Source organism: Monodelphis domestica, chromosome 1 (assembly GCF_027887165.1).
Source record: "Monodelphis domestica isolate mMonDom1 chromosome 1, mMonDom1.pri, whole genome shotgun sequence".
In the NCBI taxonomy this organism is placed as follows: domain Eukaryota; kingdom Metazoa; phylum Chordata; class Mammalia; order Didelphimorphia; family Didelphidae; genus Monodelphis; species Monodelphis domestica.
This window is the reverse complement of record NC_077227.1, coordinates 43,977,362-44,099,257: the sequence shown is the minus strand read 5'-3', so window position 1 is coordinate 44,099,257 and position 121,896 is coordinate 43,977,362. Positions and strand designations below refer to the sequence as shown.

Sequence of the window (121,896 nt, the reverse complement as noted above, 5' to 3'; positions counted from 1 at the left end):
TCTATATCCCCAATCATATCCCCATTGACCCAAATGATCAAGCAGTTGTTTTTCTTCTGTATTTCTACTCCCACAGTCTTTCCTCTGAATGTGGATAATGTTCTTTTTCATAGATCCCTCCAAGTTGTTCAGGATCACTGCATTGCCACTAATGGAGAAGTCCATTACATTCGATTGTGCCACAGTGTATCAGTCTCTGTGTACAATGTTCTCCTGGTTCTGCTCCTTTCACTCTGCATCAATTCCTGGAGGTCATTCCAGTTCATTATTACTTTTAGCACAATAGTATTCCATCACCAACAGATATCACAATTTGTTCAGCCATTCCCCAATCGAGAGACACCACCTCATTTTCCAATTTTTTGCCACCACAAGGAGTACAGCTATGAATATTCTTGTACACGTCTTTTTCCTTATTATCTCTTTGGGGTACAAACCCAGCAGTGCTATGGCTGGATCAAAGGGCAGACAGTCTTTTAGCACCCTTTGGGCATAGTTCTAAATTGCTCTCCAGAATGGTTGGATCAATTCACAACTCCACCAGCAATGCATTAGTGTCCTAATTTTGCCATATTCTCTCCAACATTCATTACTTTCCTTTGCTGTCATGTTAGCCAATCTGCTAGGTGTGAGGTGATACCTCAGAGTTCTTTTAATTTTCATTTCTCTAATCAGGAGGGATTTAGCATACTTTTTAATGTGATTATTTAGTTTTGATTTTTTTCATCTGAAAATTACCTATTCATATCCCTTGATCATTTGTCAGTTGGGGAGCGGTTTGATTTCTTGTAAATTTAACTTAGTTCCTAATATACTTGGGAAATCAGATCATTGTCAGAGAATTTTGTTATATAAATTTTTCTCCAGTTCTTCCCTTCAAATTTTGGTTGCATCGGTTTCACTAGTACAAAACCTTTTAAATTTAATATAATCAAAATTATTAATTTTATATCTTATAATGTTCTTTATCTCTTGTTTGGCCTTCAATTCTTTCCTTTCCCATAGATCTGACAGGTCTATGTTCTAGTCTATGTTCACTAATTTATTTATGATTTCACTCCATACAACCTTTACCCATTTTGAATTTATCTTGATATAGGGTTGAGATGTTGATCTAAACCTAATTTTTCCCATACTGTTTTCCAATTTTCCCAGCAATTTTTGTCAAATAGTGAGTTCTTGTTCCAAAAGCTGGGATCTTTGGGTTTACTGAACACTAGCTTGCTGAGGTCATTTACCCCTAGTCTATTCCATTGATCCACCCTTCTGTCTTAGCCAATACCATATAGTTTTGATGACCCCTGCTTTATGGTAGGTTAAAAACTGGTACTGCTGGACCTCCATCCTTTAAATTTTTTTCATTAGTTCCTTAGACATTCTTGATCTTTTGTTCTTCCAGATGAATTTTGTTATAATTTTTTCTAATTGCATAAAAAAGTTTTTTGGTAGTTTGATAGGTATAGCCCTGAATAAGTAAATTAGTTTAGGTAGGATCATCATTTTTCTTATATTGGCTCATCCTACCCAGGAGCAATTAATGTTTTTCAAATTGTTTAGGTCTAGTTTTATTTGTGTGAAAAGTATTTTGTAGTTATGTTCATATAATTCCCAAATTTGTCTTGCCAGATAGATTCCCAAATATTTTATATTATCTAGCATGGCTTTAAATGGAGTTTATCTTTCTAATTCTTGCTGCTGAATTTTGTTGGAAATATATAGAAATGCTGATGATTTATATGAGTTTATTTTGTATCCTGAAACTTTGCTAAAGTTACTGATTATTTTCACTGGCTTTTTAGTTGATTTTCTAGGATTGTCTAGGTATACCATCATATCATCTGCAAAGAGTGATAGTTTAGTTTTCTTATTGCCTACTTTAATCCCTTCAATTTCTTTTTCTTCTCTAATTGCTACCTCTAATATTTCTAGTACATTACATATTGCTTTTTAAAGAAGAAACTGGCTTTTAATAGGGATTAAGGGATAGGGAGTGACTTGTTCAAGGCTACATAGCTAAAAGGCAAGTGGCAAATCCAGAATCTGAACCTAGTCAATAAACATTTAGTAAGCACCCACTGTGTACGGGGGTACTATGCTAAGCTGGGGGTTAAAAGAAAGACAAAAGGCAGTCCCTGCTTTCAAGAATTTCCAGTCTATGGAGAGAGACAACATGCAAGCTATTATATACAAACAAGCAGGATAAATTGTCTTCCCCTTATAGAGGGCTCAGACATTTTCAGGACTATGGAACAACATACCCAAAGGTACTCTCTGGTGGCTTCCCTTCTTCCCTCACTTTTTAGCTTCCTTTTTGTGTACTTTTTCCCATCAGATTGTAAGCTTCTTGAAACTGCCCTTTTCTTATTTGTATCCCCAGCACTTATCACAGCTGATACTTATTGACTGACAAAGTAGAAACAATCATCAAAAGGAAGACATTTGAAATTGGAAGGATCAGCAAAGACTTCCTGTAGAAGGTGGCATTTTAGATGGAAAGGAAAACTAGAAAACTAACTGGTGGGATGGATAGAGCACTGGACCTGGAATCAGGAAAACCTGAGCTCAAATACAGTCTCAGATACTTCCTAGCTCTGTGTCCCTAGGCAAGTCACTTTAGCAGTGCATGCCTCAGTTTCCTTATCTATAAAATGGGCATAATCATAGCACCTACCTCCCAGGTGGTTGTGAGGATCAAAAAAGGAAACTAATTGTAAAGTGCTTAGCACAGTGCCTTGTACATAGTAGGTACTATCTAAATGTTTTCACTGCTGCTGCTAAAATGCGATGGAGGAACATTCCAGGATGGAGAGGAGTTAGTGAAAATTCAAAAAAGGGAAGTGGAGTGTCTTAAGTCTATTTGATTATTAGATAGTGAATTCCTAAGAGGGCACGGACTATCTTGAACTAGATCAAATATGGCATAACAGCCAAAATGAAATAAAAATAGAAAGTAGGAAAATTTAAGTTGTATTTAAGGACATAATGTAACTTAATAACTGCTAAGTATCCTAGTTCTTCCACTTACTACCTAGATGACCTTGGGCAAATAACTTCACCTTTCTGTATCCCAGTTTCCTTGTCTGTAAAATGAGAGTTAGTTAACCAGTAAAATGCCTTCCAGTTCCAACCCGATGATTCTAAGTTTTATAGATATCTAACACTCTTATTTTGCAGATGGGGAAACTGAGGCCCAAAGAGTTGAAAGGAATCCTCTAAAGTCACACAGCTAGTCACAAAGCATTATCTTGACTCTCGGGCTAGAGCTCTTTTTACTTCAGCGATGGCTCACTGGGGCTGCTGAACTTTGATCAATGTCATTATTATCCACAGTAATGAATATTTAGACAACCCCCCAAATTCTAACCAAGGAAGCAGTGTCTTTTAACAAAAGGAAATCCTTTTACTCAAAATAGGGAATTATAGGTGGATAATAGGATCAAGAGCAGGAGGCCATCGAGTTCAACCCTTTCATTTTACAGATGAGGCAACTGAGGTTTAGAGAGAATGATTGATTTGCACCCTGTCACACAAGTAGTAAGAGTTAAGACTGCATTCGCACCCGGATCCTGAAACTCAATTCTCGCATGCATCCTTTTTACAATAGCATCTTGCCTCTTCCTGGCTGCCTTCTCCCAGATATCTTGTGCTTCATAGGCTCCACAGATTTTGACCAGTGTCTAGGACTACTGCACACTGTTCTTATGGGCGCAGTAGATGCCCAGGAAAATGAGACTGGAGACCCCTGAATACCCAAGTTCCGCGAGTCCAGTATCCTCCTTTCCTCAGCTTCTCTCTCACTCCCTTTGAACATGCCCATCCCACCACGGGGAGCGGGGGCGGGGTTAGGTGCTGCCGGGGCCACGGTGATTGGCAGATGACCGGGCAGGGGCGGGAATATGAGGAGAGCCAAGAGGCGGGGGTACACTGGCCGGGGCTGCTGCTGGGAGCTGAGCCGGCCACGCGCAGGGCGAGGAGGGCGTTCTGGGTGGACGCGCCTGTTTTGGCCTCGGGAATCGCTAGTGGGTGAGTGATGCAGATTCCTTTCCACCCTTACCCTTTCACTCTGGCCTGAGTAGGGAACAGCCCTCCAACTGTCCCCAGCTCCGGGGAAGCCAGGAAGGGAGAAGGCGCCTTTGCTTGGGCTCTGTGCCTTGCCCGGGGATTGAGGACACTTATTGATCCCCTGGCGTAACCACGCCTTTGGTCTTCCCGAGGCAGATGCTGCCCAGCCTGCTTCTCTACTCCACACCCCGCAGTACCCCGCACTCATCTCTGTGTCTCACTGCCCCAGAAGGACTCTCGTCTTGTTCCTAGTCACCTCTCCTTGAAATTCACCCCACCCCCTACTTTCTCCACTGCCCCTTTAGACCAGATGACTATTGCTAGAACGTAGACGGTGCCCTCCCTTGGGGGCATGTAGAGGAAACATGTGTCCCCCGGATGCTCTAGGTTCTGCTGACCACTGGGTTTCTTTCCCCTCGTAAGATGGTATTAGGTAGAGGAACCCAGGTGGCCGCAGGCAGGGCAAAAGAAGAACCTGACAGACCCTCCCCCTCCCTTACCCGCGCCCCCCGGGAATTTCACGTGGGTTAATCACGTGGGAATTGTACACTTGGCTCCCTGGTACCTACCTGGGCGTCTTGCCTTGCCCCACCTTTTCGATAGGGAAGGGCCAAGCTGTTGAGAAAGGGCTTCTTAGTATCGTGAATCTGGAAACGGGAGCTATGCTGGGCTTCTGGTCGAATCTCCCACACCCTCTCATCCCACTTGGAGCCCACAACTTCTCAAGATGCTTGTTTCTAAAGATGGGCAAACCTAGGGGGTGGAGAGATGGGGGTGGACGGGAAACATCTCCAACTTCTCCGAGCCTCGGAGATAGCGAAGTCGCCTTATTCCATTGTATCCATTTCTTAGTAAACTATTAACTACGTGCTGCTCATTGGGGAAAATACACACACACACACACACACACACACACACACACACACACACACACACACACACACACACACACACACACACACTTGTTTATTGTAGCTGTTGCTAATGAATGCAGAACTTCCCGTGAGAAGCAAATCTCCCGACTCTCCGGGCCCCTCCCCTGCTGTCACGTTCAGAATACTGTTCTATGGGGTATGAAACTCCGGCTGAAATCAATTGTTTTTATCGCGTACAGTAGATTCCTGGTGGCCTTGGCCTTTAGTATCTTTTATAAAAACGCCTCCATTAATGTATACTAAATCCACGTTAGTTCCTGTGTGTTCTTAATGGCAGCTTTGGCAGCAATATAATTTACTGGTGTCAGAGGACCAATAAATAAGCTTTTTGAGGACAGGGATTGCTTTCCTTTTGCCTTTGTGTAATTAGTGCCTAGCACAGTGCTTTGTGCCTATTAGATGAGTAATGAGGGCCTCCTGACTTCAGTTTAATGCATTGATTGATACATAGATTAGGATAATTTTAAATCAACAGTGGAGAAATGATGCTTGAATTTTTAGGGGGACAATGAATGCTGTGATTGGATGACACGATTTTGCTATTGTGTGTACTCAGGAAGGCAGAAGATAGTGTTATATGATATTTGTTGTTATTTTGGAGTCTAATGTGTGTGTAGGTGCCATGGGGGAAATGAAGACATATAGTAGCATGGGCCTTATTCTCAACATATTTACAATCTTTTATTATACTTCTAAAATAAGGATTTTTCCCTCATGGACCAGTTGGATGATAATAAAGAATGGTGCTTTTTCTGGTCTTCTTGGTGATGGGGAGAGTTTGGAGCTGAAAATAAAATTCTTTAAAAAGCAGAAGAATGCCCAGCCCTGTAGCATCACCACAAGAATGTTGTTAAAAAAAAATAGATGGATCTTTGTAATAGGAAATGATTTGGGATCATTGAGAGACTTTAACAATTCCCCAATTGTTGACTAAGCTCCATTTCCTCCTCATTTTTGATTCTTGACTGAGCTCATTGTCTCTTAGTAGCCCTTGGCCTAGATAAGAGTATTGAGCCAGTGGCTAGGATCTCCCCTATTCACTGACCCTGTATTTACTTTGTATATGTTTTGTATTTACTCATATGTACATTTTTTCTCATAGAATTCGAGGCAGGGACTGATTTTTTTTTTAATCTGTATCCTCAGTATGTTGGGCATACAGTAAAAATTTATTAATGCTTTTGAGAAAGAGGATACAGATAGTGACAGGTGCACATACACAGATAGGAGAGGAGGAAGAGAGAACATGAGAGAGAGAGAGAGAGAACATGAGAGAGAGAGAGAGAGAACATGAGAGAGAGAGAGAGAGAGAACATGAGAGAGAGAGAGAACATGAGAGAGAGAGAGAACACGAGAGAGAGAGAGAGAGAACATGAGAGAGAGAGAGAACATGAGAGAGAGAGAGAACACGAGGGAGAGAGAGAACACGAGGGAGAGAGAGAACACGAGGGAGAGAGAGAACACGAGGGAGAGAGAGAACACGAGGGAGAGAGAGAACACGAGGGAGAGAGAGAACACGAGGGAGGGAGAGAACACGAGGGAGGGAGAGAACACGAGGGAGGGAGAGAACACGAGGGAGGGAGAGAGAGAACACGAGGGAGGGAGAGAGAGAACACGAGGGAGGGAGAGAGAGAACACGAGGGAGGGAGAGAGAGAACACGAGGGAGGGAGAGAGAGAACACGAGGGAGGGAGAGAGAGAACACGAGGGAGGGAGAGAGAGAACACGAGGGAGGGAGAGAGAGAACACGAGGGAGGGAGAGAGAGAACACGAGGGAGGGAGAGAGAGAACACGAGGGAGGGAGAGAGAGAACACGAGGGAGGGAGAGAGAGAACACGAGGGAGGGAGAGAGAGAACACGAGGGAGGGAGAGAGAGAACACGAGGGAGGGAGAGAGAGAACACGAGGGAGGGAGAGAGAGAACACGAGGGAGGGAGAGAGAGAGAGAGAGCACATGAGAGAGGGAGAGAGAGAGAGAGAGCACATGAGAGGGAGAGAGAGAGAGAGAGCACATGAGAGGGAGAGAGAACATGAGGGAGAGAGGAGGAGAGGGAGAGAGGAGGAGGAGAGGGAGAGGGAGAGAGAACACGAGAATGGAAAAATATTTAAGTATGTTCTATGTACCTAGCACTGGGGATACAAAAGAAAAGATGAGACAGTACCTGCTCCCTAGGAACTAATACCCTAATTTTAGGAGATAATGCTTAAAAGAAAGTTCAGCTTCAGGGCATATGACATGGATCAGAAATTATATGAGTATATACATACCTGTACACATACATACACACACTGATAAATTAATTCAACAGACTTGGCCATCCAGCTTCATGTTATAATCTGAGTAGTAATCCCAGGAAAAATACCTTCATAGATTAAGTAGGTGGCTCAGTGGATAAAGAGCCTACAGATAGGAGGATCTCCATTCAAATAGCTGTGTGATCCTGAGTAAGTCACTTAACCCCATTGCCTAGCCCGTACCACTCTTCTGCCTTGGAACCAATACTTAGTACTGAATCTAAGACTGAAGGTCAGAGTTAGGGGAAAAAAAAATAACTTTCAGTTTCATTTTGCTAATCTATAAAGTGAGAAGGGTAATAGCACCTACCTCCTAAGGTATTTGTTAGGATAAAATGAGATAGTATCTGTATATGTTTTCCATACCTTAAAATGTTATAGCAATGCTAGCTAATTATTATTATTAATCCATTTTTCAAAATGTTTCTATGGTTTCACCTCTGCCTCTCTTCCACTTGTGCCCTAAAATTCTTCTCTTTCCTTCATCCCTTGGGATCATGCTACATTCATTTTCCCCTCTTTTTCTTGCCTAGTGTATCATTGTACTTTAATTTCTTCTCTGTGTAAAAATAGGTACGAAATCTGCCTAACTTTTCAAAAAAGACTCCTTCCCTTGAGCTGTCTGTAATTCATCTCATTTCATGACCAAACTTCAGGAAAGTTGGGTTCCATCTTTAATGTCACTTTTCACCACCAACACTTGTACTCTGACTCCTGTCTCCACTGTTGTATTGCTCTCACCTCCTAGATCACCAAATCCAGTGATCTTTTCTCAGGTGTTTTCCTTGACAACTCCAAATTGAATGTCTCCACATCCTTGCCAGAAACTCAGACTCAATATATCCCCAACTGAAATCATCTTTCCCCTAAAACTTGTTCCTCTTTTTTACTTCCCATAATCTATTAATAGTTCTGACTTTATGCCAGGCATTAACACTTGAAATCTCAGTCATCTTTTACTATTTCCTCTCATGTTTCCCACTTCTAGCTGATCAATCCAATGGTAGCAATTTTCCTTTATGGCATTCTTGAAATTCATTCCCATTGCTACTACTCTAACTAGGGCAGATCCTCATTATCTCTCTCCTAGACTTTTGTAATAACCTCCTATTCAGTCTTCCATACTCAAATATCATTTTTCCATCCCATCCATCATACACATTGCTACCTGATTAGTTTTCCTAATGAACAAGGGATCAGGTCATGCCTATCACCAAAACTTACATTTATATGCAGCGCATTACAGTTTTAAAAGTGCCTTCACACATGCACCATCATTTGGTCCAGGTTACTGATAAAGATCTATAATTGCTTCAAGGTCAGACTGGTGGATTTAGGATTCTAACTCGAGCTTAGATGATTTAAATCCAGGTTCTGTTATCATTTGACAAAATTCAGCAAACTTTTATTAACTCTTGCTTTGTATATGTCACCTGTGCTAGGCACCGAGGATAAAAAGAAATGGCCTCTCTCTAAACCATCACTGTAGCGCAAACATCGACATGGCAATGGTTTGATCAAGGACACATGTAAAACCCAGTGGAATTGTGCTTTGGCTATGGGAAGGGGTGGGCGGTGGGGAGGGAGGGAAAGAATATGATTCTTGTAACCAAGGAATAATTTTCTAAATTGACTAAATAAAATATGTTTTTTCATTTCAAGGAGCCTTCATACTCCTATTGGGATAGGGGAGGAGATTCACCATTTATGCAGATAAATGTGAGATGAGGAGGGAGAGAATACCAACAAAACTTGGGAGGGAGGAGAAAATCTGAACATAATTTGGTAAGAAGAAACAGCTGTGGCTTAAAGGAAGGTCCAGATTCCAAAAGGCAGAGAGACAAGGAAGGCAGAGGAGATGGAAACTTGGAAAAGAGCTGTTAGCAAACCTATTTGGCTGCAATTTCGTGTGAATGATGAGGAATGATAGGAAATAAGGCTGAAAAGGTAAGATAGAGCTTGCTACTAGATTGGGAAGGGTCTTTTTGTAAAAGAACTCATTTTGTCCAAGAATTAATACTATATATTGACTCCAATGCAGAATGATTAGGACTAGGCAATGGGGATTAAGTGATTTGCCCAGGGTTACACAGCTAGGAAGTGTTTGAGGCCAAATTCGAATGCGGGACCTTCTTTCTTTAGGCCTGGCTCTCAATCCATTGAGCTACTTAGCTGCCCCTGGGGTAGGGTCTTAAACGTCAGATTGAGAAATTTATTTTGGATCCTGGAAGTAATATTAGAGAGTCAGTGAAGACTTTTTGATCAGCTGAGTGACATGGACAGCATTGTACCTTGGGAAGATTAATTTGGCATCTGGGTGGAGTATAAATTAAAGTTGGGCACCAGAGGAAGAAGGAAAGTCCTCAAAATCTAGAATCCAAAAGGTTTAGCAAATTTTCCCATCTGGATTTAGCTCAAGGGTTCCTTACCTTTTCAGTGTCATGGTCCCCTTTGGCAATCTACTGAAGTTGGACTCCTTCAAATATGTTTGTTGCCTACATTCATAATTGAAGAGAATGCTAATTTTCATTCAAAAGTTAGTGTAAATGAACATGTAAAATTTCCCTATTTATGTTGTAGACCCTCTGACATCTGCTTGTGTTCTGCAGATCACAGGTTAAGACTCTGCTACTCTAATTTTCTAATCAAATCTTTTACTAGTCTTTCATGTATTTTCTGTTGTAGTCAAATTTATGTGCTTTGATAGCTCTGAAATCAGAGAATGTGTGTTCATTTCCTAGCTGTAATACTTGTAAATCTGGACAAGTTATTTAAAATTTGTGAGCTTGTCTCCTAATCTGTAAAATGGGAAGAGGGAGGGTATTGGACTGCATGGTATCTAAGTTCCTTCCAGTTTGAGACTATGAACCTATGAACTTTTTCTCTGTGGTTTTCTGCCTCTGGATAGTTTGTACTTCTACTTAGAAATTCTCTCTGACTCTCTCTCTGTCTCTGTCTTCCCCCCACCCCAAATTTGACTGCAGATACTTTCTAGCTGTGTGACCCTGCACAAGTCTCTCAATTCTGTTTGCCTAACTCTTGCCTTTCTGTCTTAAAGTCGTTACTTAGGCAGAAAGGAAGAGTTAAAAAAAAAAGCCTACAATACAACATAGGGAATGTTACTTTGTGTTTTTCGAAGTCATGGTATAGCCAGCAGAGATCCCTTTCTATTTGAGTTTGATGTCATTACCCTTGACCAATAAAATCACAGTTCCAGTTCCTAACCTTATATAAATGGCAGCTATTGTATTACCCATGTTAAATATTCTGGTCAGATGGAGTCTATGATTTGAATTCTATTATGGTGTCAGGAAACTACAGTGGAAATAAAAAAACAAACCCCCCAAAACATTAGATTTGGTTTCAAAGGATCTGGATTCAAATTCTGATTCTAAAATTCACTCTGATTGTAGACAAGAGTCAATTTCTTTGGTCTGCGGTTTCCTCATGCAGATACTGATGGCTCCCCAATCTAATTGATGACAGATAACCTTCAGTAAGAGCTAGCTGGATCACTTCATAATTCACTTCATAAAGACAGGCTGGAATGACGGGTGGTGAGCTGAATCTAACAATATACAAATTTAATAAGCAATAATGTAAAGTCTTACATTTAGTTGTTTTTTTAAAATCTAATTCCCAAGTAGAGAATGAAGGAGGGGAAGGAGAGGGAGAGAGATAGGGAGCAGGGAATCCAGCCCTTACTTAGCTCAGCATTTCCCCTGTAGCAGTCAGTTATCCCAGAGGCAGTGAGCAGAGACTGAATTTTCTAGAATAGATAAGTGACATGGTCAGATCTGTACATTAGGAAAGCCATGTGTGAGAAAAGGACCCTAGGGCTTTAAGAGGGAAACTCAATGAATGGGAATTCTGATGTGGTTGCAAAAAAGGCTTATTCGATCATAGGCTCCATTAAGAGAAAAATAATATCCAGCACAGGGGAGGGAATGGTTCCATTGTATCCTTTCTGAGTGTTTTCTGGGTACCATATTGTTAGGAGTTATATTGATAAACTGGAATGCATCCAAAGGAGAGTATCTGGCATGATGAGGGGACCTTAAGGCAGCTTTATTATTCATTCAGTGTTAAGAGAATTTAGGATATGTAGCCTATAGAAGAGAAAAGGCATGGGTTTTTAGAAATGAAATGCAGGCTGCTCTGGCTTAATGGATAGAGTTCTTGACTTGGATTCAGGAACACCCAAACTCCAAACCAACCACAGATCCTTACTAGGCGTAGGCATTTAATCTCTGCTTAAGTTCCTTAACTTTCTTCATTTGTAAAACAGGGATAATAGTAGCTCCTCTTACCTTCTAGCATAGAGGATTAAATGAGCTAATATTTTTCAAGCCTTTTATGCTACATAAATACTAAGCTCTTATTAAATGCAAAATATCTATGGAGTAATTTCTGGGTAGAATAGGGCAATAATATTTAGAAAATCAGAAGAGGGCTCCAGAAAGAGGTGACACTTCATCTGAGCCTTGAATGAGTCCAGGCTTTTTTCCCATCCTAGATCCATTCAATTCAACTCCATTCCTTGAAAAGACCTAGAATAGCCTGTTCAAACATACAGAGACTAGAAACAGCTCATCAGTGGGGAATAGCAAATAGGCCAGTCTGTCTGGAACATAAAGTACATGAGGTAGAGTGATAAGTAATGTTTAATTAGCCTGGAAAAGTATACTGGAGCCAGATTGTAAAGGGCTTTAATTGCTAAACAGTAGAGTTTGTGTTTCATTTCAGAAGCAACAGGGATCCACTCACATTTTAAAATTAATTAATTAATTTGTTTGTTACCTTGAAATATTCATTAAATTTCCTCCCTCCCTCCCCTCCTTCTTAGAGAAGGCATCACTAAATGTGGAGGGACATGGTACATGTACTTTCAAATATCAGTGAAGTAGCTATGTGAAGTATGGGTGAAAGGAGGAGGAGGAGGAGGATCTGAATTCAGAAAGAGCAATTAGGATGCTATTAGAGTAAGTCTGGCTAGAGATAATAAGTGCCTGTATATTGGTGGTGGTTATTTGGGGAAAATAAAGGAATGGATGTGAGATCTGTTGTGGTTGAAGAAATTATGGATGCTTAGCATAAGAGAAGAAGAAATTGGCTAAAGACATGAGGGTTGTCTTCAAGCATTTAGAAGGATTATGTGGTAGAATAAAAATTAAATATATTCAAAGTAGATCCTGACAGAAGAATTAGGATCAATAAGTGGGGGTTATAGAAAGGCAGATTTTTGTATGTTGAGGAAAATACTATACTGAACATCAGAACTGTTTAAAAAATAACAATGATGGAAAAGGTTGTCTTGCAAGAGAGTGAGTGACTCATGCTACCAGGTCCTTGGACTATTTGCCTGGATCCTGGAAAGATGATTTAGTTAAGCTTTGGGCTGAGGAATGTCAAATATTCCTTCTGACTCTGAAATCCTTTTTCTGTTTTCTATTTGTATTCATGGATTTTCTCCAACTAGACTATAAGCTCCTTGAGAGCAGAAACTGTTTTCTTTGTATTCCCCACAGTTGGCATAAAGTAAGTACTCAGAAAAAGTTTTTTGATTTGGATTGGGCTACTACAATTAGTTTCTCCCTAAAAGGTAGTTAATGATCCCAGCATCATCTCATTCAGTCTTTCCTAGGCCTAGAATCTAGCACCCACTATGAAGATTTGAGTTCTCAGTTGATTTTAGGGCAAGGGGAAACTCTAGTTTCTCAGCATTTGTCTCCTGACACCTCAGCCAGAGATCCCACAAATGTCCTCATCATTTTAGAGGTGTCTGAGGCAGGAGGGGGGACTTTTCCTGTCTGTGGTTACTAAACTGATAAGTTTCAGGGTAAGGAAGACTTGGTTTTGATAACAACAAGGAACAAGTGAAGAGGACCTGGTGGAAAAAAGTGAACTTTAGGAGAGCAGATATTAACACTTCAGTTGGAGGAAGTTGTCATTCAGTTCTCCTTTCAAGTTTTCATGTCTTCTCACAATCATGAGATGGCTATTGATTTTATCAGTAAATAATAGGCGTGTCTCTTCTTCACTGCTACAATGATTATAGTACTGGAGAAAAACCTTTGGCATTTCCCCTAGTTGTTCGTTTGTTTCCTGAAAGAATGCTTCATAGAATCGAAGTGCTACAGTATTTTAAAGCAAGAAGGATGTTAAAGATCATGCATGGGGTCCAACCATTCATTTTGCCGATGAGAAAACTGGAACCCAGAAAGGGGACTTGCAGTGAGAAGGAGTGAGACTAAAATTCAGGTCTCCCAACTTCCACTTCACTATTACATGCAGGGTGCCACAATGGTCAGATGTTTCCTAGAATAGCATTAGAGAACCACACCTGTTACTTTGCTCCTTTGACTGAATTAGCTTATGTCTGTGGTATAGACCCAGAAATCTACCCTAGTGAGGATGCTATAGTTTGCCATCTCCTGATTCTGTCTGAGGGTCTATATATCGTCCTGTAGCATCTTGTTGGTTCTCCCTCTTCCTGTCCAGCTTACTCTCAAGCACCATCTAATTTGATCCAGGGGATGGGGATGGTTATTCCCTGTGCCCCAGCTCCACTCAATTCAGTTCAACAATTCAGTAAACATTTATTAACGGCAAGGCATTCTGCTAGGTATTATAGAGTAAAAATACAACAAATAATGATAGTTTCCCTGCTCTCAAGGAGCTTTCATTCTAGACATTCTAGAAGATCCACTGGAATACAGAAATGCATTTAGAAATAGATTCAGAACTGGAAAGGACCTTAGACATCATGTAATCCACCTTCATCATTTTGTGGAAGAAAAAAAAAAGTGAGATTCAGAACATTGACTTGACCAATATCATCCAGAGAAGAAGCAATAGAAGCAGAACATAAGCCCAGGTCCTTTTTCTTCAAATCCAGCCCTGTTTCCAAGCCACAACATAAATATGTACACATTCAGCAATAATATGTTAGAAGATGAAGTACCTAAAAAGGTCAAAAAGAGGGGGCAGAGAGATTGAGGAGGGAGGAACAACTCATCCCCTCAGCTGGTTTTGAAGGAAGAGGAGGATTTTAGCAACCACAGATGTGTATGGAGTCCAGGGAAGGGATGGAGTGTATAAATGCACTGAGGCAAGATCAGGAAGAGCAATATGGAGAACAGCAGCTCCTCTGGTTTGTTAGAAATCTAGGATGTGAAGGGGGAAGTAAGGGGACATGGATTGGAGGTGGGGAGGCACTCTGTTTTCCCTTTATCAACACAAATAGGATAATTTTAGAATGACTTCATTTCATTGTAAAGGAACAGTCACTTCTAACCCCTATTTCTGACCACCTTTTACCTTAATTTGATCACAGGCAGTCAAAGACAAAGACACTAATAGTCTACCTTGTCTCAGACCCGCAAGACTAAGACTAGAAGATTAGGACACATTTCCTAAAACGTGTACACACACACACACACACACACACACACACACACACACACACACACACACACTCTCTCTCTCTCTGACACCAACCCTTCCAAGACCTGGGATTGTATCTACTTGTCAATCCAATAGAACTCTGTTTTCTGAATACTAAATAAACAGAAAATCTAGAATCAAAGAATCATCTAAAACTGGAAAGAAACTCAGGAAACATTATTTCAACCCCTTCATTTTATATATGATGTAACTGGGACCCATGGTGGTGAAGAGACTGGTCAAAAGATCATATAAGTCCTATTGTTCCTCTTGAGCCATTTCAGTTGTATCTGACTCTTTGTGACACCTTTTGGGGTATTCTTGGCTGGATACTGGAGTGGTTTGCCATTTTCCTCTCCAGCTCATTTTACAGATGAGGAAACTGAGGCAAACTGGGTTAAATGACTTGCCCCAGGTTACACAACTAGTAAATGTCTGAGACCAGATTGAAACTCAGATCTTGCTGACTCCAGGCCCAGCAATCTATCTCTCCCCATAGAGTTAGTAAATGGGAAATGAAGAATTTGAACCTGGATCTTCTCTCTTGAAATTCATTGCTTCTTTCTTTGTGCTTTGCCTTTAAACTCTTCTAGCCCCATAGAGACTTCCATTTTCAGTGGTCCAAATTTTGCCTTGGTTTGCAATTATGGATGAATAAAGCCTTTTACTGATGTATACTCTAAACAGTATATAATGTTTTTTTTACTCCAAAATGGAAATAAGGATTTAAAAGTAGATTTGGACTAGATTTTTTTTTTTGGTCAGATGGGCATTGAAAACTTTGTTAAAGAGTTTGAATGAGTGCTTGAATTAGGGTGAAAGAAGAGGGAATAAGTAGAGGAAGCAAGAGATATGGGGGAAAAGATCCCACAGGACTTTGCAGTTGAATGTAGGAAAAGAGTCAGAGACTAGTTGAGGCCTAAAGAAATTGGGAGATTCAGAGATTTTCTTGGGGAAAACAGAAATTCAGTTTTGAACATTTTAAATTTCAGAGCTTGTGACCTTGGGCAAGTCATGTTATGCCTCTGGACCTTTGATTTCTCATCCATAAAATGAATGTGTAGACTGGATGACTCCTAAGGCATCTCCTAACTATATTTATGATCACATGAATGAACAAAAATATTTATTAAGTTCTTACCTTGGACCAGAAACTGTGCACAGGAGATACAAATACAAGAAAGGAAAATAGTCCTCTGCACTCAAGAAGCACACATTCTAATAGGGAAAAACAATGCATGTGCAAAGTGGTACTTTGGAGAGGGAAGTCAGAAAGATGGTTCAAATAACAGGACAGCTTATTGAGAGAATCTTAACGAGAAGAGTTGTGTTGATATCATTATGTTTTTCTGAGCCAGAGTAGGGAGGAGAAGGCAGTGAGTACCCACTTGACAAAATAGCATAGAGAACATAGTGGTCTTCCTAATGTGAAATACTAGCCTGAGACTGGTCAAGAAAAAGTGAAATACTCAACCATCAGTGCCTGAATTCTTATCATTATGGGGATGAACTGGCCAGCCTTCTTACCTTAAAAGAGTTTAGAGTTTACTGGGAGAGATTGCACTTGTGAACGATGATGATGCATGCTCCCATGCATCATGGGAGTATGTGATTTCCAAAGAATGGCTCTCAAATACCTTGTTTATGGTGGGTGGATATCTATAATAGCTTTATTCTTCATCTCACTTGGATGGAAGGAAGACCTGCTCCATAGAGAAACAGGAAAATTTACCAAACTATTGTGCTACCCAATGAGAACAATTGAAAAAGGAAGTAGAGATGGGTGTAGGGGACACAAGCATTTGTTCTAGGTTGATCCTCACCAAAAATCTCTGAGGAAGATGCTGTTATGATCCCTATTTTACATTGGAGGAAACTGGCAGGCAGTTTCAATGACTTGCTTGGTGTCACACAGCTAATAAGTGAGGCAGGATTTGAACTCTATTCATTGCACTGTCTATCTACTTAATAAGTTCCTTGAGGACAAAGACTATGTATCTCCCATTGGTTCATATTTAATAGATGCTTGTCCTTTGGTTTCTCTCCTTTAAGTTTCTCTTCATTCAAGTTCATCCTTATACTTATCCATCCATCCATTTTCTAGTCTACCCATCTGTCCATTCATAGGGTAGTCCTTCCCATTCTTCCCATTCTACTTCTCTCCAAGTTCATCCTTATACTTATCCATCCATCTGTCCATCCATAGGGTAGTTCCTTCCATACTTCTTCCCAAGTTCATCCTTATATTTCTTACAATTTTGACATGTCACCACCTATTCAGTCAAGTTCAGTAGCTCCCCATCATTTCTAGAATCAAATATAAAATCCTCTATTTGGCACTCAAAGCCCTTTATAACTTGTCACTTTCCTGTCTTTCCAGTGCTCCTACTCTCCCCAGACCTCTATTCCCAGTGACATTGGCCTCTTTACTGTAACAAAACTCTCCATCTACCGCACTGGACATTTCCTCTGGTTGTCTCCCATGCCTAGAAGGTGCTCCCTCCTTATTTCTGCTTCTTGGCTTCCTTCAAATCTCAGATGATCCCCTTTAGAACAGATACCTCCCTTATATTGATTATACAGGGAAATTATATAAATTAAGTATAGAGATTATGTAGGGAAGTTATATAAATCTCTAATTTATCCCATGAATATCTTGGTTATAAATAGTTGCTTTCTCATGGTCTCCCCCAATAACTGAGATCCTCAAAAGCAAAGGCTGTCTTGTGCTCTTCTTTATATTCCTAGTGCTTAGTACAGTGCCTAGCATATAGTAGGTTCTTAATAAACTCATAATTGACTGACTAACTGTTGAGAATGAGTTTAAGTTAAGTGGATAAACGTGGTACTTTCCACACCACTTTGCAGATAGCTATCTAACCCATCCCCTTAGGGGGAGAAGAGGGTGGCACCAGGATTCTGGCTGTTAAATTCAGGGCAAGAGTAGGGAGAAAAAGAGAGATTAAAATTCAGGAGGAAATGCTAATGTGACCATCTGAAACTCTACCTATTTTTTCTTTGTTCAGTTTTATTCTCAGGTCCTATTTTGCCTGAGCCTTTCTTTAGACTAGACTTTTGGATTTATTGTTTCCGAAGTAATCTGAGCAACCTGACCTATATATCCTCCCTTTCAAAGCCTGGCTCCCAGAAATAGCTAGCTGTTCTGCTTCTGCTTTCTCCCCACCCATTCATTTCTCTATCTCTTATAATCAAGATTTTGACTCCAACACTGGAAGGATCTCTCAGCTGCTAAATCTGATAGACCTTTCTGTTCTCATCCTCCTTGGGCTTAGATTTGCTACTGTTGGCCATCTTATTTTCTCTGGGGTACTCTCATTTGTTCCACAGAACAACTCTGAAGTAGGTACGAAAGGATGAATGAATTTATGGACAGATGGGGGGATGGATGGACGCATGGATAGGCCAATGAATAGGTGGATGAATGGATGAAATACTGATCAGGCACTTTATATTGAAAGAGGCAGCTAGGTGACTTAATGGATTCAGTGCTGCACCAGTAATTAGGAAGCCCTTGACTTCAAATTCAGCATCATACTCTTCCTAGCTGTGTGACTCTTGGTAAGTCACTTAACTCCTCTGTTTGCCTTACTCCACTGAAGAAGGAAATGGCAAACCACTCCAGTATCTCTGCCAAGAAAATTCCAAGGACAATATGGTTCATGAGATCATGAAGAGTTGGATATAACTGAAGACTAAACAACAATAACACTATGTATTGAATACTGTGCTAAACACTCATGATATAAATATAAGCAAGACAGACAGACAATCCCTTCGTGAACTCACACTCCAATGAGGGTAGACCACAATTCAGTTTAGTACCTGTTATATTCCAGGCACTATTCTAAACACAGGGGATACAAATAAGAAAGAGAGAGATGGTCTCTGCCCTCTGGGTGCTTACAGTCTAATGGGAGCAGACAACATAGGAAAGGATGCTGGAAGAAGGGGCGATGAATTGGAATTGGGGCATCATATTCCCTGGAGTTCAAACCAAGCAGAGCCGCAGATACAAGTTGGATCCCTTCTCTTTCTACAGGAAGGCTTTGGGAGCAGTTTAGTGCTCCATCTTCCAGTTCTCTGATGAGAGTGGAGAGGAGGCAGCTGAGGGAGTTGGGAAAGTGTTGAGTATCCAAAGCTCAGTTAAGGGCATGATAATGATATTCTGGTTATATCAGTTTATCATGGGAGGAGCATCATGTTCCCTGGAGTTCAAACCAAGCAGAACTGCAGATACAAAGTGGAACATTACAGCACATTGTAAAAATAAAAAAAAAATACTAGGAAGCAATTATGAGTCATACTGACATTTATTGTAGAAAGTTGTGAATTACAAAATGTCAGAGTCCAGGCTCATCCCAGCTCCACCAAAGACACAGTGTTTCTGTGTCAATCTGTATAGAGTCAAGTTTCACAGACCCTCCCCCTTAAAAAGGGAGTGGTCTTCATCTCTTCTCAAAAGGGCTGAGCAGAGAAGGTTTATTCTATGATGTGATGATCAGTTCCATATATGGTAAAAGCCAAAGTCATCCTTGTAGCTTCATAGCCCCCTGAGATACCATACTAGCTACATACCTTCCAGGATGCTGGATACATCATGCACGGCTTTCCTTGGCAAGGATATCTTGCCATGGCATTTCAGAGGATTTTCTTTGTGATTTTTAGTCACAATATGATTATTGATTACTGATTCACATACATAGTTATTCAATTAATTAATAATTGAGCTTGTTTTTTGTTATTCTATTATGAGTATTGCTCATTATTATAATATTGGTCATTAGGAGAATTACATGTAGAAGTTATACCTACAAAATGTCAATAAAACAATATTTCCTAATTAAAACCATTTAAGTTATCTTTTACAATATAGGAGGACTAAAATCACCGTCTTACAGATGAGAACACTAAGAAATGACTTGTCTAGAATCACATAACTAGTTATATAGTAAGAATTTGAAGGCCTATGTGATTCCCAATCCATCTTTCCATCCATTATGGCAGGTTGGCATTCTATAAATTTATTATTTTTATGTATGACTCCTAAAATGGCACAAAATAGTTCTAACATTTCTTCTGAATTCTCCCATATTCCGGGCTAACTACTGAACATATCCACTTGGATGTCCCCCAGGTCTTAAACTCAATATGGCTTTGATATGAAGCATTTTTATACTTCCTCACTACCCATAAGCCTACACACATACCTTTCCTTCGAACTTATCTTTGCTGAAAATACCAGCATCTTTCTGGTTATTCAGGATCACAGTTGCAGTAATCCTTGTACCTCCATTCTTCTTCTTTTTTTTTTTTAATTAAGCCCTTACCTTCCATCTTGGAATCAATACTGTGTATTGGTTCCAAGGCAGAAGAGTGGTAAGGGCTAGGCAATGGGGGTCAAGTGACTCACCCAGGGTCACACAGCTGAGGCCAGATTTGAACCTAGAACCTAGGACCTCCTGTCTCTAGACCTGGCTCTCAATCCACTGCTGCCCCCCCCCCTTGTACCTCCATTCTTAAAATCAGCAAATCCTAGGCTTGAAACCTTTGACTTTTGGTTCCCATGTCCAAGTCAGAGTTCAACAAGCAATTATTTGTAGCATGAGATGGAAATTCCATGAGGAAGCAATTGAATAAACAGAGAAATGGAAGTGGGAAGACTTTTGGTAAGCACAGGAAGCATGGAATTATTATTTCACATTTTAATTTTCATAATGTGCCTGCATTTCCTTGTTAAATGTTAATTATTACTTTGTAGTGCTGCCATAAAAAAACATTTAAAAAATGACTCCTGTGTATATCGAAAATCTAGATTAGACAGTCCATAGAATAGTGTGTTAACTTTATAGATTTAAAATGGGAAAGTAGCTTAAGGGCTGACTCTTTCATTGAACAATTAAGGAAAACTAAGGCCCAGAAAGATAAAGTCATGAGGGACAAAGGATTTGAACCTAGGATATCTTGACTCTAAAGACAGTTATTAAGGTCTTTCCATACCTGAGCCCCCAGAAGTTAAGAGCTCAGGGGTTCCTCAGTGCTTAGCACAGTGTTTGGCACATAAGTGCTTAATAAATACTGATTGATAGTATGTATTAGAGGTGGGACTTGAGCCCGGGTCTTCCAGTCTTGGGGCTGTCTATCCACTATCCCAAGCTGACTCTTACTCTGAGCCGTGATGCCCCATTTATCAAGAGAAACAATTCAAAGACCGTGGACCCTGGGCAATTTCACATCATGAAATGAGCTTGGCTCATTCGTGTTCAGCTGCTGTCAGGGTTTAGAGCTAATCGCATGATGGACAGCTCAGCAGCTTGGGAGAGGACCACAATGGAGGCTCTTCAAGGGCAACCAGCATTTGTGGTGATATAAGGGCTCATTCTACCATGGGGCTGCCCTTCCTATCTCTATAAAGCGGCATTATTAACCACAGGTCAATGACCAGTGTTGGCATGGCCCCATGTGGGCGTTCCAAAGCAAATTTTAAAATGGTCAGTTTTTCCCTTCCATCATCCGTGTCTGCACCTGCTAGAGGTTGTCATGACAAGTGTTGGGGGAAAAAAAAGAATTCTTGTATTCTGCTTTAATCACTTGTCTACCATAAACGATTCAGTAATTGAGTCTCGTTCCGGATTCAAGCATTGTTCTCCTTGGAGAGAATCCATGGCAGAATCCATGCATGCTCTTAACCCAAGTTACTTTTATGAGAATACTGAACCAGGGAAATGTGATCAAGGATACAACCTAGCACTCCTTATAACGGAACCATAGTCACGTAATCTTTTCTGAACACCCCTGGAGAAAAACTCCTCATCCCTCTTAGACCACTCCCAGAGTAATCAGAGACTTCCTTCCTCCCTCTAATTAGGGCCTTAATGACTTCAGAACAGGAATTGAGGGTACCGCCTTAGGTGGGTCCTGTCATCCTTTCAGGGGATGGGGAGGGCCATGATATTAACTATTCCGGAGATATTCCTCCTTATGTTTGTTTACCCTTTTCCATTGTCTGGGCCTGGTTTTTGTTCTTGACCTTTTAATACTTTCCTAAAAATCAACTAAATTCAATAAACATATACTAAAAGAAAGAGGTTTTGGCCTGAGAGGAAGGATTTTGTTGGAGGGCATTATTTCCCAAGAATTTCAATTAAGTCCTGATAAAGTTTCCTCCATTCGGGTAAGTCTAGAAAGAACTTTTGAGAGGAGAAATTGCTGTACTCAATATTAGTGTATTCATTATTGTTTTTAAAACCCTTCCCTTTCTTCTTAGAATCAATACTGTATATTGCTTCCAAGGCAGAAGAGTGGTAAGGGTTAGGTTATGGGGATTAAGTGACTTGCCCAGGGTCACACAGCTAGGAAGTGTCTGAGGATCGATTAGAATACAGAACCTGGCTTCTCTAGGCCTGGCTTTCTCCACTGAGCTACCCAGCTGCTCCCTGTATTCATTTTTAAAAAACATATTAATTGAAACACAAAAGAGGTTTTTACTGTGTTTCCAAGGAATGATGGGTTAATTCATCAAGCACTTACTGGACATTCACTAAAGACAAAAACGTGACTTAAAAAGTAGTCCTTTTCCTGAAGGACAACCTTGAAGGGAGCTAAAATTTTTTTTTGTGACTCTATTTGAGGTTTTCTTGGCAAAGATGCTGGAGTGTTTTGACATTTCCTTCTCCTCAATTTACAGTTGAGGACACTGAGGCAAACAGGGTTAAGTGACTTAAGTGTCTGAGGCCACATGAACTCAGGAGGAAAAGTTTTCCTGACTCCAGGTCCTGTAAGACACCCACACAAAAACCACCCTCCAAGGACAACTTAGTGGGTAGGAGAGTTTAAAAAAAAGTGATGCTATGAGGGCTTTAAGGAAGAAGAGATCCGTTCATATCAATGGAACAATGGATGAGATTGCTAGACTTGGGAGTCAAAAAGACCTGAGTTCAGATCTTTTCTTCTTTGTTACACTAGCTAGTATTATATTCTGCAAAGTGAAGCAGGCTCAAATTCTGTCCATTTGGCTTATCTTCTGCTTATAGCTTACTAAAACTCTTCAGTTCTTTCCTGGCCATCAGAATCCTTTGTTTCTCTAGAACACCTTCAAAACATCTAATCAATAGACAAAGCTCAATAAGAAGGAGAGGTAAGCACACCTCCTGCAGCTCAGCTTTCTGATAAATGTCAGGAGAGATTTGAACCCAGGTTTTTCCAATTCCAAGCTTAGTGTCCTCTCCATTGTCTAACTGTATGCCTTTATGGCTGCTGCTTCGCTGCCAAATGAGGCTTTTTGCTTTTTAGATGCCCTGTGGAGAAAGACTGAAGCAAATGGCCCTTTGGCAGAGGGACAGAGATTAACTGAATGGCCGTTTGAATTAAAGCCAGACTCCTGTTTCAGTGGCGCTGACCCGTTTCGCCTCTTAAGAGGCTCCTTTTCTCCCTCATTTTGCTCCCTGCCCTTCCTTTGAGCTGGCAAGTTACTAATTGTATGAAAGCTCCTGCCTCCAGCCAAATGCTAGTTTCAGCTTCCCCATCACTCCTGGTCAGTCATTTAGAAGGTATAGAAATGGATGAAATCCCATTGGACTGAGTTCTCCAGTAATTATCACATTGTAGCCATGTTGGAACAGTTTATCCTAACATCTGTTGGGCTGAACAAACGTGTTGGGCAGAAAGTTGGCAAGTTTGCAGAAGTTGAAGGCCATTTCTTCTAAAAACAGGGACAAGGATGAGCTATTCCTACAGTAGATGTCATGGAAACTCTGTTTGGAATGCATTTATTGAACTCAGGGATATTTAGTGTTTTTTTTTTTTAACTTAATAAAAGAAAAAAAAATAAAACCCTAGAACCTGAGCTGGAAGGGGACCTTTGTGATCATCATTTTTTAGGGCACAGAGATGTGACTTGCCCACAGTCATAGTTTGGTGGAGTGGAAAAAGGATTGATTGTAGAAAACTGAGGTTCATATTCCTGCTCTATTTCTTGTGATGTACTCAGTGGCCTTAGGTAAGTTCCTCAACTTTTGGTCTCAGTTTCATTATTTATAAAGTGAAGATAATAAAACCATAGCATCTAACCCAGGACTGTTGGGAGACACCAATGAGATCGCTGGTAAAGCATGTATGAGTTTGCGAAGCCCTTTTCAAGATTTCTTTCCTCTTTTTGCCACTCACATCTCACCTGTGGTTCTAAGAAGTTGCAGCATGGCACAGCAGCCATACTCTGCTAAACCATCTTGGCAGGTGAGCTGAACCAGGTGGAGGATAACCAACAGGCCACAAAACCATTGGTGAGTTAGGAGGTTTCTAACCCAAGTGTGTGAATCTTTCACCTGACAGAATGGGCCAATGAGAGCAATTTGTTGAGTGGCCATGAAGGTGGCAGAAGAGGGTGCTGTGAAGTGATAACAGGTATCCATGGCAACACACACCCAGGCCATCACCAGTCATCTTGATTTTTGTCTTGCCCCTGGATTTTGATAAAGCTGATGACTGGGCAACCCTGCCTCATTTCAATCCAATTCATGTATGAGTCAGAAGACATTACCAGTGATGCCATTTTGGTCTTCTTCAATTAGGAAGGATAATAACTAACCAACTAACCAAGCTTTAAAGTGTTCCATTAATGTCAGTTTCTATTGCCATCATTTTCCTCCTATGTCACATAGGGAAGTTGGATTTAGATCAATTCCAAGGTTCTTTGCAATTCTAAGATTCCATGTTGCTTCCTGACTTTCTAAGATCTCACTCTGATAACCCAATTGGAGGTCTTCTTAAACCCCCCCCCAATTCCCTTAAAATATTTATTTCTTGTATTCCATTTCCTTTGGTCCAATTATATGCTCTCTAATGTGACAACATTTATCTAACAGAATTATCTATTGTAATAATTGATATAAAGTGATGTATATTTCCTACTCTGTAATATTTGCAATTTAAAGGAAACTATTTGGAGACGCCTTTACTTAAATCCATCCCTAATGGTGAGCAAGTGGGGAAAGATTTTTTTCTTTGGTGTTTAAAGCCTTTCACACATGGATCCCACCCTCCTTTCCAGGCTTATTATACATTATTTTCCTTTCCTTTCCTTATTGTCTACCCAAATTGATTTTCTTACTTCTCTTCAACAGTACGCCATTTCCAGTCACCCTGCCTTTGCATAAGCTCTTCTCATGTCTAGAATGTTCTCCTTTCTCACCTCTTTCTTCTTAGGCTCCCTAGCTTCCTTTAGAGTTTATCTCAAATACCATCTGGAACATACAGCTTTTCCTGATTCTTCTCTCCATCCCGTGATCTTTGGGCATCCTCCCTAAAGTTGCCTTGTATTTATTTATTTTTATGCTTTTTGTATATTTGTGTTTATGCCCCTTTCCTTAGAAATCTTAAGGATATTTCCTTTTTGTCTTTGTATCCCTAGTTCCTAGCATAGTTCCTGACACACTTAATAAATGCTTATCGATAAATTGGTTGTGAAAGAGACCTTTTGGATATTTGTCTTGTCTTGTAATTAGCCATGTAAGTGGTTAGATCTAGGCATACATAGTAAGAGATAAGGCACCTAGAAAACCTCTTCTTTGATATGAAGGATAAGCTATAGATGGATTAAGTCTTGCTGTAACCTAACCTTCTTAGCACTAATATGCATTTACATGCATGATCATTTTCCATTTGACTGCATTCCTTAGGATTTCCTCATCATGTCGATGGGAATCCCATAATCCTGCAAGATCACATTAACTTTGGTACTCACAGCTCATCTTCCCCAATAAGGCTTATCTGATCAGAGAACTCCCCAGGCCAGTATCACTTTAATTATTTATTTTTTCATTGCTTTGGATTTTCCAGTCACTCTCTTTTTTCTGTCACTTTTTTCCTCCCCTTTTCAGCTTCCTTTTGAATTAGATTAGATTGTAAGCTCCTTGAGGCCAGGGAATTTCTTATTCTATATTTGTATCCCCAATGCTTAGTATAGTGCAGTATCTTCTCTTAACAGATGGGGAAACTGAGAAGAGGAGAGATTTGATTTTTTTCATGGCCATAGAGCTAGTAAGCATCAGAGGAACGATTCAGATTAGGGTTTCTCCTAACTCTTTCTTGCCCTGCATTTACCATGAACAAAGGACACAGGTGGAAGAGGGATCAGGGATAGTCAGCAAAGCAATGGTTAATATTCAGAGCAAATTCTCACTGCCTTGTTGACTGTTAGATTGAGAGGAAAGACTGATCAACAGACCCAAAATAGAAAGCAGAACCTATTGAGGAATTGGGAAATCTGAGCAAATGTGATGGGCATGAATCATAGAGGTGGCCAGATTCTGGGGCTTGCAGGAACCCTAGTGATCATGGTGTCCAATACTCTTCTTTTTCAAGTGAAAGAACCAAGATCCAGAAGAGAAGTTAATATGCCTGAAGTCATCTGTCCAGTCAGTCAGTGGCAGAACAGAATTTGAACTTGGATCTCTTGGCTCCAAATCCAACTCTACTATTTAGCCCTGTGTAACTTTGGGTAAGTCACTTAACTTTTCTGGGCTTGTTTCCTTATCTATATAATATCCTTTTATAGTAATTAGCTTCCTTTAATCCTGGGGGGCTATTTAACCTTTATACCTATAAAATACAGAAATGAAACTAGATGCTAGACAATCTCTAATTCTAAATCCTATAAACCTATGCTATGAAGTTTTATTCTAGCTACTACTGGAACGACCCTTCATTCCCCCTAATTTTGGAGATCACAAACCCCCATTTCACTCTAGCTTTTTCCTTAAAAAAAGCAATTTCCTCCTATTTAATGATGTTGGAGTCAATTTAAGCTAACAGACATATATTGAGTATTTCCTGTGTGCCAGACAATGTGCTATAAGTACAGAACAATGTGCTTAAAGGCTTTGGGAATATGAGGAGAAGCAGAAATAGTTGGGAGTCAGGACTTGGGTTTAATCCTCTCTCTGCCCCTTACCTGTTCCAGCTGGATTACTTGCAATTCCCAGACAGTAGGCATGTGTTGACCACCTACTAAATTCAAGGTGTCCTAGTAGGTGCTAAGCATACAGGCACAAAGAATGAAATGATTTCTCCTCATCAATAGCTCACATTTTAATGGGAGAAGACAAGTACACACACACACATGTATATGTAGATATATATTACATAGAATATAATATCTAATGCACATGATGCTTTATAAGTTAGAGGCACCTCAGTGAATCGAGAGTCAGGCTTGGAGATGGGAGGTCCTGGATTCCAATCTGGCCTCAGATTCTTCCTAGCTGTGGCACCCTGGGCAAGTCACTTAACCTTCAGGGGGTTCATATCCCTTGGATTTCTGCCATTGAAGTAAAGCATATAGTAATGATTTAATGCCCTATTCTCATTGGGAGTTTCAATCAATTAGTTGCTAATTTGGTCCAGATTCCTCTCTTCTCTCACCCCTTACTTACTTACTAACTTAACTGCTTAACTCTTATGACTTTGAACTTCATTCAAACAAGGGTCCCAGTGGACCTGACTTGCTTCTGTCCTCCTGACCACCCTTTCTTATTCTATTTCCCCCTGGATAAAGCTAACTTGCTTCACTTTCTCTTCACTGACACATACATGGTTCTCTCATCTACTCCACACCAGTTTTTGCATTAGAACAGGGCTGGGATGAATGGTCCTGGTGGCCACTTCTACACCCTAATTCCTCTAGCCACGGTTTAGGAAATGTAGACTCCAAGGGCTGGACTAGTAGCCATGTCTCTAAATTAGGGTTTATTCCCTTCTCCTAGATCCTAAGTCCAAACATGAGCCCCCTGGAATTTTTCTTCCAGGCATCCCAAGTGGCATATAAGGGAGATTGCAACCTTTCTTCCCACTACACCATGGAACCCTGAATCTCAAATAAATTACGGTAAGACAGCTTGTTTGACACATGAGCGGCATGAGAGAGAGAGCAGTGTTTTATCAGAATGCCAAAAGAGATTGGAATGAGATGATAAAATTTAAACTTGGATCTTCCTGACTCCAGGATCCCCTGTACCACCTAACTGCCTTAACACATGGTCATCTATATGTATATATGGCAGCTGTGTGAAGTTTGGAGTGGAAAATGGACAGACTAGATTTAGGGGGACCAATTTGATATAAGAGGAGTTTATAGATTCAGTAGTATTTTGCAATTAGATATTTGAGTTGGGAAAGGGAGAGGCTAAACTGGAAGGATAGTGATGCCATCCTCAAAAAACGAGAGTTTAGGGCCCACGGTAAGGGGAAGACCAGATATATTTTAGACATACTAAATTTGAAAGGCCAGATTAGTTGTGGGCATTTATTCATGTGTATTGAAGCTTTCTTAAAGCATAGTAGCTAGCTGTGAGCCCTCAGGAAATATTGACTAGGAACTTGCTCATTTTGAGCCAGCTGCCTTTCACTGTACTATCTGGCTTTCTCTCTTTCTGGGTTAAATCAGCCTTAAAAGATCCAAAATTAATGAAACATCTAGAAAGAGAGGGAGAATGATTTATCAAGCTTCCCTCTTCTTCCCCTCCCTTAATCAAAAACTGAATCTGAAAGGGACTTAAGTAACCGAGGAACTGAAACTATTTCAAAATTTTGGTGGCTGGAAAGAAAAAGACTACTTGGATTTCTGAATGTCTTGGAGTTACCTTCCTCTACAGGCTTGCCTTGGGGAAGTAAGGCTCTGAAGCTGAATTGCCTATCCCAGGGTATTCCTGGTAGATACAGTCAAGCCCTCTCAAATCCAGTTTTTGTCTTCCCCCTCAATCTACTGTAATAAGATTTAATCTCCATCACTACTCTCCATGGTCATTGTTGAATTCCTTCTTAATGATCTAATCTCATAGACCTTTTCCTCTGTCCTCTTTATCCTTAATTAGGCTGTCACTTTTAGTAACTAACATAATCCCTGTCACTTAAAATTCTCTCTTCCCTTAGTTTTCATGACACTGCTCTGTTGGTTTTCCTCCTCCTTCTCTGAGTGCTCCTCTTTCTCCTTTGCTAGCTCTTACTAAGTGTCACTTTCCTCTTTAATGTAGGTGTTCCCCAAAGCTCTGCCCTGGACCCCTTTCTCTTCTTTCTTTATTACTCTGCCCTTTGACAGTCTCCAACTGTCACCTCTATGCAGATCACTCCCAAACCTTTATTTCTATTCCAGCCTCTTTCCTGAATTCCAAACCCACCTTTCCATTAACTGACTGGACCTCCTTGTTTGCATCTTAAAGAAAACATTGAATGAATATATTAAGTTCCCTCTAAAACATATTCCTCCTTTGGCTTCCCACATTTTATAAAGTACTTGATCCAGCATCTCATCCTGTTTTTTGTAGACATCATGTAGAGAGGTTGGCTAGATGATGGCGCAAAGAGGTGGGTTTGGATCTCTATGGAGGCTAGAATCCCTAAAGTAATCATTAATGATTCCATGTCCAGTTGGAAGGTCTCCACTGTAGTATTTCATGGATCTGTGCTTGACCCCATGCCATTTAATATCATTATCAATGATGTACATAAGCCCATAGATGTCATGCATCTCAAGTTTACAGGTGGAGACTGGGTGAGAGACATAGCTAATACAGGTTGATGAAATTAGGGTTCAGAAAACTCTTGACGTAGCGACATGACAAAGCCCCGAACTTAAATCTTGGCTCTCACATTTGGCTATGTGATTCTGGGCAAGTCACAGAGCAGCAAGGTGGCAGAGTGCCACATATAGACATAGGAAGACTCATCTTCTCGAGTTCAAATCTGACTTCAGACCCTTAGTGACTCCGGGGAAGATATTTAATCCTGTTTGCCTCGGTTTTCTCATCTGAAAAATGAGCTAGAGAAGGAAATGGCAACCACTCCAGGATCTGCCTAGAAAATCCCAAATGAAGTAAAAAAGAGTCAAGGCATGACTAAAAAAAAAACTGAACAACAACTGGGGGGGGATCACATATGTTTCCCCCTGTATAAAATGGTGATAATAATAGTATCTGTCTCACAGGGTTATTGGTAAAATCAAATTTGGTCATCTAAATAAAACACTTTGCAAACCTCAAATCTCTATAAATTTGAACCATCATTAGTGTTATTGTTAGTAAGATCAAATTGAATAGGAATAAATGGGAAGTCATATACCTGGGTTTAAAATTGTTTTTGAGTGCACATGTACAAGGCTGGGAGAAGCATCCTTAGGTAGCAGTTTATCTGGAAAAACAAAAACCTGTTCATGTTGGTGCTCTAAAGTTCAATGAGTCAGCGATGAGGTATAGCTGTTTCTGAGTGTGGTGCTTCAGAAAGAACACTAGACTAAATGTCAGGTGAAATGGGTTGCGGTTGAGCCCATATTTGGTTCTCCTGAAAAACCATTTAAGCTCTGGAACTCTATTTCCTCCTTTGTAAAGTCATAGGGCAGGGTGGGACTTGCTAATCTCTAAAATCTGTGATTCTGGAATTTTGCCAAAATTTCCCCTTTGGGATCACTTTCCCAACTTTTATCCCTCTTTTGGTTGCAGGTCCCCAGAAGGTGAATTGTGGTCTAATTCCTATTAACTGAAAAGAAGCAGTTCATGATCTTAAAAAAAAAAAAAATTGTAATGATCTAAGGAAAAAAAAGTGGGGGGAGTGAGAGAGGAGGAGGTTGTCTTCAAACTTTAAGCTGATGGGGTTTCATTACTGGCCAAATTCTAGAACTTATTATTAGAGAACTAGTTTGTGACTATTTACAAAATAATCAAGCAGTGACTGGCAAAGTTCAAATTGGCTTCATCACAAACAGGTTGTCCTGCCTGACTAACCTACTTTCTTTCTCCTGACAGGATTGTTGTTTGATTAATAATTCAAGAGTTTAATGTAGGCAGGGTATATTTGGATTTCAGGAAAGCATTTGTTTATGCTTTGTGCTATTCCTGTAGACAAGACGGCAAGATATGGACCTCCATTATGCTGGGCTATTTCCAAATGCTTTTACTGGCACGAAATCATCACTTATCCCATCAGCCAATTTAGAATTTGGCCAATCTGGCTCTTTGATCACAATGGTTTATTTCTACCAGCTGAGGCTCACTTGACTTAAAGACACCTAGGAGATCTCCTGATTTCATAGAAGACTTTCTATTGGATGTTCTGCATTAATCCCTTAGCCAATTGCATATCGCCTATTGCTTTTATTTTTGTTGGTTGAATTGCATCCTCCTTAATTTCAATACATTCCCTCTTTGCCTTTGCCTCTAGGAATTCCTAGCTTCAATGCCATCTCCTACATGTGGTTGGTTTTTATTATCATTTCCCCATCCCCTTACTCCTAATTGCTATTTACTTAGAAAGCATTAACTTGTATTTACTTTGTATATATTTTGTATTTAGATATTTGTGTTCATGTTGTTTATATTGTAAGCTCCTTGAGGGCAAAGACTGTTTCAGTTTTATCTTGGTGTCTAAAGTCCGGGGCACACAGGAGGTACTTACTGAATACTTATTGATTAATCTGTTTAAAGTTTGTTTCCTTCATAAAGACAATCACTTGCTTTCTTGAGGCACTGGAGGAAGAACTGGATGACTTCCTAAGCTTTTTCCCATTATTCTAACACTGACCTCGCTTAACAAACATTTATTAAATGCTTATTACTGTGTGCCAAGCACTACCTTAAGTACTTGGGATAGAAAGAAATGGGAAAACATAAGACCTGTCCTCAAGAAACTCTCATGCTAATGGAATAGATAGACCTGTCCTCAAGAAACTCTCATGCTAATGGAATAGATAGCTTGCAAACCATTTTGCCCATTGAAAATATATACGCAATACAGTTGAAAGGTAGTGTTACTTTGTAATGACCACGACAGACCACCGTCACCTCCCCTAAACACCACAGCCTTGTCTTGTTTATAAGCCCTTTTTGGTTTCTCAGCAGATTGGCTCTCGGGTCCCCACAAAGCTGCTTGTCAGGATGGATGAAGAGCTCCTGCCCAATTCACATGTGCTCATCAGTGGCAATAAATCCATTCTGAAGTAGGTGCATCCTCTTCCACTGGAGAGGGATGATGGACTGGGAGGGTCATAAAGTCTCTTGTCCTAATTGTCTTACTCCATTCATTAGGCAGAGGTCTATTCAAATTTGACATACACCTTTCTGTCCTCTATCATTGCCTAATCTTGGGAAATACCTGGAAAGGGAGGGAGGGGTCTATAGAATAGTAGAGTTAGAGGCAGGAAGAAAATCAAGGTTCAGATCTCATCTCTACTACTTACTAATGCTGTGATCTAGCACGTCACTTAAACCTCCTTGATGCTCCATTGCCTATTTTTATAGGCAATTTTTGAGGGGCACGATGGGAAGTTTCATCTGGAAATCATTGAAAGTCCCATTTAATCTTAACAGTTTGTGATTCTGTGCTCATAAAGTATATAATAATGTCAATATCGTGCTAATCGTGCTAGTCTTCTTTGAGAACTTTCAAATGGTTTCTTCTACAGAACTGAGAAGTCATATGGTAAATGATTTCATGCCTTACTTAACTGCTCCGGGCCTCAGTTTCCTCATCTGTAAAAGGATGATATTAGACTGTATGACCTTTAAAGTGCCTTCAATCAGTACCATTTTTGTGTCATAAAAAAGTGCCTTCAAGCTTTACATATATTACTAAATTGTCCCCTAGCTTTCTTTTTGCAAGGCAGGCCACTTGCACCAAGGATCTGCAACTACTCTGATATGTCCTTGGGGGGAAATTGAGGTGAGCAGTCTGGGGTTGGAGGTAGGTAAGTAATCTTGAAAGGGAGAAGTGGCTTAACCCACCATCCCATCCCTCCATTCTCAACTCTTTCTTGCTTATAAATATGTTTTAAGTATACATATACACACCCACAGAGTTCTCTTTACTGGGAAAAACATAAATGTTAATAATGTGAGAGGGTAACATAGGTGCTGTGTAGATAGGATTTAGGTATTGATTACAGTAGTTCAGAGTTCTAGAGACTGTTTAGTATAGAAATGTCTTGTGTTTATACAACATTTAATACATTCTCAAAGGACTTATATCTGTTTTCTCACTTGATTCTATGAAACAGCAAGGCAAGTTTTGGTAGCATCATTATACAAATGTCCTCGATGGCACAGAAAATTGTAAGTCCCAATATCCCATAGCAAGTGATTGATTAGCGGTCTCCTGAGTTCTAGACCCATGTTGTCTTCCTCAGACTGCAAGCCTGAATTTGTGTTTTGACTCCTCCAGATCAGAACTCTTATCTCTGCTAAAAACATATAATTGTTATCATGAAGGAAGAAGCTTTCAGCTCAGACATCGAGAGGTAAGATTTCTGTTTACGTATCCCATAACTTTTTTTGGATACTAATGTAAGTTTAAAAATTAATATACAATAATTCCAAGTATCATTTAATAAGACTTATTAATAATAACCAAACTAAAAAACTAGAGTAAAAAGTGAGCTAACTCAGCCGAGGTCATAAGAGAAGAGTGCAAGAGGCGGAGTTACACACAAGTGTATATAATGCACAAGCATGCAAGGTGGGGATGAAAGAAGAAAGGGATGCTGGGATATGTAGTTCAAAGGCACACAATTTCCATTTATACAGTAAGCAAAGTTTCCCCAGAGAAAATTCAGACTCTAAGGCCTTCAAACTGAAGTTAATTCTAAGTGGTGCTGTGGAAGAAGCCACTGTGACTGAAGATCAGGAACTGTGGTCATTCACATTATGTGCTCCTTACCCCAATAACCCCGATATTATCATCTTTTTAGGTAAAAGCTCATGGACTTCTAGCATAACGGAGCTAGGATGGACCTTGGGAAATATCCAGACTAGTGATTCTTAAACTGGTTGTGACTTTATATATACATTTATTCATACATATATATTTATATGACATATATAATTTATATATTACATTTATATATAAAAACTTACAATTCTTTTTCAATAACATGGATTTTCTTTGTAATCCTATGTATTTTATGCATTTAAAAACAAAATTTTGAGAAGAGATTTATAGGTTTCTAGACTGTTAATGGGTTAAGAACTCCGTCTAGCCTTACTCATTTTATAGGTGGGGAAACTGAGCCATCAAAAGTTTAAATGATATCCCCAAAAGCATGTAACGAGAGTTCCATCACTGATTTGTAGAACTTTAAAAACAGTTAAAATTATCTTGGAAAATATCACTGGAGGGGAAGAGATCCTAAAAAAGAAACTTTCCTCTTGAGAAGGATGTTGGAAAGAACGAGTAGGAGGAGGGAGAAGCAGCCAAAGTGACTCAAATCTTTCTGTTAGAATCAGCTGATCTTACCACCTGTTTCTACCCTACTAGCTGCTATTTCTGAGTCATTCCAGCAGCCACCCTATTCCAACAATAATTATTGTTCTCCATCGTCTCCAAAATGTAGGATGACCTATGGGCAACTTCTGGAATTCAAAAAATATTTGAGTACCTGCTACATCCAAAATATTGTGTTAAATGCTAGACGTTATGGTGATTAACAAAATATGATCACTGTTTGCAATCTAGAATAGGAACTAGGAGATATATGCATAAAATAGGGAGTAAGGACTAGAACTGAATCAATCTAAACCTTTTTTATTTCATAGACTGTTTGGTAGTCTGGTGAAACCTGGACTCTTCAGATTCATGGTTGCATTTATAATAGGAAGAAATGCTAAATATCTGTTTGAGATTAGTGAAAATAAGACATTTTCCCCCTAAACAAATTCATGGATCTCCTGAAACCAATCCACTGACTCCTTAAGGATTCAGATTAAGAATTCCTGATGCAAAGGGATGACTTATAGGTACAGGGAATTCCCAAATAAGGAAACTCTCTTACCAATGTAGGTTCTTTGTAATTTATAGTCTTAGAAGATTTACCTAGGGAATGGATAGGTTAAGTAACTTGCAAAAGATCCCATGAAGGACTAGGCATTGGGGGTTAAGTGACTTGCTTAGGGTCACACATCTAGGAAGCATCTGAGGCCAGATTTGAACCTAGGACTACCCATCTCTAGGCCTGGCTCTCTATCCACTGGAGCACCTAGCTGCCTTCTGAATAAGATGATTTTTAAAACAGTAAGGGTAAACAGTTCTGGAATAAAGTTTTATTTTTAGCACCAAATTTTGATCCAATCAACAGATGCTTAATTGGACATACATTCATCCCAGCAATATTCTTTTTAGCATTTACTGTGTGTCTAAAACAGGAGTATACAAGAATATATTCTCTTAATGACAGAAAGGAAAACTTGGGTTCCAAAGAGGTAAATCAACTACCCAAAGACTATGTCTTAATTATCTTCGAATCTCTCCATATACCTAGACTAGTATGTTATATATAGTAGACACCCAAGAAGTGTCAAATGGATTAATGTGTGAATGAATGCAACCCTCAAGAAAATTTCTGTATGTTGAAACTACAGAGGGACAGATTAGGTTTACCCTAAAGAAATAAATCAGATCTACACAAAAATAACAAAAATAGACTTCCTCAAGAGATAGTGATTTGACTGTCATTAGAGATATTCAAGCAGAGTGTGGATGACCATTTGTCTGAATATTTTCTTACATGATCTCCCATCTATTCCTTCTTTTTCCCATCTTACCTTGGTCTATCACATACTATAGAAACTAGGAGTGAATTTTCACCCTCTCTCCCCTTTAGAGCCTTCTTTTATAAAGGAAAAGAGTAACTTTATACAATTTACTCATATTTTCTGGCCCTCAGTTTATTCATCTGTAAAATGAGGGAGTTGTGGTCTCAATGTTTTTGATCATGTATGCATAACAATAAGAAATTTTTGAACATGCACTCCTAATATTTGTGCATTTATTGATTTACAAATTATATATACCCATACTTCTGTACTAACAGGTGTGCATTATAGGTAGGAACAAACTTCAGACAAACAGAAAGGATGAAGTGAAAGATGAAATAAATGTTTTAAAAATATTTTATTCTTTAATGGTACAAAAACAAATACTTCCTTTTTAAAAAAATTATTTTTATTGTCATGTAAACTCACACATAACCAAAACTCACAAATAAAACCAAAAACACACTGATATAAGACAACCCCCCTATCTTAAGTCTTTCAGGATTATGCCAGATCATTGCATTGCTGGGAGTAGCCAAGTTTGCACAGAGAATCATCTTACAGTATTGCTATTATCATGTATAATGTTCTCCCGGTTCTGCTTATTTCACTCTACATCAGTTCCTACAGATCTTTCCAGCTTTTTTCTGAAATAATGTTTCTTGTCATTTCTTATACACAATAGTATTCTATCACAAATATGTACCACAATTTGTTTGGCCATTCCCCAATTGATGGACATTCCCCCCACTTCCAGTTCTTTGCCATAATAATACTATGCCTGAATTTTCCTCTTGTGGTTGAATATTGTGATTGTGGTTTTGCATACATGTGAGAGACAGTGGGAAGGCCAGTTGACTCGAGTGAAGACTGGAAGAAGGGCAGTAATGTGTAATAAAGCTATTTAATATGATAGGTTGGGAATGGACAATGAAGGGCTTTCAGTGTCAAAGGGAGTCAAGTCAGTAGACATTTTGAACTGTCTACCCTGTTGAGGTACTGTGCTGAGAACTGGGGTTGGTGAAAAAGAGGGGAGGGATATTGTGGAATTGGAAATGACAAGAATCAGCAACACTTGGATGTGTGGAGTGAGGGAAAGTGGGGATTTAGGGGAGGCACCTGCCCGATTTAAAAATTTAAAAGCCTTTAACAAAAATGGGGAAGGTTGAAAGATAGAACTTTTGAGGAATGTGGGTAGATGCATAAAAAGGTCTGTGAAGCACCCCACTAGCCATCCGTGTCTGCTCATCCTCTGTGACTCACTACCCCACCCAAAAGGAAAGCAGGGAAGGGGACAAAGCTCTTAGTCACTGGTCTCTGCCCTTCAGCAACCCAGTAAGGAGTACTTGCCTAGGGGAGAAGGTGATGCTGGGCCAACTTGGGGGTAGAGAAGGATTTAACTTTTCAGGATCTTAAAGGGGAAGATTGGGAGCTCCTTGGAGGCAAGGACAGCTTTGCTTTGGTCTTTATATCCGCAGCACCAAACTTATCCTGGGATCAAAGCTCTAAAGCTAGGAGGAACCCCAGAGGTGTACTTTATAGCTATTAATTAATTGGTATAATCTAATTTGGGCAACTAGGTGGCACAGTGCCTAGAGTACCAGCCAGGCCTAAAGTCAGGAAGACTTATCTTCCTCTTCCTGAGTTCAAATCTGGTCTCAGACACTTACTAGCTTTGTGAGACTGGACTTAATCCTGTTTGCCTCAGTTTCTTTATCTGTAAAATAAGCTGGAGAAGGAATGGCAAACCATTCCAGTATCTTAGCCAAGAAAACCCAAATGGGGTCCTAAAAAGTAGGGTACAACTGAAGCAACTGACCAAGAAAACAGTCTAAATTGAAAAACATCAAATGTATTTGTATACTGAAGCCCATGAGAATCATTTCCCTTTGAACCTTCCTCTACAGTCTTCTACCTAGAGCCAATTAAATTATACATTGGTTAACTGACTTTCACCGCCTCCTCCCAATATACTTTAGGTCTCTTTGGCCATTTTCAGTCCTAGCCATCCTCAAACCAAAAAAAAAAAAAACAAAAAAAACCACCTCTCTCCCTTTAAAATCATCCCTTTAAATGTCCAGGCTCACTAACTGAATAATAATTGATTTAGAGGTGTCTGAATGCTGTCCCTTGGGGGGAATGCCAGTTGGGAACCACAGAATCCCTTTATATACCTACAGGTGAGTTAGTAGGTGTGACCTGAGCTTTTCTGAGGTTCCTCCATTTGATGGCGCTATTGTGATGATTCTGCTGATCAGGAATCACATCCTGACAAAGCCACTAGGCTGTTTCCTGTACTGTGTTGGCTCTCAACCTCTGAATCAGCCTCCTGTCTCTGTTTTTCTCCCAATTTCTTTCCTGATCTTGTATTTCCTTCTCTGGAAAAACAGTTCATATTTACTTTTGTATCCCAGAATTAAAACAGAATCTGAGAGCTAGAAAGTATCCTGGGCCAACCCCCTCGTTTATACTTTTAGCAACTTCAAACTCAGGGAGATACAGGGACTTACTTTCCCCCTAGATGTACTGGCTACAGTTGCTCCCAACTTACAAGAGGGATTGTTAAATTTTAAGTGTGAGCATTTATACCTGGAAAATCAACAAACACTGCAAATCAGAACCTGATTGATTTGTTTTGTCGATTGTCTTGATTTCAGAAAGTGATGGAGGAAATGTTATAATGCAGAATAGAATTTAAAAATGTATTGTGAATACACTCTCCTGTGCTTTGGGAAGGCAATTATAATTGATAACCACATACTAGCATAGCCATGCTCAAATATCTAGCAGAGAGAATGGGAGACTTTCTTGGTTAGGAAATGGTGGGGCAGGGTGGACTGGAGGGATAGATCCACATAAAATGCCACCTTAGTTCTTTTCCTTTTTTCTTTTTTTTTCATCCAGAACTATTATTTCCTCAGTGTAGGCTACTCCCAGTGTGGAAATGTATATCACGGTTGCATGTTCATAATTTATATGACATTCAGAGACTGAGAAAGTTCCTTGAGAGGCTGCTCAGCTTCCCTAGGGTCACACAGCTGAATCTGGGTTAATTTGGACATCCATCTTTCTTACTCCAAGACTGTCTCTCTACTAAGTACTGCAGTGTTCCTTTTCTTAATTTACACTTTCTAGTAATTATCTATTATTTTTACTTACCATTAAACAACTATAACAAAAGCTTTGTTAATTAATTTATTTAGGGGTAGGGAGTTAAAAGGTAAAGGAAACAGCATGGGAGGCTTAAATTGGAATAATAATAGCATCTGCCTGGCCCCAGATGTCACCTAGCTGGGTGACCCTGGGCAAGCCACTTAATCCCAACTGCCCAGTCCTTACCACTCTTCTGCCTTGGAACCAGTACAGAGTATTGATTCTGAGACAGAAGGTAAGGGTTTAACAACAATAATAATAATAATAGCACCTACCTCAAGGGGTTGTGGGTGCTGAATAAGATATGACATAGAAAGCTCTTTGCAAATCTTAAAGGTCTGTATAAATGCTACCTATTATACTCTAGTTAAATGGCTCATCATCTTTTTCTGTTATTCACACTTTAGTGTGTGATTAAGTTTATGGCCTTCTGATAATGTATGTTTTTAAAATAAAATTAAATGCATAGGTTAAAAAATTTAAAAACAGAATGATAAAGGACATCAATTATCTTAGAAGGCATATCTATTTCTCCATATATTTAAATGAAGTTTATAAAACCCAAGGAAGGAACCTCTGCCCAGTTAACGCATATTGTACAGAGCAATTTCTCATTTCCTTTTCCAAGGATTGGCCACGTCACAGAAGCAACAATAACCCATCACAGGCAGAAAAGGAATTGTTAGAGGTGGGAAGGATAAGGGACCTTTTCTTGTTAACATCACCTTCCTCCTTTCATTTCTCTTTGACAAATCAATAAGTGCACAAAATGAGCCTGAGTGTTTTCCATATTGAGCTGCCTTTAAGCATCTGTCCCCTGCCATCTCCCTGAATTAAGAGGATATGAGCCCTGACAGGCAGCCTGATTGCGCAGTGGTTCCTCTGGTCCCCAGACACCGAGAGCGATAAACACCAGAAAGTAAGAGGCCAAGTAGTATCCTAGGACCTTCTCCTTCCTTAGCCTGCCACCTGCTGGTCTCAGACCTATTTAGTTCTTGTATTCGATGGGAGTAACATTGACTTCTGGATATGGCATTTCCTCTCCTATTTCCCTAAAAGAAGAACAATAACTAATAATACAAAATATGATATTAATGATAATTATAATGATGCTATAACCAGGAGGCATGACTTGTTGGCGAGAATTATACACCAGAAACTTGCCATCTTTCCTAAGCTGATGGTGGAAAAATCTCCATGTAACAAATGCAGTCTTCTTAATAGCTTGAAGGATTCAATCAATAAACCATGATGGAACCAGACCATTATGTATTGAACTGTTGACCCTCATCACAGGCACAGTACATTGATCCATAAGAACTTAAGAACATTTTAAATTAGTGTCGCTGTGCCAATTACTTATCATCTACAGACTGCATGGTATAAAAAGACTTTGGAGATCTAGGGACCTACGAGGAGTCAAGAAAAATCACATCAGAAGAGGATGAGATGCCTAGCATCCCTGTGGTCCTATCTGCTACTTGGGGTGTACCAAGAAATTTTAGTGGGTTGGGAGGCTGCAGAGAATAAGCTCACATTTTAATGTTTTAGTTCAACTATAAAACGCAGTTATTTTTTCAACATATGCAGTAATATATTAAATTTTTAAAAATTCCTTCCATATTAGAATCCACACTAAGTATTTGTTTCAAGGCAGAAGAGTGGTAAGGGCTAACAAGGATTAAGTGACTTGTCCAGGTTTACACAGCTAGGAAGTGTCTGAAGCCAATTTTGAACCCAGGACCTTCTGTTTCTAGGCCCGGCACTTAATCCACTGAGCCAGCTAGTTGCCCTTCCATAGTAGATTTAATTTATTTTTTTTAAACCCTTACCTTCTGTCTTGGAATCGATACAGTGTATTGGTTCCAAGGCAGAAGAATGGTAAGGGCTAGGCAATGGAGGTTAAGTGACTTGCCCAGGGTCACATAGCTAGGAAGTGTCTGAGGTCAAATTTGAACCCAGGACCTCCCATCTCTAGGCCTGGCACTCAGTCCACTGAGCCAGCTAGTTGCCCCTCCATAGTAGATTTAAGTTTAAAAAGAAATTTAAAAATTTAAAATTTAAATAGCAGTATAATGATGTCTTAGCCACATTTCTAACCAAACCCTATAGAAAACTATGGAGGAAATGAGAAAAAAATATTATTTGATAATAGTACAAATGAATTAATGAAAAACATTGAGACCTGCTTCCCTCATGAGTATGAACATACTCTCTAAATTTGGGGAGCATCTCTTTATGTCACACAGGATAAGTTTGCTTAGAAGAGTTGTGACAGACATCACGTGTTTCTTTTCCTCTTAGTGCCTTCCCTACCTTAATTATCTCCAGTGTATGTGCATCTTATTTGTAGTTTCCATTCTCTTTCCCTTCTTTAAAAAACTTAGCTCTCCTTTATCCTGATCCATCTAATTCAGGGGCTGTTACTTTTTTGTTTGTAATGGACCTTTTCATAATCTGGGGAAGTCTATGGATCCCTTCTCAGGGTGACAATTTAAGTAGAATTACAAAAGAAACCAAGCATCTGTGAAAATAAAGATCTATTTTTCCCCCATACAAGTATACGAACCCCCTGAAATCTTATGTATGGATTCCTTGGGGGCCATAGAACCTCTGGTATAGATGCTAGATGAATGGTGCATAGCCATTGTCAGAAGATCCTTTCCCCATTAAAGATGACACAAGGGCATGATTATATGGATGTCTTTGGCATGTGGCCTCTCCACCACAGTATTTCTTTCATACCATTCTTCAGGCAACTGAAAGCAATTCATAAACATACAATCAATGACTAAATTTAGGCCAGGAAGGGAGGTTAAAGATCATATTTTTCCCCTTTCTTCCTGTAAATGAGGGGTCAGGGAAGGGAAGGCTGACTTGCTGCCCCTCGTCAGCTTCTCTGGGCAAAGGCAATGGGCAGAGAGTGGGCATCTCTGGGGGGCAATTTGGGCACCCATGCTGGGTCTGATATCTCACTCCACTATTAAGCCATGTGAGGCTTGCATTTCCTTAGTGAATCACCATAGCTCATGAACTACAATGCTAATTATCATGCTCTGCTGCTAATCTTGACTGAGTAAAATCAGGGATTTGTGGAAGGTTGTAAACTCAGTGTGATTCCACAATGTGGTGTGGCTGCTGAAAGAAAAGTTAATTAGGGGAAGTAGAATTGGGGGAGAGAATGGGAGGGGGTGGAATAGGCCCACTTTGTTCTGATCAGACCACATTTGGATTATTGTGCCCAGTTCTAGGTGCTACTCTTTAAATGGACGTGGGCAAGTTTTCATGTGCTCAAAGGAGAACCATCAGATAAATAAGGCAACTCTTTAGAGTATGAAGATTGTTGGAAGAAATGACACGATTATTGGGGGGCAGTGCCAGGGGTCAGGGGTGTAGGATGGTTGTCTGCATATATCTGCATGGTTGTTACGGGGAAGTGGGATCAGATTCATTCTTTGTGGCTACAGAAGACAGATTTTAAAATCCAGGACCTCCTGGCTCTCAATTCAATGAGCCAGCAATCTGTCCCCATAGTAGGTTCTAAATAAATATTTATTGCCTGACTGATACATAGTAGTTGTGTGACATCTGGCTAGTCCCTTAACCTCAAATAGAAATGGGAGCCACTAAACCAAACCTAAGGATCCAGGTGGTCTGAATATTGACTCAGAAAATGAGAAATAACATTATCTGTGTCTTGCTGTATTTTTTTAATTGATTTTGCTAAATATTTCCCAATTATACTTTAATCTGTTTCAGATGACTCCTAGGTGTCGATGGCATGAGCTGCATATCTTTACACCTCTGGGCAGCTTTCTGAGACCCTAGATTGTAGAGAATGTGCCCATCTGTCCTGGTAGACAGGAGTTCCCTATATTCCCTACATCCATAATATTAGGAGAGCCCCAATTTCTATTCATATTCCTAAGAAATATTTCCTGGCAAGTAGAATAGTCCAAGAATAGGGCAGGTAATCTCACTCTTTGTGTGCCTTACCACAACCCAAGATAGTATCACCACCAGTATCTTTGACTCTGTTTTGAGCTTTAGATTAAAGCCTCAGTATCCCCATCTGTTAATTAGGCATAATAACTATTTGCAGTCTGGTAGTAATACTTAACATGCATTATCATTGTTATTTATCCAAATGGAAAGACTATCCTACTAAAGTGTACTTGATAAAAAATATGCAGCTCTTAATGGAAAACTTATCACCTTCTAGAACATCCCCCAGCATGGCACGGACCATGAAACAATAAGAGAGCAAAGACAGGATATGTTCCCTTCCTATTTTTCCTCTCAGATAAGAAACCTAATAATTCAGGAAAGCATCACAATAGAAGGCTATTTACAGAAGACTTTATTCGTGGGGTCACAGTTCATAAATGACTGGGAGATTTGAGTTCAAAGACCGGGGTATCCTCCCCTGGTGGGAATTGCTGGAATACTCCAGGGCAGCATTCAATGCAGAGGGCTGAGTCCTTTTCTCCAAAGCCTTGTCAGTGGACAGTTTCCCCAAGGGCCCCCCAGAAACTTTGGCTTCGCAGGCTCTGACTCGGCGGGCCACTCTGGACTTGCCTGTTTCAGTCTGTTTATGCAGAGGTGAAGGGTCAGTGGCTGAACCAGTCCTCCTCAGAGCATCCTTCCAGCTCTGTCGCTTTGTTTGGGATTCCCCAAAAAGCCAGTCTAGGGGGTCAGTGTTATTGCCCAGAGGCAGTGTGAGGTTCTGGCCACTGAAGCGGGCTGTGATGTCTTGCAGGGAGGAGGTCGGGCATGACTTCTCACTGTGTGAAGCCAGAGACGCATCATTGAAGGTCTTTCCTCTGAGTTTACATGGCCTCCATGGCCTGGTGTAGGGGAGACGTTGGGCCCCATCGAGCACAGAAGTGGGCTGGGCCAGCTGACAGATGGACTTCACGTAGTCATCAAGGCTCTGTGATGAGAGAAGGTCACTTTGGAGCTCATCGCTTTTGGCCTGGGTACCTCCCAGCAGCAGCATCTCTGAGGCCTCACTTATGGTTGGCAGGAGGGCCACTGAAATCAGAAGTCTGGACCTCATACCTTGATAGAGGAAAAAATAAAATCAACCCATTAATTGTGAAACTAGTTCAGGAGGAACCCCAGAGCCTGACGTGCAAACTAAAATGTTTATTCTCTTTTAGCATTCAGAAAGTCCTAATTGCAAACCACTAAGATTTGAAGGGGGGAGCAATTAGCTTGCTGAATTTAGCAGGACTTTCTTACTCTAGCTAGACACTGATGGTCTTTCTTAGAGGGCAAGAATAAGAGCACTTCTATAGAACACTTTTCAGCTTGCAAAATGTACTGCATATATTATTTAATCTTCTCAACCTGCTATTATCCCATCTTACAAATGGGGAAATAGACTGCCCATTGCCATACAGCTAGTCAGTGTCAGAGCCACAATTCGAATCCAGATTTTCCTGAAGAGGAGCCCAGAACTCTCCAGGCACCTGTTTTTGAGTCTTGCCTCTGACTCTTACAAGCTCTGAGCACCTGGACGAGTCACTTCATGGCCTTTAGGGCCTCTTTCCAGACTGGGATCCTTACTGTAGTTAGCCCCAAGCCCCTGGAGAAAGGGGAAAAAGTAGAAATAGCTTCCTAGTTTCCCTTTTCTGCAGCTCGGCAGCTTGGGGGCCCAGAAAGGCCAATGGTTGTTCCCTCTTTCTACAGAGCCATAGTTTGGGACTCCAAGTTTCTGTCCACACCATAATCCAATGCAAGAATATTCAGGACAAACTTCAATCATGTCTTTCAATCCCTACCTGCCTTACCCTCTTGTTAAAATTTAACTCTAGCTGGGGGGGGGGGGCATTGAATGGGATTTTTAATCATTAAAACAAACACCCAAGCACAAACCCAAGGCATCTAGGGTAGAATATGCTCTCACCTGCAATCGCAGAGGCTGGGCTGTGAAGCTCTGTCTGAGGTTGCTTAACAGGAGGGCTTCCTAAGGACTGAGAGGGAATCCTCTCCTCTGGCGGGAAGGGAGCAGAGGGCCAAGGTCCCTCCAGGGGCCCGAGCACAGAGTGCCTGGAGCTGCTGATGCCTGCAAGCCGGAGCTGCTGTCTGGCCAATCTGGGCAGCCCAGCAGCCTCTTATACCATCCCCTGGTCATAGATCACTGTCAGCTGTGGACTAAAAATAGCAGCCCTCAGGAAGGCTCTCAGAGGAAAAACAGGCTGGAACAGGGCTGGGTGTGCTCCTTTCACTAACCTCTCAGTAAATGTTTGTCTTAGATTCATTTCCCCAATGATTCAGTTATTGTTCATCTTACAGGCAGGGGGGGCAGTGTAAGAGCAGGCTGTGCTCCCCGGGCCCTTGGCTTGTGCACAGGCTGCCTCTGCCCTAATGGAGCAAAGGGCTCATAAAAGCTTTTCCGCCCTCAGCTAAAAACTGATTTCCATTGTTCCCCTGTACTGCTTTCCCACAGAAACAAAACTATTCTGGGGCTGCTTTCCCAGCCAAGCTCTCCTTTACCCTGCACCTGTCAGGTGGTGGAGGGATACAGCCCTTAGCAGCTAGCGAGCAGGCTGGATGTCCTCCTGGATATCAGCATGAGGCACCAGAGGGACAGGGCAGTGCTTCCAGCTTGGGTTAGGAAAGACAACTTTCCTGGAAGATGGTTGGAATGAATTTTTCTTTACTTGGTTTCTCCTTCTGAACTTTTCTCCCTTTTCCTCAAACCTTGTATTTATTTCACAGGCTAAACATTCTACAAAATCTCTGAATTATAAGGTACTTTATAAGAAAAGAAACTGTGTTCCAGACAGTGGGCTAAGTACTTTGCAAATATTTGATCTTCTCATTTGGGAGATAGGTGCTATGATTAATTTTACAGTTGAGGAAACTGAGGCAGAAATGAAGTGAATTGTCCTGGCTTACACATCTAAGAAGTGTCTGTGGTCAGATTTGAACTTGGGTCTTCCTGACTCCAGGCCCAGGGCTTTATCCACCACACCACCTATCTAGCTACCAAAAGGCTTTCCAATTTGTACCTGACCAAACAGCCCCTTGGCAACATCTCTCACAAATAGTAGGTAGCATTTATATTTACACTTTGAAGGTGAGCAAAAAGGTTTTACCTGTTACTGTATTTGAGTCCCTCAATAACTCTGTGGCCATTAATATCCCTATTTTTAACATAAGGAAACAGGTTAAAGGTAATCCAAGATTAAATAATAGTTCAAGACAAGAGAAGAATCTTAAGGGAAGGTTCGATCAAATGAGTGGTACAGATAATAAATACTGTAAGGTTTCAAAAGAGAAATAGAACACTGACCAAGGAGGTCAGGGAAGGCTTTATAGAAAGGATATTGCCTGAAGGATGGGTGGGATTGGGAGAGATATACTCTATAGGTTTAGGGAGCTGTGTGGGATAAAAGGGGAGACCGGTGAGAACGTGAAGAACACTCACAAGACATTGACTAGTTTGTCTGGAGGAGATAAGTTTCTTAAGAATAAATTATGAAAGTCCTTGAGTTTGGACTGGATTCTGTTTTCATTGGGAAACCACTGAAGATCACTGAATGGTAGAGATGTTTTAGAAAAAAATGTTAAGAAGAACCAATATGTAGTATGGAGTAGAAGGGTAAAAAAATGAAGTCTGAGGCCAGTTAGGAAAGTCTTGCAGTAACCCCAATCTGAAACTAAAGGGACTATCCCAGGGTGGTGGCTTTGTGATCAGGAAGGAGACATGTAAGAGACCACAGAGAACGAATTGGTAACTTACTAGATATGGGGGGAAGCAGAGGTAAGAGAGAGACAATTAGATCTAGACGGTCACTCCGCAGAGATGCTAGAGACAGACTGTGCTTTGCAGGGGTTAGTCTGTGTGATTATCAGCTTCCTTCTGGTTATAAAATGTTACGATTCTGTGACTCCATCAGGAGCTAGTTGTGAAGGAAAGATAAAGTCAGGAAAACGGGAAATCTGAGAGCACAGCAAAATATTCAAGACGAAATAATCCAATAGACATGTGGAATTGTGTGTGGGGGTGTATGTATATATGGTCCAAACTTGAATTTCTATATACATATATGTAGGATATAGAGTTGTACGAATATGGCCTCAGACACTTACTAGCTGTGTGACCGTGGGCAAGGCACTTAACTTTGTTTGCTTTAGTTTCTTTCCTTGTCTATGAAATGAGCTAGAAAAGGAAATGGCAAACTACCCACTATCTCTGCCTAGGAAACAGAGTTACAGAGAGTCAATACAACTGAAAAGCAACTAACCAACAAAAAACTAGAGTTCTGAAAGATTATACATATGCATGTCTATGTAGAAGAATTGGCTCAGTACTTTGAGTTTTACAGGTTTGGCAAAAATATTTTTATAATTTTATATACATGGGGAAGAAGAATCCGATTATGGACACGCAAACAGGTCCCACAGCCATGTTCTCTCTCAAAATGGAGTATGGCATCAATTTATAATACTAAAATGTGGTCGAAGAGATGAATTGGGGCCAAGAGGATAAAGAAGAAAGATCAATGTGCCCTCATGCAGTGGTGGGAGAGTGGGATAAAAAGTTGGGAGACGGTGAAAACATAGCAGGACATTGTGATGGAGTTGCTATCAGAGCATTCCGGAACAAATGTTGCATGTTGAACAGGTGCTTTCCATGGTCCTGCCTGGGGACACCATCCTTGGCTGACATTGTACATATCCCCACAGATTCTTCGTGTTAGCAATAGCTAATTGTACCCAGGTCATTGAAGTGACATCCACTCTTCTAAAAGCCCAACCAAATAGGATATGTCTAATTTAATTTATAATTTATATATATAATATATATTATATAATATAATTTATAGATGTTTTAGGGCATACCCAATAAATCAATAAGTATTTACTAATCATTTAGGATGTACAAAGCCCTGTGCTTGGTGCTAGGGATACAAAGAAAAAGCAGAAATAGGACCTGTCCTTAAGAAGCTTCTATTCTAATAGAGGAAAGAACACAAATATGAGTGCATGTGTGATGTTCTAGAATAGATGGAGGATAGGTAGAATTAGAAGATTAGGCAGGGGCAGTCAGGGGACCTGAGAGAGTCCTCTTATGGGAAGTTAGGTGTAAGCTATCTTAAATGAAACAAAAGAGTATAAGAGATAGAGGTTAGCAAGGAGAAGATTCCAGACATGGTGGATAGTCAGTATGCAAAGATATGGAAATGGGAGATGTGACACTGAGTTAGAGAGGAACAGAGAGGCACATATTTAACTCTAGCTTAGGAGGAGGATGAAGGAGCACACAAAATTAAATGCTTTCTTCCTCAGTTCAAGGAATAGAGTCTCTTAAGTTGCCTACTTCAAGCCACACACCTCTTCAAGAAAAGAAGGGAATGATTCTATTCTTAAATCCAAATTTTTGTTGTTGATGTGGTGCCCTGAGATACAGAACCCATTAATATTTGACTTTTAAGTCATTGGCAAAATGTGGCTTTGGGGAGCCATTTCAGTCACGTAGCTCATTGCTGTTTTGTTCCATTGTGTGTCCCTTGTCTCAGGCTTCCCATTAGTCTGTCATCAGGCTTACTATTGAGTTTGTATTTCAAGTATATTCAGAACTAGGCATGCATTCAAGGTTCAGGACACAAACAGCCAGAAAATGCATTTGTTCTTTAAGTAAATAAATAAAGAGCAGAGAGCTGTGAATGAGGAAATAGAAATTCTGAATTATCTCCAAGTCTTTGATCGACCCTCTGTTCTGTCTGTCTTCTTACACTTTCTTTTCAATGTCTTTCTAAGATGAGTGAGGCTGTAGTCCCTGATCAGACCACATCTGCACTGTTTGTTGTGTTTGGCTCCAGGTCCAACATATTGGGGAAAACATTGGCATGTCCAGGGGAAAGTGACTGAGGTCAGGAAGGATTTGGGAGGTCATACCATGTAAGAACTGGTTGTAAGTAGCATTGTTTTAGCTTGAAGAAGAACAGTTTGCGGGGCAAGAGATGGGGAAAGAGACAGATGATAGTCTCACTTTTGAAGGGTTGTTCCTCTTATTCTAGAGGATGGAGCTAAGAACAATAGCTAGAAATAGCAGAGAGGCAGATCTGGGCATGATATAAGAATTTCCAAAAATTAGGGCTGTTTCCTAAAAGGGATATTTTGCCTCATAAAGTAACAAGTTTCCTATCACTAGAGGTTTTCAAGGGTGAAAATCACGGCCATTTGTCTGAAATGTTGTATAGAGGACATTCCTGTTTCAGGTAGAGAATTGCTAGAATTTAGCTGACAGGTTATACCTAAGAGGCCTCCTTAAAAAGACGAAGGTACTTATTTAGTACTTGTGCTTAACCAGAAACAACGTTCCGAGTGAGCATGGTTCCAGCTGTAAATTGTGGGAGAGAGCATAGGGGAAGTTTACGTTTTGTTTCATTTATCAATTCACACAGGACGTCTTTCTACAAGTTTATGCTAGCCTTGTCTCTGATTCGTGGACTAGATAATTGGATGAATCACAACATGAAACCTTGTTAATTAGACCAAATGTCAAGGTGTCCAAAATAGATGTACTATTTCCTAATTGATTCAATTAGGGTTTTATTTGTTTGTTCTTAGCTGTATTGGGGAAAATAAGATCAATCAATAATAATTTACCGAGCATCTTTGATATGCTTGGCACTGAGATTACACATCCTAAAGCAAGAGCATCTTTTCCTCTTGTTGATCTTACATTCTACCAAGTTAAAGAAGGTACTGGGGCCACTACTTTGGGTGGATGGGATTCTTGATAGTTATTTGATAAAGGGACATTGTTTATTCCATAACTAAAAACAAACACTCTTCTACACCATCCCCAACAAATGATTATTCAACTTTTTACCTGAAAATCTCTAGTGAGAAGGAATCAACTTATTCCCAAGATAGGCCATTGTACTTATGGATGGATAGATAGGTAAGAAAGTTAGAAAAACCCAAAGATGGATGGATAGATGGATAGATGATAGCTAGCTAGCTAGATAGAGCATTAAGTACTTACTGTGTACTAAGCACTTGGAGTATAAATACAAGGGGAGAAAAAGAGCCAGTCCCATGTAGCTATAATATGGGAAGGAGGTAGAGTAGAATGAGACTAAGTTAAAAGTTTAGGTTACATAGGATCTATATCTTAGTTGGAGGATCCAGAAAGTCTAGATCTGCTTCCTAGAGTAGAAGTTAGTGGATCATCCTATTTTCAAAGAGCTTTGAGTAACAAAGAGCAGTGGATAATCTTCCTGGAAAAGCAACTCTAAATTTGGAGCCAGGAAACCTGGGGTCAAATCCAACTCTGATATTTACCTTTTTGAGACTTAGCTGCCTTATGAGGGTGAGGCTACAAGTTATCTCTAAGTTCCTTCCAAATCTAAATCCAATAGTCCAAAAAATAGGTTGGGTCCAGATTACAACAAACCTAAAATGCCACCCAGCTGATGCTCTGTCTCCCACCTCTGTACATTTGCATTGACTGTCCACTTGAAAAATTAATTCGATTTATTCTCATGAAAACCCTGGGAGGTAGTTACTATTGTCCCCATTTTATATATGAGGAAAGTAAGGCCAACGTAGTTTTAGTGACTTGTTCAGGATCTCACAGCTGGTAAGTGTCTGAAGTCAAATTTGAAGTTGGGGCTTCCTGATTCCAAATCTATTGCTCAGTCCTACCACCTAGATCCTTTAGGATAGGGACTCTTTCATTTTTATCTTTGAATCTGTGTCCCTAGTACAGTATATATAAAGACACTTCCTAGAATTGAAATATAGAAGGAACCCTTAGGACCATTTGATGTAGGAGCTTTTATTCTGGGGTCCCTGGGTAGAACTTGGAGGGGGGACATTTTTTACATCTTTATTTTCACTAACCTCTAACTGAATTTAGCACTTCAGTTATGAATGTAGGTACCAATTGTGATTCTGAGAAGAGGTTCCTTACCTTCATCAGGCTGCCAAAGGGGTCCAGGATACAAAAAACTGTTAAGAACCCTTGCTCTAATTCACACTTGAGGAAACTGAGGCCCTGCAAAGTGAAATGAAGTACTAGAGCTTAGTAAGCAGCTTGGACTTTCCTCTCCCCCAGTCTTTTGCTCCCCAAACTAATGTTCTTTCTCCCACACCATTATCACACCGCCTCTCTTCCTTACAACAACAGTACAATATCAGTATTTGATCATTTCCTATATTGAGAAAATTCCTAGAAAGTGAAATTAGTAAGTAGAACAAACTGTGTACGGAGGAAGGGAGGGGTGAGAGGGACCAAACAGAATATCAATGTTCTGGGAACTTTAGAAGGTAATTGTCCATCCTTGAACAACCCAAAACATTTCCTAAATTTGGTCCTCTTTGCAAAGATGAAATAAAGTCAGCCCAGGGTCAGCCAGCCTGACTCACACTGAACCATAATAAAAATCAATTGCCCTAATAAGGGAGATTTTTAAGAGGCCCAGTTAAGTCAATGAAGAAAAATCTGATTAAAAAAAAAGGCTCATTATGAGGATGTTAGGAGTTGAGAGGTGGTGTGTGACCCAGGGAAGGGGAGGAAGGTGGTGGGTGACTGAGTGAAGAGAATAAAAATAGTTTTTAAAAATCTGCTTCACCTTTGAAATTAGAAAAATAGTTCATCTTTGGAAATCTCATCAGATGAAATGTCTTCCTTACCTCTCAGTGGAGAGGTTTGTAGACTCAACTTACAGTCTGAAACTTTTTGGGGGGGGGACATTTGTTAATAGAACTTTTATCTTTCTGGTTTTCTCAAGATAGGAGAGACAGGAGTGGGCCTGAAATAGTGGATTAGTTAGGTGGACTTCTGGGGGGAGAAATGAATTAAAAAGACAGGTCTTTATATGAAAAAGAAAATCTCATTATAGACTGACAACGAAGTAGATTAGGGAACCTGCTGGTTGATTCATTAGTTCTCATCCCGCTGCTAAATTGGGTGCCTTATTTTTAAAGCAATACTTAGACTTCCTAAAGGCACAGCTAAGTGGTACTATGGATAGAGTGCCTGGAGTCAGGAAGATTCATCTTCATGAGTTCAAATCTGGCCTCAGGCACTTACTAGGGACCCTAGCTAGTCACTTAACCCTATTTGCCTCAGTTTCTCATCTGTAAAAATGAGCTGGAGAAGGAAATAGCAAACTACTCCAGTATCTTTGCCAAGAAACCCTCTCCTGGGGTCACAAAGAGTTGGATGTGCCTGAAAAATGACTGATTGAGCAGGTCTCATAAAACTTAGTGCATGTTGAAATTGAATTGAATTCTTCACTGTGCATAAGAGTAAAGGTAAAGGCACAGATATTTGGAAACATTGGCTACTTCAGGAATGCTTTGGGTAACTTGCCTTTGAGTTGTAGTTTAGAGATTCATTCAGGCACACATACCAGTGCAGTTACACTAATTCCCCAGGGTCTTGTCCTGACACCCTTTCACCTTTGGCTCTGCTCTTAGTCTGACTGATGGAGGGGAGGGAGAGTAGTTCACTTGCAGATAACTGAGTTGACCATACATAGGAAATACAAGTCAGCTTAAAATCCATTAATAGTAACTCATTAGAGAACTGGAAATCATAAGGTCGGAAGGGGAAATTTCTGGTCTTGTGTGTAGGAACACTTCTACCTTGAGATTTCTATTTCCTCACAGGCTAGGCTGTACGTGACTGAGTGTACCTCGGCTGTGTTCCTGAATTAATTCTGACTCATCAGATTCATCCTTAGTCTTGCTTTTTTCTGGCCAAGTCTGGGTGGGATGAGATGTGAAAGTGCACGGCTCACGTTTCCTTTTGCTTGGCCCTCTCACGTACTAAGTGCCATGCAGCACGTGGGGATGGGCGAGTTCTGAGACCAATCTTGAAACTGGATAATTCTGGCCTTGAATGTCTTTATGTTTTGTCCCTATCCCCAACTTCAGGAAGAAGGCGAGCTGATCATCGAAGGGCTCCTCAACATATCCTGGGGACTGAGGCGACCCATCCGGCTCCAGATGCAGGATGATAATGAGAGAATCCACCTCTCAACTGCCCCATGGAAGAAAGACCTGTCAAGTATAAACCAGTGAGTGGGCCAAGGGAGAGGAAGCACCCTTGAAGCACCCTTGATTGATCCCCATAATTCCCTTGCTACTCTAGACATTCATCCAGACTCTTTTATGAGGCCAGAGCCAGAGTGGGAAAAGGGAAGGACCCAGAGAAGTTGAGGTAGTTAAAAGAGAGGATATCAGGGACATTCAAAAATGGAATGTCTTGGCTAAAGTAAAAAAAAGATCACTACTGATTTCAAGTTATCAAGCATGTATCAAGGACTTTCTAAGCCCTTGGTACTATGCTAGGCACTGGGTATGGACAGTCTTCTGCCCTCGGGCAGTCTCCTTAAGTGACCTGTCCAGAGTGTGCATGGACTACAGGTAGTAAAGAGCAGGAACAGGATTCACATCTAGGTCCTCAATTCCATATTCAGTGATGAATTCTGCTCTACCATTATGCCCCTTCTTAAGACTTGGCCAGAAATCTTTTCTCCACTTTAAGCATGTGTTCCATCTATAACATGGGTACCACCTGTCTCACAGGGTGACAATGATAACTAGCAATGATTAAACACATGCTATATACCAGATAGTTGAAGCTGGGGATAAAAACAAAGAAAAGAAATAGTTCCTGCCCTCAAGGAGCTGACATCCTATAAGAGACAACTCAACACATAGACGTACATACAAAATAAAGACTGGGTAATTTACAATGGTGAGGGTGGGAAAAGGACATGCAAATGGAACTTTTAATCTCTCTTTTTCTTAACTTTTTTTTTATGTTATGGATCCTTTGCATAGTCTATCGAAGCCTTCAGACCATTTCTCAGTAATGATGTTTTGAAAAGTTTTAAGATTACAAAAGAAAATTTCATTGAAATATAGTTTTCAAATTAAAAAACAATTTCCTAGGGCTGAGTTAAGAATCCCAGAGCTGGAGAGAGGATTAAAGATCTCATATAGGAGGTTGCATTTGACCAGATGCAGGAAGACAGCTAAGGATTCAGAGAGTTGAGAGTAAGGAAAGAAGGAATTCCACAGATGCGAGACCTGAGGGCAAAGACCCAGTTATCTGAGATGGAATGATGTATTTTAGCGAGAGGAAGAAAGCCTATTTAGTCTCAACTAGAGAATTCATTCAATTGCTATGTAAATAAAGCCCTATACTAGTAGGGGAGCCATTATTGATTAACATCAGATGAAGGTTCTTCCTCCTCCTGGGATGGCCTCAGAGTCATTGGGTTTCCTTGACTTGGGACAGCCACAGTATTCTTTATGAAAGTGACTTTATCTCAATTGTCCAAGTGTCCTTGCTGCCAGGATTTGTGATCACAATTCCAGAAACCTATGAGTCTGATCTTTAAGTGGCACCCAGGCCAAGATCTCACCGTTCTTCCAAAATCAAAATAATAATAACTAACATTAATCTAGTGCCTGCTATGTACAAAATGCTTTACAAATATTATCTCATTTGATCCTCACAGTATTTTTAGCCTTGTTTTACAGATGAGGAAACTGAGGCAAACAGATTGCATTATTTGTCTGAGGTCATATAGCTAGAAAGTACTTGATTCTAGATTTGAACTTGGGTCTTCCTGATCTTAGACCCAGTGCTCTATCCACTGGGCCATCTAGCTGTCCCATGAGGGCAAAGGAGTATGAAAAGCAACACATTTTTGGAAGTATTTGTCAAGCTGTTATGGAAATTAACTCTGTTGAACTTTCCTTCCTTCCTTCTTTCTCCTCCCCCATTTCTCTTCCTCCCCCTTTCTTTGTTTTTGTTTAAAATCATTTATTTAAACCCTAAATTATGGGACTTCTTTGTCATTCTCTTCTTTCATCCCCTTTAAAAAAAGAAAGATTTATTTCTGTCATCATGGTGGCTCTCTTGTGTTTCCTTTTCTCCTGGTGTGAAATACCAGCTTTTGGCTTCTGCTTCCTCTCCCCTCCTTTGTCCCTGACATGAGAAGGCATCTCCCTTGGTCCCTTTGGAAATGAGAAGCCTTTTTTTTTTAACAACAGAAAGCCTCAACATGGTTACTATCTTTTCAGAAAAGGGCTTCAGCAAGGTGCTAGGGAGACCATCGAAGAGTCAAGCCCTCATGCTGCAGTGACCTCGGAGAGCTCTGGCACTGACTCAAGTAAGTGGGGCACTTCCTATATGCATGAGCTAACTGGGAGAGGACAGAGAGAAGACAAGATGCTACAGAATTGCCCTGTAGATTATATAGAGAAAGGTGACTTCACAGGCGAGGTTTTTCTCAGGGCTAGTGTTTCCTTCCCCTGTAACCACGTTTCTAGTTTGTATATATTTTGTATCTACTTGTACATCTCTGTGCTATTTCCAGCACAAGAATGGAAGCCCTACTGGGCACTTTGTGAAGTGCTGCAATATTAAGACAAAAAAAGACAGTTCCTGCCTCAAGGGGCTTCCATTCTGTTGCCCCTGAGAAAGGCCTTGTGTAAGAGGGAAACTTTGGGCTGAATCTTGAAGATGATTCAGTATAAAAAGATGGAGATGGGAGGGAAGTGTGTGAGGTGTGGGGGACACTTATGAAAAAGCATGGAGATTGGAGATGGATGTTGTGAGGGATAAGAAGTTGGCTGATTTCGCCAGACCACAGAATACATAAAGGAGAGTAATCAATCAATAAGTATTTAGTGAGAGTTTACAGTATGCCAAGCAGGCACTGTGCCATTCTCTAAAGAGACAAAAAAGAAAGCTAAAACAAGCAGCTTCCATTCTAACAGGAAGGGCAACATATATATAAATAGGTCCATTCAAGGTACATACAGTGTAGCTGTAAGACAATGTGTAACAAGTCTGGAAAGATAAATTGGAGCTAGATTAAAGGATTTATAGGTATAAACTAAGTCATCAGGCAATCTCTGGTCTAATCAAGCCACTTAGAGTCTCATTTTTTCTTCTTTGACCTCCAAAATCTCCCTAAATAGTCTTCTGTTTGATTTGTGTCCCCTTGCACAACACCCATTAAAGGTCATTCAGTAAATATCATTAATTTCTGACTAAACTAAGCAAAAATCTGGCAATCTCTAATGGATAGGCTATTCTAAAACCTATCACTGCATTATTGTATGCATTACTTCTTTTCTTATTCTCTCTATATATCTTGATCTACCTACTTGGACAAAAGAATAACAGAACTTGTATCCTAGCCTCTTGTACAATTTTAGGTTTAATTATAATAATAAAAACTAGGAAACTACTTAATGATTTTATAAACATAAATTCCTTTTTTAATTATCAAAGATAATTTATTTTCCCAATTCCATGTAATAACAAATTTTCAACTTACATTTTCCAAAATTCTAAGATCCAAATTGTCTCCCTCTCTGTTCTCAGATATAGTAAACAATTTGATTTATTTTATACATGTGCTATCATGCAAAACATACTTCCATGTTGGTCAAACACAAGTTCTTAATACTGTTTTGTTCCTGAGTACAATTATGCTATCATATTAATTATTGCCCACTATTACCTTCGTATTTTTGTTCCCCTCCACACCAGTTGATTCTATAAATGGTGAAGAGGAGACACCACAGCTCATGAGGACAAAAAGTGATGCAAGTTGCATGATTCAACGAAGATCAAAATGTCGCGCACTGGGAGAAGCTCAGAAGATAAAACGACATCGATTCTCAATCAATGGGCATTTTTATAACCACAAGGTAATCTTTTAAGACTAGCACTTATAGCACATTTAGCCCATTTACATTAAGGATTAGTATCTGAACCCAAGAAGAGATGGTCAATTATAATGTGTATTCATACGGGTGAAAGTCAGTTATTAGAAAACAATTATGACTTTTTAATCAGTATACTCTATGTAGAGTTTTAGAATTGGAAGGAAACTTAGAGGTTGTGCAATTTTATTTCCTGTTTGAGTCCTTTCTTCAGTAGCTCTGACAAGTGGTGAGCAACTCAGTATCTTATGAGATACTACATTGTTGGAAAATTCTTCCTCATATTGAACCAAAATCAGCCTTCCTGCAAATTTGACTCATTGGTCCTAGGTCTTCTCTTTATAGCTGTTGAGAATACGTCCAATTTATCTTCCACTTGATGCATACTCTGATATTTCAATGACTTCATGAGCTCATTGGTATGGATATTCCCTCCACTGATGCACATGGACTCAACTGTGCATTTTTATTCATGTTTTCCCATAAATTTCCTTTACAGCCTTTCCTCTCTTGACTTCCTATCCCTTGTTCCCAATGTTCTATGCACCTTCCCAACCATCTTGGTCACCCTTTGGTAGACTTGTTCTAACTTCCCCTCATAAAATATGACACCCAGAATTTAGTACAAAACTCTGACCATGGTAGGGCACAGTGGGTTTTGTAGATATTTGTAGATATTGTACCTCTTTTAATACTTCCAAACATGTGAATTGGTCAGGCACACTAGCCCTACCCACTGGGCAACCTAACCAGCATAGAAGCAGTTGGATGTGGTGGGGAAAACATCAGACTTGAAGAAAGAAAGGGGCTCAAATCTAGCCACTGATATTTACTACCTTCCTAAACATGGGAAAGTGATATAACCTCTGAGCCTCAGTTTCATCATCTATAAAATGGTGGTGATAATGCCTATGGTACCTACCCAACATTTTATGAAGCTTAAATGAAGTATAATGTATATAAATACTTTATACTAATTAAGAGCTATAGTAATATAAGCTATCACTTTTGATTAAATGATTAAATGAGTTTAAAGGGTTATTGGAGGTGACTCAGTGGATTAAGAGCCAGGCCTGGAGATGGGAGATCTTGGGTTCAAATCTGACCTCAGATACTTCTTACCTGTGTACCCAGGGTTACAGAGCTAGGAAGTATCTGAGGTCAGATTTGAACCCAGGACCTCTCTATATAGACCCACTTAACTGCTTCCTGATAATTCTTCATAAGTCTTCATTTAATTTGCCACAGCAGAAAAAAAGTGTTGCTCAACTCCAGGAGTCTTCTCCTCTAGTAGATCATTCAAATTGCATTTTATACAATGTTTGCCATTGCCTCCAGGCAATATTACAAGCAGGGCCTTCCTTTAAATCACTGGAACAGGCCCTTGCAGCCCTAAACCTGCCTTACTTACAGTTTGAAGTACTTTGAATCCTAAGCCCTTAGTGTTATATTGCTCTCCTCTCCCATATCTGTGATGAACATTAAATTGATTTATAAGTGAGGTGATTATTTTATAGGAGGTTGCTATAGGAACCAAGTCGATTATTTGTTGAATGCCTTATTATCCTAGTCATCCATCATTCCCATTTTATAAATTAAATAGATTACCTTGAGACATGCTACACTGACCTCAGCAGATTGCATCATTAGGTAAACAGAAAGGTAAAAGGGAAGCAATTGTAACTATAAATAGAATGAGGCGATTGGAGATAAAGGTACAGGTGAAGGCTGGTCCAGATTTTGTGGCGAAAAAGAGCCAAGAAAATATGTCTCTAGTCTAAACAGCTCTCCCATCTATCTTATGGAGTGAAGAGGTTTACCTGAGGAACTTCTCTCTGACAGGTAGATGGTAGAGTGAAGTGTTGAATCTGGAATCAGGAAGATCAGATTGCACCTCAGATATTTCCTGGCAGTGTGACCCTGGGCAGTTCATTTAACCTCAGCCTGAGCCCTGTTACCGATGGTCATTGTAGATTCTTAATCCCTGATGTTCATATCAAAGGACAATGATGTCTACCCCCAGAATTTCCTTTGTCTGCCATTGGGAGAGGCGCGTTCTTGGGTTGTATGGATCATGGATCCATTTCTTAGATTATGATGATTATCAGTATTGCATGATAAACTCAACCTGACCGAGGGATGCTTGTTGATTTATCTAATCTTGAACATCATGACAATTCAGTGCTTTTTTAGCAATTTAGTGCTCAGCTTGCCATCTGTCCAATTGGTTCATCATATGGAGCTAGCCAAATAAATATGTCAGATCACTGTGAAACATGGAGCTCCAAAGAACAGAAAATAAATAAGCCACATCAGGCAATGGAGAGATGCGTGGTGGCTGTGAGCAGCTTGTATAACATGAATAAAGAAAAACAAAGTAAAACCAGAATAAAGGATGTTAATAAACACTTGCTATGTAAGGCTATCACCAAAGAAATGTCTGATCCAAAAAGGAGATGGACTGGCCATGAAGGAAAAGTGAAGAGATGGTTACTAGATAACCAACCAGTCAATATCTTAGTTTTCCTTTTTGCTCTTGCTAAGTAACAGTTCTAAGACAGAAGAGCAATAGGCGCTAAACAGTTGTGGTTAACTACTTCGCCCAGTCACACAGCTAGAAAGTGTCTGAGATCATATTTGAACCCAGAATCTCCCATCTCCAGCCCTGGTTTATATCTGAGCCCCCTACCTGCCCCTCTGTTGGTATCTTTGTGGTATCAAATGAAATAAAGAAGAAAAACAAGATATTCTGTGGCCATTTGATGGGAGTACATGAGAAAACTATTGCACAAGATGGCAACAATCTACATCAGTGGATGAGAAACACTCACATTGATGTGATCAACAATCATTTGAATGAGGAGCTCATTAATACTGAGCCTGATCTTACATAGAATAAACAAATTACTGTGCTTTATAGGTTCACCTATGAAAATGGGAATTGATTCTTCCAGGTTACCTTTTGGCAAATGAATTTTTCGAGGACATTGAACTCGAATTTTGTAGAGTTAAATTTACCTTCCTAGAATGAGTACTAGTTTCCCAAAGAGAATTATGTGTACCATAACAAAAGGCCTCTTTCTCATTTTGTTTTGCACCGGGACATTAGTTTACAGCCAGGCAAAAGGGTTCCCAGGGCATCACAATAAGGAGATTTTGTCACTCTTTCAAACTAGGAGACCTTGACGACATTTTTTTTGAAAATACAGAACATTTTGGTCATATTTGTTGAGTAATTTTGTTTTTCTCTGAATGGTATAGTGCCTGCTTTAGCTCACATAGAGATTTATTCAAATGCTATTTTTATCACAGGAAAAGGTGATTTAATTTCCGGAACAGGCAAAGGTTTCTGATTTATCCTACTGCCTGCTGGATTCAGCTGTGTGTCTCTTTGAGCGAAACATTTCCTAGCTTGAACTGGGGAGGCTGCCATATCGTTTTTGGCAGTGCTCATATCAGTATTGGCCCTAAAGCTAGATGGGAGAAGATCAACATGAAAACAACAAATAATGAGGACGTGTTTGATGCCAAGACCTTTCTTCTCCTTATAAAGCAGAACAAGTCTGCAGCCTCACTGCTTAGGAATGGGTGTCTCATTTTCAGGGTATTTTTCTTCTATGATAATGCCTTATATTTTATTGGTAACTTTTTTTCTAATCTAGCTAGTTTTGATTTTGCTTTTTAATTTTTAAATTCAATTCCATTATTTTCAGTTAATAAAAATCCATTTCTTTGCTTCTCACTTTCCCCTACCCCCTTTCTTAAAAAAGAAATAAAATCAAAATCTTTTACAAACATATATGGTCAAGAAAAACAAATTTCCTCCATTGTGGAGGCCATGTCTAAAAAATAAATATATCTCAATCCTATTTTCTGAGCCTATCGCCTCTCTGTCAAGAAATGGGTGAACTGTTTCATCACAAAGCTTCTAGAAGAGTGGTTTCTCATTGTATTCATCAGAATTCTAAAGGGTTTGTCTTTCCCGTAATATTGTTATTATGTAAAGGGTTTCCTGGTTCAGCTCATTTCATTCTATATCAGTTCATACGAGCCTTCCTAAGTTTCTCTGACATGATCCCCTTCATTGCTTCTTGGCACATAATAATATTCTGTCACATTCGTGACCATAATGCATTTAGCCATTCCCCAACTGGTGAACAATCCTTCAGATTCTAATTCTTTCTCAGAGCTATTTTGTTAAGAAATCTCCTTAGCTTTTTCCAGTACTTCCAATTTGTCCCACATTCAAAAGACTAGTAAGTCATGCTCTTGACCACAGTAACTGTTCTGTGTCTAAGTTTTTTGGCATTTCAAGATGGAGCCACAATCTGGCACCAGACTACCTTTCCAGACTTCTGGCACTTTATGCTCCCCTTTGTCCTTTCTCAGTAATTGCTAACTTAGCTATTCCCTAGCATTCCATCTCAGCTCTCCTTTACAGAAGCTCTCCCTCCCACCTGGAATATACTCCTTCCAATCTTCCCCTTCTGTTACAGTTCAATTATGAGATGCCACTGACCTCGATAGCTTTCTAATCTAATCTAGACCTAAAAATGAATCTCTCCCACTTGACAAGTGGATTTCTAGTCTTGGACTGTGGCAAAGATAGGAATGAAATGTGCCAAGTCACGGAGTCATATATATTGATGGTGAGTCATTTTAATTGTGTCCAGTTCTTCTTGACTCCATTTGGGGTTTTCTTGGCAAAGCTACTGGTCCTTCTCCAGTTCAGTTCCCAGATGAGGAAACTGAGGCAAGGTTAAGTAACTTGCCCAGGGTCACACAGCTAGCTAGTGTCCAAAGCCAGATTTGAACTTAGGGCTTCTTGACTCCAGGTCTAGAATTCTATCCACTGTACCACCTAATTGCCTTGTTTGATATTAAATAAATGCATGTGAATTTGGTGGTTTGAGATCTAGGACTTTTGATATTCAGGCTTGGACCTTTCTCCTTTGAAGGGCTGAGTTAAAAGCAGTGGAGAGGACAACAGGAAACGGGGCAGTTTAAGCCTCTTGTGTTATTCAGTCATACAAGAGCATTCCTCTTTGAGAGTGGATTAGCATTTTGGCCTCCAACCCAAGACTGGAGCTCAAGGAAATTGCCTCTTCTATGTGTGCAGATAAATAGGCCCCTTCAGTAAATCCTGGAGAGAAATCAGCTAATCTCCTAAAAAATATCTGTGTACAAGCAAAACTTTTCATTCTTTTGTATAATTCTAGTGTCTTTCATAATAGTCCTGAAGGAGATACACGCCTGTGTGCACACATGCTGAAACCCCAAGAAAATCACTTACAGGTCATGCTCCAGTTTGTTCTGAGCCATATTTCAGGGAAATGGATACGTCTTACATTTGGACCAAGATGGTAATTAATATATGTGAAAAAATAAAATAGGTCTCGCAAAATAAAATGTAAACTGTTGCAAGACCTTTTCATTCATGACTATTATTCTTGTTTTTATCCTCCCAGCTATTATTATAGGACCTCTGCTCATCATCAGGTGTTAGTGGTCCCTCTGCTCTTTTGTGTTAGTTCTCACTCTTCCAGCCTTGTTTGGAGGATTCTCTAGTAGAAATTTTCGATCATCAAATCAGGTTAAGATTGGGGAAACTTATCTGGTGCTTACCTGACTCATAGTAAGGGCTGAAAAAATATTCATTCATTCACTCACTCATTCATTCATTCTGAGGCACTTTGTACTAGGGCCATGGATTCTTGAGGGCATATTCTAGTGATTTCCCCCACCCAGAGGGGACTGACTATATCAGCCAATTGCTTTTGTGTAAAGTAGGTTTAGCCTGGGTGGGAGATTTCTTTAGTATCTTTTACTATGCGGTAATATTGAGTCTCTTTTGAGGTGCTTCTGTGATTCTCTCATGTTTGTAGCTTTGGGGAGGGAAGGGGCTGCCCCAGGGTGGGCCAGCACCTTCTCTGCAAGTTATCATTCTGGAATATTGCATGGGACCCTGAGAGGTGAAGTGATCAGTACAGGCAAGCTGGATTTGATCCCAGCTCTTCCTGCGTCCGTGGCCAGCGCTCTCTGCTTTAAGCCCCTGTTGGCTCTCTGTTGATTTCTCTAATAGGAGAAAAGACTTCATTTGGGTTCCAGAGTGACATCCCTCACAGCCTGAGTGGGGTTCTGGAATGGTGGGCTGGCTCAGGGATTCTTTTCCAGGGAGCCACGTGTGTTCCTTGTGGACAGCAAACGAGGCTCTCTGGTTTCCACTCCATCAGCCCAGGGTAAACTGGCGACCTGACTCCTGCTCTATCTAATCAGCACTTCTTGTCTCTCTTAGACCTCAGTGTTTACTCCTGCCTATGGCTCCGTGACCAATGTGAGAGTCAACAGCACTATGACAACCGTCCAAGTGCTGACTCTGCTTCTCAACAAGTTCAGGGTAAGCCAGCCTGCTTCCCAGCTCCAGAGGGGGAGCAGTCATGGCACCCCGGGGGAGTGTTGGGTGCGTGTAGCCATACACTTGTGAGGGCTTGTAAGATTTTACCACCTGGACCACATTTGAGGCAGTGGCATTCTGGTGTCCTTTTAAGGCACAGGTCAGCAAACTGGATCCCACTGCCTAGAAGCTAAGAATTTTTAAAATATTTTAAAATACAATAAATCCCTATTTAAAAATGTAAAAAACCAATGGAATTGTGCCTTGGCTATGGGAGGGGGGTGGGAGGAGAGGAGGGAAAGAATATGAGTCATGTAACCATGGAAAAATTTTCTTAATAAAAAATAAAAAAAACAATGGAAATAAAATTTTTAATGTAAAAAAACATTCTTATCTCACTGTACAAATACAGGTGGTGAGCTTGACTTGGCCTTTGAACCACAATTTGCCTACCTTTATTTTAGGAGAAGGCAAAAATTCAAGTTGTACAGAACAATGCAATGAGATAGTTAATCTCTTGATAGATTGCATGAAAGGGAAGGCACATCTTGTGCTTTTAATAAATTCATTTAGCCACTTTTATTGAGTGCACATGTGCCCATGCTCTTATTTTTTTAAAACTCTTATCTTCTGTCAGAATCAATACAAGATATTGGTTCCAAAGCAGAAGAGTGGTAAGGGCTAGGCAATGAGGCGTAAATGACTTAACCAGGGTCCCACAGCTAGAAAGTGTCTAAGGTCAGATTTGAATCCAGGACCTCCTGTCTCCAGACCTGGCTCTATATCCAATGAGCCACCAAACTGCCCCTAAGGTCTTATGGAAAAGGACAGAAGAGCAGAAAGAAAATAGAAACAAATAAGATAATGATCTCTGCCCTTAAAGAGGCAGCACATTGCAGTGAAAAAGTTCGGGAGTCAGAAGTCCTGGTTTAAATTCCATTCACTACCTGTGTGACTATGGATTTAGCCTCCTGGGCCTGGTGTAGGAGAGGGCCCTAGCCTTTGAGTCAGAGGGATCTGGTTTCATATTCCTGCAGCAGACATTTAATAACTGCATGATCCCAGCCCAATTCCTTAGCCTGTAAAATGAAGAGTTTGGATTGCTTTCTATGTTCCAGGCACTGTCCTAACTAACCCAGGTGAGATGTAATGAGTACTTGATGGTGGCCGTGAGGATCAAAAGGAAAGGTAGAGAGATGAAAGAGATTATTGGGTCAACAAAACTTAGCCATTGGTTGGATAGTGGGAACCAGGAAGAGAGGAGAAGTCAAAGATGAGTCTCATTTTATGCCTGAGAAGTGATGCTGTTCATAGAAGGAGAAACAAATATGGCAGAGGCCAAGGTGGTGATGAGCCAGGTTTGGACATACTGAATCTGGTACTAGGATGAGACATCGTAAGTCGTGGTACTAATATCTTGTTTTGAATGTTGCAGGTTGAAAATGGCCCCAGTGAGTTTGCGCTCTATGTAGTTCATGAATCAGGGGGTAAGTCTCAAGCATTCCTTCTGGATGGTAACTCCTGCAGTTCAGTTTGGGGATTTTATGAGTAGATTCTCTACTCAAAATGGTATTTTTGGAACATATTTGGTGCCTGGTATATACTAATGAATTTGCCACAAATGGAAAGAAGGAATAAGCCTTTATTGAACATTTACTATGTGCCAGGCACTTTACTGTGCATGGGAAGTACAGTGATGAGTTGGAAGAAGACACCCTAGCAGGAGATATGTGGGTTCCTGAATCCCAGGGACAAATGCCAGATGTGGCGAATCACCGGTGTTCAGCCCAAAGGGAAGCCAGCTATAGTTGTTCACTGCCAGCGAATAATAAGAGCAACCCAACAATAACAGCTCATATTTATAAAGCACTTTGCTCAGCCCCCCAAAATGTGCACGGTATAGCAGAGAGGCATGGCATGGCATCAAGAAGATCTGAGTTTCAATCCTCCTTTAATTACCAGCTGCGGGTCCCTGGAAAGTTACTTCTCATTTCCCTTATCGGTAAAAAGTAGATAATAATAGCACTTATCTAACAAGGTGATTGTGAGAGTCAGACAATATAACACCAGTAATGTACTTTGCAATCCGTAAAGCACTGATATTATTATTAATAATAATGCTTTTAGAACACCTGGCACTATTTTTTGTGACCCTGGGTGATCCATTTAACCCTTGTGTGCCTAAAGCCATTCTGGGAACTTTTATTTATTAATATATCCACAGTGGAAGAAGTGCCCATATTGCAAATTCCCTGCCTTAAATACTATTCACGTATTCCTTCTAGCAGCACAGTGAAGTAGGAAAGGCAGGTATTATCCCAGTTCTACAGTTGATGAAATGAGACTAAGAAAGGCTAACTGTTGTCACCTATCGAGAAGTGGTTGAGAGTCATCATGCCAACGTAGGTCTTCTACTTCCAGGTCCTCCTGAGATTTTCCATCCTACTTCAACCTGGCCTGGTCTTGTTTTCCTTGTTAGTCTTGATGGATACTGTAGAAGGAGAGGCTTCCTGGGCTATACTGGTTGACACTGGCTCCCACTGACCTCTTTCCCAAGAATATGAGACTTCTTGTTAGGAGCAAGTAGGGTATAAATGGGGAGGGGTAATCCCGACTCTCTAGTCAGAGCACCTGGATTCCTGTCTTACTCTGTATGATCTCACGAAAATAATTTAACTTGACCGGCCTCAGTTTCCTCATCTGTAAGATGAGTAGGTTGCTGACCCCTAGGATGCCTTCCAGCCCTAGATCTATGATCCTAATGTGATACAGAATTAAAGCTGACCAGCATGACAAAAGGAACCCTTTGGTCTGACAAATGCTTTTAGGCATTATAGAGCACCTCTCCCCAGCCTCCTCCACCCCAGTCAGAGAAGACACCATTACTTTGTAGCTAGGTTAGGCAGAGACATGACTCATTTATGACCCATCTACCATCTTGTGAGTTGAAACAAACCCTCCTATACTTGTCCTATTTCCTAATTATGAAAGCATTTTTCATCAGATACTCTCAATAGATAAGTGATAGAAATACAAGCATGTCTTACTACCATAAGGTTTTGTCCCACATTTCTTACTGTTTTTTTGTGTGTGTGTCCTCCTCTTTTCCCCTGTCCAAGGTACCTAAGCCTCATGAATCCCCCTTAAAACACTCTTAAGGGGGAAAACTGACTAGGGTTTAGAGGCAGAGAGTATGGTAGGAATGTTACCTAATCTATGGAGTCTAGACTGGCCTTTTATAGATGTGGGGAGGCCATTTTGGCTTTTTGCTGTCTGAGGAATAAAAAGCCCAGCCCATCTGGATTTTTTAGAGGTTTTACGTTACTTCTCATTGCTCTTCAAGGAATACTCATTGACATTCTGACCTTGTGTTGCTGACTGCCTTGGAGGTTGAGAAAAGTAATTTTTACCCCCTAAACCTTAGGAATTGTTTTCTTTTAGATCTCCTTTCAAGTAAAAGTATTTTTGTTGCCTTTTATGGTCCTTGAATGCCTCATTACATTTTAATCACAAATCTAGATTGAATTGAGTTAAGCCTAGCCTAGAATAAGGAGACTATTAGTAACTACTAAATTTATATTCAGTGAGAAAGTTTATTAGGAACTGAACCAAGGAACTGAGAAAGACTGATTCAATTCCCCCCCAGTGCATAAGAAAGGTTTGGATCTATTTCAGAGATGACCTCTTAGTTTCCTTCTGGCTCTAGCTTTATGATCCTGTGATCCATTCCCTACCCTTCTTTCTTATAATTTGATTGTTTATATTATTTTATTATAATTGATTATAATATTTTAAAAGGAGCTTCCATATCTTTTGACTCTTGTCTCTTAAAGCAATATGGAAATCACAAAGGTCATCTTATTTAGTTCTGTCTACTTTCTGATTACCCAGATATATTCCAGACTTGTCCTGTTTCAGTGATCCCTACCTCCCAACCTCCCTTGATTGAAGTTTCCAATATTTCTTGATCCTAGATTGAAATACTGTAGTCTGGAAAAAGGAATTTTTTTAAGGAAAAAAAAGTTCTATTTAAAGATTGTTTTCTCTCCCTCTTACCCCATTTTGAGATAGGGGGAAAAAACAACCTTTGTTTGGCACAGTTGAGCAAGACAAATCTCCACATTGGCAATGTGCAAAAATGCTTGTCTCATTCTTCATATCAAGTCCACCACTTCTCTTGCTGCCAGGCAGTGGGTATTATTATATGTCATCATTGGTTCTCTGGAATTGTGATTGGTCATTGTGTTGGTCAGAGAACTTAAGCCTCTCCTCTTTCCTAAACTTTTCAAAAGTTATTCCTGTACACAATCCTGTAGTTCTTTTATAAATCATTTTTTTAGGTTCTGCTCACTTGCTCATGAGTCGGTCCATGTAACTTTTCCCAAGTTTCTCCGAAATCCTCTCTTTTGTCAGTTCTTAAAGCCTAATATTCCATTGTGTTCAAACACCATATTTTGTTCAGCCATTCCCTAATTGATGCATGTTCATTTCCCTAGTTTCTAATTGTTTGCCACCCCAAAAACTGTTGCTTCCAATTTTAATACATATATTTTTTTTATTTCTTTAGGGTTATAGCCTTTGGGCTGATATTTTTTTGAGTTAAAGGGTACCATATTGCATTCTAGAATGGCTAGACCAATTGCAGTTTCTCCAGCAGGGCATTATTATTTCTGTTTTCCCTCAACTCAATATTTGTCATATAAAAAGGAGAATGTCTCAAAACAACAAAACACCAGGATCTTATCTACCTTCCCTCCTCCAGAACGAACAAAATTAAAAGACTGTGAATATCCACTCATCTCAAGAATCCTGCATGGGCCATGTGAGAAAATCGCCAAAATATTTCTGATGGAAACAGACTTGGGAGAAGAAGTTCCTTATGATGTAAGTGGGAGTCAGGGGCATAGAGACAGGGAGTATGAGAGCTTTTATAAGAAACCTGTAGCTTCTCTGTCAACCAGGATTGATGAACAAGGAAAAGTAAAGATTCCCTCATTTCATCTAATTCATATTCAGACTGGTACTCCTGGTATACCCCTGCAGAAACCCATCAAACAAAATAGTCTGGACACCTACCCCTATTATTTGAAATAGACCAGTTATCTTTCTTATCTTTGTTCACCACTTCCCCCTGCCTCCAAAACTGGTATCACAAAGAAACCAGGTGAAGGAAAAATTACCTGTATCCTATTTTTCCCCACTTCATGGTGGTAAAAAACCTTCTTTGATATTAAAGGGTTGTTTTTTGGAGACTTTTTTAGTCATCTTTAGGACAACCCGATAAATTATTTTAACCAGGGACCTTACTCTTGGTGTCAAGATAGCTTACATTAGGCCCCAGACAGTCTGGTTCCTGGCCAAATGATTAGCAAATCTCCAAAAGTACCGGTGGGAAAAAGATAAGGCAAGTATAGATCCCACAGAGTCTATTCCCAAGACAGAATTGTTCAAATGTTGTATATCTCCCTTCCACCCCACTCCCTCCTTTACTTTTCTGAGGGCTATTTCAAGTTCAATTCTCATTGTTTAAGAGAATGGGACTCCAACCACTCCCCTTGAGAGACCTCTGTGTGAGTATATTTCACTATTGAATACTTTTCCTAATCTTCAGTTTAATACTTCCTCTACTGGATAATAGCTTCTCTGAAAATAATAATGGGACTTTTTTATTTCTATATCCACTATTTATTCTCTATTACTTGATACCCAGGGATTTTATCAGGGGCTGGGTGGGGGAATCACATTACAAAGAACTGGGATGTCTTGTTGCATTAGAATGCCAATGAAGCCATACTTGAAAAGTGGATTTTTTTTTTTGAGAAATTTTAAAAAAATATTAAATCTTCTTGGATCTTCTAGGTCGCTCAGTACATTAAGTTTGAAATGCCGGTCCTGGACAGTTTTGTTGAAAAATTAAAAGAAGAGGAGGAAAGAGAAATAATCAAACTGACTCTGAAGTAAGCAGCTCCAAAGAATCCACATAGTAGCTATCCATAAGGGTCACCACATGGATAGCAGAGTGGCATCCCCCATTAGGATGGCGAGGATGTTTTCCTCTTCACTCTCTGTGGCCAAAGAGTCTTTAAGTTTTTCTCAGTTATCCCCAGTCTCCCTGCTGCACCACCTTGTGCTCCATAGCATTTTTGTGTGGCTTCTGTGACATCCCATTTATTTTTAGTTGGAAAATAGCCTTGAGATTTCCCAGCCATGTGGTGAAGGGGAAACAGAGGCTACACAAAACCTATTCTCAAGGTCAGAAGGTCAGGAAGTCCAATGTCTGCAATCCCATAATAAACCAGCAACATAATGAAGTGGAAGATAGTCTTGAAATATCCAAAGAGTTCTAGTGGGGGATGGGGGGGGGATGGATAAGAACTGTTGTGAGGTGGAGGCTAGGGGAGAGATATTTTTAAAACAACAGGAACTATAAGCCTGCTCCTTGCTTCCAGCACAGATATTTTTAAAGGACTCAGTCAGATGATGCAATCTGATTTAACCAGATGGTGTTTTTAGGTCTTTGGAAGGAAAAGTGCTGAGGTATTTGCTACCTGCTGTCAGGTACAAGGTAGTACTAGAACCAATTATTTGGTTCCATCTAACCACAGAAGTGATCAGGAAGATCCATTCAAAGTTAGATGACAGGAGATCATTGAAATAGAAAGAGCAAAAGATTTCATTCTACTTTCCCAAAGGAGGAAGGATGGGTGGATTCCATTCACAGGGAGTGTTCATTCAGTGTTTTTTTTATTGTTCAGACAGAATTGAGTAAGTCTAAAGTCTCTAACTAGATGTGCATTCTTAAACAAGTTACCTTTACTGGTCTAGGCCCCCGGGGTAAAGTCAATTAGTTAGACTGAATGATCTTGAGCAGGTTGGACTGAAGGAATTTGGAAGTCTCTTCCAATTCTAAAATTCTGAATTTTTGCTAATTTTGGTGAAAAACTGCACCCATGTTTTTTAAGCTTGCATTAAGCATTTGCCTGGCACATGTGGTGTGATGACTTTAGAAAAAAAATCTCTTCAGTTCATCTTAAACCTCTCTCCAAATTATATGATGGGAAGAAAATAGCATTTTCTTCCTGGCTTGCAAAACTGGGGTGAGATTTCACCAGTAGTAACCAGAGGTGAGTAGTTTGAGATTCACACCATCTGGGGGAAATGCCACCATCTTCTCATATGTGTTCAACTAAAATAGTACAGCCTTAAAAAATACAGCAAAAATCCAAGGCTCTGGAGTTCTCCAGCCTCCAGAAGCTGTGAAGCAGCCTCTAGAAAAATGAGGGTGCCGTTGAGGAGGAAAAAGGTTCTGAGAAGTGAGGTCCTACTCCAAACAAGACCAGGGTATGAACGTTTGAGGAACCAGGCTCAAGGGCCAGGCAGCAAAGTAGCCAGGTTTTCCCAGGGCAAAAGATCTCACATTCACTATTGCATAGGCTGTCAAAAGCCAAGCTCTGTTTGAGTTCTGTGCATTATGTCTCCCATAAGGTTCCACACTCTCCGCCTGATGATGTTGCAGCGCCTGGAGCAGCTGACAGAGCCAGAAGAGCTGGCCTAGCATCGAGTTTCCAGAATGATCAGAGATAGTAACATCAGGATGTGGAAAAGTCTATCTTCAGTGTGACCACGGGAACTAATCAGCTGTGTGCTTTGATATTCACCTTCTAATTGCCACTTAAACCAATTCCCAAGGACAGTTGGGGGATGGACACACTATTTGTCTGTTGGGCACTAATACCTTGTCTCTTGCTATTAACCACATCTCTGGAGTTAATCCTTCATCACTGTGGGAACCAGACCAGACCAGACTTTAGGGGAAAGGAATCTTTCAGATAAGATGCCCCTGCCTGGTGTCTTGTCTCAGAGTCTGACCTAACCCTCTGGTGCCTAGTGGTGGGGATTGGGAGTAGGACATGCAGAATGTATGAGATGGGCCAGTAGGAGCTATATGAATGAACCTCCAGCTCCCATCCTTTCTGCCCTGGTGGTGGCAGATCCCCAGGAGTCGCAGGAGTGTAAGATCAGCCCATCTGTTCTTCGCCTCCAGTAATGTCTCAGAAAAGCCTTTGGCCACTATTCCTTTTGTCACCAGAAAGGCGTATTTGTGCACCCTCTTATTGCCTCTGGACTATGAATTCACTGCCCATAGTATGAGTGTGCTACCATGCTGGGAAACACCAGCCTCACTAATGGACAACTAGAGCCAATTCTAAAATACAGCTATTGTAACAATGCTTATTTCAGCATGGCTTGGCTTTGGGTACTAGGCTGTCATGGATTTTTTCAGCCCAAATTTCAAAGTCAAAATCCCTTAAATTCTTCCTCCCTTTCCCGTAAACAAAAGGCGGTCATGCAACTTTATTCAGTTTAGTCCCAGCTTTTTACAAAAGGCAATGAGGTTTGTGGAATGTTTATTGTGTAACTTGTGATGGGAACACTTCTAGCTTGCTTTGGCCAATTATTGTCACTCTGTGCTAGCATGGTTGTAAGTCTGAAGGAGGGACTCATTTATGCAAAATGCCCAGATAAATGTGAAACAATACTAAGTGAAAAAGGTATCAGAGTGTCCAAAACTAAGTGCTCTGTGTGGCCCGAGTGAAGAAGGTTATGTCCAGAGACACATAACTATGATTTCTACCTCTGAAACAGTGAGTGTCGTGCTTGTTAATTCCATCTGAATTATTTAAGCCCTGAATGCTTGCACTGGGGGAAAAGGACTTCGAGTTCCCAAGAGACAATACTGAAGAAATCTTGTATTTTTCTGCTAAGGAAAAATTCCAAGAATGAAGTGGTCTTTGCAAAAATATGCAGTTGTAGGGAACAGCCACTTGAAATGCTTGGTCAAAACAGAAACAAACCTATAGCCTAGATTCTACTCCGAAAACTTCAGTGTTGTGACCCGGCTTCCCAGCCATCTTCTTACCCTTTTCCCTAATAAGTGAATAACAAAAATTTGGAATAACTGGATTTCTGAGAACTTCAAAGTTGACAAGCATTTATGAAGCACTTATGATCACAGTTGTCTTTGCATCGCTAGGAGCATGGCCTGAGATAAACTGAAACTCACTGGTCCTGGCAATACCCCTAAGGGATTTAGGAGTGTGTACATGTGTGTGAGAACCAGAAAATTCCCTTTTCTAAGGCACTTAAGTACCTATTCTGAGAATTATAATCTTAAGGGAATTAGATGCCTGGGACCCTGAGACATTCAATTACTTGGCCTGGCTCCCACAGTTATTGGTAGAACTTAACTCAGGAGTCTTCTTGACCCTAGGACCAGCTCACCATCTACTATGTCACACATCGCTTTTCTGTGTTTAGCTGTAACACAAAAATTCTATTCCTATGTCTGTGTCCCTATTCCTGAAATGGAGCACTTATACTTTTGTTGGTCTAGTGAAAATGGAGAATATTTATATGCAGATTTTTCAGAAACCTGTTCAGATCTCACTCTATGCAAGCTGTGAATGGGATCTAGGCATTATCCTAGAAGAGTTTTTATTAACATAGACTCTAGGGGGCAACTGGGTAGCTCAGTGGATTGAGAGCCAAGCCTAGAGACAGGAGGTCCCAGGTTCAAATCTGGCCTCAGACACTTCCCAGCTGTGTGACCCTGGGCAAGTCACTTAACCCCCATTGCCTAGCCCTTCCTGCTCTTCTGCTTTGGATCCAATACATAGTATTGATTCCAAGACGGAAGGTAAGGGTTTAAAAAACAAACAAAACATAGGCTCAAGAAGCCTCTTGCTCAGTGGATATGGAAGAATAATGGCTAAGAGAGCATTTAAAAAAATTTTTTTGTTCATGCATATTGTGCATATGTGTCCCTATTCCTCAAGCCTTCAGGTTTTACTCCCTCAGTATGAATCTTAACAGTATTTGGCAGCTAAGTTCATTTCTGCTTCCTATTAAAGACAAAATGCAATTTCTTTTCATTCCCACGTACATTTCCATCAGCTGGACTGAATCTATAGGCCTTATCTGAGAGTTATTAGAGAGAAGAATCTGGAATAAACCATGGTTTAGAGGGTAAACAAGTGTCCTGTGAAATCCCAAGTACTGAAAACCCATTGCAAAGACCAGCCCTCTGGTTTGGAGTCTTCCTCTAATTTCTCCGACTTTCTCCTCTCTTTTTTGCCTGCTACTGTATACAATCCATTTGCTCACAATTTGAGACAAACTAGTCAAGAGTAGCCAAATAGAGGGCTGCTTTCTTCATTTGCCAGTCTGAGTATTTGAATATAGCTGCACACATTCGAATAAAGCTTCAATATTTTTCTAAAACAGTTTTTATCTTCTTCTCTGATTCATAACAACTCATAGGTTTTCTCACAAGCAGAGATCTATAGGCTAACATTGCAGTTGCCGCAATAATGTGGAGCCTAGTCAAGGAGGATTTCCCAACACCCCTCACCCTGCCTTTCTCCCCACAGCCCCACCATTCTGCACCCTTGCCCTGCTTCTCCTTGGAAATCGTTGCAGTCATTGTCAAGAGCTTTGGTTTAGAAAGGGATATTCTGGGCAGGTACCAATAGAAAACTGCTTTCAGAATCTTTAAGCATGGGCTAGAAAGAATTCTCTTCCCCAGAGCAGCAATTACTGCCATCATCGGCAGGTCAAACACCCCCAAGTAAGCCTAAATGTACTCATTGCCAAGCCTAGCGTAAAACTTGGTGAAAACTTGAAAACTCAGTGGAAACTGACTCACTTAGGAATCGATGCTCCTCGATCCATGTCTGGGGCCATTCATGCCCTACTTATCTTTGCATCTCCCCTGGTGCTCCTATAATAATCTGTACGGAGCAGATGCTTCATGAATGAATAGAACCTTCAGGAGCTCCTGTGAATAAAAGAGAAAGCCGAGGTCATTGTTAGTGGCCAAAGACTAGGGTTCTTTATTTGCCAGAGTTAATCTCATCTTCTATTTGTTCAGTTCCATAACCGTGCTTCATCTTGGAGTTCAGGTGGCCTCTGGTTCTCAAAGGCTCTGCCAATGGAGCACAAACCATTTGACACATATTCACATTGAACAAACATTCATTAATCAGCGAGCGTATGTTAAACTCCTACCATGAATCAGACACTATTTTAAACTAGTGTTTACTTTGTACAAAAACCTGTGGTTTGCCTACAATATAAAAAATGAAGATACAGAATTTAGGTAAGCGAATGACCATTCCCTAAGGGATTTATGGTCTAGTAGATTGAAACATCATTATAATTCATGAAGTCCCAAAAACTTAGTTCCATTTGAAACTATTATGTAATAACATTTATTGTTATCCTCATTTTATAGATGAAGAAACTGAGGCACAGAGCTTCAATGATTCACCAAGCATCCCATAGCTAGCAAGAATTGGAGGAAAGATTCTCTAGCATTTAATCCCCAAAGTAAGCCTCTAATCCAAAAACATCTATGTGAATATACATATTCATTTGCATTTGTATGGTATTTTAATGCTTACAGTATGTTCATTCAATGGCACCAGGTACTGCCAAAGCATTTTATCATAGTGCTATACAACCTAAGTATCAGCCAAATGTGCATAAATGATAAATCAGTTGTATACAGATGGTGTCTAATACCACAATATTTATTAAGTACCTATTGAATGCCTTCTGCTAAGGGAGATACAAAGTTAGGTATGGTGGTCAAAATTGGTACCCTGGTGGAGTTCACAGGCTAGAAAAGGGATATTGCATTCACACGTAACTACAATACAGAGCAATATAAGTCATGTTCTAAATAATAGTAGCAAGGCTTCACAACAACTAGACTTTATTTTATTATTTTTTTTCAAATCCTTATCTTCCGTCTTAGAAACACTACTCAATATTGGTTCCAGGGCAGAAGAGCAATAAGAGCTAGGCAATCGGGATTAAGTGACTTGCCCAGAGTCACATTGCTAGGAAATAACAAATTTGAGCCCAGGATCTCCAACTCTATCCACTTCCCCAACTAGACTTCATGTTTTTTACAGAAAATAAGATTACTGCAGTATTCGATTTCCAAAAACCCTTTATAAAGTTGTAAACATGTACTATTATCATTATTGGTGAAAAAGCATTCATTAAGTGCTTATTATATGCCAAGCACAATGCTATGGAATACAGATATAAATGGGGGAGAAATGAAGATAGTACCTGCTCTCAAAGAGCTCACATTTTAACCAGAGGAAACAACATAGTAAAGAAAATTGTAAGCAGACAGAAGCCTGGGTAATCCAACAATTCAGCATGGTGTGGCTCAGAGATCCCAAAACTATCCAAATAGCTTATATAATTGTGCTATGAGCCCATGAGGCAGCTGTTAAAACCTGGAGGACATTAAGCGGTGTTAGCAGGACAGTTGGTCAGATCTGGTTGCCTGCCATCTCACCATCATGTAAGGAGGAATGGAGTTACTGACTCATCTAAGTCCCGGAAGCAGTCAAGCCACCAGGCAATTGAGAGGAGGGCAAACAGGATGGAGGTGGGTCTTTCTGCTGCAAAGTTAGCTAGAATGGCTTCTAGTACAGTCTGGGGCAGAAGGAAGAAGTAAAAGAGAGGAAGGAATAAGGAAGGCAGGCTGCCCTCATCAGGGTAGATTTTCCCAACCAGAATGAGTTAGAGTAACCCCAAAGGAACAAAACAGGCTCCTCTTTACCAAAGTCCTTTTACCTCTCTGGAATAGTTTCTCTAGAAGGAAGAGATTTGATTAGAAGATCTAAAAAGTCTCTTCCAGCTCTAAATCTGTATAGTGAATTCTTCCATGAAAGCATCTATTCTCACTTCTGGCATTCTTCCAATGGCATTCAACCATTCCGGTTGCTTAACCATGTTTGAAGTTATCCATGGCCTTCCTAACAGGTAGCTTCCAGGAGAAACGAACGGATGTTTCAAAGAGACTAATTTAGTTTTGAATTAAGAAAATATTTCCTTACACCAGTACTACCCAAAAGTTGTCGTTTTCAAGATTTGAGATGATGGGTTCATTTTTTACAGTAAGGCTGAATGACTAAATAATGGCTATGTTTTAATAGAGATTCCTGTTTAGATATGGGCTGGACCAGATGGTCTCTGAGTCTCTTCCAACTCTGAGATTCTGAAATCCTGGGAATATAATTCCAATCTGTCCTGATGAGGGCAGAGTACAACGAGTCCAGTATATAATACAGTACATTTCCTGTATTTTGCTGACTGTTGGCAAAAGCTCATTGGCTGTCACCTCCACTGTTCTGGACACAATGTTTTTATGAATGCTGATTAGAAGCACATTAGCTTGTTTTGAGTTTGCAGCTTTAAAGGAAGGTGTGAATCAGCCGATTTCTACCCAGAGACCCATCTTTGTAATTCTGAAAGATGTGCAATGACCTCAAAAAAGGGGCCTTGTAAAAAATGTAGTAGAGGAATCCTACTGAGAACTGGCACACCACAGCCAAAGTTACCTGCTGCTGTTCAGTTACAGCCATCCATGGGGACTGTAGTCAGTTCTCCAGGACTTCATGGCCAGCTGCCATTGATTACCTGACTATGAAACAATTTCAGAGCTTTCTGATCATGTGGATGGTCAGAATCAGTGTGGATGGCCGATGATGTCAATGGACTTGGGCTTTACTCGGATGGATTCTGAAGAACATCTTTTCTCAAAGCTCACAATCTATACTCTTCATTATTTTGTCTTTGGTGGAAAACTTGTATCCAAAATGGTAAAGTGGAGAGACTCCTGGATTTTGAATCAAGGGGATCCAACTATAAATTCTGGCTCTTAACTTCTGATTTTTTGACTTTGGAAAAGTGTTGTGGAGGAGAGAAAAATGGGGAAAAAGTCTGCAGCCGAGCTGGAGAAGCTAGGACTGCTGAACTGTCAATCAAGGAGGACATTCTAATTGGAATGGTGACCAGGAAGGACCATTAAAAAAGGAACAGACAAGCTGAGGAACTGGTCTATTGCCCTTGGGACAGAAAGAAGGAAGGACAAAAAAGTCTTGCTCTCTGGTTTCTCCCTACAATATATAAGTGACTGAATCTTCAAACCTGTTGGCCAATTTCCCTAAACCCTAGACTCGATTCCACCATCCTCCAACTTAGAAATTATTTTAGGATTAGGGAAACCTCAAGCCCTCTCTCCCCTTAATTCCCCTATTTTCCCCTTCTCCTAAATAAATCCCTTTTGTTTAAAGTTTTTAAAGAGAGAGTTATCTGCCTGTTATATCAAGATACTCACTCAAAGCAGATTTCCAGTGATACCAACTAATTTTAGGGGGGAGGAGAAGGGAAGAGGGAAGGAAGGGAAGAAGTGGGCAAATCTGATCCTTAATTCATCATCACCCTCTCAGAGTAATTCCCTAATACAAAAGCCATATAACAACTCCAAGCCCCAGAATCTGAAAGGGTGATTAAGGGACCCCTGGAAGCTTGTGACATCAAAGCTATTTTCAAAACAGAATTGATGTTTTAGTTTCCAATAAAATAAATAACCTATATAGAATTTTCAGGGCAGTTCTTGGTTATTTTTAAGAGTGTAAAGGGGTCCTGAGACACCCTCCACCACCACCCCCCCCACACCAAATTCACTGAACTAATTGCTCTCTAATATCCCTTTTGACCAGGAGCATGCTGGTAAATGTTTAATAACCTGCTCACCAGAAAAGAAAAATTTCCAGCACACACTTTTAAGTATAGTCTGTATTATTAATATTTTCTTTTTAGTTTTCTTAAGTCTAGATACTCAAGAAAATAGATCAAATATGATTTGTAACATTCCTCAGTTTCCCAAGTATGAGTGATAATCCTGGAAATACAGCAATCATTAAATGTTTATTGACCGACAGTTCTTGAGAGCCAGTGTGAGTTGGCTCCAGCACATCCCTACTTTCACCTCTAAACTCTTAATCTTTTTTAGCCTGAAGAGATGCTAAACTGACCTACAGACATTTTAGAACATTTACTTCCTATGTTCTGGTAGCAAAAAAACAAAACTCGATGCATTTTCTGCACATCACTGATCCTGGAAACTACTCCCTTAGTTTATGAGATTTAGTTATTCAATCTTACTGGATGAAAACTTAGCTTGATCTATTATATAAAAGCCTAATCTGATTCACTCAAGAAATACTATTCTGTGAACCTGACATATAAAATAATTCTACATGTCATCTGAGAAATCCCCCAAAAAGAAGTATGAAAATTCTATTTAGCAATACCTCTGTGACATTAACCAACCAGGAGCCACGGTAGATAGAGTGAGGAAGACCCGAGTTCAAATTTGGCCTAAATCACTAATTAACTGTGTGATCCCGGGCAAGTGACTTAATCCTTTTTGGCCTCATCTGTAAAATGAGCTGGAGATAGAAATGGCAAACCACTCCAGGATTTTTGCCAAGAAAACCTTTATTGGAGTTACAAAGAGTCGAACACAATTGAAATGACTAAACAGCTATAATATAAACAATATGGTCCTTATCAGACTGCTGGTTATGGGTGTTAAATTAAAATCTCTGAAGAGTGAATGATGGTACCATGAGAAACAGGCTTTCAGTAATACTAAAAACTACTAAAGAGGAACCTAATAATACTAAATTACTAAACAGAAAGTATTTGTCTGAGTCCTACAGTTTTTTAGAAGCATTATGTGGGGAAACTGGATGATTCAGTGGATTGAGAGCCAAGCCTAGAAACAGGAGGTCCTGGGTTTTTAATCTAGCCTCAGACATTTCCTAGCTGTGTGACCCTGGGCAAGTCCCTTAACCCCTATTGCCTAGCCCTTACTGTTCTTCTGCCTTGGAACCAATACACAGAATTGATTCTAAGACAGAAGGTGAGGGTTTAAAAAAAAAAAGCACAGCACGCTTTTTTATTCCCCTCAAAATACAAAATACAAATATAGTATTTCTAAATATGAATAGCTGCCTTAGCTTTCCTAGCTCCTCCCTGTAGATATGCCTTTCCTATTAGTGCCTTTAGTGCTGTTCCTCTTGGGAACAATTTCCAGCTATGGTAAGAAAACAGGGGAATCATATGTGAGTTTTCCTCAGAAGGCTCCTGGGGTTCATTTTCAAATCTTTCCCTCCCCAAATATTTCAGGTTCATTGCATCTAGTTATTGGTCTAAATTCATGTGCTCTCTCTACAGCAATAAAACTACAATAGATAGATAGATCTTTTGTTGCTTGCAAATTCCCATTTATGCCAAAGAATGCTTCCCAGAAGTAATAGAATCTACCAATCTCTGATTGTCACCAACCACAGCTTCTCTTTTAGCTGCATTTACTTCCCTACCCCATTCCCTTGTCTAGGACAAACATTTTCTTTCCAAAAAAATGTCAAGGCAGAAAGTAAGCAAATTCCTAAAGAATAAAGGTTGGAAAAATAGATTCCCATCTCCCTTGAGAGAGCAGAAAGGACAAAAGGGAAATAGAAAATCAAAATATGTTTTACCATCTCCTTCTCAGCTCTTTAGGACACAGAGTCTTGGCATCCTCAGCTACTCCATGGCTTCGTTACTCGGACCATCACTTCCACCTCCTCTCTGCTGGTAACCTGGATTTTGCCCCCTGCCCTTTGGCTATTGTAAAAATTAAATTATGTCTCTAATAATAAAATATTATATTTTATGAGGTTTATTAAGGATCATTAGAAATCAAGGAATAAAGAAGACACAAAATAAAAACCACATGCCCATGGCTGGTTAGCCCATTTAAAATCCCTGCGCTTAGCTTACCACTATACTTGCACCATCATCAATTGTGATCTCACCAACATAGACTCAGGAGAGATTATAGGGAATTCTGGGAAATACCAAGGACTTCTGGGTAATGAAGTCTAGGGTTCAAAATCTCCATTTATACACTATTATGTCTTACCAAGAGTCCACCATCGCTTCCCAGCCCACCAACCAAACCTTCTTTTTCTGTCTTGTCTTCCTCCATTAGAATGTCAGCTCCTTGAGAGTAAGAATTGTTCTGGCTCACTTGTGTCTGTAATTCCATTGTCTCGGTCGGTCTGTCTGTCTCCTCGTGGCAGCAGCCGCAGCTTGAGCTCATTGAATCGCTCCATAGATATATGAAGGGCTGTTTTCAGTCATTCCGTTTCATGGAGGTCCATAGAGGTTTAACTAGATAAACCAAGAGAGTATGAGTCTAATAGTGGGCACTGATCTTCGGCTATAGCTATGCCAGGAATTGGACAAACTAAACTAAACGAAATGCTCCACGACAGTCATTTAAATAATAAAGTTGCTCAAATTCCAAGGGAAAAGACAAATTAATTACTCTGAATATCAAAAGTGAGCTGTCAACATAATAGCTTGAGATGATGGTGATGATACTATTTTTATACTACTTACCATGTGCTAGACACTGTGTAAAGGACTTTACAAATATAATCTCATTTGATCCTCTTATCAACCCCAAGAGAAAGGTGCTATTATTTTTCTCCATTCCCCTTTCCCCATTTTAGATATGAAGAAACTCAGGCAAACTGAGGTTAAGTGAAGGCTAGATTTGAAATCAGGTCTTTTTGAGTCTGAACCCAAAGTCCAATCCACCATACCATTTCATTTCTTTTGTAGCATTATAGTAAATTGTATTTTGGAAAATATTGGAAATTATGTAATTCCTGAATAAATCGTTTTCCAAAAATAACTTTTCATTCCACAAATTATGTATTTCATTGTAAATAATAAAGTAAGTCTGAAAAAGGGGGGGGGGGAATCCTTAGTTTAGGATAGTGCTTAGAACACAGTAGGTATTTCATAAGTGTTTATTCCTTCTCTCCCCAGGCCCCACCCCAGGACATCTTTGGTTTATCACCAGGAAAAGCTATAGTGTCAATATAATGAAAGGCCAAGAGTCAAACAGTCCTACAACATGAGTCAAATTTATTACAGAACAGACTACATAAAGTCACTCTAAAATTATATTATAGTAAGTCAAATATGGAATTCTAAAGGAATAATAATAATTCACATGTGCTATGCTAATGTTTATAATACACTTTCTTTAAAATGACTCTAGGATGTATTTGGGAAAAAACATTTTCATCCCTATTTTAAAGATAAGAAAACTGAGGCTGATTTGCCAAAATCAGTTAAATAACTGAGCTGGAACTTGAACCCATTCCCTGGCTTCCATTACTGTGCTCAGTCCATGACACAATGCAAGAAAGCTTTCCCTAGATCTTCCCCTTGGATCTTCTAGGTTACACACACATACTTTTCACATGAAGAAAATATTGCACATAGGTGCTCGGTGCAAATGTCTAGGCAGCTGCAACAAGAAGCATGATAGAACCTTATCAGATGGATGGTCATTTGACCCACACCTTTCCTGATGCCTTTCAATTTTTATTAGACAGGATGTTTTGCCTTGTCCAAAAAGTTACAAAAACATGTAAACAGATGTGCACAGGAGCCTATATTTAGATCCCATTTACTCGAAATACCACATGGGAAAGCCCAAATCTTTCCTCAGACACTTAGTAGCAGTGGGAACCCAGGCAAATCACTTCCGTTCTCTGTCTCAGTTCTATGCTCTGTAAAATGAAGGGGTTGAACTCTATAGTCTACAAATTCTCTTCCAGCTATAAATCTGTAATTCTAGGGTCGTTATGTGGGTTCCTGCCCCCTCCTTACCCCTTGTTGTTGTTGTTGTTCAATCATGTCTGACTCTTCCTGACTCCATTTGGGTTTTTTTCTTTTTTTTTAATTGGAAAATTTGTATTTAATTAATTGATTTAGAATATTTTTTCCATGGTTACATGATTCATGTTCTTTCCCTCCCCTCCCGTAGCCAACAAGTAACTCCTCTGGGTTTTAAATGTGTTATTGATCAAAACCTATTTCCATATTATTGATATTTGCATTAGGATGATCATTTAGAGTCTACATCCCCAATCATATCCCCATTGACTCATGTGATCAATCAGCTGTTTTTCTTCTGTGTTTCTACTCCCATGGTTCTTCCTCAGAATGTGGAAAGTGTCCCTTAGAATTGTCCTGGGTTATTGCATTGCTGCCAGTAACGAAATCATTCTTGCCAAAGATACTGGGGTAGTTTGCCATTTCCCTCTTCTGCTCATTTTACAGATGAGGAAACTGAGACACAGTAAGGTGACTTGTCCAGGGTCACACAGCTAGTAAATGCCTGAGGCTGGATTTAAAGTCAGGTCTTGCTGCCTCCAAGTCCAGGTTTCTATCCACTGCATCACCTCGATGCTCTGGCTGGTGCTTAAAAAAAATGTTTATGGGTTTGACAGCTTGGGTTCTAGGACTTCTGATGTTCAGCTTTGGACATTTCTCCTTTAAGGGCTGAGACAACAGCAATGGAGAGGACAACAGAAAATAAGGCAGTTTAAGCCTCTTGTGTTATTCGGCCAAAGAAGAGCATTCATCTTTGAGAGTGGCTTAGTGATTTGGCCTCAGACCCAGAAGACCAAGATGTTGGTTAACCTTTGATACCTCTTGCGCAGATAAACAGACCCCTTCAATGAATCTCCTAAAAATGTCTATGTATAAGTAACTTTTGATAACATTAGGAATCTGGCCCCTAGCATTGATTCTAGGTTGCTGATGCTCACCTTCATCTATGAAAGTTATCCTGGGTACCCAGTGAGTGGGGAAAAGGAAGGGAAGGGTATAAGCATTTATATGGTACCTACATGGGTCAGGGGGAAGTTAGGTGGCATAAGGAAGAGAATACTATGTCTGAAGTCTGGAACATTCATCTTCCTGTGTTCAAATCTGACCTTAGACACTTAGTGTGACCCTGGGAAAGTCACTTAGCCCTCCATCTTCATGACCCAATTTGGGTTTTCTGGGCAAGAGACTAGAGTAGTTTGCAATTTCCTTCTTCAGCTCATTTTACAGATGAGGAAACTGAGGCAAACAGAGTGAAATGACCTATCCAGGGTCACATAGCTAGGAAATATTGGAGACCAGATTTAAACTCAGGAACATGAATCTTCTTGACTCCAGGTATGGTACTCTATCTCTTGTGGGGGTGCTTAAGATGAGCCCCTGGGTTAGGGACAGGTACCCTTTGTAAGAATGCAAGACCCCATAACTGGGATTAGAAATAAAAAGAGCAATTTATTAATTTGGTATTCATGTTGAATTTGGCTGGGAGGACAGTGCAAGAGTGGACACTGCCTCCTAGAGGTGATGGATTCTTGGTTTCTTGCACCCTTTTGACAATAGGTGCTTCGTGACTAAAGAAAGGATGATGATGGAATGAAGTTAGGCAGAATTTGGGGATGTCTGTCACCTGACTGGGGCTAGAGTGATGTTTTGTGTCCAGAAGACATGAGGGGTGACCTGGAATAGTTTAGAGGATAAGTAGATGTCCTGGATTATTGCCTGATTTTATCAGAGTATAACCAGAAAATGTATATCTGTGTCCATCTCAAAATCTAGGGGAGAATCCAAGGGGAATAATTCTCTTAGGGGTCTTTCCTTATCATGACTGATGCCTGAGTAACCTTTTCCTTAACATTAAAAATAATACAAGGAAGGAAAGGAATTTTCCTGCTTTATGCTTGACCTGAAACCCTTCTAGTGTTTAGGGTATCCAAGGGACAACCAGGGTCCCATCCTATAGCCACTGTACCACCTAGCTGCCCACCCCTCTCCAGTATATACTAATAAAAATTCTCCTTCCATCTAGGCTCTGACTGAATTAGTCCTAACAACATTTTAGTATGGTGTGATGGAAAGGGAAAAGGAAATGTCCTCATAAGATCTGGATTTAAATTCTGATTCTAATACTTAAGGTCATCTTTTGTACTACAATTTCCTCAATAGATGAGACAATTAATATTAAATCACTTTAAAATCTTAAAATGGGCACTATGTCGCTTAGTGGTTTGAGAACATAAGGGGAGAAAAGGGGTTATTTATTATATAAAAGGTTAGCCTGGATTATATTTAAATATAGGGTCACCAGGAATTTAATTTATTCCAAAGAGATTTATTTACAATTTATTTACAAAATATAGAAAGAGTGAAGTAAGAAAATCAGAGAGAAGATAGGGTAAGATATCTAGCTTAAGCACTAAGTAATTTATTCCTTGCCCCTGGCTCACGGGAAGGGAGAATTAGTCCTTAGGACCTTGGCAAAGTCGAGGACATGGGGAAGTCACTCTCAAGTGGTAGGTCTCTCCTGAGGCTAGTTTTTTTTTTTTTCAGTAAATTCAGGAATTTTTCACTTACCTTTTTTCACTCACTTTTCACTTACCACGTGTTAGTCCAAAGGAAGAGATTTAAGAACAGCCTCACCAGGAACAGGGTCTCAGGTCCAGTCAGCAGATTCTTCTTTAGCTCAAGTTCTCAGATGATTCTTCCATGAATCTCAGAGGATTCTATCCCATAGGAAGTTGTAACTCCCTTTTAAAGACACTTTCTTTTGCGGCACTTCCTGTGCCTTCCCCTAATATTAAGTCTACCAATCACAGTTGAAGCTTTGCTTTAGGACTGCCCAGGGGCAGTCAGTTTAATTCTGATTCATCACCCAATATTGCCCACGTGGGTCACAGACCTCCCCCCTCAAGTGTGAATGGTCTGTTTATACTTTTGGTGATTAAATCTAAAAATGGGCAGGGGTTACAATTAAATCTTCACAATCAAGGGAGAGTTAATTTCATTTTCACAATCAGGGGAGAGTTAAATTTAATCTTCACAAAAACCAGGCTTGGAGATGGGAGGTCCTGGGTTCAAATCTGGCCTCAGATACTTCCTAGCTGTGTGACTCTGGGCAAGTCACTCAATCTCCATTGCCTAACCCTTACCACTCTTCTGCCTTGGAACTAATACACATATTGATTCTAAGATCAAAAGTGTGTATAAAAAAAAAATCCAACAACCTTGAAATGCTATATTAGTTCTAGCCTTGACCCTTCTACTTACTAGCTATGTTACCCATGGGCAGGTCATTTAATCTTTCTAGGTGTCAGCTTTCTTTCTATAAAACAGAAATAAAAAATTCCACATTTTAGGGGCTTTTTTTTTTTAACTATTACCTTCTGTCTTGGAGTCAATACTGTGTATTGGCTCCAAGGCAGAAGAGTGGTCAGGGCTAGGCAATGGGGGTCAAGTGACTTGCCCAGGGTCACACAGCTGGGAAGTGTCTGAGGCCAGATTTGAACCTAGGACCTCTCATCTCTAGGCCTGACTCTCAATCCATTGAGCTACCCAGCTGCCCCCATTTTAGGGGCTTTTTTGTAAGGATCAAATGGGTATGGGAATAACTTGGAAAAATATAAAACTTTGAAAACATATAAATGTACATATTGTGATGATTAGAAATTCTGAGATACTGGGTTCTGGTCTAGAAAATGAATGTATTAATCAGGTTAGCAATAACCAATAAATTAATTGGTCAGTGATTAAAGACCAAGATATTCAGCATCTTGAGTCATAAAATACAGCTTTGGAGGCTCATTATTCAGCCTTCCCCTTGTAAGTGTCAAAATTAATGGTTTGCCTAAATATATGAAAATTATAAATCTTTTATTTATAAAAGAGGTGGAAAGAGTAAAAGTAGAGAAATAAATACAAAAGGGTAGAGAAGATATTAACCTATCTAACTAAATATTGTTCCAACGTTTGGCTCAGCCAGGACTTGTTAACCTTCACTTGATGTTCACAAATGCTGCTAATGGCAGGAGATTTCTCCACAGACAAAAAAAGACTTTAATTCTGATGCTGGCTAGCCAGGCAGTTTGTTTCTCAGAGCCTTTGCTTCTCCCCACTGCTCTTAAACAGGAACCAAGATCCTGACTCTTATACTTACTGTCCTGTAGAACTATGATCGAATTATCCAAAATTAGTAAATAGTAAAATTAATAAATTCCCATAAAATGGGAATAAAAATTATGGTCATCCTTGTAACCCTAGCTCAGAGGATGGCTATATAAAGCTTAGCTATTTTTTTCTCCTGCATGCATTCACTGGAAACAGTGGCCCGAAGGAAGGGGACTCCCTTTTCAGAAGGACAATGAAACTTTCTTGTGGTCTATTTATTCTTGTGCCTTGGTTTAAAAAAAGAAAAAAAAAGATAAGAAGCACCTCTGGACGTGAAAAGTGCTCCATAAGCAGCTAGAGCTGTTGTTATTTAGGTCTCAGGGGCTTTGTTGAAGAGGAAATGATTAAGAGATGAAGCCGTGCTTGTGTGACCTCTCACATGTCTCCTGTTCAAACCTCTGACCCATGTGCAATAAGAGCTTTCTTGACTGTGTGAATCAAGCCTCCCAGGACACACAATATGTTCTGTTCACCAAAGGCCCCAGGCCTTACTTTCTGTTTCCTTTGGCTGCTCTGGGAAAGGAAGCCCTTAACATTCCCAGCCCTGGGGTTGGTGCAACCGTGATTTAAAACTCTGTCTCACTTGCTACACCAAATAACAATAGCTCCTATTTACATAGAAAGTGTATGTGACACTGTGCATGGATTATTGTCTTTACCAAGACAATATCATGAGTAATATCTCAATGATAATATCAACATTCATTTATTTTTCATTTTGAGTTCCAAATTCTTTCCCTCCTTCCTTCTTTCCCTCCATCTCCCCAACCAGAGATGGCAAGCAATCTGATACAGATTTTACATAGAAGTAATAATTTTTTAAAAAAAACATGTTATATAGCATATACATATTTATGGAATTTTTTAGTTATGTTTATAGAAGTTACAGATAACATTTTAAATTCATAAAAGAAAATACATTCAAAGGAAAGCAATTATATGGAAACTTAGTTATGTTGATAGAAGAGGAAACTGACACCTAGAAAGAATAAGTGACCTGCCCATGGGTAATATAGCTAGTAGTTAAAAGGGCCAAGGCTATAGAATTCAGGGTATTTTTCTTTCCACTTTAACTACTTTTTCTATAACCCCCTGGCTCCTTGCTGATACACTTATATAACACTTTAACATCTGCAAAGTGCTTTTCATATATTATTTAATTTGACCTTTAAAATAATCCTGTAAAGGAGATACTGTGTATACTTCTTTTTCTACATGAGATGGATAAATTGACAGGACTGTCAAGCAACTTGCCCATGGTCATATGTCTGGAAGGATTCAAACTCATGTCCTTAAGTTCAGTATTCTATCCATTATACACTACCTTGTACCTCTATGGCATTCAGGAATTGCATCACAGAATTTCAAAGCCAGAAGCTGTTTAGAGTACATCTAATCCAACCTCTTTGTTTTACAGATGAGAAAAATGAGGATCAGTAAGAAGTGACATTGCCACAATTTTGAGGTTATGTTTTTACCTACATTCTAAAGGAAGAGCCAATTAATGTCACTATTCTGTGTTTCTTGTCTTTCCACCAGAGGGTACTGCCAGTATGCAGAGGATAAGGACTAAGAAAAGACTGTTGGATTTAGCAGTTAAGAAATTGTTGGTAATCTCTTTTTAATAATTTCCTATTTATCCTCCCTATATCTTGTTTGCATGTTGTCTCCCCTATTAGACTATAAGCACTTCCAGGGCAGCAATAGTCTTTTGCCTGCTTTGTGTCCCAGTCCCTTAGTACAATGGCTGGCCTTTTTTGAGTAGTCACTGAACAAAAATGTAATGACTGACTGATTGATAACTGTCAAATTTTAAAAGACAGGTTGCAAGGGGTGGAGAAGGGAGTGACAGGGAGGAAGTGGATGGAGGCAGGGAGAGCAGAAGCTTCCAACTAGAGAAAAAGAGCAGAAGTTTCCAACTAGAAAAAAAAAGTTCTTGATTTTCTCGGTGTCATGACATAGATGCTCCTTTTGTCAATTGAATGAAGCCTTTCGACCCATTCTCCAGATAACATTTTAAATTCATAAAAGAAAATACATTCAAAGGAAAGCAATTATATGGAAACTCAGTCATTGACTTATTTGCCTAAAAATGGTTTATGGACCATAGGTAGTAAACCCTTGATCTAGAGGTTCAGCAAAGAAAGAAAAGACATTGGATCATAGCTCTTAAGGAATAACAAGGTGAAGGTCAGGGTCCCCCATATTTCCCTTCCCAGGATGGATAAGACAGCATGTTTAGAGGCAGCTAGAGAATGGCCAATAGATAGAGAAGGTCCAATAAGGTAGAAAACACCAGAAACTTGTGTTCTAGACCCACACTGCCAAACCCATATTGCGTGACTTTGAGCAAGTTGTCTGGCCCTTCTGGCCCTTTCTTGTAAAATTTTGGGGGGAGGGTTATGATTCTAAGATACTCCTAGTCAGCCTCTCAAACTATATGACTAATGATAGCTAGGGCTTAATAGAGCATTTTTTATTTTTAAATAAACCCTTGGAAGAATTTATAATTAAATGAGTTAGAGAACATTACAAGATATAAATGAACAATTTTGACTATATTAAATTTAAGAGGTTTTGTACAAACAAAACCAACACAACCAAGATTAGTGGGGAAACAACAAACAGAAAAAAATTTTCTGGTAAAGGTTTCATTTCTCAAATATATAAAGAACAAAGTCAAATTTATGAGAATATAAGTCATTCCCTAATTGATAAATGATCAAAGGATGGAAATGAAGAAATCAAAGCTATCAACAATCATATGAAAAAATGTCCTAAATCCCTATTGATTAGAGACATGCAAATTAAAACAACTTTGAGGTACCACCTCACACCTATGAGATTGGTCAATATGCCAGTAAAGAAAAATGATAAATGTTGGAGGCGATGTGGTGTGATAGAGACATGAAAAGAGAGAGGTTTTGCAGGACTTGTGGACCAAGATGCAAGAACCAGGATTCCAATGGAATGTTCCTAGGAGTGGCAGTTGGGATTCTGCTGGCCACACTGAGAAGAGAAACTTGGCTTTTGGACTTTGTCTCTGACTGGAAGTCACACTCTCTCTCCCTGGAGGTTTGAACCTGGCTGAAAGACCTTTGTGAAGCTGATTTGGTTTTTTGGGTTTCTCTGGTTCTGAGCAGTTGAAGTTGACACTGAAGAAGAGATTTTCTTGGTGAAGAAGAAAGAATATTCAAACAGTTGTCCTCTATCTCCCTAACTGTCTTAGAGTCATAGCTTGTGACGGGAATACTTCCTCAAACCTTTCTAAAATTATCCCCATAGTTTAGGGAAATCCTCATCTCTCTTGCCTCAGTTTCCCATCCTGTTATCCCAATAAACCCCTTGACTTGGAAAAAGGAAAGGAAAAGAATATCTTTATAGCTTACTCAAGTGGGGAGGGAAGGAGCCAAGGCTTCAAGAAGAACTGAGTGGAGAGGGTTGGAAAAGGGAGGGAGTGAGGGAGGAAGGAGGTTAGGAAATAGATTGATCCATCAGCCATCAGTAGGGATCAGCAGGCAAACCCCAGAGAAAATCCCAGGACATTCCTTTATAAGTAGTTCCCCTGTGTACCAGTATCCCTGTGTGGTGGCATTCCCTCAGCATTTCTCATTTCTACAATCCATTACAAATAAGTAGCCTTAGGTTCCCTCAGCAGTTCTCTCTAGTCACAGCCAGCCAGAGAACAGCAGTCATTGCTGAAGAAACAGTTTCTAGTCAGTTTACTTCTTTTATTTCAGTGGGGAAATTGGGACACTAATGCACTGCCAATGGAGTTGTGAACTGCTCCACCATTCTGGAGGGCAATTTGGAATTATGCCCAAAGGCTATAGAAGAATCTATATCTTTTGATCCAGCAATACTACTACTAGGTCTGTATCTTAAAGAGATAAAAAAGAAATGGGAAAGGACTTGTTTATACAAAAATATTTATAGCTGCCCTTTTTGGGGTGGCAAAGAATAATGCATAATCCAGCTTGAATTGCTTGCCAACTCCGGGAGGGGGAGGGGAGAAGGGATGGAGACAATTTGGATCATATGATTTTGGAAAACATGTAGAAATTTGTTATTATATGTAATTGGTAAACAAAACCGTTTCTTTTTGGCCTTGTAGCAACTCTAAGACAGAAGGACAAGCACTAAGCATGACTTGCCCACGGTCACTCAACTAGGAAGTGTCTGAGTTGGCATTTGAACCCATGTCCATGCTCTCTTTTCACTGAAACAACCTGGCTGCCTTAAGGCTGGCAAAGAGTTTTACAAATATTATCCCATTGAATCCTCAATACAGCCCTAGGAGGTCAGAGCCATTATTAATTCCCATGTGCGGAGGGGGGGGGGGGGGGAGGGACTGAGATAGTGTTCGGGGCAGGATTTGAACATCTTCCCGACGTCAGGTCCAGTGCCCTACCCACAGCACCACCGAGCAGCTTAGGCCGTGGCATGGCGCGGTGCTCACTCGCATACTCTGGAACCCGAGCTACAGACCAAGTAAAGGTAGCCCAGGTTAGAGCGAGTCGCCCTCGAGGCTCCATGGGCCCCAACGGGTTAAAACCATCGAGTCGAGCCTCTGGGTCCTAGAGCGACCACGGCGGAAATCGTCGTTCCGGCTTCCGGAAGGAGGGGCGGGAGTCGGGGCTATTTGCGGAGTGAGGCCACTGGCCGCCGTGGTGGTAAGTGAGTGGGGCCTCCTGTCGAGCTTGCGTGGTCCGGGCTCCACTCGCGCGCGACCGTTTCCTCCTGCCTTCTGGGGCGCTACCGCGGCCAGCAGTGGGAGCGCCCCCAGGGCTTGGGTCGTGCTCCAGCTGGGTCGGCTGACCTGTGGGGCGGGGACTCGGGAGCTAGGCCCCGCGGTGTTTGTTGTCGCAGAGATGAGGAAGCTGAGCTCTGGGCCTTCCCCACCCCCCCCTTAAGGAAGTCGTTGTCGAGGGGGGGGGGGGGGAAGAGGGGGACCAAGTCAGAAACAACCCAACATCTAATCCTTGAGCCTTATTCTGTGCCATACCAGGGCCAACAAAATATTCACTCACCTCCCTTTCCCCAAAATAGAGATGTATTCCGTTCGGAAATTTATTAATAATAACAGTAAAATAGCTGTATGACCCTGGACAAGTCACAACCGTCATTGCTTAACCCATACCGCTCTTTTACCTTGGAATCAATAGGTAGTATTGATTCTAGGACAGAAAGTAAAGGTTTTTAAGTAAATAAATATTATAATAACAGGGAAAGTGACAGTAATAATAGCAGCAGTAAAAGTAATTATAATAACTTGTAGCAAGTATAATAACAATAGTAGTAATAGTGATAATTTGGTGAAAATAAACTGATAGCTAGCATTTATACAGGGCTTTAAGGTTTGCAAAGCACTTTACAAATGTCATTTCTTTTGATCCTCTCCTGGGGGATGGACATTATTATCCCCACTCTACAGGTGGGAAAATTGAGGCAGAAGGGTGCTAAGTGATTTGCCCAGGGGTCATGCTATTTATAAATGGCTGCCTCAGCCCCTAGTCTTGCTCCTTCTTCACCCTCTTAGCTGGGGCTGTCACTAGCTGATTAGAAAGCACCTCCTCATCAGGAGGTGAGGCTGGAACAGATGATAATTGATGCTCATTTAGGATTCCAGGGGGTGTTTTGATACTCATCATCACCCTCAGAGGTTGGGGCTTTAAGATAAGCTGCCCCAGTGCACAAATGTGGTAGCTTGAGACAAGCTTGGGCTTGTTGCCTCTTTGAGGAGTAAAGCTCACAGTTTGGTTATTGGACTGACCTGGTCTCCTGAGGTGGTTGTGGGGAAAGAAAGAGGTAACATTTAATAGAAATTGGGAGGAGGTTGCATACTTAAGAGTGCTGTGCCAATGTTAACCAGCTTTGCTTTTATTATGCCAACTTGTGACCCTTGAGGCAATTTGGGTGTTTGAGAGCAGGGACTCTCCTTATTCTTGTGTCTTGTGGACCCTTTCTCAGAATAATGTTTTTAATTGCATAAAATGAAATGCAGGAGATTACAGAAGGAACTATTGCTTAGGGAAAATAAAGATGCATTTTTTTTTACCCTTCCAAGTTCTTGGACTCCCCTGAAATATATTTACAGATGCCTTGAGACCTCAGGTTAAGAACATCCCCTGTTTTTGAAGACGGAATTGAGACTCTGAGACATAGGATGACTTGATTGAGGTCATTCAGCCCAGATGTTTTTAGATTTTCTTTGATCTTGGTTAACAAAGAACCATGGATGTGGTGGAGAGAGAGATGGCCTCAAAGTGATCTGGGTTCGAGTCTTGCCTTTTGCATACTGGTTGAGTGACACCCAGATTGTCCCTAGTGCTCCAGACAACTCGCAGACTGGAGATTTCAAATCATAGGCTTACTGGTAGAGCAGTAGCGGGAACTCTGTAACTGAAGTCACATGTCTAGGGGATCCAAAAGAAATGTGATGGGAATGAACATGTGAAAGAGGGAATGAAGGACAGCATCTCAGTTAGATTCCTGCTCCTTAGTCTGTCTTTGGAGGTCTTCACCCATTTCTAGGTTTATTTCTCACAGCACTACATATTTCATTTGTCCAATACTGGCCACTGGAGTGTCCTCTCTCTTCCTCCCTCTCATGTATTTCCATAGGTTGCCCCCATTTCCCAGAACTTAATCTTATCTTTCCCTGTATTTCTCATCACATTCAAACTATATTATATTTATTGCCTATTTTTCCTCTCCCTCTGAGGAAATTGTAAGCCCCCTGGTATTTTCCTTTGTATTCCCAGTGCTTAGCACATAGTAGGTACTTTAAATGCTTGTTAAATTTAGCATTGGCTACAGTTACCGTGACAACTGAACCTGTCCTTGAGGAGGTTTCATTGTATTCCAATAAACAGATAATTAGAGACATTACAACTGGGAAGAAGGACAACACTTTTAAGAAGTACCTGAGGGGAGGGAAAGAACATGAACCATGGAAAAGTTTTCTTAATTAATCAATTAAATAAAAATTAAAAAAAAAAAGTGGTACTTGAGGTGGACCTTGAAGGACAATAGTGTACAACTAGACCTCCTTCAGTTTCTAAAAGATACTGGTAATGGGGAGGGGAAATTGTCTTCTTGGGCCTCTTCTTTAGGGAGTAAACTGTGGGATTTATGCATGTAGAAGCTCAAGTGTGTAATGTATGATTTCATATTCTTCTCCCAGTGTTCTTTAGTTTGGACTGACTCAGGATAGTTCTCAGTTCAGAGTGTAGACCCTGTGTGAAGGTGATGCTACACAACAGGAAGAGGACCAATCATTTTGTTACACTCAAAGTAAGTAATAGCTTTCATGAACTCTCACCATTGGAGATGGTAGTAAAGACTGCTATTTTGAACAGATCCAAGGCCTTTTTGAAAAATATAAAATGCAAATTGTAAACCTTTAAAACTTGTTATCTTTAAGCTTCTGGATACTTTAAAACTTTGATTTTAACATTTCATGTGACCATATATTAGCAGCACTATTCACCATTACTTCCCTCTTATTAAACTCATCAATTATTTTTTTCTTCTCTTTTTCCATTGCACTTCACTGAAGAGCAAAGAATTTAAATAATTCCCCTTTTTTCACCTGGGAAAATTATCATGTTGCCGTTTTATTTTTTTGAGAGGTATTATTTCTTTTCCTTTTGATTGCTTCCTAGCCAGAAAAAAAACAAGACAAACCACTTCCAAAAACTATCAGATATTACAAAGATGCAGAAACTCTTTTATAGAATGAAACCCTTATTGTTAAGTACTACGCTATAATTAATAATTTAGATTTCTAAGGTTGGAATTGTTAAGGTATACAAACAGAAAACATCATGACTTTCACATAATACAATATGTTTTTGTATTTATTGCAAGTAAAGAACACCTAAAACCTAGGTCAGGATCTATAAGATATTAGGAAATATTGGATACCTATTTATTATTACATGTATGAGTACTTTCAAATTTTGAACATTTTTATAAAAGCATATATCTTGAACTTAAATTTTTTTTTAGAATGGTCTTTTCCCATTAAGAAATTATAGGTGTACCTTTTTCAACATATCTTCACATTTTACTACTTCATTTATTTGGCATAATTTTTAAAATTGATTTTTTATTATGAACCTTGTCATTGATACAAATATTCCAATAAACAAGGACAAAAAAGAGAATTGTATATGAAACTGCATTTCTTTGCTGTTTGTTTTTTAAAAATTGTGTTTTAAATTTAACATAAAAATTTACCTCTTTGGCCCTCTTCTGAATGCTATGTGTACTTAAAAATTTTACATATATTTTTAATCTATACCTCTTTTTGCTAAGTCATTTCTCTCTCCCAAAAGAAGCCTTCCCATCCAACAAATAAGTGATGAATATAATCAAGCAAAACAAAATAAACCATCTACACCTTGCTCAAAAACCTATATCTCATTTTGTAACCCTAGGCCATCACCTGTACTAAAAAGTGGAATGCTTTTCCTTGTTATCAGAATTTGGATGGCATCATTGGTCACTGCATTGATTGGTATTTGGATATTTTTCAGTTATCTTCATATTATTTTTGTCATTGTGTACATTGTCCTGGTTCCATACACTATATTAGTCTATTTAAGTCTTTCCAAGTGCCTATGATTCCTTTATATTGAACATTTCTCATGGCACAGTAATATTTCATTACATTCCTATATCAATTTCTTTAACCAGGATCTAGCTGATGTTTTCAGTTCTTTACTCAAACAAACAAAAAGTGCTACTATAGGTATTTTTACACATGTTATTTCACTTTGGCTTTGAATTCTTTCATGGTCTAGGCCAGGTAGTGATATTTCTATGTAAAAGAGTTTGCACAACTAAGTGATTTTGAGTATATTTCCAAATTGTTTTCTAGAACAATTAGATCAGTTCACAATTTCATCAGTAGATATATTTCCCTTCCCACCTTTTCCCATTTACAAGTGCCCATTTAAAAAAAAAAAGGCAGCTACAAATACAGCCAAGATTTTGATATGGTATTCCATTTTAAGACCTAATTTCCTAAGATTTATCTAATATCTGAGAGTATAGAATTAACAGATATTTTTCTCATACTTGCTTACACATTGCACTTGTTGATGTCTAATATATTTTTCTTTCATTGTAGACTGGTTTCTAGTTGGCCAAGTAAGATTGACCTACACCATGGAGTTCTTAAAGAAAAATCACTACTGTATAGTATTCTTTTCTTTTATTTCTTCTTCACAGAGGAATTAACTAAGGTCTGGTTATTTTTCCCCCCTTTAGAAAATTATGGGATTTATTCTCCTACAAAAAAAGTGAAACAACATTGGATCAAAGAGGAAAACAATAGAAAGTAGTCAGCAAGACTATTTTTAAACTGTTCAGAATGCAGTTAAGAAGAGAAAAAGGAAGTATTTCCCGAAGCACAAATCAAGGAAAAACCAATGAGAATCTGTGTAAGACAGCACAGCAGTGGAAGAGATGGGGAATGACTTCCCGATATGACGCAGGTTTTAGTAGATTTAGAAACAGCCTAGACGAGAAGCCCTATAAATGTACTCTGTGTGATAAAGGTTTCAGTCAGAGTTCAACTCTTTTCCAGCACGCAAAAATCCACACTGGAGAGAAATCCCATATCTGTGCTGATTGTGGGAAAAGCTTCTTTCAGAGCTCAAACCTCATTCAGCACCGACGAGTCCATACTGGAGAAAAGCCCTATAAATGTACTGAGTGTGGGGAAAGATTTAAACAGAGCTCAAATCTCATTCAACACCAGAGAATTCACACTGGAGAGAAGCCCTATCAGTGTGATGAATGTGGCCGGTGTTTCAGTCAGAGTTCCCATCTCATCCAACATCAGAGAACCCACACAGGAGAGAAGCCCTATCAGTGTATTGAATGTGGCAGGTGCTTTAGCCAGAGTTCTCACCTTAGTCAACATATGAAACGGCACAGAGAAGAGAAACCTCATAAAAGCCGCGGCAAATATACCAGGAAAACTCGTTTGGTATTGTGTTAAAATTAATGGTTTGGCTAAATATATGAAAATTATAAATCTTTTATTTACAAAAGAGGTGGAGTGAACGTAGAGAAAAACAAAAGGGTAGAGAAGACATTAACCTATCTAACTAAATATTGTTCTAGTGTTTGGCTCAGCCAGGACTTGTTAACCTTCAACTAGAATTAAAATATCTCCAGAAGACAGGGAGGGAAAACCAGCTATCCACTTACTCAAGTTCCTTTTAAGAGGCAGGTCAAGACAATGACTTGAGCTGAAGATGACTCCTGAGGCCAACTTTCTTCTTGAAGTGACTCTCTTCTTGGAGTCCACTCTCCTTAACCTCAGAAATTCAGGGCCTTTTATAGTGGCTTCTTGTCTCCTCTCTTCACAGGGGCCAATCACAGCTTCCAAATTGTTTAGCACTTCCCAGGGGGTTCACAGTTTCTGAGGGTGTGAACTCTTACAAAAAAGTTAAGTTTCTGAGGGTGTGAACTCTTGTGGATTCTTAAAAGGAAGTTTCTGACTTTGAGTTAGAAAAAAGGATGGAGCTCTCTAAGTAGCTTGCTGGCTTCTCACCTAGCACTAGGTAGGTGTGAATTCACTAAGTGGTTTGTAAGCTCTCCCACCTAGTTCAAGCTTGTGTTGATTCAAAGTTATTGTTAACTAAAGTGCTAACTACAACTAGGCAAAGAGAATAACGGATTCCCTTTTCACAAGTGTACTCAAAGAGAACAAATAATTCCCTTTTATAGTATCAAGTTGGAGAATCCATGCAGGAAGGAAGTCGATGCCTTTACTATGTTAAACCAGCTTTAATAAAAATGAGAAAAAAACAAAACAAAACAACATAACTTTGTCTCCACTACCACCCTCCTTTCCTGGATCACTCTTCCTTTAACTTTTACCCCTCCCAACAGAAAATGATGTAAACTTGCATTGGGATTTATTGTGAGTTTGTTGATCTTTTAGAGTGAAAGACTGATTCCTACTATCCTTAAGTTTGGTGGTTTTTCACTTGCAGATTTCCATGTGGTGCTTTTAAGGTTTGTTACAGTCAGATGGTACAAGAACATGCTAATGGTCGTTCAGTTTTTGTACTGATCAGGCTTTATGTAAATTATAAGGGAAAGGAAGTTTTAATTTCATGCAAAGAAGTGATGGATTAATTTTTGGATTTTAGAATGGAAGGCTTTTGTCCTTGTGGTGTTTGACACATTTTAAAATGTTTTAAAAGAGAAGGAAGATTTATTGGTACAAAGATTCAAGCTCATGTTTTTAATCAGTGGAGAATAATTTTCTCCATGTCAATTTAAAGGTTTTCTCTCTTATCATTATTCTACTTTTATAATTTGTTAATGTAGATTCTCTAATGTGTTTTCTAATTTTCATTAGCTCCCTGAACTCTCCTATTCTCAGCAAAAGATATAATAGCTGAAATGAGATCTATTATTCTTGGGATTTGAGAGCTTAAATCACTATAGTAACAGTAATAATATTTTCCTTTTTATTCAGAGATAATGCTGTTAATCTACAAATTAGTAAGTCACTTGAGTTTTTCGGAATGGTGATGTGTTTTTCCTGTTCATCTGCACTTAGTTCCCTGGATTCCCTCCTCTGTGACCATTAACATGAATTTTCAAGTTCAGGTTATAAGTGTTGTCTGTATGTATTGCAAGAGAATAGAAATAAATTGGCACAGATGGCTTTGGCAATAATAGTGTTGTGCTTCAAACTAATCCTTTGGACTCATAAGCTTTTATAGTAAGAAGAAAAAAATTTAGAGCATTTCGGAATATCTGATGCTGTTACATGATCTATTAAGTATTTGCTTGTGTGCTTGATTAAAAACAAGTGATTTTGTAACAAGTCTCTCTGACCTCAACTTTGAAAACTTTAGAACCTTGGTCTTTTAAAAGCAAGTTTTCTCAACAATTGTAAAGGCCATTAACTTAGTTTGGGTGCAATTTAGCTCCTCTGAAATAATTTTCCCTCCAACTTCACCCCCATCACCTTCTAGTTTACAGCTAATGCTTTACAAGTCCAGGAAAACCTGTTTCTTAACTTTTGAGGGAACAGTGTCATGTTTCAGATATCCTGGCCAAACTTAAGCTCAGGGTTTTGGTTCCTATAGGATGCCGGGATTCTCGTTATTTTCTCTATCTTTTGTAATCATTTCAAATCCTATTGTACTAATAATGACAGTTCTCCATATGAAATAAAATGCTATTTTGTACAATGCCAACCTTTGTTTTATAAATGCCCATTTTTCAGTTTCCAGTTTTCCTCCTGTTCTCTCATCTTATGCATCCTCTAGTTCTCTCTGGACCCTTCTATGCCCCCATTTTGAGTTTTTATAATTCCCAAACCAAAAATGAAGTTAAATACTTTCAGGTTTTGGCTTGATGCCTTTCTGCCAAAGAATGTTGATGTGCTGTAAGTTTCTTTTGAGAATTCTAAGGCATATTGCTCTGAATGTATTTGTCATCTTAATTTGGTTGCTCGATAGGTAGGTAACAATTGTACTTGATTTCTAAGAACCTATAATAAGGTAGGGGATCTCTGGTAATATTGTTTATATGTTCTATTGACAGTAAATGGATTTAAAGTTGGTGTGGCCCCAACATTTATGACCCACCATCCTAGTGATGGGCCTCCAAACTTAACTAGGGTGGTGCATAGACCACATACATTCAATCCAATTCTGGGCTTGTACTCTTAGCTTCTTCATCTTGGTACCACCTACTAAGGCTACACACTTTTAAAAATGAGATAGGAAAAGAGAAATTAAGTAGAGGAAGAAAATTTTAAATAAGTGAATGGAAAACAAAACTTAGAAATTAAAAAATTTACCCATACCTCTTTTGGTACTATTACCTTATCCTCAATTTTAGTTATACACAGGGCATATTGAATTGTTGCTTTTTCCTGGCATACTAAGTCCTTAACATATGGTCGAGTTTCTAGGATCCAGAATACACTTTTCAGGTTTCAAGAAATTGCAACTGCTTTTTTTTTTCCTTCAGCCCTTTGCTAATCCCAAATTGCCCTGTATAACCCATCACTTAATAATGATATAGAGTATGTGTAGGTTAGTGAAGGCAGTGAAACTAGAGACCTATGGTGCAATTAGCTTCCCCAGCAGAAAGAGCTATTCCTTTTTAAATGAGATGGAGCCCATTGTAAATTTATGCTGAAAAGTAAATGTCATGCTCTTCCCACTTTTGGCATGGGAATGAGAAGACCTAAAGCAAGAAAAGAACTAAAACCTCTGAGCTAGTAAGGTCAACATGGTACCATGCAGAATGCTGGCTTTGGAGATGGGTTCTAGCTTCAAATTTTGTTTGACTTATTTTTGAATTGGTTAATAGCTTTAGAATTTCAAAATAAAATACTAAAAACTAGGGAGATTGATGTACTCAAGTTCACAAAATCAGACTTAGAGTTACAAGGAACCTAAAGTCATCTAGTCTAATTCCCTTATATTACAGTTGAGGAATCAAGTTGAAGAGAGATTTTGCCCAAAGTCACACACAGGCAGTAAGTGGCACAGAGTTAGTATTTAAACTAATAATTGAATTCTGAACCTAGTGTCTTTCTACTACATTTATGCCTTTTACCACTTATAAGACCTAGAATGAGACACTTGTCTTTGTGGGATATTAGTTATATGAGTGTTCTAGATGCCCTAGATAACTGTCAGCATCCCAACTCTATTAAATATGAACCTGCTGTTTTTTTTTCCTTTTTTTGTTGTAATGTAAAACATTTACATATTGGTCATTGTTGTAAGAGCAAAGACATATATAATCAAAACCCCAAAATAAAACCCAAAAAACACTGATGTGAAAGATAACTCCAACAGTTCTTTCTCTGGAAGTGGATAGCATCCCTAGTCATAAATCAGGATTGTCCCAGATCATTGTATTGCTGAGAGTAGCGAAATTTAATATGAACCTGTATTAAAATATAAGTATAGATTTTCCTGGAAAAATTTTCCCACCCTGAGCTACTAAAATCAACCAGGCACATTTCATTTTCTGTATTTGAGAAAAGGGATTATTTTCAGGGCTCCTGTCTCCATGATACCCTTTTTCAACTTGCCCTGGCCTTCAAGAGAAATGAATGCTTAAAAAAAAAAATCTGGCTGTTCTATAAAAGTAACAAGTACTTGACGTGGAAATGTTAAGCTAGATGATTCAATCTTATCAATTATGTTAAGTAATTTTTGGTTGATTGTGAAAATAGACTTACAAGGACCCTTAAAGTTATCTTCTGGAAACCTGCAAAAGTCCAGGATATACCATTTAGCTTCAGTGTTGTGATGGGAAATCTCTACTTCCTAAAGTGATACATAAGATCAGTGTTAAAAAGAGGTGTGAATGTCTTCTTGGGTTCATGGAACTAAAATTCCCATAATAAATATAACATGAAATTTTATTTCTAATATAAAATCTAGAGGTAGAAGCCTATTAATAGGCCATCTAGTTCAATCCCCTCAGTCAAGTTAATAGACATTGTCAGGCTAAGGGGGTTACACAGACAACAGAAAGCCATTTTCTTCCTTACAGAAGCTTACATACAGTAGGGATTAAATTTATGGTTGGACTAAATATGAGAATTGTGGTTGGCAATTTATAACAACTCAAAATGACTTTTTTTTTTAGCAGTTTATGTACAAAAAAGGTATAAAGAGTGAAAGTAGAGAAATGAGAAAGTGGGTAGAGAAGATATCTAAACTACCACACTAGATATTTGCTCCAGTCTGGCTCAAACCAGGAGGGACTCATTAACCTTCTACTGGAGGACCCTCAGCTGGAGGATCAAAGCTGGAGGCCTTTCCGGAAACTAATCTCTCCAGAAGCCAGGAAGAGAGTCAGGTTTTTTTACTCACCCAAGTAGTAGCTCCAAAGGGGGAATCCAAGAGCAGTCTTACCAGAAGCAGTCCAAAAGACAATCCTAGTCCAAGTCGAGGTCCCAAGCTGGAGCTCCTCTAAGACCAGATAGGAAGGAGAAAAGCCCAATTGGAGAGGAAGCTCAGGGTTTTAATAGTGCTTTTTCCACATCACTTCCTGTCCCTTCCTCCACCTTACAGGGACCAATTACAGTCTTTAAATTTGCTTAGCACTGCCCAGGGGGCAGTCAGTTGCTTCTGGAGGTGTAAACCACTGCAGTAAGTGGTTTGTGGACTTCCCCTACCTGAATGTTAAGTAGGGATGTCTTCTCTTTTTGTTGATTAAATTTAAAAGTAGTCAGGGGAAAGTTAATCCTATCTTCACAATTCTCTCCTTCCCTCCCTCCCCCCTTCTGAGGGAAAGAGTAAAAGACCAAACATGGCAGAAGAGATGAAGAAGAAAAACTTCTGTTTGCCACTTTCTGGCAAAAGTTGGTCCTCTTTGAGCCTCAGTCCAAGTCCATCTTGGAAAGAGCCAATTTTTGGTAACTAGCTAATTGATTTAAAAGGCAGTGCTAGACATTCCTGATCAAACCTTGCTGCATTCCTCCCAGTTGAATATTTGCTGGTCCAGCCATCATACTTGGGTGTTTTTGGACTTAGGGTTCTTTATCCCAATATCTTATATGGGAAAATCCAAGCCTAGTTCTTTTGTTTTCCTCCCATGGTGGCCTGTACTGTAAGAATCACAGCAAAATCTATGCAGCATAATTAGACATTCCTACATTTAAATATTTTGTCAGTTCAGATTTTCCATAGCTTGTAGGCTTGGAAATTACATCCACTGCTACCCCCTCCCCAGGAAAATTAAAGCAATGAATAATTACCAGCTACCATCCCAACAAACAAATGAACAAAGAAACAAAAGTTTTCTCTTTGAAGAGAAAATCTAGTTCCACCTACCTCAATAAGAACTGGGAGATTTGGGGTGGATTTAGGAGTCAACCTTTTACCTTCAGAGTAGAAATCAGGCTTCCCTATGTAAAATTTCTAAGTTGTACACAGGACTCCCAAAATGGAAGCCCTACAGAATTTTATCAGTAATTCTGTTACCTGTGAGTGACCAGAAATGGAAGCCCAAACAAAATTTCTTCAATGAATCATTCTATTTGCTTTTTTCTCCTGAGACCACTGGAAGATTAAGGATTTGCCCTACGATGCATAGGGAATAAACATCAGTTGGTGTGTTTGACTTTTTTACTGCCACATTCTATATTTTCTGCTTTCACTCCTTCCTTAGAAGTAGTCTTTATCTGTGTTCATCCAGTGTTTAGCACTGAGAATATGTAGGGATCCATCAACTATTTGTGGAAAGAATATAAGGAGGAAAAACACACATGCATTCTAGAGATGCTCCATACATTGAATTGCTCCATGCCAGGGAAATGGGGAAGCTGGAGTTTCTTCTGATAATAGCTTATCTCTTAGAAAAGCATTCTTTGAAGAATATATTCAGGAATGAGAATATTCACATTCATATAACAGTATGATGCCATGGTCAGGGCACTGAAGTTTGAGTTGGGAGTCTTAGCTTTGAATCCTTCCTGAGAGTCATGGGCAAATCACTTTACTGAGGACATTAGCTTCTCTCTCTCTAAAATTGTTGTTGTTTAGTCATTTTCAGTCATATCCAAGTCTTCATAGCCCCATCGTGGAATTTTCTTTGCACAGATACTGGCACGATTTGCCATTATCTTCTCCAGCTCATTTTACAGATGAAGGACTAAGGCAAACAAATTAAGTGATTTGCTCAGTGTCATGCAGCCAAGCAAACGTCTGAGGTTGGATTTGAACTCAGGAAGATGAGTCTTCTTGGCTCCACATTACCCACTTTATCCAGGGCCCCATTTAGCTGTGTAAAATAGAAGTTATAGTATTTGAATTACTTAGCTTCTAGGGTTATTGGAAATGGCTTTGCAAACCTTAAAGCACTATATGAGTGTGAATTTACATAATTATTTACAGCAAGGATAGCATAATAGACCTTGCCAAATATCCTTGTGGAAATCCAATTATTTACTGTTTATTATATTCTTTTGACATGATTAGTTTGACATGATCTGTTTTCAGTGAAGTTATGTTGGCTCTTTGTAATTTTTTTAACTCCTTATGTGCACAGAAACCAATAATGTGTTCTAGAATTTTGCCAGGAACTAAAGGTAAAAATCTATTTAAGTATTAGCCTATAGTATGCCGGCTCTATCCTCTTCTGACCACTATCTCCCCTTAAAAATGAGGACATTTCCCTTTCTTCAGCCCTACAACTCTTGAGTTCTTAAAGGCTATGGCAGATTTGCCAAATTGGGAAAGAGTTTGAGCCCAGATTTTTGAGGACCAGCACAACTAAGTTCTTTGGAGAAGAGAATTGTTGATAATGAGTTCTTCTCCAAATATCACCAAGTGCTCACTTTTTGGCACCAGCAACTTATCAAGCCTGCCTAAGATGTGAGGGACAGTCAGTACAGGAGTGGAGGGATTAACCCACACTGATGAAATCACAAATTTGGAAGTATTGAAATATGATACCCAAGAAAGATGCCATTATTAGGTGTGTATTTTATCAGTGACTTTTATTGTGATGGATTTTATGACTATTATATGTGAAATCTTCTGAGTCCAATGAAATGTAGTTAGTTTAAATGTAGAAAACTTATCAGGTGCTCCACAATTACTTGTTGAATAAAGCATATAAATCTTTTAGAAAAATGTTAAGGTTGTTTTTTTGGAAAACTACCAGTAGATGGCGAAAGAGGCAAATTAAATAGAAACTGATAATGGCTTACTATTGTAATCTTAACTTGGAAAATATCCTATCCAATTGAAGGCTTGAGTGTGAAAATGATTCACTTCCATGCATTAAAAAAAAAAAAAGAACTTCTTGACTCAATAGAGACTAAGAAATGTTTGAATATTATGAATGTTTGTTTTAAGGCATCTCTGACTTAATATTACAAACAGTCCAATATTAGTGCTGGAAGAAACTTTAGGAATCATTTAAATCAATCTCCTAATTTTATTAAGTAGTTGAAGTATAGAGAAAGGAGTGACTTGCCCAAGAAAGGTAACAGAGCTGGTTCTAAAATCCAAATGTTCAGTCTTGCATTATGACTTTCCTTCTTCTAGTTATGGTTCAGAAACATACAAAACTAGTGAAAGGACTAAAGTCAGTGTCAGCTATACCTTTTTTTTTTTTAAGTGTATATTACATTTACCAAGGTAGAGTAGCAAAATTGTTCTGTTTCCTTTGGAAATGAACACACTTTTATTGTGTATTTTAAAAATGTTATAAATTAATGATTTAAAAAAATTCATTCACTACCCACTCACAGAGCCCTTAATTGAGGCATTTCCTTGTAAAAAAAAAAGTATAATTTTACAAGATAAACCAACACCTTGGGTATAAATATACGCCAAAATCTGCCTCTTGTCCATCAAGCTCATCAAGACTTAAAAAACAATTTAAAAATATTTGTATTACACAATTTCTGAAGTGCACACCCTTCCCCCACCCCCAGGAACCCTACATTATAACAAAGAAAACCAATTGATTAAAACCAAGTCATTTGGAACCAATATGTTTAATATCTTTAATTAAAGTTTTTTTTTCCCTAGGGCTCTAGTTGGAAATCTTATTCTGGCTATCTGATCTTTATTAGCTATTTTTCAGTCCAATTCAACAACTATTTAAAAGCATTTACCATATTTAAGGTTTTATATCTGTTCAACAATTTCCCAAATAGTAGGGTGCCCAATTTGTTTTTATTTTTTATTACAATAAATCAATACTCCTATGGATATTTTGGTGCATATGAGACCTTTCAGTCTGTCTTTTACCTTCTAAGGACATATATCCAATATCCCAAATATATTCCTATCTTATCTCTTATCTTACAAGATGCACATATGGAATGATTGGAGCAAGGAAAGAATCCCTCTGCACTAAAACAACTGAGAAACTTCTTTGTTTAATTTCTTCAAGTTTCCCTTTTGGCCAGAGTTAAGGAAAGTTAAAAAAGAAATACATTAGATCTACCCTCATTATCAACTATCCTTAGAGACTAAGTCAGAGGAGAATTTTATTATTGAAACTCTAATGGAGTCTTATGGGCAATAACTGTTTCCCCTTGTGTAGCATCCAAGCTGGATCTAATCTATACCAAATTTCATTTCATATTGGTTAACTGGTAAAACAGGCAGATCATCTGCCTGTGAATCAAAAAAAAAATTGTTATTATCTCCCTCTGTGGCCTTAGGTAATTCACTTAACTTTTCTGAGTCTCAGTTTTCTTTATCTATAAAATGAACCAGCCAAACTAGATAGTTTTTAAGGCTCCTTATGGCTCTGACATTGTTTAACAACATGATGGCATAAGAAAATTCCATTATACATAGGGTGTTCAGTTCTATAGAATCTAAGGTTTTTCTTTGTTCCGCCCCACAAACCCTTTATTTTTTTCTATGTTTGCTTAATATTTCATCTCTGGTCTAAATGTGATTATTCAACAAATACTTATAAACTTTTTTTAACTTGCTTATGAGTCAAGAATAAATAATGAATATTTGTTTAATATCTTACTATTGGAGTGGAATTCTCATAAGACATTTAGCTAGGTTGCCTAAAATATATATATCACAGCTTCTGGTTGGGTTTAGACAGTAAAAAATTCCATGAAATGTTTTGAATAAATTATAATTCGTATGGCTCCAAATAACCAGTTTGCTTTTTTCCCTCTATAACCTCACAAGGGACAGATAAGCTGATAAATGGAGGTGCAAAAGAACTGGCCAGTATGATTACTGAGTGACTCTAAGTGATTCCTGAAGGATTGTGGAGAGCTGAAGAGGGGCCACAGGACATAGTCAGATTTTCAAAAAAGAGAAGGTGGTAGCATTTGAAAGCTATAGGTCTATGAACTTGACTTGGATTTCTGGCACAATTCTAGAATATATTATTTAACAAATAGTGAAAATGTCAAAAAGGAAGAATTGGTCCCAAAGATACAGCCTGGCTTCATCAAAGACAGGCCAGGCCAGATGAACATCATTTTTCTTTTTTGATAGGATTACTAAATTATTAGATTTGGTGAATTCTAGAGATATGATTTACTGAAATTTTAGGAAAGTATTTCACAAAGTCTCATGATATTTTTATCATGTAGATGGAGAGATATGGGTTAAATGATAGTATGGGTCAGTGGCTTTAGACAAGGTTGAATGGCTGGCTCCAAAGAGTAGTCATTTATGATCTAGTGCCATATTGGCATGTGCTGTCTAATTGAGAGCTCCACAACTTTTAAGGACTGATTATAAAATTTGCAAATGGCACAAAGCTGGAAAGAAGAGCTAACATTGAATAGATGTTAAGAGAAAGTATCCAAAAAGATCCTGACAGGCCTAGACATTGGGTCAAACTGAATAAAATATGGAAGTTGACAAGGATAAATGTAAAGTCTTGTAATTGGGTTAAAAAAATGAACTTCTCAAGGGCAAGATAAAGAAGGAATGGCTAGACTGTAGTTCATTGGAAAAAAAAAAAACCCTACTGTTTTTGATGGTCTATAAACTCAAAAGGAGTCAATAGTGTGATATGGCAGTCAAGAAAGCTAATTTTTTAATATATATCTATTATTTCATTACATATTTCCCAATTAATATAAACATTAATTCATATTTTATTTTTTTCTAATTACACATACATTTTTAACAAGAAGAGGAGTTCCAAATTTTTTCCCTCTCTCATTGTCTTCCCTCCTCATTGAGAAGGTAAACAATATTATGTCAATCATACTTATGAAGTTATGTAGAACGTTTTGATATTAGCCTTATTGCAAAAAGAAACCCACACAAGAAATAAAATACATAAAAAATGCATGCTTTATTCTGCATTCAGAGTACATCACCACTCTTTGAGGCATTTATTGATTCCTTTGAAATTGCCTTGGATCATTGTCTTGATTATAATGCTATCACTGTTTACAATGTTTACCTGCTTTTGCTCTTTTCACTTTGTATTAGTTCATATTAATCTTCCCAGATTTTCTAAAACTTCCCTGTTCATCATTTCTTATAACATAATTGTATTCCATCAGAATCGTTTACTATAACTTATTCAGCCATTCCCCAATTGATGGGCATCACTTCAATTTTCCATTATTTGCCACTACAAAAGAGCTGCTATAAATATTTTTGTATAAACAATACATATAAGTTACATGATTCATGTTGTCCCCCTCCCCTCCTGGAGTTGACAAGCAATTCCACTGGGTTATACATTATCACTCAAATCGTATTTCCATATTATTCATTTTTGTAATAGAGTAATCTTATAAAACCAAAACCCCAAATCATATACCCAAATAAACAGGTGATAAATCATGTTTTCATCTGCATTTCTACTCCAACAGTTTTTTTTTTCCTAGAGGTGGATAGCATTCTTTTTCATAAGTTCCTTAGAATTGTCCCAGATCATTGTGTTTGCTGTTGGCAGCAAAGTCTATCACATTTGATTGTCCTACAATATTTAAGTTACTGTGTATAATGTACTCTTGGAGCTGCTTATTTCACTCTGCATCAGTTCATGTACGTCTTTTTAGTTCTTTTTTAAGTCATCCTTATAGCACATCATTCCATCCAAAGTATTCTATCACTATCATATACCACAATTTGTTCAGCTATTCCCCAAGTGAGGGACAACTCTTTAGTTTCCAATTCTTTGCCACCACAAAAAATGCAGCTTTATCCTAACTTATGATATCATATTTAAATCTTTTATACATTTTTATCTTATCTTGGTATACAGTGTGAGAGTTAGTAGAGAGTTTATTAGTTAGTTTCTTCCAAACTCTTTTCCAGTTTTCCAATATTTTGGCTAAATGGTGAATTTTTATCTCCAAAGCTTGGATCTTTGGGTTTAGCAAATATTAGGTAATCATGGTCATTTACTATTGAGTACTGTGTACCTAATCTATTCCAATGATCTACCACTCTTTCTTATACAATACCAGAAAATTTGTACGAAGAGAGAATAGTAAAACTGTAAAGAGCTATTAAGAGATTAAGAAGAAAGAGGACTAAGAAAAGTTCAAGTTTAATAGTTAAGATCACTTATTGGCAAGACCTAGTAATACAGTACTGATGGTCATGTCAGTTGTTATATAAATGGACAATTATCTGGTAACAGAATTGAACTAGTGGAAGAAAGCAGGGAAAATTGCATTTGAGAAACACAATGCTTTTAATGACCCCAGATTTCTCCCTGAAGCAAAGATTCATTTTAAAAATTATAAAATATTCCTAATACAGCTATGACAGTCTATAATTTGCAGCCATATATAATCAATGAAATTTTCTTTCTTCTTTGTTTTTTTTTACCTCCCTCCCTTCCTTCTTCCTTCCCTTTCTCACTCTGTGCGTCTCTCCCCCTCCTTCCCTTTCATTCCTCCTTTTATCCCTCCTTCCCTCCCTCCCTTCCCTCCCTCTTTCCTTTCCTTACTCCTCTTCCTCCCTTCCATCTCTCCTTCCCTCCCTCTCTATCCTTCCCTCCTTCCCTACGTCCCTCCTTCCATCCTTCCCTCCCCCCTTCCCCCCTCTCTCCCTCCCTCTCTCCCTCCCTCCCTCCCTCCCTTCCTTCCTTCCTTCCTTCCTTCCTTCCTTCCTTCCTTCCTTCCTTCCTTCCTTCCTTCCTTCCTTCCTTCCTTCCTTCCTTCCTTCCTTCCTTCCTTCCTTCCTTCCTTCCTTCCTTCCTTCCTTCCTTCCTTCCTTCCTTCCTTCCTTCCTTCCTTCCTTCCTTCCTTCCTTCCTTCCTTCCTTCCCTTTCTCACTCTGTGCGTCTCTCCCCCTCCTTCCCTTTCATTCCTCCTTTTATCCCTCCTTCCCTCCCTCCCTTCCCTCCCTCTTTCCTTTCCTTACTCCTCTTCCTCCCTTCCATCTCTCCTTCCCTCCCTCTCTATCCTTCCCTCCTTCCCTACTTCCCTCCTTCCATCCCTCCCTCCCCCCTTCCCCCCTCTCTCCCTCCCTCTCTCTCTCCCTCCCTCCCTCCCTCCCTCCCTCCCTCCCTCCCTCCCTCCCTCCCTCCCTCCCTCCCTCCCTTCCTTCCTTCCTTCCTTCCTTCCTTCCTTCCTTCCTTCCTTCCTTCCTTCCTTCCTTCCTTCCTTCCTTCCTTCCTTCCTTCCTTCCTTCCTTCCTTCCTTCCTTCCTTCCTTCCTTCCTTCCTTCCTTCCTTCCTTCCTTCCTTCCTTCCTTCCCTTTCTCACTCTGTGCGTCTCTCCCCCTCCTTCCCTTTCATTCCTCCTTTTATCCCTCCTTCCCTCCCTCCCTTCCCTCCCTCTTTCCTTTCCTTACTCCTCTTCCTCCCTTCCATCTCTCCTTCCCTCCCTCTCTATCCTTCCCTCCTTCCCTCCTTCCCTCCTTCCATCCTTCCCTCCCCCCTTCCCCCCTCTCTCCCTCCCTCCCTACCTCCCTCCCTCCCTCCCTCCATTCCTTCCTTCCTTCCTTCCTTCCTTCCTTCCTTCCTTCCTTCCTTCCTTCCTTCCTTCCTTCCTTCCTTCCTTCCTTCCTTCCTTCCTTCCTTCCTTCCTTCCTTCCTTCCTTCCTTCCTTCCTTCCTTCCTTCCCCTGTCCCCAACTTTTCTCTCTTTTTGTCTTCTTTCTTGGATTATATTTGTGATTTCTTTGGTGTATTGCCATTATAAACTATTGCCAAATGAGATCAGTACATGCACCACAATTTAAAATCCAAGAGAGTTCCCTCAGTCACTGAGAAGTTAAGTGACTTAGCGAGATCACGAAGCCATTAAGCATCAGAGAATATAAATCTTTCTGACATGGAGGCCAACTCTATACCAGTGATGGCAAACCTTTTAGAGACCATGTGCCATGCTTCACTCAGGCTGAGTGCTATGTGCCCCTCTCCCCACCTCCAGACAGGGGAGGGAGGAAGCACTCTCATTGTGCTGCTAGGCAAGAAGAGTGGGTGATGTGAAAAAAATGTCAGCCATGGTGGAAATGGGGAGGGGAGCAGCTCCACTGGAATCCCTCTGACTTTCTAGTAAGAAACTCTGGCAGTGGAGATATGCAACAAAGGTAAAAGCATGGGGTAACACATTATAATTTGGTCTGTGTGTGCATGTGTGTGTGTGTGTGTGTGTTATTCATATAGGCTATGTGTGTCCATATTTGTCTAAATATGTCTAAATGTCTAAATATCTGTCTAAATGTGGCTTGAAGGGAGACATATCTCTAAAGGCTTTGCCACCTACTCTTTTCTCTTCTCTTCTTTTCTTTTCAAACCCCTATCTTTTTGTCTTAGAATCAAGGCAGAAGAGTGGTAAAGACTAGGGAATTTGAGTTAAAAGACTTGCCCAGAATCATAAATCTAGGAAGTACCTGAGGTTAGATTTGAACCCATAACCTTCTGTCTTCAGGCCTGGTGCTCTGTCCACTGAGTCACTTAGCTGCTCCAACTCACTCTCTTCCAAAGGAGACTGACTTCTGAAAGGAGAACTCCAGAAGATTGGAGATATGAGGTAGGTTGCTCTGCTCTTCTCAGAGAGGGTGGGCAACAGGCTGGAATTTTATTTCTCTATACTGCCTTCCCACAGTGCACCCCCCCCCCCAATAATGTTCATTTAGAGCTGAGGTGTTAAACTTTAGTCCTGAGCCTTGCAGGAACCATAATAAAATGTAATTAAATGTTCAAGGAGATAGATAAACAGACAACACAACAATGTTAATTTGTGATTTTCCAAGTCAATATGTAGCCTGGAGGGATTCATATCTATTTGAGTTTGGCACCATTGGTCTAGAGGATATACTTGATAGTTTCAAGTTGTACTATAGATCATTATCCTTTATCCTTTAATGAGCAAGGAGTTCCCCAACCTCTATATCCAAGGTTTAACATCCTTTTATAGCTTAACTAACCTCTTTTGAGTCCAGTTCCATATTGCCAACTTCCTCCTAGACATTTCTTCATTTATGTCTTATGTGTATCATAAAATAGGGCATTTTCACTCCTTAATCTTAATTTAAACTTAATCTCCTTCCAACCTTTTCAGTTCTATTGTGCTATAAGACGATATTCTCAGTCACTCACATTTGCAACTTCAAAACCATCCCTGACTGGTTCATCTTTTTTACATTCATTTAGTTGGAAAGTATTGCCATTTTTACTTTCACATTACATATCCATTTCTTTCCCCAACACTCTTCATCTCTTCATTCTGACGTGCACATTCCTATACAATCTGGCTATGACCTACTTTTTCTTTAAAAAAAGGTTCAGAGATAATTCAGTATAATTCAAGGCAAGGAGTGGTAGGCTCAAAAGAAGAAGCTAGAGAAGTGCTCTAAAAATCTGAAGGAAAGAATACTTTCAGTGGGGGTGATGTGAGAATGAAGAATGGAGACAAATCATTTTTTTTTCTAGATAAGTTAATTTCATTTTTAAGACATTCTTAGATTCACTTTTATCAAATTTAACCCCAGCTGGGTGTACTTGGAGATATATTATCTGCAGGACACCAGCAGACTGAGAGTTTATACCATTACACATAGACACACATATGCGCGCGCGCGCACACACACACACACACACACACACACTGCTAAAATTAGTTAATCTGGTAAATAACAGTTGTGGAATATCAGGGTTAGAATAGACTTCAGGGGACCTCAAGTATAATCAGTACCTAGACAGGATTCCCTAAGAAGTGGCTATTCAGCCATTAGCTAGGTGCAGCTAGGTCATACTGTGAGTGGCATCCTGGAGTCAGGATGAACTGAGTTCAAATCCAACCTCAGACACTTGCTGGTTGTGTGACCTTGGGCAAGTCATCTAGCCTCCATTTTCTATATCTATGTATACATAGATAGATCAATCTATAGATAGATTTCTGAGCCATATCCTATAAATAAACCACATTTAAAATACTTGACAGAGGTTGATCAAATGGCATCTGTGTTACCTCTACCTGGCATAAAGAAGATTCTGTGTCAGGAATTAATCTTAGGACTAGACCTGTCTAAGGAACCACATGCATCTTTCTCTTTCTTGAGGGATGCAGGATCAAGGTCTCAGTTGGGAAGGAATTAGATATTTGAATTAATCCAACTAGAGATATATAATTAACCAATTAATTCAAGGGTGGGATGGTAAAACACACATAGCTACAGGTGTTGAAATTGTTGGATTTTCCTTGAGAGAACTGGTAGCAGCAACTTGGGTTTTTTCCTTCTATTGATTCTGGTGAATAACCTTTATCAAATCATTATTTCTCATTTTCTTTTTTTAATGAGAACTACACTGGGAAAGTAAAGTGAAATCTACTGGGGATTTTATTAAGTGGATACATCTCTAAGAAATCATTACATAATTTTGGTTTTAAAAAGATGGGGCATCAAACTGCCACCATCAACCTCAATCTGTTTATTCAAAAGGGAAATCATGTAAAGCATCCTCTCCCTCTCTTCTCCTGAATTGGGAGCTGCAGTGCCCCGCCTCCCCCAGGGTGTGTGTGAGGGTTGGTCAATACCCATTTCTGCAAATTAATTCCCCATAGTCTTTGGGAACTATGTCTCCATGATCTGATCACTCCCATTAAAAGTTCATAGCCACATGTGGCTAGAACTTATCCCCAAAGACTTAGTCTCAAGTTGCCTCTAAATTTAAATTCTTCATCAGAAATAATAGTACTGACTACCTTCAAATTTCTCCATATCCTGCTTGATAATTAAGCCCTAATGGAAGAAAAAGATAATGAGTTCCGATGGGCAGCAAGGTCCCTTGCATCTGCCACATTCTTTTTCTATGATTTTCAGCCCCAAAGATTACTTTTCGCCTTTCTTCCAGAAAGCTTTGGGCAATAATGAGTACCCAAGAGAAAAGTCAATGCATAGGAGATTCCAAAAGCATCCCAAGTGCTTTCTGGGCTGTCTACTTTCTATACTTAACTTTCAAAATTAACAGTAAATTCAAAGGTCACACTATATTTTACTCTGCATCCTCATCCTTTCCCTGGGCTGTGGACAGGGAAATAAGGGGTGTGGAAAGTAGGAAGAAGAAAGAATAATAATGATTATTAGTGATGACTAAGGGTATGGATTGTGCCTCATGCTTTTTTACATAGGTTTCAATAGCATGGAGCACAGAGCTATATTTACACTAGTTACACAATAAATATTATATAATATAACACGAGGAGCTTCGTGATCATACCAAGAGAAGTCACATTTAATTCAGAAAGCACAGGAATTTTAAGAATGGAACTTGGAAATTATGGGGCATTGTCGATGAAATTTAACAGAGCAGTTAGCTATTCAACATAGATGATACAGATCTGAAATTAGTGCCTAGGAGCTTCCATTATTATGATGATATAGAAATAGAAAAAATTGAATCTGTGATGATGAATTGCTTCAAAGAAGTAAAAGGAGAATATCCATGTGGGATATAAATATACTGAAGTGAAGGAAGAGAAGAAGTAATAACATTAAAAGAACATAGTATCTATGCATCTATTTGAACAAAATAAAAACAAACAAACCTAACCAAACAAAAAATGTTGCACTTTAAACTCCCAAGATACATAGTGGTTACATGTAATCTACCAATAGCAAACAGCTAATTCTGTAAGCACCCAGGAGGAAGGCATTGAAATATAAAGTGAATTTTAAGTAACACAAGATTATAGTGTATCCACCAGAAACTACATGAAAGAATGGACTCTTTCTACAACCTCACATACATCTCACATGTATATATGTTTATATATATGTAAATATGCAAATTTATATATGCATCTATTTGGATAGATAGACAGACAGAGATAGATAGAGAGCCTGTACTGGGAGCTAGAGAACTTTTTAATCTGCTGGGATTTGGTGCAGAGGGAACCTGTTTCCTCTAAGTATTAAGCGTCCATAGACAACATCCTATCTCAGTAAAAGAAAATTTGAAGCTTCTAGAGATAAAAATGAAATTTGGAAGTTTAGGAGGACATGCACTCAAGATAGGTAGTTTTGTGGCAAATGGGAGAGATTATAGGGAGGACAGGAGTAAAATATGGGATTTTTACAATAGGCAGTGTTTAGATCCTGATTACTTTCCTCATGAAATTATACTAATAACAGTAAAATTTAAGACAAAAAGAGAAATTATACAGGGCAATTACATTGAAGAAGGGACTCACATTTGGTATGTTAGAAACTTCATTTTCATGAGGAACATAAAGAGATTAAAACAGGAATAAAACAGGCCATGAATAAAAGAATGAAAGTTTAGGATAGAAAGGGAAGAGAATTGATAAAGAAAATGATGTAAATCTTTCCTTGGAAAAGGCACAAAAAGGAAAGTAGCTAAGCAAAAAAAATTTTTTTGAATGGGAGGGGAAGAGTTTGAATTAGCCACTTTGCCAAAAAGAAAAGAAAAAGAGAGAGGAATAAGGGAAAGAGCTAGATACTAAATGAATGCAAGAGAGAAAAAAATTTTTTAGCATTAGGTAAAATTCCAAACCTGGTAAAAGAGTTGAAAAATGTGAAGTGAGGATTAAGGGGAAAGAGAGGAAAACCTGTGACAATAGGGCAATCTTAGAGCATATTAAGCAAAATTAAATATGGGCTCAAAACAATATCTTAAAATAGGAAAGAGAACAAAAACAGATAATTGAGAAAATATCAATTCCAGAAAAATCAATGGAGGAAAATATGACCCTATCATAATTTAAGTAAGGAATGGATTACACAGTAGAATAAAATAAGAGTGACAATTTGGATAAGAAAATAAAACCCTACAATATGTTGCTTACAAGAAACACACTCAAAAGTAGACATACATAGTATAAAAATGAATAATTAGAACAAATTTTACATCAGATTCATCCACAAAATTAGTTATAGCAACATGTTATCAGACAAAGGAAAAACGAATTTACAATGTAGAGAAAAATGAACAAATTACATTAAGCTGAAAAGAAACACAGTTGATAAACTAATGTCAGTATTAAATTTATATGCTTCAAATATCGGACCATCTAAGTTCATAAAGAAAAAAATCACTGAATTGCAAAAAGATTTAGATTTTAATATAATGATAGAGAATTTTAATATTTCTCTCTCAGAGTTGGACAGACCAAACAGGAATATCAACAAAAATAAAAATATAGAATTGAACAAATTGCTGGGGAAATTGGGCACAAAATATTTATGATGTCTTCTGAATGAGACCAGTAAAGACTATACATATTTCTCATCATCAAATTTCCAAGATGTCTAACTTCACTTAATTACATTCAGGCAAAAGACAGGCCAGGTCTTCTATTGGATCATTACCTACAATTGTTCTACCTTTCAAAATCCAAAGCTCTGAAATTCTTTTCTTTAGTCCACTACCCTATTCACTGATTTCTGCTGCTTCATCACTCCTAACCCTACTTTGTTCTTATTGAGACCTGCAGTCCCATTGCCTGTCTTTATTTTTCCCAGCATTATATTCTGCTGTCCCTTCCAATCTTTCACAGAACTGATTGACCAGTTATGTTTGAATCCTTTTCTCTTCTTGTCAATTACCAGTCACAGCTTGCTAAATCTCAACCTTAGATTGTGTGTACCATTTATTTTTTCTATTTCCAATCATGTGTTGCTGAATATTCTTGGAGGAACTGTACTAGCTGTAACATTCTTGATGACTAGGACAAACCTTCTCCTGTCTTAGATTCTTTTTTTTTTTATCCCTCTCATGCCCAACTCTCTTAGCTTCTCACCTCCTACTTTGCTAAGAAAATAAAGTTTACCCCATGTCTATATATCTACTCCTGATCTTTTTATTGAATTCTAGTCTAACACTAAAAATTCTTGCTAGAGCTATTTGTAAACAATGTAGATATCCATCAATTAGGGAATAACATTTTTAAATTTAGCTGGACATATAAAGCATTTTAATATCTGGCTCCAACTACTTTGCTAATCCTTTTCATATTTTCTTCTTCATGCACTTTCCATTCCAGTTGAACTTGCTTGCCAGCTGTTTCCCATGAGCATTATTCCATCTCGCATAACCATACTATTTACCTCATCATTATGTTCCTGCTTCAAAACTATATGGTGCTTTTTTTTTGCCACTAGGTTAGATATAATGATTATTTTGTAATTTTCTTCCTTTATCCAGTCAATCATAGCAATATGGAAAGCTATGTCTCTGACTTTGCTGTTAGTGCTCATAGACATGCCTAAGACTGAAAATGGGAATTCAGCTCCACAAATTTACATTAAGGCTTTAGGAGAAACTACAATGCTTATTTTAACTGGAATCATAATCAAAGTAAACATGACTGTGTGATAGATGTCAGTATATAAGCACACAGTAATACAGATAAAAAAGCAAACTGAAATTTTAGCCAAAAAAACCATAGAACAGTCACAGAAAATAAAAGGGTTAGTGAGGCAAAATATTTCAGGTCGAAACGAGATTCCAAATCATGTTAAAACATGAACAAAAAATAGAAAGATATTTTTAAATGATTTCTTTTTATAAAAAAAAACCATAATAGTTATTTACATTGAATTCCAGGATATTCTTAGAATTCTCTTAAGCAGATGTAGAATTCCACTAAAAAAATAATCCGAAGTGAAGTTCCGATTTTTAACCACCGGGTGGCTAGACTGCATAAGCATTGAGTATGCTTGGCTCTTATCAAATCGGTAAGACGTTTGGTTAGTAGTGCCCTCTGGTGGTCAATAATTTGTAATTTTAAACATTGGTCATGGCTTGTAATGTTTCCTTTGAAAAGCATTCATATGATTTGATCATTCTTTCATTTGGAAAAATGACTTTCAACCTTTTTTTTTTAGCAGTTCTCTTTGTATTTTGTATTTAAAGGGAAATTCCTTTGCTCCCTTCTATCCTTGTGACTCTGTGGTAGAGAAAGAGGAATTGTAAGCCAACTGCTGCTTCTGGGAACATTCCGTTTGCAACCTTCCTCTTGATTGACAGGCAGGTTAGGTCTCCAGCTTGTTTCTTGCATCTTGGCTCTCTCCATGCCTCTACCACAACTCCTAACCCAAAACATCTGATAACTCCTAGAAGACCCTGAGAGGATTCTCCTCCTTAGATCATCCTTTAGATTTAAGATGGACAGAGAGATATGCCTCCCTTGATACTGTATCCCAGACACCCATCTGTCCTCTAAACTATGAGGGTCACCCCCATGTCTTTAGGCAAACCTCCCCCCTGCCCATGCCTCAGTGCATACCACTCCAGAGTCTCGTCTTCACTGTTGTAAAGGGTGTAAAGACCTCAGAATTGATATCATCTGGGAACAGCTTTCCATCTATACTGTTCCACCTAGGAGGCAGTCTTCCACCTATGCTGTCCTCCTGGCCAGATTCAACATTACCTTCTAAATGAATGTTTCTCTTTTTTGTTTTTCAGCTGTTTCAGAATCTTACATCCTTGCAAAAGGTATCCTTCCCAAACCCCAGGGGTTCCCCTCAAACCCCCCACAACAGATAGGAGGATATATTCTACAAGGGGATTAAATATTTATATAGCACCTACTATGCACCATACACTATGCTAAACAGCTTTAAAAAACACAAATACTAACTCATTAGACTCAGTTACATAGGAGTTATTATTATGGCTTTTTTACTGTTGAGGAAACTGGATTATATAGAAGAGAAGAGTTTATGAATAAACAAGTGATAGAAAGCATTATGAGATGTAAAAATGGATAAAATTTATTCCATTAAAAAGGCTTTTTACAAATAATAGTGGACAAGATTAGAAAAAAGCAAAACATTGGGGAAAATGTTTCTAGGATAAAGATCTCACTTATATCTTAAATATATAGAGAACTTCATCAAATTCAGAGGGTTATGTGCCACTCCCCAAATTATAAATGATCAAAAGATATGAAAAGAGAGGTTTTGAATGAAGAAATCAAAGTTATGTATGGCCATATGAAAACATGCTTTCAATCATTATTGATTAGATAATGCAAATTGAAACAACTCTGAGATATCATCTCATTCTTATCAGATTGGCTAAATGATGAAAGAACAAAATGACAAATGTTGGAGGGTCTGTGGAAAGACAGAGACACTAATACACTGTTGGTAAAGCTGAACTGATCTAGCCATTTTGAAGAGCAACCTGGAATTATGCCCAAAGAGCTATCAAATTGTGTATATACCCTTTCACCAGCAATATAGTTATTAGATTTGTTTCTTAAGGTAGGTGATCTGGGAAAAAGGAGAAGGATTTATATGCTCTAAGATATTGATAGAATTTTCTTTGGTTTGGGAAAGAAATGCAAATTGAGGGGATACCCATCAATTGGGGAATGGCTAAACACCATAAGAAATGATAGGCAGGTTGATTTTTTTTAATAAAACAAAATTACCTACATGAAATTATGAAGAACAAAATAAGCAGAACCAAGAGAAGATTATATGTAGCAACAGAAATATTGTTTGAAGAATAACCTGTGTTTGTTCACTTCCAGAGAAAGAACTGATAGAGACAAGAAAACGTAGTTTTACACACACACACACACACACACACACACACACACACACACACACACACAGAGGTTAAGTGACACCTTTCCCTAGTGTGGGTAGGGGACAAAAGGAGGAAGATACCTGGGAATGTTAATGTAACAAATAACAACACACATACACACACACAAAAGATAAAATACAAGTTTTTTTTGTTTGGCATTAGAAGGCCTTCCACCAATTAATAATAATAACAAAATAACTTGGAGGTGTTGAATTATGCTGATCAATAAACATAAAATTGAATTTGAATTTCAATAAGCAGTAAAAAACTTATTTTTGATGTTTAAGTTGTTTGTTAATAGCCAAATGTATACACTAAGACAATCAAATTGTTAGAGTAAAAAAAATAGAATTGGTAATGAATTAGAAAAAGAATGAATTTTTAAAATAAGACATTGTGAAGTTGGGGCAGCTCTAGCACTACTCATTTAATAATCTGCTGATCTCAGACCATGGACCATATCGAGTTCCTTGACCCTTTCTATTAGTTTTTTCAATTTGTCTTTTTTTGTTTGTGTGTTTGTTTTTCTACTTCAGGCATTGTAACATTTTCTTGTTATTAGTATACAGAATGCAAATTGCATTTTTCCAGGTAGATGTGGCCATTCTTTGGAGAATTGTAACTTGACAAAGTGACATCCTTGTTGTTTTTCCCCTTTGCTTTTGAATATGAACCATGACATCCCAGAGTGATATCTTGATATGTTTATGAATTTGATTTTAAGTGAGGCAGAACTATCCAAAGTCATCAGCCTCACTTTATTATTGCTTCTCTCACTTTCCTCTTAACTTTTTACAGTCGGGCTTTCAACATCATCATTCCACCAAAGCTCTTTCTCTTGCCAAAGTCACTGCCAATCTCTCAGTTACTAAACCCAAAGGCCTTTTTGCAGTTCCCTTTCCTTTTGAACTTTCTGCATCTTCTAACACTATTGATCACCCTCTTCTCCTTAGTATCATCTAGCTTATTTCTGATGTGATTATCTGCAATTTCTCTTCACATCTCTGTGACCATTTCTTCTCTGTCTTCTTTGCTAGAACTTCATCCATATTACACCTGCTCACAGTGTATAGAGGATCAACTTCCTCATGTATTATTTAATGAAGAGAAAAAATTATAGTAGAGATATCATGTATTTGGTAATATAATAAAGATTTTGGGCCCTTCAAAAGCAGTGCATCCAAAAGAAAAGGAAACAGAAAAATGTTGGGAAAACATTTTATTTAAAATCTTAATGAAGTCTGATACTGGAAATGTACAAATAACAAATTTATGAGTAGGATTAATTCTATAAAAGACAGTTAATTGATATTTATCAATATTAAAAATTTTTTTTTGCAAATATAAAATATTTTCCCATGTTTTCATAAGTCATGATCCCCCATACTCTTTCCTTTCCCCTCCCAAATCTGACAAGTAGTTCTACTGGGCTATACATGTATGATTGTTTAAAACCTATTTCTATGTTATTCATATTTGCTGTAGAGAGATCCTTTAACACCAAAACCCTAATCATATCCCTATTGAACTATGTGATCATTCATCTGTTTTTCTTTTCTATTTCTGTTTCCACAGTTCTTTCTCTGGATGTGGATAGCATCTTTCTCACAAGTTCCTCTGGATTGTCCTGGATCTTTGCATTGCTCCTAGTAGAGAAGTCCATTACATTCAATTGTGCCACAGTGAATCCATCTCTGTGTACAATGTTCTCCTGGTTCTGTTCCTTTCACTCTGCATCGACTCCTGAAGGTCTTTCCAGTTTGCATGTAATTCCTCTAGTTCATTATTGCTTTCAGCACAATAATGTTCCCTCACCACCATATACCACAATTTATTTAGCCATTTCCCCAAATGATTGACACCCCCTCATTTTCCAGTTTTTTTTGCCACAACAAAGAACATGGCTATAAATATTCTTGTACAAGTCTTTTTCCTTATTAGTTCTTTGGGGTACAAACCCAAAAGTGGTGTGGTTGGGTTAAAGGGCAGGTATTCTTTTAAAGGCCATTGGGCATAGTTCTAAATTGTCCTCCAGAGTGGTTGGACCAATTCACAATTCCACCAGCAGTGTATTAGTGTCCCTATTTTGCTGTATCTACTCCAACGTTTATCACTTTCCTTTGCTGCCATATTGGCCACTCTGCTAGGTATAAGGTGGTACCTCAGAGTTGTTTTGATTTGCATTACTCTATTGAGGAGGGATTTAGGACACTTTTTTATGTGCTTATACATAGTTTTGTTTTCACATATGAAAAGTACCTATTCATGTCCCTTGATCATTTGTAGTTAATCAGAAATTCTTAAAGAATACCAATTTTCAAGATTTCAACAAATCTAAAGATTGTTCACATTCTTTAAATATATAAGAATTCGACATTAAAATACCTCTGAGTTGACTGTTATATCCACTTAATTGGCAGATTCCAATAAAATAGATAAAATTCAATGCTGGAAATGCTATGGAGCAATGGATAGATCATTATTCTACTTGTAAATTTCTGCCATCATTTGGAAAACCATCATTCAATTCCATATAAAACTGTTTATGATGCACCTACTTTGTGCCAAGTTACTGACAAATGCTGTCATACAGTGAGTCATAAAATCATTCAGATCTTTGATCTAGGAATCTACTTTCTAGGACAGTAATCTAAGGATATTATTGAAAGGAAAATGCAGATTCATTTGCATCAAATATCTATAAGATCTTTATCACAATATTGAATATCTGGGAAAAAGCAAGATGCACAATGATCAGAGAATGACAAAATAAATTACATTATATAAACAAAAGAGAACATTGCATACTATAGAGTGACAAATAGGAAAAATACAAAGAGATAAAACTAAAGCAATTCAGAAAGAACAAAGCACACAGTGCATTTATTTATACAGTGAAAGAATTGTGTAAAAGGATGAAAGAAATCAACAATAACCACAAATCCATAAAAATGAAAGAGAAGGAAAAGAGAAGAGGACACTAAAGGAAACATAATTATTTTTGTTAAACTTTTGTTAAAATGAATACATTCTAAAAGTAGATGAGCTGGCCTCAAAGTCAAGAAGATCTGGGTTCAAGTCTTATCCTTAACACATACTAGCAGTGTTACCTTGGTAAAGTCACTGAACCTCTCAGAGCTCTAGGCTATTACCAGTGGCATAGAAAATTCTGGTCCCAATAGAGGAAATTTCCTTCCTGGGAGTTTTTTGGTACCAAATGAAATAACAATTCCATATCAAAAAGGGGGGAAAGTAGAGAATTTACAACTTTCTCTTTTTGACCTTTATAAGGTATTTGTTTTATTTGAATACTTGAATTTTTATCTTTTTTATATTTAGTATAAAATTTTTTAAAAATCAAATGTTAAAAAAACAAGTGAATAGGACATAGGCTACTACATAGTCATTGAATTATTGGGCCCAGAAGAAGGGAAGTGATAATTATTCTGAACTTAACCAATGGCCACATTACTTCTTGACCATTTGCTTAAATCTCGAAGTCCTATTTTAAGAGGAATATTGTGTTCCCTTTTGTTGCTTTCTCATAGCATTGAGCTGATCTAGCTATTATTTAGCTAAGTTGGTAGAGTTTAAACTCTGACATATTGCAGAAGCTTGAAAGAATTTGAGTATGATCCTGGAAGCAAAGGAAGCACTGTCCAAGAGATAAATCCAAGAAGACACTGGTTGTAGATAGTTGGCAAATTACAATGTGATAAAGGATTTGAAAAATACATTATACAACACAAGTTTGGAAAGAGTTCTCCCTCTTCTCTTCTCCCTTCTGGCTTCCCTGGCTTAAGTTAGATATCTAAATTAAGAAAGGAAAGATTATTCAATCATCAAAGGGACTTTCATATAAATGATCATTATTCAGAATAGATTATGAAGACAAATTTAAACCAAATGAAAGATTCATAGGAGGCACATTTTAACTCCATATAATGAATATTGAAAAGATTTAAGATGTTCCAAAATGTAATGAACCATTCAGGGAGGTTGTAAGATTTTTTCATTTAGAGGT

General features: G+C 39.1%; 2 protein-coding genes and 1 non-coding gene across 5 annotated transcripts; 2 read left to right on the top strand and 1 right to left on the bottom strand.

Moving 5' to 3' along the window:
• The first annotated feature begins 3,882 nt into the window (after window positions 1–3,882).
• Window positions 3,883–72,876, top strand: RASSF4 (Ras association domain family member 4). 3 transcript variants are annotated; one of them, XM_016428189.2, is made up of 13 exons: window positions 3,912–4,023; window positions 26,116–26,251; window positions 27,516–27,637; window positions 31,638–31,735; window positions 32,956–33,031; window positions 52,383–52,525; window positions 54,546–54,634; window positions 56,026–56,186; window positions 62,497–62,598; window positions 64,031–64,082; window positions 67,358–67,479; window positions 68,455–68,552; window positions 70,081–72,876. In XM_016428189.2, exons 4-13 carry the CDS (start codon window positions 31,674–31,676, stop codon window positions 70,148–70,150), a joined length of 975 nt encoding a protein of 324 aa, XP_016283675.1. In that variant the 5' UTR covers window positions 3,912–4,023; window positions 26,116–26,251; window positions 27,516–27,637; window positions 31,638–31,673; the 3' UTR covers window positions 70,151–72,876. The 3 variants fall into 3 exon arrangements, with proteins under 3 accessions (XP_007478167.1, XP_016283675.1, XP_007478168.1); XM_007478105.2 differs by lacking the exon at window positions 27,516–27,637 and having other exon boundaries at window positions 3,883–4,023; XM_007478106.2 differs by lacking the exon at window positions 27,516–27,637 and having other exon boundaries at window positions 31,635–31,735.
• On the bottom strand, window positions 42,819–44,674 carry DEPP1 (DEPP autophagy regulator 1). The gene is made up of 2 exons (XM_007478104.3): window positions 44,386–44,674; window positions 42,819–43,535 (listed from the first exon to the last, which is right to left on the bottom strand). The coding sequence occupies exon 2, from the start codon at window positions 43,531–43,533 to the stop codon at window positions 42,847–42,849; it is 687 nt and encodes a 228-aa protein (XP_007478166.2). The 5' UTR covers window positions 43,534–43,535; window positions 44,386–44,674; the 3' UTR covers window positions 42,819–42,846.
• A 17,071-nt stretch (window positions 72,877–89,947) lies between the features above and the next one.
• Window positions 89,948–97,607, top strand: LOC100619851 (uncharacterized). The gene is made up of 3 exons (XR_008912044.1): window positions 89,948–90,041; window positions 92,555–92,664; window positions 94,648–97,607. It is a non-coding gene; the product is annotated as an uncharacterized LOC100619851 (transcript).
• Window positions 97,608–121,896: the final 24,289 nt, after the last annotated feature.

What these genes read in the sequence shown, in the direction of transcription:
- RASSF4 (XM_007478105.2), top strand. Translation starts at nt 31,674, where the DNA reads ATGGATGAAGAGCTCCTGCCCAATTCACATGTGCTCATCAGTGGCAAT. An exon ending in GGCAATAAATCCATTCTGAA is followed by an intron (nt 31,736 to 32,955) that starts GTAGGTGCATCC and finishes TGACTCCTCCAG; the next exon opens with ATCAGAACTCTTATCTCTGC. An exon ending in TGTAGTTCATGAATCAGGGG is followed by an intron (nt 64,083 to 67,357) that starts GTAAGTCTCAAG and finishes TCCCTCCTCCAG; the next exon opens with AACGAACAAAATTAAAAGAC.
- DEPP1 (XM_007478104.3), bottom strand. Translation starts at nt 43,533, where the DNA reads ATGAGGTCCAGACTTCTGATTTCAGTGGCCCTCCTGCCAACCATAAGT.